Below are 117,457 nucleotides of genomic sequence, written 5' to 3' on the forward strand. Positions count from 1 at the left end.
CTTCCTGTCGCATCATATAGTGGTACTAGTATTTTCTTCGCTTGGTGCTCAGTATAAAGAAAGTATTCTAGGACTGGTCAGTCCTGCATCAACTGAGTCTATTAGAAATTAGCTTGTTTTGAGTTCTGTCATTCTAAATGATTTTCGTATCGATAATATTTAGGGACTGGAAGTGCATCAGTATCAGTACTTATTTATTTAATCTTTAATTATTAAGTTTATAAGAACATTCATGGACACCTCTGTATACCATAGATAGACTTGAAATCATTTCCATAAATCTGAAAAATTGCAAAATCACATTCCTTTTGTTGCTTGTATCTTAAAAGTACGCAAATTAGAATCTGTTCAACTTAATGTCATTTTTAGATCACATAAAGCTTCGACGACACTAAACTTTGGCTCAGTTTGCTCTTTATGTGTTCCTGCCGCTTCTTAGAAGGATTTAATCAATCAATTGTCATGGACGAAATATCTACTGGAATACAGAAGTTCCCAATTAAATGAAACAATTACGCTTTGTAGTCATTGGTATGGTTTCCACGCATCAACATTTCTGGAGTGTTTACTTTTACCAAGGTGGTAAACTGATAGAGGCATCTTGTATTTATATAATCGTCAATACTTAAATTACCGTGTCACAGATAGAACAGTTACATGATAAAATTAAAACTTACCTCTTTCGTTGCGACATGAAATTAAATAAAGAGAACTAGAAACATTGTAAAAATAAAACATTACAGACAGAACAATGACATCGCATCTGTTTGAAATAATAGATTACAAAGAGAAAACAAATACTATGTATACCCTATAGAAAATTTATGCGGGATCCCAGTGGAATCCCAGGGGATTCCACCGGGATGTCGAAATCCCGCCGGGAATTCATTCATTCACCGGGATTATTTTTCAAAGAACCGGAATATTAGTGGGATTCCCGTTTCGCATAGCGGAATTCCCGGTACAGTTCCGGGATAATCAGAAAATAAATACCAGGCTGGGATTTTTATGCTGAGACCGGGATATCGGAAATATGAAATTCCGACACATCTAAAATAAAAGAAGTAAATGTGACGTTATACTATTCTAAATACGAATAAAATCTGAAATATCGATTTCTTAGTGTTGTTGTAAAGTCAAAAACTGATATCGGTCTTAAAGTAAATACAGGTATATTTAGTGTTCGATATAAATTGTGAACTAATAATGAAAATCATTTAATCATGCAATTGCCGTAATAGCTGTAGTTTACTTTATTCAATTAACAGTAAATTGAAACTTTTGAATATTCGAAATACCAACAAGAGATGTCAAAGGAGACGGTTCGCTCGACTATATCTATTTATATTTGTACAATGAGACATTTTTGAGGAAACTAGAGCAATAATTAAAATGTGATCAATACAACAAACTTGGAAAACAGTTTAGGTTTAGGTCAAATTCTTTTACTGTTGACGTGCATCAAACCTTTATCCCGAAATTCAAAGTAAACATGGAATAAAATTCATCACCTTTTAGTTTTATGTATCTTAAGCCATGCGAATGATGGTGTATGACACGTATTTTAAGTTCATATAAAACCCGTCTTGCAGAGACAATGCAGCAAAACGTTATTCTGAAATTCTAAGTAAAAGGTAGGACAATCCATGAAATATCTGTGCGAGACATATGCTCCATGTGTCATAAGATGTTGTTGATGATGACTGACAAATCAGTTGAGTAAAAACGGATATTAAGTGAAAATGCACTAAAACATTATTCAAAGTACGGAGGCAGACGTCGACGCCTGGGGGAGTAGTAGTTCGGATATTCTACAAAAAAATACATATTTTTTATGAAATAGTAAGAAAAAAGTCCTTTTAATCCACGTCATGCTTTTCCTTTGTTTACAATAATTCTTTTCTATCATTTTTGATGATAAAACGATTACGATAATTCGGTACATGTATTATAGCAACACATTATCTATAATAAAGGGAAGTAAATGTGCCGCTACTATTTTAAATATAAATAAAATGTAATTGATTATCTCCCATTCTTTCCGGCCTCTTTCTATTTCAGTCAGAACATTGGGAGAGATGCGTGTTGTTTAATGTGTGCCGTCAAAATATTGGTAGATTTACATGCTTAGTGTTATAGACAAGAACTTAGTAGCATAATGTATGTAAATCATCTAATGTGTATATAAATAACTAGGATTTCATAAACAAAAAAAAAACAAACAAAAAAAAAAAAAAAACAAAACAACAACAAAAAACATGCAATTAATTGCCTCGAGATTTTTTATACGTGTTTTAGTTTTGCTATAAATATTTTGTGATATATGAAATAAATGATCAAAAATAGTATTTCAGAAAATATGACCAGAATGAAAAACCATATTTATTTTTTTACTAGTATTATGTACATTTGAGCTATCATTGATAAAAGTTAACAAGAGATGAAACTAAGTGGAAAGTAACACTTTTGCGTGCATATGTTACAAATAGAAGCCAGTGTATGTTACACTTATTTGTTTGTTATTATTTTTAGTTAAAAATGAAATTAATTGGGAATTTGCAGAAGTAACATAAGAATCTGTCTCTCAGAGAAACATTAAATTTTCATTCTTTTCTTGACAACCTGAAGGCTTCTTTAATGCAGACATTATCTGTTTTAGTTTGTAAAAGATTTATTATTATTATTATTATATTAAACATTAAACCAGCATGTGAGGGCAGACATTAATAACTGGGAACGGATACAATGCGCCTTAAGACGGAATGCGCACAAGTTGAAGTTATTGATTTCCGTTTCGACATTTTATTTAATATAATATGCAGCATTTTCCTCATTTATTGCGTATTTTGCTTACCGATGATATTTCTATAACTGATTTCATGAATCGTGATTTCACATCTGTCATACTGTTTTTATAAATTGTTGTTGTTTTTTTCAGTCAACAAGTATCGATATCATTTTTTCACATAACAGTCTTTTGGAAGTTATATCAAACTAACGCTAAAGGGACTTAAGTACAAATTTTAGGCGAATATATAAAGGATTTCGAGCACTGAGGCGTTAAAAATTATTGGTACAAATTTGTTGACATAAAGGTTTTGCAGGAAATGCCCATAAATAACCGAAAATATTGTGCAGAAGGTAGTAAACTTGCAACATTTTTGAAATGCAGAAAATATACATTATTCTTGCATTTTTACTAATATCTAACTATTATCTCGCCATATCATTTTCATGTGTCATACATTACAGTATATGCCAAAAGTTGTGGAAATGTATATCTTGACAAATTTCACCAAAGCTGTCCTGGCGGGTAGCTTTAATGTGACGCTGAAGCGACAAATATGACATTGAGTTTTGAATACAAAGTTTCCTTCTTTGTCTTGTTTCGTGAAAAACCCAGACGTAAGATATTGACAGAAAACTAATTTGATGATTTTTTTTTCTGTTAATTAAACGAATAAAATTATTGTGTCTTCGAATTTATTTTCTTGTAAAATTACATTACGCTACACCTACCACCAAATTAAACGACAGAACAATTCAGTATTTTTTTCTGTCTCTCCTCTTTTTTGTAATTAATATGAGCCTCGCCGTGAAGAAACCAACATAGTGGCTTTGCGACCAGCATGGATCTAGACAAGCCTGCGCATCAGCGCAGTCTGGTCAGGATCCATGCTGTTTGCTTTCAAAGCCTGTTGCAATTAGAGGAACCGTTAGCGAACAGCATGGATCCTGGTCAGACTGTGCAGATGCGCAGACTGTTCTGGATCCATGCTAGTCACAAACGCACTATGTTGTTTTTTTCATGGCGCGGCTAATATGACAAGCTCATTTTTATTCCGTTTTACGTAGAATTTAATCGAATAGTCCTGTTTTACTGTGTAATGGTATTATTCAACGTTAAAATCACGTTAGTCAAGACAGAAATTATTTATCCCGCAAGTTAATCATAAAACATGAAGAATCTCTATCGATGTTCATGACATAGTAAACATTTACAAATTATTTTTTATTTAACAAGTACATGTACCTGTATAAAATTCCATCAAAACCCGCTGTTATCTATGCGTTAAGAAAAAAACTAATAATTTATGCATTTGATAGCATTTAGGTAAGCACATTGTAGGCGAACATATATGCCATGCATTGTTTCTTAAGTAATATTCGAGTTCTAACCGATCAGGCTTTAGAAAATCTTAACGAGGTATACCGTTCTCGGAATTGATGAAGCTAAAACATAGTTAAAATGAAGAATATTCTTTTTAGTATTAGCAAATGACGCGGAATTGTAATCGCCGAAGAAGAATTCCTCGTGTAACTATATAACCATGTATTAAAATATCTAATTTATCTAACTTTATTACATGATTTCGAATATAGCTCATAATCTGAAACGCACCACGGGCAAACTGCATTTAGTGTTTTAATCATCGTGATTTCGACTTTCCACCACCGTAGTTTAGTGTTTTAATCATCGTGATTTCGATTTTCCACCACTGTAGTTTAGTGTTTTAATCATCGTGATTTCGACTTTTCAACGTAGTTTCGTTATCTCGACTATATTGAACATTTTGGTGAAAACATATTTATGAGTCTGCTTAATAACCATGATTATTGACTGAGTAAAATCTGGCTCATAATTATATATTATTTTATCTGTTTGATACAAAGTTAACAAAAATATATATGAATTAATCTGTGCCAAGAAAGACTGAGCAGAATATGAACAACGATTGAAAAAAAAAGATCATCTTGTCGGTAGCCAGACTGACCTTTCCAGTTTTCCTTGATTCTGTGTTTTCCACAAGAAACTGTTAGCGTCACGACTAGACTAGCTCCTAGACACTGATACGTTTGTTTTAAGCTTTATTCTTGAATGTAGCCAGTCTATATCCTGTGTCCAATATCATATAACATTTAATAATACAATCCGTTCTCTATCACCAGCTCAAACATGCAACTCACGTCTTCGTATTTACGAGACATAAGGAAATGTACGAGTACGCGTATATGTGTAGGAGATTTTTTTATATTTTCATTAGCGTCTGAAGTGTCAAAACTCAGAACGTTACAATTTTTAAACATTTATAAGTTCATAAGGATTAGATATGCTCGCATCTTTTATATCACACAAAAGTTACGATATAATTTAGCGACTGCTTTCTAAAATTTCAAAAATCATCACTGGCCTTTAAAACCAAATTCTGCCATCAAAACATGTGTATAATTTCTTGGAGCTGCAACATGCGCTGTAATTATCTTTTAGAATGTATGAACAGAAGCATGGTATTTCTTTATGCAGAAAAAACGGCATAAAATACTAGGAGAAATGCTGTACAACCTTTTTAATAAGTTTGTAAGGAAATAACACCAGTAGGCCTTTGAGTTTTTTTTTCTATAATTCTTATATTTCGCTGCAACCGCTATCAATGTTCAACATATATCCATATACTGCTATAGGAGTCTCAGTATTCATATATCCGTATCGTACTAAACTTGTTATCTGTTATTCACATGTGACATGTATTAGTGATGCATTGATATTATTTTATTTGTTAATTACAATACTTACAGACATGTTGTGCAATGTACGCTCTAAAATATTACGCAAGAAACATGTATAAAGTGAGATTTTTTCGATACCCGATTTCATATTTTATATGCATATCAAATCCACATATCAAACTTACAGGTACGCATGTCAAATTACAAAATCATATGAGCATTTAATTGTAAAAATCACAATTTCATTAAATGCACAAATTGAGCACAATGATTATAATTCAGAATATGCATAAATTGTCAAACATATCTTTGTGTAGATTCGGTAAGGCGTAGAGGTTGCGGGTTGGAAATCCGATGAAAGCGGGAAGGACCGAAGTCCCTACTGCTTTTACAACACGCGAAAACTGGTCAGAAATGATCAACATGATTATATACACTGCGAGAACATTCTTCTTGACATATAAAAACTATTTAGATTTGCTGACTTTAGGAAAATTATCGTAAATGGTGAAATGTTTTCGTCCTTCTACAGGTATACCTACACGAAAAATGTATTTATTTTTAAATACTAAGTAGGGAAAATAAAGAATTCGAAAAAACATTGTCAGAAGTAGAAGTGTGTAAGAGTGAGAAAAGTTGTCGCATTGCCACATACATGTACCAAATATTTTAGTTCTTGTAATAATAGAATGCTCATTTTATAGATAGTGTGCACGTGTGTAGTATTATATAATTTCTGTTTTACTTTTTCTGTACATGTTGTGGAACTGTATTTTGTTGATATCTTACGCATAATCCGCTGGTTTTCATCAAATGATACCCCTGTTCGATAAGAAGAACTGCATGGGCGAATGCCCAGAAAATATCAGTAATATCGATGATAAATGAACGGTTCTTTGATCTTATTTCCATAATAATGAGACATGGCATTATTTTACTTTCTGACTAACACAGATGACAAACGTAGTAAATATACTTGAAATCGAGCGAACCGTTACTTTTCAGGAATACATAGCTCTTTAACATATTGCCGGCATATCTGAAATAGCGCAAATTTTGTAAATTTGTAAACAAGGGTATACTATATATAAAGTCAGCTTACAGGCAGAGCACAATACTGTTAACGTGCAAAGTAGTGAGTTCGATACTTAAACAAGAAAAAAGTTCTCACTTACGATTTGTTATAGACAGTATTTCTGAAGGGTAATTTGTTCTGTACCTTTGGTCCATGTTACGTGTGCATTTCAGGTTAGAGTTGATAAAGAATCCGGAATCACTTTAGGTCAATTGTCCGTCTTTAATATGATTGACATACTGTTCTTAATTATGAAATAATATTACAGCAAACCCATGTTTTATAACGCAAATAGCATGAACATCAATAAAAAGGATAAAAAGGCAATCTGTGACCAGATCTGGATCAATGCCTTTATGAACAGGAAATCGTGATGATGATAATGATGATGATGATGATAACGATGATGACTTTTGTAATAAATATAGGGTGAAATAGTTGATTTGTTAATTTCGATGATAAGTATGAAAATATATCAGCTGTAATATTACTGCTGGTAGCTTTTTAATAATACATGATGGTAAAAGTATCTGTTTTAATGGTGTCTAATTTGTGACATTTTGTTATTTCGTTCTGTCGCACTTATACAACAAACGAAGTTATTGCACTCCGTCTAACGCCTCCACGACAAGCCGCCTCGCCGAACACTACTTAGTTCTACAACTTATATCACTCATTCGCGAAACCTCATTCCTGATGGAATCTATCGCCGCGAGGGTATGAGAGAAGAGGCCAGTTTCCCTTTTATACCCCAGTCACACATACGGCGCCGATAGCTACGTCTAGCCACGGATAGAAACGTAGTAATCCGTATCGATCCGTATCTGAGCCGTATGGATTGATACGGATAACTACATTAAGGTACGGCTCAGGTACGGATCGTTACGGATTACTACGTTTCTATCCGTGGTCAAACGTAGCTGTCCGCGCCGTATGTGTGACTGTGGTATTAAATGTTGAACGTCAAGCAAGGGAGCTACTGTTACCATTTTTACGTCTTTGGTATGACGCAGCCGGGGAACGAACCCAGGACTCCCGCACTCGAAGCGAACGCTTTACCACTGGACCTTTACGACTGAATTGATGATGAAAGCAAAAAGCTACCTGTATTTTCGGTTTTTATTATGCTTACTCACTTACCTTAAAATTGAGAACATCCATGATCAGAGTTGTTAAAACATAATGTTATCAACTGCGTGCAATTTAAATGCAACCATCGCTTTGTTTTTTTTTTTGTTTTTTTGTTTTTTTTTTAATCTATTCTTTCCCTAACAGTTGTATTATTAAATTTTATTATCATTTAGCTTTCGATGAGACTTTTATATTTTATTTAATATCACCTTTTTCATTAATAAACTAAAAGGTTCTTTGAGTATTGTTTTTCTTTCTACAGTATCCAATGTTGATTTAATTGTAAACTTCTATCACAATGTCATGTAATTCAATGATCTAAATTTTTATTCCTGAGCAAAAATGTGTTTTAACAATTTTTATTGTCTCCCTTTTTAAATTGTACTGTAACCTTTTTCTGCTTGCTTCGGAAGTTTTGTGCGTGTATACATTATGCATTTTACAATATTTTTGAATGCCGCAAAGTCTTTTTAAGACGTTTCCGGTACTTTTTACGTTACGTCATTGCATACTGCCTGAAGATATACATGTACAACTGAAAGTGCTTGCAGTGAAAAATTAACATTTTGAAAAGAAAAAAAATCAGAAGAATTATGCTATTTTTACCTGGATATTGAACTTTTGATATCAACATTGATACATATACTATTAAATATATTAACTGAATAAAATAAAGGCATAGTAATACAAATAATTTGGTTGCTGTTTCTATTGTGATATTGTTAACGTGACACGCGGATACTTCATGCATGTGGTTTTTATACATATTCGGTTGCAATCTGCGGTATGAATGAAACAGGGAACTAATATAATTTCATGTTGTTACTATGTGAATTGACCCACGGAAAACTCTTGTTTGAATTATCAAAATATGTCGAACATCAAAACTTAACTTCATATTTTTTTTTAGACAAGCTCCCGTCACTATGTTTATTCTTATGTACATATATCAGTTTTCTTCATTAAGACGGAAGTAACTCCAGAAGGTTGTTTCTACATTGACAGTTTACTGCCCCCGGCTCCAAACATAGGCTTGGTTCAGCCATCAGATAAAATTGTGCAGTTTTAGAGGCTTAAAATTTTCTTATAAAATGTTTCCAGTATTTATAAAAAATAACCTTGCAGTCAGGGAGCCAGGCTATTTTGTTTTCTGCACCTTTATTTACAGCGTTTAAAAATGTTTGATAAAAATTGATCCGTTTTCACCACCTTTGTTTTCTTCTCCATGTATTCTGCAACAGACCCATCTAAACGTCAGTTACGATTGACCAGGTCACTAGTGAGATAACTCATTACTTTGCTTTGTATTAAAAAGTCGTTATCGCCAGGAAACGCCAGTAAATTCTTTGAAATCCGGACAAATACTTCAAAGTCTACAAGAAAGACAAGAGTTGTAAAATGTTTAGTGGACTGCGTGGAAATTTGATCCGTCTGTGTATAGTTGCTTACAGTTTCGTTTCTTGGTTTTCTCGGAGTAGCAGGAACATTGTGGCGTAACAGCAAAAGATAAAAGAATGTACTAGAAATATTTATCTTCCAGTCTATCAAATGTATATTTGGTATCAATCTATTCAGTTGATATAATACGAATCATATAAAATTATTTGTAGATTGCAAAATTAGCTTCCTATAATAGACGCAGACTCGCATGCACAGTTAATATGACATTTCTGATTAAAAATACATATCGAAATAATATCGTTGCGTCAGAAAATCACGAGGCGCAGCGTATAACCGATTCGTATTTTTAATATATGTTAAAACATGGTTCTGCTGTATATTATTTTGGTTAGATGATATATGTAAGCAGTATATCATGGCGCTTGTTTTGCCAAACTATAGAAGGTCTGCGTCACGTCAACTCGTAACTGTATTTTGACAGTGCTAAAATACGGGAAATATACACGTCCCGCGGAATAACTTTGTTGTGTGAAGACATCTAATAAGTTCATTTGCGCGCCTATTTTTTAGTTTGTGTAACACCGTTTTGTCATATCATTTTGGTTCTAAGCCTTCTTTAAAAAGGTAGATCAAATATAGTTGAAATCTTTCTCGGCGCCTGTATGTCACAAAATAATATATCGGCGTGAATTCAGATTTACTTTTTTATAGAATTATCAATGGTTTTTCACACGTCATTTCTTAAGTAAATGATGAGAAGTAAATGATAAAACGCTAAACGCTAAACGTCATATTATTTGTGTTTGCAAATAAATAAAATAATTTTAATGAATGTAAAAACAACCCAGTATGAACTACTTATCAGACACAGTTAGAGAGATAAGGAAGCTAAGGGTTTAATTAATCTCTCGGCATTCATATCTTGTACCATTTGCGGTATTCTTTTTCGAAGCAAAGTGATTGTTAAGTGTGCATATTTATAAGTGCCAGAGCGGGCGAGAGAATCTAGCACTGAGACCCCAAGTTGCTCAAATTGTTTAATGGGGTATTGGGGGAGTTGGGGGTATTAGGGCTGGAGCACCCAGACTTAGTCACCCGCACTGGGAATACGCCATTATAGGTAGTCCTGGAATAACTTTCTGTTTGCTTCTTAAAACGAAATGATTGTATATTAGTGTTTCTCAGTGTTTAGAATGTAAGTCATCGTGGTAAAAGGAATCTGCGTTGCTAAACATCGTTTTATTTATGTGTAAAGTTAAAGATCAGCTTTTAAAAACATCTGAATCACTTTGACTTGTTATACCTTTATTTTTAGTTTTTGTTTCATGTAAATTATCAATATGGTCGTTTCAACCGGGACTATTTATATTTAAAAAATAAATTAAATTAATCACAGTTTGAATTTTGTACACATAGCCTTCAAGGTAGTTTATTTGAAACCATCTTTACGAGGTGAATTGCAACTCAGTTGTTTCATATATGCATACATGTATGCTTTTATTTGTATATCATGACATACCGTTTACAGAACTAAGACTGGAACATGAATTGAATAAATATGCTGACCCAAGCTCCTAAGAATATAAAATATTCAGCCTGTAACATTTTTTTAATTAATTAAATTATCGATCTCGATCGGAAACCTCTAGTACTACCCAATTACCCACATCCAACCCCCATCCCACTCCCTAAATTTCATAGATATTGAATGAGTTGCGAAAACGGATGGCACCTAATCAGACGACACACCTATCTGACCTTTTCTATTTGTTTCAGAATGGACTATATTCCTTTTTGATTATTTAAAAAATAAAAACAATAATACAATTTTCTATGAAAAGAGTTTATTGGTATAAAAATATTCCTCTTTAAGTACTTGTTTTCTGAAAATACACTCCTATTTGAAAATGTTTTACTTGTTTTTGAGAAACAAAACAATTTATCTTCGTCTTTTATCTAAAAATACATTCCTCTTTGATAATGTTTTATTTGCTGTAAAATATACCCCTCTGTATTTTCTTTTTTTTCTAAAACAGAACACATCTCTCTGAAAATGTTTTATTTGTTATAGAAAAAATATCTTCTCTCTTAAAACGTTTCGATTTTTAAGGGATAAATTGTATTTAACCCTCTCTCAATATTTTCATTTAGACATCACTCAAACAACTATGTGTAATATAATCGCAGTTATAAAATATTTGGAACAGAACAGAATTTATCTTTTATTTTCTAGACATGAGCTGATCAATTCATATAAATATCAAGGTCAAAACTTTCGTTTAGTTCTTGTATCCTAAACTGCGATATACGATGGTACGATGACGTGATGGTGCGATGGCACGATGATGAAGCAACGATGGTACGATGGTGAAAACGCAATGACACGATGATGAAATCGCGATGGTGCTATGCTACATGGTGGAATGTCAATGTAATACCGCGTTTTCACCATCGTTCCATCACGTTTTCACCATCGTATCATCGTACATGTAATATCGCGTTTCCACGATCGTACCATCACGTTTTCACCATCGCATCAACGTGCATGTACCATTGCATTTTAATCATCGCACCATCGTAATTTCACCATCTTGCCATCGTGTTTTCATCATCGTACCGTCATATTATCACCATCGTACCATCGCGTTTTCACCATCGTACCATCGCGTTTTTACCATCGTGTCATTGCGTTTTCACCATCCTACCATCGCCTTCTGAAGGTCATGCGCAGTGGTACAGTATATGTGTCAGTAATACAGCCTTTATAAATCTTATTTTCATATTGCACTATGTATGCACCTTCTACCTCCTGAGGTTGAATATTAATATCATTTGACTATTTCATCCAGCTTTTTATTTACTTTTATGCATACAAGAAATACAAAGGACGAGGCCTTGAAGTTTTAATGAGCTGAGCATTGAACATTTTGTAAAACATTTTGCAAAACAGCAGAATCTAAATGGTAAATAATGGTAAATTTGCAAAATGCATTGAGACAAAGCCATCTATTGCTGACAAAAATTCAAGTGTACAGAACTACGCGTTTCTAACCGGAAGGCGATGGTATGATGGTGTAAACGCGATGGTACGATGGTGAAACCGCGATAGTACGATGGTGATAACGCGATGACACAATGGTGAAAACGCGATGGTATGATAGTGATAACGCGATGGCACGATGGTGAACACGCGATGGTGAAAACGCGATGGTACGATGATGAAAACGCGATGGTACGATGATGAAAACGCGATATTACATCAGCATTTCGGCATCGTACCATCGCAACATTAGGATTTCATCATCGTGCTATACCGTTTTCACCATCGTATCAGCGTTGTTTCATCATCGTGCCACCGCGCCATCGCGTCATCGCCATACCACTAAAAGATAAAAGATAATGTATTGTGTATAAGAATAGAAGTATGTTTGCTGTTCAACAATTTATCATCCTCTTAGATTATTTCTGATAGGTTCAGTTCGGAGCTAATAAGGGGGAATAGCACTTTGTATTTTAAGCAACCTGCGTATGATTTTGTTATCATATTACTGTAGAAGTTACCCCGGCATGAGTGTAAACTGTTTTCTTGGTTTTAAGTGAAGTTTTCTAGCTAAGACGTCGCAAACATTGCCATGTACGTCTGTCTTTGGTGCCACGTTAAAAAGAAATAAAAATCGGTTTCTTTTCTCTCATTTGTACAATTTTAACTTACAGCAATATGATATGAATTATATAAAGGTCTACGGCGGTAGACAGTATTTGTCACTTTTATTTTCAAAATGATGGACAAATAAAAGAAAAATGGCATTCTCAATTTTATTCTAAAAATTGCACACTCGTTTTATTAACGGAAATACGGCTCGATTTTTTTTAACTAACGATTGATAGAAAATTAAAAGAATAAGTACTTTTACCATCCAGTTATTTTTTTACTAAATGATTTATTAAATCTATCCGTCAGTAAAAAGTGACGTTTGATTAACGTTGCTTTAATAAAATATTCTAACATGGCCCGATTTGATTTCAAGTTAAACAACGAAGAAAATCAAGCTCTGTATATTTAGCGATAAACAATGGTTGTCGCGGGGACCGGTAAGAGATCAATATGACGTCAAATGTGATGTCAAATTGCCGCATGACGTCCGATACATTACTCCTGGTGTTAATGAGGTTCAGCATGATATTTAAAACTTCTTATAAATATTCACCACTAAAGGGAAATGCCGCCCATCAACTTTCAGTCAGATTTCAGAAGCAACACTTGAGTTATTGCCCTTAGTAGCTTCTAGTGTTAACTATATAGGGCACAATAAGTATAGCAGTTTCTTCTTCATAACTTATGATGTATTTGACCTAGAACTATGAAACGTACAATGGTATTAGATCACCATAATGGGGTAGTGCACACACAATTTCGTAAGGATAGAACATTTATTATCTTCAAGTTGTGCATCCACACCCAGCCACCCCTGCTCATACACCCTCCCCATCCTTTTTTATGAAATTACTTTACGCTAAATGCCAAACACTTAATGCTTAATGCTACATACCAAATGTTATGTTCCATAATTATATTGAATGCTAAATGCCAAATGCTGAATGCTTAATACATCAAATCGCTAAATGATATGTGCTGATGGTCAAATTCTTTTTTAGTTAATGATCTGTATCTTTAAATTGATAAACACCCTTTTGAGTTATGTGAAACATATAATGTTCTATCAGTCTGATTTGAAGCCATAAAAACGTAGGACTGAATCTGTTTACTCTGAAATGTCTAGAAGATAGGTTTTTAAAAGGAACAAAATTATGTAACAAGGGCCAATGCATATTTGAAGTTAAACTCATTAGCCCTTTAACTGAAAGGAGCACTTAGCAAACAGCATATGGCATTTATTGGTTAACACTTAGCAATTCACGATTAGCGTATATCATTTTGATAATTTCAGTCAATATTTGATAATAAACATTTAACAAAAAGCATTTTGAGCTTTCTGTTTGTCATTAGCATTCAATTTGGACATTTAGCATAGCGCACCGGCCTTCCATACAAATCATATTATATTCTTGACGAACTTCTATCACGAGGGCTTCAGGCGATCAAGGAATTGTTCCTGTGCATTTAGTTGAAGACCCGTGCACCATGCTAATTGCCAAATGCTAAACAAAAATTTTTAATGCTAAAGACCATAGACTAAATTCTCAAATTAATGAAAATTAATAAACTTTATTGATTACTTATAATTTTCAACTAATGAAAATAACTTTTACTGATTTGAAAAATAAAAATGTTATACCAGTCTTAGTTGGAGCAATAACATATTGCACCAGTTATAAGAACACGGAAACGTATGTATTTGCTGTAAAATGTTCACTAAAATATTTAACAGAGCGAATTTCAGTTAACACTTAGTAATGAATATTTGGCATTAATTGTTTTAACAGTAAGCATTTATTATTGACAATTACCATTTTGCAGTCAATATTTGATAAGCATTTGATGAATAGCATTTTGCATTAACGATTTGCCATTTAGAATTTAACAATTAGCATGGCGCATCGGCCACCCATAGGCATATAGCATTTGATATGTTGCATTAAGAATCAAGTACGTGGTATGTTTGCATGACATAATTAGCATTTAGTATAAGCAATTTGCTATTTATCATTTGGCAAGTAGCATGGTGCACCAGTCTTCCATTGTAATATTTGTCATTTCGTTTGGAAATCATTTTGCATAAAGGTATTTGGCATTTATATTTGGTTTCTAGCACTTGGCAATTAGCACTGTCCACCGGTCAACCGTAGATACATTTATAGGAACATTAAAACCACTTTGGTAGAACTACCCTGCACTGAAAGGAAATTTTAACTCCTAATATGGTATCGCTGAATAAGGAAGAAAAGCCCAGTTATATACAACTCATTTAGTTATCAAAGTCAAAGAACTATAAATTTTGAAATACTTGATTTCATAACAGTAAAAATTTCAACAAAAAGAAAAAAATCTAATGCATGCATTAAATGTTAGCGTATCTATACAATACTGACAGCTTACAAAAAGTAGTGTCATCGAAACAAATAATCTTTTCTGTTTAACTAATATGTTTTTCATACGCAATACATTAAATATTTCGGCTTAAATGGGAAAAAAAAAACAAAAACAAAACATCAGTCATAATTGTAATTAAATCTAAATAATAGTTTCTAATTAAAACAGACACTATTGGTTCATTATTGAACGCACTTGCTAATTACTAGAAATCCACGAGCAGACGCTTCTAGACTGGCTCAAAGACATAGATATAACTATTTTTCAGTTATATTTTATTCTTTTTTTTAATACGGCGAATAGAACAGGTCTTTATCTTATTTTCAATACGATAATCTTACAATCTGAGAAAATCTTTAGAACAGACTGGCTTTTGAAATAACATTGAAAAAAACTGAAATTGTAAAAAAAAAAACACTATTGTCAGTCTTGTTACTAATCTACTTGATTTTCTACACATACAAGTATGAAACAGCAACTTCTATGTTATTTCAAAACTGTTTTTAATCAATTTTGTACTCTCTTTAAACTGACATTTATAAAATATGCTTTCATTATAAGCAGCAGAAAAAAGAATGGGGTCGTCTAGTCTGTATTCAGACCCTTCACAGGAGATAATTATACAAATGTTGCATAACTATGCACGCCTTAGATAATATAAGAGTTAAGAGAGGAGAAATTGAGTACAAGTAAATACGAAAAAGTAGAAATTTAACAAGAAAAAACATTAAAAAAACAATGTTAACATTAAACGTTGTGCAAGAAGTTTATAGTATGGTTGCTAAAAACGTGCTACATTTTTGACTCCGTCTTAGTTGCAATTGAAATACCTTGAACGTTCACTAAGCAGGTACATCATAGAATTATATGCAGTGTAATGATATGAAGTAAACTGAAAGTGTACTAAATTTCTGTGTATTTGACTGCATTTCCTGTAATTTACCGACTGCCTGGTCCGCAATCTAGACATTGCATTAGTTACGGTATACATGTAGCTCTAGGAACACTAACACCCGTTAACTATTTCTATGAATGTGTAAGACATATATAATATTAAGAACAGGTGTCAGTGTGATGAGAACGTTTTTGATAATATAGTCGGATAATATATTCGTGATACACTTTATTTTATTGAGAAGTTACTAAACAATGATGTTGTGATCGGCGGGAAAACAATTATTTGCGATGTCTAAAATTGAATGGGATTGATGAAAAGATCAAAAGAACAATACTGGAAAAGCTGATGACTGTAAGTGAATATTTATATATCATTTCGTGTCTTTTACGATATATTTGTATTTATTTGAATATCATGTGAGAATACCGTAATTGTGGATTATCTGACGGTGACCTTAATTAGCTCAGTAGGTATAAAGCGTTGGTCTACGGATCTCGGGGTCGTGAGTTCGATCCTCTGACGGGGCGTATGTTCTCCGTGACTATTTGATAAACGACATTGTGTCTGAAATCATTAGTCCTCCACCTCTGATTCAAGTAGGGAAGTTGGCAGTTACTTGCGGAGAACACGTTTGTACTGGTACAAAATCCAGGAACACTGGTTAGGTTAACTGCCCGCTGTTACATGACTGAAATGCTATTACAAAAAAAAGCGTTAAATCCAAAAGAAACAAACAAACATAAGGATAGAACTGCGATTTATTGAAATCGTACATCTCAATCAACAATTCAATTTGCATTTATCTTCAAAAAACAAATTCTTAATCAAACTGTAATTGTCAAGTTGAACCCGAAATTTTCTTTACTTCAGCATAGAAAGGCTATGTCGAAATTATTTCACTATCTCGTCTCCCTAGATTTTCTTCAAACTGCGTTTGGAAACAGATTTTTTTTTTAATTTCTAGTATACATGTTAAATGTAGAAAAGTTCAACAGCGTCATTGATGACTTTTATTTGAACAGAACTTTGTACTCATAATTTGTTCATTTAATATCTGAAACTCTTAACATTAGATTTTTTATTTTTACTTTCGAATAATGTAGAATTTTTAAAATTGTAAATGGTGCATGTGTTGCAGTTATCATTGTCAAATTATTTAAATGATTCTTTTTTATTGCTATCAATATTGAATATCTTATTTGAAATTCATTATAATAATTGTACAGAATCGTCACAAATTAATATGTTGAACGTTTGGTTCACTGCTCGCACTGAAATATCGGGCCTCGACATTTCTGTTCTAAGTAATTTTTCTGTTCTATGTTCTTTTTTTTACTGCGTATAAATAACTGGTATTTCGATTATATTCTCTCGTGATGATTTCGCTTTTACGAAGTAATAAAAACATTTTACCAATTGTAAAAATAAACATCGAAAATAGATATGAATACTATTCCGTGAAAAGAAATTTAAATTTTCGTGTCTTGGAAAAGAATCTTTTTTCAAGTTAACAAAATACTTCTGGTTTAAACCAGATAATATTTTGTTTTTACTCCTTTAAACAAAACTGCCAACTTCCCCACTTGAATCAGAGATGGAGGACGAATGATTTCAGACACAATGTCCTTTTATTAAATTGTCACAGAAAACATACGCCTCGCCGAGGGCCCGAACTCACAACCACGAATTCCATAGAACTGCCCTCTCCCTATTGAGCTAAGCGGGCGGGTCATGACATTTCGTTTTTATGATATGATACTTAATAATTTCAAAATATTATTTCGAATTTACGACGTTATATCAAAAAGTATTTAAGATCGTAAATAAAATTGCTGGAGGTCTTGCGAAAAAGTCATTGTAAATTAATAAAGAACAACAATTTAAAATCTATTAAATTGCATGCTACATTCTACAAAATCTTAAATAAAAGATGCTCTGATTTTGTTGTTGTTGTTTGGGGTGTTTTTTCGCTACTTTTACAGTATTATTTTAAGCAAAATATACTTTGTTGATGAGTAGTATGTAATGATTAATTATAGTACGTATTGTAGGATATAGTGCATTCTAAATGTTGTTTACAATGTTTCGAATAGTTATTTATTAGATCAAATATTTTGTAAAGTAATGATTGTAAAACTCATTGTAGGTGACAAAAGGCGCTAATCGAAGAAAAAAATATCAGAGACGAACAATTACACATGAATAAGATATACATGATCAAGAGAAGAACGAATATACATGCATAACATCCCAGGTGCGTATACAACTGTATTTTGCATCGACAGTCATGTTGATTTTCAAAGGGGTTAGAAAAAACTATTCTAAATTTCATCTTTAGAAAAAAAGCAGAACAAACTAGCCTTTGACAACAACCGGCCAGTTGAAAGTAATACATCTATTGTTCAGATAAAATTGTATTTGATCAAAAATGCATAAGATACTTTTGTACGAATTTTCAACATATGGCATTTATTTTGCCTATTACTAGATTTGCGTACCTTATGCCATGATATTCTGTTTATTCAAAATAAGTAATACATTATTTAGGAGATGATCATATGAATACCAGAATCAATTATTTACTTTCGAAAACTTGTTATTTATTTACTTTACATCTTAGTCTCGTTTGGCTACCGACTAGAAAAACTTATTTTGTTCTGTTCTATATTCTGACTTCTTCTCTGATTATCTAGTATGGACATAATTATACAAAATTTGAATAGCTTCTGGAGTTATGTCATATGAAAACAAAACACAGGGTCTGAACACAGTCTAAACTTAGTCCAGACCATTAAAAAAACCCTTTTTACTACCATAGTAGACAAAATCATCTCAAGGTGAATAGTGAAAATGGTCGTGTTAATGTATATTACGATGTGAAAATATTTTTTTTGCTAATGGTATACCAGTTCAGTCTGTCTATATTTTCTTTTATAGATTTAACGTTGTCTATTTATCTGTCCCAGGCATTGTTTTCTTCTGTACATGTACTAATTTATTATCATCTAGTTACTGACATTTTTTAATTCATGAACCAAATGTGGAGAACTCGATAGGATAGAACACTGAAGAAAGTTCATTTAATTAGCTGTATTTTTCTTAAAGATGTAAGCAAAACTATTTGTGTTTTATTTTCAAGCAAAACCTTTATCTTTATTTGCAGGTCAAATATTGAACAAGGATCAGAAGAAAGAATAGATTTAGACATTTGTGAAAGGAACAATGGAAACTTTGAAAGTTTACTCTTTCTGAAACGCATAACTACAACAAAGATGTGATCATTGTATTAGAAACTGAATTTTCCAGTCTTGTAGTGATTTAACTAGCTTACCAAGACATATACCTTCATGTTTTATACACTTATCTTTTTCATGATTTTTTTTATTTTTATATTATATCTGATCGAAGTAGCATTGAAAAAAACGGGAATATATAAATATTTAAGAGAAAGTTACTACATTTTGTACTTGGAATAACTTAAAAAGAGATACGACGTTTCGTTGATTCTTGATATTAGCACAATTGTAAGTGATATTGATATCTCATTTTGATGGAATATAGTGGAATTGAGATACATCGGTTGGACAAGCGATGCGACCTTGACTCGATCAGCCAATGCGTTTACTCGTATAGAATACCTTTTTGATCTTATTTAAAATTCCTATTTAAATAAAAACTATTTATTTGTATTTATTGGATTGTTCGACAAAGATTAAAGATATTAGAAATTTATAGCTATATTTACGAAGCTTTTAAACTTAGTTACTTACAGATTATATGTATGGTAACACTTTAGAATTAGTTAGTTTAACTATGTATTCCATTTTAAAATTAGAAAGCATTTGTAACGGGTATCAGATGTAAATTGTCTCAGTTATAAAGCTTTGTATAAGCGGTTGTTAAGTAAGACTGTGTATTGGTCAAAATAGTAGGAAAGCTTTTACTGGCGAGGAAACCCGTGTTCGATTTTTCAGTCGGACATATTTTTTGTTGATTAAGCATTTTTAAAATCGTTTAGAAACAAAAGATAATGTTCTAATACTCATAATATGACAAACTTTCAAGAAGGATCATTCTTAGCCTATAAATCTGGAGTCCAAGTGTTTTTTTTTATTTCTTATTATACATTGCTCTGTAAACCTATTGAATTTCTTCTAAATTGCATACTTTTACCCTTTATAATAAATACGTTATTATTATTTTGAGTAAGCATGTAGCTGAAGCTGCTTTGTATGTTATATCAACAAACACTAAAAATTAACAGATAAAAGTGAAAAATGTAAATTGAAACATTCGCTTTTATCTTATTTTAATAGATACAAGAAAATTTTAAGGGGATTCAAACCAGGAACTAAAGAACTAGGAAAGTCTACACGGTCGGGTCGGCATAACGCTTTACCACACGGCCGATCAGTCGGTAAATAGTATGTAAATATTTTTCATTAACTGTGTGGTTCACCTTGCTCAAATGGCAGGTCATCCCAATCAAAATTTCTAGTTTTATGCATGGGCAGGCTTTTCATTTATTTTGCAAATAAGTTATAATTTATTTGCAACGACAAAGATGTTTACTAAAAGTAAACATAATACATACACAAGATACTGGAAAAAATTATCAGCCGCGGATAGGGTAGTATTGATACAAGAACACCTTTATATTTTACTCTGCGGGTCTTAGTCGTGTAACGTACCGTTGACATTACAGTTTTTATAATGATATCTTAAAACTATGTGCGTCATTTCAAGTCTTATGATTCACAGGTTTTGATTTATTCATGCTAATGTTAAGGATCTGCGACATCATACATGCTTGTATTTGTTAAAGGGAGCAAACTCAATTAAAAGGGTTCAGATTTAATATCTTTTTATAGTTTTGAGTTACGAAGAAACCAATTAAAGGGAACAAACTCTTTGAAAGATAAACGTCTTATTCTGTATTTATTTTGAGCTGTAATGCAACTTCTGTTGTTGCAGACTTACTGTGTGAGTACTTATTTTAATAAGAAATAATGTACCGGTAAGACTATATAAGCACAAATATTGTTAACATATTATTTACATTTTATAAGGTAAAACATTGTTAATATTATTAACCTGTAAAGATTAAATTAAAATCTGTGAAATGATCGTGAATTTTTCGTCTTACGACTTCCCTGTCAAAAAATTAATCAAGATTATATGGAAATATTATTGGTGCAATAGCTAAAACTAACATCGCATTCGTTTCTGCAGTCGATATGTGTGCTTGTTTTAGCAGAATGATTGTTATTTTGGAGAGATTTGTATTTTTTCACGTCGTCTTTAACACAGATCTAGCATGAGTTTAAACTAGTTTTTCTCTCCAGTTAAGTAGGTATCATTTTGATTAGTAATCATTGTTGGAGAAAAGACTCAGAGCAAAGGGGAAATTTTACAATAAACTAATTTTCAACTTCATTTGAAAGAAAATATAAAACGTGGTGTTAATTTGCAACCTTTCAACTTTAAAACCTGTGCAAAGACATTTATTTCTCTGTGTAATACCAGTAGCTGATTTCATCAGACTTTTTGTTGCGTTAGTTTTGTTGGGATCCTGCTGTAATTCAGCGGGATTTCAACCAAAAACGCTCTGGCCCCGATTTCACGAAAAATCTTAAGTAATTGCTTAGCTAAGTCTGTTATTTTAAAAGTATGCTATTGCTTAAGCTATTGTTATTTAATGCTGATTTTTTCTATACCAATGTATTTATAGCTACATTAAGCTATGGTTAGTAGTATTTATCTGCAGTACTTATTTCAGTCTCGCAAATATGATATTTCTATTTATGCACGGTATAAAGAACTTAAGTATTTGCTTAAGTATATTTCTTATTTTTATACTTCATTTCTGTAATATTCAGAATTGTTTTGCTTTGATCTATTAAATAATCATGTACGGGTCTGATATAGATGAAAAAGTCAACACTGAAGATGTTTAAAGGGCAAAAACAAGCATTTGAAATAACAAACTTAGCTAAGCAATTACTTAAGATTTTTCGTGAAATCGGAACCTGGGATCCAGGTAATTCCCACAATCTATATATACTGGGATCCCACTGAGATCAAATGGGATCCCAGCGGAATTTCAGTGGAACCTTACCGGGATCTCAGTGGGAAAAATTTTCGGGATCCCGGTATATCCCGCTAAGATCCCGGTATATCCCACTGGAATTCCCATATGAATTCCCGGTGGAATCCCACTTGAAATCCGGGATTCCCAATGAGAAATCAAGTGGGATCCCGCCGGGAAAACCAGTGTTTCCCGCTGAGAATCTCACCGGAAGGCACTGGGAATCCCGAAATTTTTTCCCGCTGAAATTCCCACTGAAATCTTATCGGAATCCCGTCGGGATTTCCACTTGAATTTTCTATAGGGTAGGTACATTTCGCGCATATTTAAGCGCCGCCGTGCGAAAAAATAAGTAAGAGCTTTGCGACCAGTATGGAACCAGATCATTCTGAACGTCCGGGCTGTCAGAGCTAAATATATGTCGATCGCTTACCAGTTGCGAACAAGTGCAAAAATGGATGAACAAACAGTATGGAATGGATGTGCACTGCTCTAGATCCTTGCTGGTCGCAAATCTCTAACCATAGTTTTCGCACAGCGGATCACATTTGTAGTTAGCAAACCTGTAACTTTTAAACTCTTACGATGATTGAAATCAATTAAAACGTTATTCTCAATAAATCTTTGGCATGATTTGTTTTTCAAAAAGTTGCATACAATATATCTTCTGAAACTTGATATAAGTACAATAATGACACCACTTACAGGAAAGCGTATTTGAAAAGTCACAAGTAATGTTCTAATGTTGTGCATCTAAAACTTTGACTGCAACATAAAACAAACGTTTGAAAACAGACAAAACTTTGGCATTTACGGTGTCACCCGGTATAGAAGTACTTCCGGGTCGTTGTATCCTAGGAAGTAGTTCTTTGAAATTTTGAAGTTCCCAATTTAACGCTATCCCTACTTTGACATGTTAAATTCCAAATGTATTTATTGATACTGTGTACATTTTTTGTCATTTCTGATGTCTTTAACAGTTGTTTTATGTGTGTTTTTCAGGACTACATTTCTGTGCGGAAGGATTAAAAAACTACACCAGACTGGCGGCCATGACAGATGTCAGTGGGAAATTTAAACATGGACTAGATACTTTGATGTGTAGCAAAAAAGTTCATCGTTGATGGTGGTGTTTTTCTGTGATATATTGACTGGGATAGTATTACACTTCAGAAATACAGATCTGTCAATGCTGCAATTATGTTGTGAAATTCACAATCCATGTCCAAACGTGCTTGTTTTACTATACAGCAAAGAAGGAGAAATTGTACCGGGCCGACACCTTACCTGTTAATTATCAATCAAGTAGCTCCGTACTCTGTGTAACTGGATATTACATGCTACTCTAAACATAAATAAAATATCCTTCTAGATTAATTGAGCTTTAACAGCGCCGAATGTTATATTCCTTGACATTTTAGACGGTACGAATTAATGGTCCTGTTTCTAAGCCACAGCAATTCCCTTGGCTATTCTATCTATATAAAGTCAATGATTAAATGTTCTAAGACAAGTCTGGATTGTCAACAAGTTCATATTTAATGACGACATTTCTTGTTGTCCAGAAGCAGTTACACTCCCTACAGATTCGTCACCTTGCCTTTCAGTTGCCTGTCTCCGTTTTATCGAATAATGAGATATAAACACTAGTCAATTGCTTCCGTAATGCATAAATTGAATCTTTTTAAGGATTCGGTTTTATGTATGAGCATCATGTAGATTGATTATTGGTGATTGCACTATGCTCTACTTTTACATTGAACATAACCGAATTTTCTGTATTTTGAAATGTATCAGTTACAAAGAAACAAGTCTGCCTGTCTGAAAGTATTTTATTTTGTTAATTTATTAAACAAGGGGAAAATCTTCTGATAATATATTTTCCAGGGGGTGTATTTCGTAATGTCAAGTAACATTTAGATTTCATTTTTCAATGTCTCTCTGATCTTTTCATTTGAAATATCATTTCTTGTAATAGAAACACGAACTCCCCTGCGGCTTTAATAAATCTTATGAATTTGTGAAGACAATGTAAAATATTTTTGAAACACAAAAGCATATTGCACTTAAGAAATTAAGCTAAGTTTACGCCAAGAATGATTCTACGATGTAGAACAATTTTAATCGGATACGGTACTCGAGAAGAAAAAATATAATGATCGTTTGTAATTTTTCAATAAATAAAGGTTGCTATTAAACACGACAATCAAGGACGGGGTGAAATATAAATCAGACATAACGTTAGACATATTGCAATAGTTACCTTTGTTAGTAACATTACGTGAGTAATAATGAAGGCAAACAAGATGTAGCGTAGAACGTTACACGTAAGTAGTTATTCCTGTTCCGCAAATCAGTAAATATTTACACGAAGTGTTATCATCATTGCGCAACTCAGATGTCAGCTACGTACGAAGTGCAAGGCGGTATTTAGCATCACCTTGCATTAATGTCCGGCTATATAATGAGAAACGCGTTTCGTTTATTACCAAACTAGTTTTTCTTAGGTGTGGAACATTTACAATGTAAATATAACACTTAGCTTATTTGCAATTAAAAAAAGCAGGCGTAGGTGCTGGCATATGTGACAGAGCATGAGATTTTGGGTCCAAATGCAATTTTGGTCAAAAATGGGGTTTTGGGATAATCTGACAGACTGACCCGTTCTGAGTAAAAATCTTCAATTTGACAACAAAAATAAGTCGTTGTCATGGAGATATTACCACTTTTCGGACACCATGTTTTTGTCTAACTGTATCAAAATTGAGGCAGTATATCTTAATAATGACACCATATTTAAATAATATCAAGATAAAATACATGATAAAATAACAAAAGCAACATGCAATTAATGGAATGTATTTCTTTTTGTCTCTTTATTTCATGTAGTATAAAAATATTTATGTTCTAAAAATCGTTTCTATAGCAACACTGTTGTTTAACCTCTTTTTAAACAGTTTTTTGATGAATCTGACAATAAATTACATAGAATGTGAAATAAATACAGAATTAACTTTTTCTAGTGTGCTAACAGTTTACAGACAACTGTTTTATGACATTCTTTTGAACAAGATACAGAATTTATTTGATATCAAATTAGACAACATCCCAAAAACTAGGACATTAATCTTATTATTATAGACACCTTATCTATTAAACAGTAAGAAAGAATTTCAGGCAAGAAAATATAATTATTAGACTGTTATTATCAACTGTGAGTTTGATAAAATTTCAAAAGACTTAGATTACTGATCAGTGAATCATTACCATGGCAACGATATGGTATTTTCTTACAAAAATACTAACATTACCATGGCAACAATGTGGTATTTTCTTACAAAAATACTAACATTTTTGGCAATTTCTTTATAATAAATTGAATATTGGAAGTGTTTTTCCATATATTTACATCAAAAGCTGTCTGTTTTCTTATTTAAAAGTAAAAGAGTAGACATCATTCCGTGAAAATAATTAATGTAATATGGTTTGAGAAATACATAATTTTCAGATACACCTCTCTCAGTGACAACCATTGCCATCTTAAGGCAGGCTTGTGTAGTAACATAGCGCTTTGTTGATGCAATTATTACATATGAAAATATATTCACTAACATAATACAGCTTAACATATATAACATATAAACAAGAAAGATGTTGTTTACATATGATGATATCCAAAATAATTTGAAAGTTAAATTAATGTCACCATGGCAACAATACACTATTTTCTTAAAATAGTAGTTTTTTGTAAATTTTCCAGAAAGAATCAAAACATTCATTTAGCATCTGTTCAGTATACAATTGTTTTACACCACAAATGGTCAATTATGATCATTTATAAAAAACAAACATCGTTTTATGTAATATAACTTGTCTTTCAGAACTACATATTTTCCTGATATGCCTACCTGCATTACAGCTCTGCCATTTTATGACAGATTTGTGTTATGACATGTTTTGTTGATGGTTACACATTAAAGATATTTTCTTGCAGAACATAGTCTGATTAGCAGAATATAAAGAAGACACATGCTGTCTACATAATCAAACAAATCTAAATTTAAGTCAAATTTGTGTTACCATGGCAACTCACAATGTTTTGCAAAAAAATAGCTATTTCTGCAAAGGTCATGTCATGTAAAAATATCTTTTAAGACAATTATAACCATGGATTAACATGAATAATTCTTGAAATAAAATATATTATATTCAGCCAGTAACAAATATTTTCTGCTATATTGGTAGTTTTCTGCCATTTCTGGAAAAATCCTTCCTACACTCACACTGGCAAGGCAGTTTTTATTGTAAAAATGTTTCCTCCAAAGGTTGTGCTTTAATGTCACACATGTTGTAGTTTTGAAACAACTAGGATTCATTCAACAGACATGTCTTAGTATTTCATGCATGCAGTTTTGGAAAATTTATGTTAAATTCTGTATTGTTAGAACAATTAAGATAGTGCTTCTCAAACAACTTCACAGCTGTCATGACATCAAAACACTACTTTTACCCAATATTTCTCACAGTTGACTAAGTTTTACTTTTTCTTGAAACACATTTGTAATTTGAACTAGATTTTTTAACTTTTTCAGGTCATGAGGGCAGGAAACATGACATTATTTGTGCAATATGGAGTTACTTGCTCATATCAGTATTTTTTGTGACATGCACTCTATTCCACAGGCATGATTTCAGCTGGATGATCAGGAGAACATATTAATTCCTTCTGTTTCATTCCCATTTACATATTCATAGTTCTTTCATCTCTGCAAAACAAAAATTCATCAACATTAGAACTTCATTTTAATAAGATTAGTATAAGGTTACAGAATATAAGACTGTAAAGCATCTTTTTAAGCTAAAGAGAGTCTTTTTGTTAAAAGCTGACTGAAAGCAGATTTGATAAGTATAAACTCATCCAAGAATCTTACAGATTCACTCAGAAAAAGTAGCTTTTCAAGAATACATAAACTAGCTAAGATTCCTACAGACTAGACATACAATTCATGCAATCAAACTTAATGTAAACACAAATACTGTAAAAATAATTTTGAAAATATGAAAAAATACATACATGATATATTCAATTATTGTATGTCATTACTTATTCACTTCTTAATATATTACACATATTTTTTGAATGGGTTTATAATCAAAATCATTTCTCTTAAAATGTTATGAATGAAATAGATCATTTATGTTTATGCTACTTTAATGTCTTTATCTTTCTTTGAATAGCAGTATAGTAAGTGTAAAAATGTATGAAGAAATTTACAAACCCCCATAAAATCCAGCTTGTTGTGTATAGACCTTCCTGGAAAATCATTTCACTGTTTAAGGTCATTGCATCAAGCCAAACAATCCTCAGTGGTTGATCTGTAAAATGAAAAAAAATACTGAAAAAGGCTGAAATGTGAGATAAAAATGCCCTGGGCAGTTAGCTCAGTACTTATTTAGCACAAAGACTTCTATAAAAAGAGTAATAGGTTTGAATTCCTGGCAAGGCTTTCAAAACAGAATGTATCTAAAGTTTATTTATTTTACTAAGTGGTTTTAGTCACTTGCCAAGAACAGTACAAAATGGTGAGGAATCCAGAAATAATGGCCAAGTGAACAGTATGCAAATTTAACATAAAAAGCTTTGGAAAAAACTGTCTCTTTCCAAGTAAAAACAATATTTATGCCTTGTAGAAGTTTTATGTATGGACTGAGTTGACATTACATGTAAGAAATTAGTGGTTGAAGCTGACAATAGATGTGTTTCAACTATTCTTAATCAGTCACTTTCATGGCATGGCTATATTTATAAAATGATCAGGGCTTTAACTTTAATATGTAACTAAACATTATGACTGACTGTTGTAATTTTGTCTGGCACCAGAGTCACAAGGTCTTCATGTAATTGTCTTGCATACTGATTCTACTTAATACTTCTTGTAATTGTCTTGCATACAGATTCTACTGAGTAAGAGTCAAAACCGATTTAAAAAAAGTTGAATTCATGGCAGATTCAGTAAATAAAATATAGTCTACAATATATTGACACTTGTAAATAAAATGTGAACTGTGCTAAATCTACCTCGAATCTGCCATAAGTCACAGTCAAATCCGGGCTATTTTTGGAAAAGATATCGGACAAAACTGTCGATATGAACTCAAATAATATTTTAACGCTACATATCACTTAAATACTTACTTACCTTGAGATTCGCTAACTGTCATTCTTTATACAATCGAAATAAATCATCAAATAATTGTTTTTGGTAGTTTCATTTTCTCCGCGACCTTCGATGTTTACAAATGGCGTGTCGATTCAAAGGGCGATAAATTATCAATCATTTAATTTTTTTAAAGAAACGGAATTGCAAAACATTATTGAAAACAAGAAATGCATTAATTGCCGCGAAGACGTGGTAACGTCCACCATTTTTTTTTGTGACGTAACTTTAATCGATGTTTTCTCTAATGACGTAACGCCGAATTTGGACCCAAAATGTCATGGTGCGTCACATATCTTTAGATCGAGCCTCTTGGCTCAGCCAGTGGGATGCGGATATCTATTGAACACTTGTGACACAACAATCTGTCCTCCGAACAGTATTTGAGGCATGGGCCGGTACCTTGGTAGAACACTAAAGAATATACACCCCAAAAATATTTCGAACCCATAGCGACATAAACCACTCGGCCATGGAAGGTCCTCAGAATGAAACATGTAGATAACGCAGCAAAGTAGACATTTACGAAAACTTATCATCTACGAATAATAATGATTCAACAAAACTAAAATTGTTTTAAAGCTTTAATAGTTTAGACGACCTTATACTGATACTTAATTATCCAGCTCGTGTTATGTTTGTATTAGCGATTAAAATGACTTAATTATTATAATAAGACATATATCGTAAAAGAAGCTCGTGTTGTTTTACACGCAGATGATCATTCCAAAGAATGTAAGAATCTGACAGTGCATTTTCATGTGGATAAAATGCACATCACACAGAGTGTCTCTTCAAGCAGCCATTTCCGTTGTCATTTGTAAGAGTTTAGGCAGAATTTATTCCACTGTCGTGAAATTGAAATTTCGAATGTTTGCTAATAAAAGAATAACCGTATATTGATGTTACTCATACAATATTATCGTGAACAGATGGCTTTGACAAAAGCATTGAAATCGTTTTTGTTGATTTTTTGTTATTATACTGCATATGATTATATCAGTGAAACATATAACAGCTAATAATGACCACTAAGGGAAATAACCATTACAAAACCCGAAAACTATCCGTTAAATATATTGAATTAGACTGCGGACTGACCAAAGCGCTGTCTCTGCAGTAAACTTTCTTTTTGCAGCATCCAACATGATTTAATATGCAGTGTTTTGTCGTGAGAAATGACTGAGCAAATAAGTGTTGACATTCTTCGTGCAGATGTTGTACGTCATCTCCTTCCTTTATAGAATTGCGTATTGTCTGAATGGTAAATTAAGGAAGCAAGGAACAAACAGTCCCTGATTGATGTAACAGATAAATCAATCTGTATACTTCCTTTGTAAAGTTTTGAAAACGTCTCAACTATATTATATATGTTATTGAAATCGTACATGTGTGACAAACATTTTTTTGAAATGTGTAGGGCGACTTCATTGGTTACTACGCTAGGTAAATGGTATTCTTTGCAAGGTAAAACCTTCAACCTAGCCACACTACTTGCTTATACACGTCAGGTAGACATCAAAAATTTTAATTTGGGTAACTAACATTGGAGAAAATCCTGTTTTTAGCAACTAAATCACAAAGGTGTAGTCACAGATATATTGTCCTGTTAGCTGTTACTGGTACTTATGTGGCAGTCTAAGAATATAATGTACGTTCATTGTAAACAAACATTGTAAGTTGAGATTTCTGTTACACTTTTCCTACACATTTGATGTTAAATTGTTTGTAGTTTTGGAGGTTGTTTAGTATAATTAGACATAAAATGTTACATACATTTGTACATCGCTAAAAGCACATATCATGATACTTTTTTATTGAATATTAAACTTTCGTTCGTATTTTGCACATTTTCGAAGAAAAAAAAGCGGGATTACTGATTCGTACTCCTAGTATTTTGAAACGATGCTCTTATATTTCCCCTTTTCTCGTATTCTCAGGGTTTCTCCTATTCTCGAAATTGCTATAAATTATTCATTATGATATTAATTGTCATATTTTTTATGTATTTACTACAGAATATATCTCTTTATTGCACCATGGTAATTTAGATATTTGCATTTTATAAGTTGTTTGTGCTGAAGAGTCAAATCTAAATCCACAGGAAATCGAGACACCTTTGGTCTATTTCTAAGGCTGGGGGTGTATCAAAGCAATTAAATGGAATAATTTCTTTAACATTTCATGATTCCATCTGAAAGATAAGTGAATTTTCTAGAAAATTACACACAAATACTGTATATGAAATGGTTAATCTGTTACTGGGAATAAAACAACCGCTGAGGCCCCTGAGAATATCAGAAAACAGCAAATATACTAACAGCAACGAAACCATTCATCACTCCGTTTGTAAATGTAAGGAAGCTGTCGCTCCAATTGAAGTTTCGGTGCACTTATTACGATTATATTGCACAATAAGGCAGTATTAAAAACATTCTTTTATACCACTCACATCCTATTGAGTTTCAAACTGTGTGAGTCTGCCTTAAAGCTTAGTTCTTGCCACTTTTGTTATCGTTGACGAATTATATACTGAAAAACTGTGAAACACTTTCACATGAATGAATCAATATTGGGTCTCAATGGAAGCGGTTTGTCGTAAATGGTTTGATTTTCTAGCGTTAGTAACATAAGACTATTTGGTTTTATAGGACTGAGTAAACAGATTGAAACAATTTGTTTACATTAAAGGTATAGTTAATGAATTAGTTTGTCTATTCTCAGTTTTACTGCTGGTATTTGTTGGTAAAAATCAACATAATATTCATGTCAAGAGAATATCCATCCTGGCTTTCAACTCTGACCATATTTTTATTTTAAAGCTATCAACATTTTTTTTTCGTTTTTAACATTCAGACACACATATTTTCTGCCATTATATGACGCCAAATTCACAATTTGTTTTGTTCCATTCGCACTAAAGCATATGTTTGCTTCTGGCAAGTGTAGGGCAGATTTTTGTGCACTTTACAATGTAAAACATAAGATCTTGTTACATTAGATATTGCACAAAAATCAAATTGTTAAAATTGTCAACATCTGCATTTTAGATTTGCATTGTGTAAAAGTTTTGTGTTTTTTTTACATTTTGAGAAACGTTATACATGTAATAACAAAAAGCTACCACTCGTACTTATGTATTTATCAGTTAATTGCCAGAAATCAATACCTAGTCTGAACATATTTCAGGAGAGTCAATTGTTGACCAGTTCAGTAATAAATGTTAGCTTCTCGTTTAAATGATGTACCTAGTACATTGAGACAAATATTTGTGAACTCCTTTGGTAACATGTAAAAAAAGAACTTCAACATGTTTTATAATTAAGTAAAACTCAGTATTAAGGCATGTAGATTGCATTCTATTGCTGTGAATAAAGGGTTACATTTATGAATGGAACTATACTAAATTAATGAGTTCTAAGCTTATCATTTTCGTATCTAGTACTAGCCTTGCCTACCTGTGAATTGAGGTCATTCTATTGGCCTTTTACGAAGCGAAGCGTGACTGACACATTGTACAGAAAACCGCACAAATTTAAGATCTCGTTTACTTGCTACATTTTTTACTGAAACATTTTTTTAATTAAACATACGATATTATTTGATTTAACGAATCACACGAAAATCGAAATATGATGTATAGAAAACAAAGTAGAAACAGTAACTATGTTAGTTTGAATTATCATGACTTCTGGCTAATACGTAACTATACAGATTTAATATATTAAGTTCAGTTGTTCTTTAATGTCATACGCAGTATTATAAACTATTACTTTGCAAATAATCTTAACAATTTCAATGAAGTATCAGCTATATAAATATCAAATGTCTCTATTATCAAAATATCATAGTGACCGCTGATATTGCGTTTAGCAGCTAAAATGTAAACTAATAATTATACATTTCAGAACCAATATCGTGAAATAGTTACACCTTGTTATAACTTAACGAAAACGAACATATTTAGTTTCAACCTTTTAAACTTACAACGTCATCATCATGTTGTTTGAACAATTAGTATTTACCAAAACCTAAAGGAAGACAGACTAACATGTTAATTTTGCATATAGAATGTATTTAGAAAATTAGCCAAAACATTTGACTATAGATTATAACAAATAATTTGATTAATTTGTCACTATCTATGACAAAACGTATGGCAGATTTAATTATGAAGTTAATATAACTCTGACCTGACTCAAGGCCAGGTGGATATTTTACTTTATATATTAGGGTGAACGTGGCATTTCTCTGTTAAAAATGGTACGTTGGATGTCACACTTCAAACTATTAAAACATGTGGCCTAAGAGTTGTGTTTCCTTTGTGTAGAGTTTAACTTACCGTAAGTGTTTCAACTATTATATAGTAATATTATTTTGATTAATATTGGGTAACCATCATTTGTATTAATACACAAATTTATTAAGTTGTTATTAAAGAGGAAAACAACATGTTATGAAGCACCTTGCGAAATGAAATGTTACAAAATGAACAATAATATCCTTACTCGAACCCAGTAACATTTTAATTCGAAGCTTTCGGAAATGAAATTTTACAATTGCACTGAATACAGGTACGTAAATCTGTATCACACAGTCATAACCGTGCAGATTAGAAAAGTTGAATAATTGTCAACTCTAAATTCTTTTAAACATAGCCTAATATTTAATCTAGACCGTTTATTTGATTTTTAGGCGTGCATGTTTATGCATGTCTACAATGTTTAATATATTACTTCAGCTTATATACCATATATCCCATTGTTTATTTGATACATCAAAGTGATATATCATAGACGTACATGCAAATGCTCGGCTGGAACGTAGACGTATGACATTTAACCATCACCATACATCACATATGGAATTATTTCCGACATGGCACACTACGTAATTGTTCATATAATGTAGATCCGTTTCAGGGTAACATGACACTATATTATATTCTAAACAAGACTAACATGACATTCAAGATTAATTGAGCAATATAATCGCCGTTTATTATATTCGTTTCCATTTAGACAGTATGAATTAGACATCCTATTTCTAGACAATAACTATTTCGTCAGCTATTTTATAGTCAATAATTACATCCTTTTAAACAACTCTGGCTCGTCAACAAATACATTATTTATTAATGTTCATAATCAATACACTCCAGACTATTTAATCGCATTCTTCGTATTCTTTTACGAAAACAAGTGTTAATACCGTAATCGTGCTGCCTCTGTCGTTGTCGATGTGTGCAATTACAATAAGGTTTATATTAAAATAATTGTACTTTTCTAAGTTATCTGTATGTTGAGGTTTTATTACCGTAACAATTGATCTCATAAGAGCATGATTACAGTAAAACAAATAAGTGGTCACCAAGCATGAACATTAATTAGGCATGTAACTTATGTTCTCCGTGACGATCTGATAAATAACATTGTGCATCTCAAAATTATTCCACGATTAAGTTCATTTTTATTGCTGATTTATGAATTATATACTTTCACAATCTATGTCTTTTCACGTGCAATCGTGTGCAATTTATAATTTTTTATATGATTTCTAAAGTACCATAATTTGTGCAAATTAGCCTCTTAATTAACATGTATGTTAATTGTGCAAACAACAATGCTCTTTAATCGCCAGTTTTCAAAATGATACAGTTACTTAGAGATTGTTTTTCATAAAAATTGCATGTCTTGCAGAAATTTAAAATGCCACTCGTTAATGGTTATTACTCCACGAAAATAACGGGTCATAACGTTCCAACGGTATACACAAGCTTTGTTAACTCTAGTGAAGTTTGGTGGAATTCAAACCAGTGGTTTAGGAGAAGTACCACATAATCAAGGGTCATGGCTTCAATGAAAATCATTTAATCGGAACATGACGATAATATGCGACGATTAGCACTATTAAATCACTCTAAAGGTTTGGTGAAATTAAGCCTAATGGGAAACAGCAAGTAGTGTAAACACTGTAAACTATGACAGAAGCCATGACTCTGCTGAAAATTTTTGAACCGGAACATGCCGATGATATGCATAAAAAGGCTTGGAATTGTTAATTCGTGTAGGTTTCGGTGGAAATATGTCAAGTGGTGTGAGGGAAGTTGCCAAAACATCGTAAAATCTGATAATTACGGGGCCATAACTCCCCGGAAAATCACTTAATCGGAACATGTCGATTATGTGCATAATAAGTCTTGGCATTAATCAGTCATATAAAATTTTGTTAGAAATCCACCTTATTATATAAGACAAGTGGCTAAAACATCATAAACTTTGACGAACCAAGGACCATTACTCTACAGAAAATCAGTAAACAAGAATATGCCGCCAATATTTATGCATAATGACGCTTGGCACTGATCACCACTAGAAGGTTGGAAATCCATCCAATAATATTAGCGAATAGGCCAAAATATTTCAAGTTTGAAAAATCAAGGAAATTAATTCCGTTAAAAATCACCGAACTTCACAACTAGGCTTTGCAATGAATACTCATGACGAGTCTGGTGTAAATCCATCGGATTTGGTGTTGGAAAAGTTGCATGGACAAACTTTGTAAAATACAGACAGACATGTAGACGGAAAGCACTAAATAAATATGCCATACTACTGATGGGAGACATATTAAATTATCTTTACAAATCGGTAGCCTTGTGGTAAAGCGTCCGCTTTGAGTGCGGGAGGTCGCGGAACTGCTTCCTGCCGCATCATATAGTGGTATTAGTATTTTCTTCGCTTGGTGCTTAGTATAAAGAAAGTTTTCTAGGACTGGTCATCCCTGTATCAACTGAGTCTATTAGAAATTAGCTTTTTTGAGTTCTGTCATTCTTAATGATTTTCCTATCGATAATATTTAGGGACTGTAAGTGCATCAGTATCAGTACTTATTTATTTAATCTTTAATTATTAAGTTTATGAGGACATTCATGGACACCATAGATAGACTTGAAATCATTTCCATAAATCTGAAAAATTGCAAAATCACATTCCTTTTGTTGCTTGTATCTTAAAAGTACGCAGTTTAGAATCTGTTCAACTTAATGTCATTTTTAGATCACATAAAGCTTCGACGACACTAAACTTTGGCTCAGTTTGCTCTTTATGTGTTCCTGCCGCTTCTTAGAAGGATTTAATCAATCAATTGTCATGGACGAAATATCTACTGGAATACAGAAGTTCCCAATTAAATGAAACAATTACGCTTTGTAGTCATTGGTATGGTTTTTACGCATCAACATTTCTGGAGTGTTTACTTTAAATTTACCGAGGAGGTAAAGTGATAGAGGCATCCTGTATTTACATTACAGATATTGCTTAATATAATCGCCAAAACTTATGTTGTCTTCAAAGGAAAGAAAATGGCCAGTTGTCACTGACATTGACGGTACTTGTGTGACAATGAAACTGAACGATCGCTACATATTGTTTCTGTGCACAATTGTCACATTATTGAACAGGCGATAACAATATAATATTGGATGATGAATAAGTATTAATTCAATTATCATTAACTCTTGGCTAGAATTGTGTATTTCTGCCAGTGTCATAAAATATGTGAGAAGATCATTTGGGACTAAGCTAAATAATAGCAGACTCGGTATGTTTAAATCGTGTCATGAGAGGTAATGGAATTTGCATCACGAATTTTTGGAAATTACAGTATCACAGATAGGACAGTTACATGTTGATTAAGACCTATTGTAATAACAATGTTACAAAGATAAAAATAAAACTTACCTCTTATCGTTGCGACATGAAATGTAATAAAGAGAACTAGAAACATTGTAAAAATTAAACATTACAGACAGAACAATGACATCGAATCTTTTTGAAATATTAGATTACAAAGAGAACACAAACACTTTGTATAGTTACATTTCGCGCATATTTAAGCGCCGCCGTGCGAAAAAATATGTAAGAGCTTTGCGACCGGTATGGAACCAGATCATTCTGAACATCCGATCTGTCAGAGCTAAATAGATGTCGATCGCTTACCAGTTGCATACAAGCGCTAAAATGGATGAACAAACAGTATGGAATGGATGTGCTCTGCTCTGGATCCTTGCTGGTCGCAAATCTCTAACCTTAGTTTTCGCACAGCGGAGCAAATTTGTAGTTAGCAAACCTGTAACTTCTAAACTCTTACATTTTGAACCGAGATGATTAAATTAGTTAAAACGGTATTCTCAATAAATCTTTGGAAGATTTGTTTATTTTCAAAATGTTGCATACAATATATCTTCTGAAACTTGATATAAGTACAATAATGACACCACTTACAGGAAAGCGTATTTGAAAAGTCAAAAGTACATCTTGGGAATAATGTTTAATGTTGTGGATCTGACAGCTTGTCTGCAACATAAAACAAACGTTTGAAAACAGACAAAACTTTGGCATTTACCTGTAAATTATCAATCAAGTAGCTTTGTACTCTGTGTAACTGGATACTACATGCTACTCTAAACATAAATGAAATATCTTTCTAGATTAATTGAGCTTTAACAGTGCCGAATATTATATTCCTTGACATTTTAGACGGTACGAATTAATGGTCCTGTTTCTAAGCCACAGCAATTTCCTTGGCTATCCTATTTATATAAAGTCAATGATTAAATGTTCTAAGACAAGTCTGGATTGTCAACAAACTCATATTTAATGACGACATTTCTTGTTGTCCAGAATCAGTTACACTCCATACTGATTCCTCACCTTACTTTTCAGTTGCCTGTCTCTGTTTTCTCGAATAGTGAGATGAAAACACTAGTCAGTTCCTTGCATAATGCATCAGTTGAATCTTTTCAAGGCTTCGGGTTTATGTATGAGCACCAAGTAGATTGATTATTGGTGATTGCACAATGTTCTACTTTTACATTGAATATAACCGAATTTTCTGTATTTTGAAATGTATCATTCAGTTACAAAGGTTTGTATAGGACCTAGAGTAGGAAAATACTAAAACATATCCATGGTCACAGAGCAATGATTATTAGTCACGTACAACTTTTTTTATGCCGTTTATGCTCTTTTTTCATTTCTGAAATATCCTTTCATACTTGAAAAGAACACTCTAACTAACCACCAAGATTATTCCAAAACTGCATACTATCGTCCGTGGACAGACTCAGTTAAACCGAGTCCGCAACGTTTACAGATTTGTCGTGTCTGGATTTTCTTACATACCAGTTAGAAGATTCGAATGAGCTGATTCGTTGAATTTATTATTTGCCTGAAAATAGATAACCAAATTTGTACATAAGGTATCTTCAGTTGCAAGGCGACGCTATATCGTGCATGTAGACATACTGTATAGAAGGTAAATACAATGTTTTCATATGACCTGACATGTGTCGACGTGAATCTTAATCCATACGTTCAATTACATATCAAATGATTAAATTTCTCCGTTGATATAGATCAAGTATCTCGCATTAAAAAGCCTTAGATTTTTGATTTCTGATTACACGTGAAAACTTAAAAAAGTCAAGTTTTCTATTTTCATACAAGCCTCAGTTTGGTTCTTTTGTTTAAAAAAACGTTGTCATATTGCTGGCGTGGAGCAAATTTTCAGCTTTAAATAAAGAATGAGGCAAAATACCAGATAAAACGAGTCAGTCTGTCAGAAAGCATTTGTTAATTTATAAAACAAGAGGAAAATCTTCTGATAATATATTTTTTCAGGGCGTGTATTTCGTAATGTCAAGTAACATTTAGATTTCATTTTCCAATGTCTCTCTGACCTTTTCACTTGAAATAACACAAACTCCCATTCGGCTTAAAAAAATCTTATGAATTTGTGAAGACAATGTAAAAGCTTTTTGAAACACAAAAGCAACTTGCACAATAATATTTAAGAAATTAAACACAATTCTACGCCAAGTATAATTCTACAATGTAGATCTAGAACAATTTTAATTGGATACGGTACTCGAGAAAAAAGAAATATTGATCGTTTGTAATTGTTCAATAATTAAATGATGCTATTAAACACGACAGTCAAGGACGGGGATAAATATAAATCAGAACTGATGTTATATATTAATGCAGTATTTTCCTTTGTTAGTAATAAACCGATACGTGAGTAATACTGAAGGCAAACAAGATGTAGCGTAGAAAGTTACATTCCTGTTGCGCAAATCAGTAAATATTTACCCGACGTGTTATCATCATTGCGCAACTCAGATGTCTGCTACTTACGATGTACAAGGTGGTATTTAGCATCACCTTGCATTAACGACCGGCTATATAATGAGAAACACGTTTCGTTTATTACCGAACTAATTTTTCTCAGGTGTAGAACATTTTACAATGTAAATATAACACTTAGCTTATTTGCAATTTAAATAAGCAGGCGTAGGTGCAGGCATATATTTAGATCGAGACTTTTGGCTCAGCCAGCGGGATTCAGATATCTATTGAACACTTGTGACAAGCTGTCCTCCGAACAGTATTTGAGGCATGGGCCGGTACCTTAGTAGAACACTAAAGAATATACACCCCAAAAATATTTTGAACCCATAGCGGCATAAACCAGTCGTCCATGGAAGCTCCTCAAAATGAAACATGTAGATAACGAAGCAATGTAGACATTTACGAAAACTTATCATCTACGAATAATAATGATTCAACAAAAACTAAATTGTTTTAAAGCTTTAATAGTTGAGACCACCTTATACTGACCTTTAATTATCAAGTTCGGGTTATGTTCATATTAGCGATTTAAATGACTTAATTATTATAACAAGACATATATCGTAAATGATGCTAGTGTTGTTTTACACGCCGATGATCATACATAAGCATGAACAATATCTTGCTTTCTGAAAAAAAAATTGACTATAGATCATAACAAATAATTTGATTAATTTGTCACTATCTATGACAAAACGTACGGCAGATTTAATTATGAAGTTAATATAACTCTGACCTGACTCAAGGCCAGGTTGATATTTTACTTCATATACTAGGGTGCACATGGCATTTTTCTCTGTTAAAAATGGTACGGTGGATGTCACACTTCAAACTATTAAAACATGTGGCCTAAGAGTTGTGTTTCCTTTGTGTAGAGTTTAACTTACCGTAAGTGTTTCAACTAAATATAGTAATATATTTTGATTATTTTAGGTAACCATCATTTGTATTAATACATAAATTGATTACAGGTTTTATTAAAGAGGAAAACAGCATGTTATCAAGCACCTTGCAAAATGAAATGTTACAAAATGAACAATAATATCCTTACTCGAACCCAGTACCTTATGGAAATGAAATTTTAGAATTGCACAGAATACAGGTACTTACATCTGTATCACACAGTCATAACCGTGCAGATTAGAAAAGTTGAATAATTGTCAACTCTAAATTCTTTTAAACATAGCCTAATATTTAATCTAGACTGTTTATTTGATGTTTTGTGCATGTCTACAATGTTTAATATATTACTTCAGCTTATATACCATATATCCAATTGTTTATTTGATACATCAAAGTGATATATCACAGACGTACATGCAAATGCTCGGCTGGAACGTAGACTAATGACATTTAACCATCACCAGACATCACATAATATTATGGAATTGTTTCCGAAATGGCACACTACGAAATTGTTCATATAATGTAGATCCGTGTCAGGATAACATGACACTATATTATACTCTAAAGAAGACTGACATGAAATTCAAGATTAATTGAGCAATACAAGCGTCGTTTATTATATTCATTGCCATTTAGACAGTATGAGTTAGACATCCTATTTCTAGACAATTACCATTTCGTCAGCTATTTTATAGTCAATAACTACACCATTTAAAGCAACCCTGGCTCGTCAACAAAGAAATTATTTATTACTGGTCATAATCAGTATACTCCAGACTATTTAATCGCATTCTTCGTATTCTTTTACGAAAACAAGTGTTAAATACCCGAATCGTTCTGTCTCTATCGTTTTTGATGTGTGCAATTACAATTTGTACTTTTCCGAGGTATCTGTATTTTGAGGTTTTTATTACCGTAACAACTGATTTCACAAGAGCACGAATACATTAAAACAAATAAATGGCCACCAAGCATGAATATTATTTAGGTATGTAATGTTCTCCGTGACGATCTGATGAATAATATTGACTCTTAAATCATTCGTCCTTTTTTCAGATACATATGAGACGTTGAAATGTCACTTGTGAGGAACAGATAAGTTCTGGTAAGGAATGCAGGAACACTGGTAGGTTTAATTGTCCTCCAATACTGTTGACAAATGGCGTTTAACACAGAACAAACAAACAAACTCTTTCCTTTTACTCTCAGAATTGTTATCATTTAGAATTATCAAATGAAAGGAACAATTGTATTAACTTTCAATTCTATTTTTTTTAATTAGGCGACTTGGGAAAAGCACGTGGTAATTTAAGTCCTTAAACTCATTTTCTCACTAAAAAGAAACAGCTTATTTAGAGAAAGGACATGTTTAAGAGTAAGGTGACGTTTTATCATGTTAATAGATCTTTCTTCACCTATTTTCAAAATACCGTAAGTCCATCTTTTGGCAATATTAAGATTTTAGTGCCATCTATGATGACCTCTGTAAGACGGTGAATTTGTGGCCTTGTAGAACTAACATAAATAGGTTAAATGTTAGTTCAGCAATGATGTAATGAAAAGTAGTTAATAAATGTAAATAGTGTAAGTCATTGACACTGAAATCTTTAAACGTCTTTTCCCAAAACTATCAAAACGCTAGTTACGGCATAGTGGAAATAAGGCGACGATATAGCATAGTATGTATGTACAATTATTTAGTATGCTATATAATTCAGATCATTTTAGTAGTTATAATAATAGTATAATAATGTGTAAAATACTTAGAAATAACATGTTTCATTTTTATAGAAGAAACAATTTGATGCTGGTTGTGTGAAACTTGCCATTATTTACAGGCATGGGCAACCGTTTTAAATTAACAATGTGAATGGTGCACCACATATCAATCTAAAACTATTTGCTTCGTATTTACAAACTGTATCATCAGGGTTCAATTTGTATACAAATTAATTTGCTGTTGAGAATGTTTTGAAATGCCACGTAACAATACGAATTATTTCCCCAATATCCTTTTCAAATATTTTACTGAGAGATTATTATACGAAATTCCATATGGATCAAATAAATAATTCAACTATCATAGAGATAAACTGTGAACAATTTTTTTTTCTTGAATCTCTACCTTTATATATAATATGTCAATGGAATTGTTTACGAGAAAAATTGCCACCTTCTACTTTTTACGCAGCTTCTCATACAACGAGTGCAAGAAATGTAAGGACACACTTGTATAAAAATGATGTTTTTCAAAGCGTTTTGTAAGAATAACAGTCGAAATTAGAGGGCAGACCGTCGTGCAGAGCTCCTCTTACCTCATTGGTAGTTTGGGAGCAACATATGATTTCGATCATCCAGTTCTAGGCCGCACAATCTTTATTGTCAACAACTGGTACTTGAAGCATAAAATATAAAAAAACACGGGAAGCACAAAGGTTTAAACAAACACTTTTTCAATCATGTATGTCCTTTCCGCTCATGCAACGTAATAAAGCATAATAGCGTCTGATAGTGATTTCATGCATCCGAAGCATCAACATTTATTTCACGAAATTCATTTTGAAAATATTTCTGACATGTGTAGGTCTGCAGCTTTCAAATACAGAAATACCTGACCTCCTAGGCATATTCTGACACTTTTAGACACCATCAAAAAAGACCTTTTGAACGATTTGACGAAGTTCCAAAAGTCACCATATACCATTGCTCCGTTACGGACCCCTCTGGGATTTGTGTTTTTTCCGGGTGCAAATATTTTTCGTAGATGAAAAGCTGACATGTCGTGCTAAAGCGCAAGTATTTTTAAATTGTAAGAAAGTGCTGAAATTTTACTCCTCATTAGCAAAAAATTGTCCGCGCACAAACCTTTAGACGGGGTAACACCTGCGCGTCAACCCTGACTATAGACCAAGACAAATACGACTTTCATTTTTAAGTTTAGCTTTTGTACATTCATTTTTTTTTCAGCCGGGAAAAACTGAAGGTCGTCTGACGTTATTTTCTGTGTTGTCATAAACATACATATGCCTTGCGCATTCGAGGTTGTATATAAATGTGCCGGCCGTCCTAAGGATATGTTTTGCTCACACAAAATTATAGCGAATTACTTTACACAACTAGTGTATGTGAGGACCAGGTTTTTGTACAGCGACTCTTTTTGTTTGTATGCGCTTTGTCCTTTGAAAAGGTATATAATTGCCTGGTTTCATTAATACAACACCCTTAACACGTCATAAGCTACTTTATAGTATTGTACATCAAGTTGATTGAAACTGAGACATAAACTGATCGGCGTTAATGAAGCTGTTATTTTGCACTCTTGTACGTGTTAATTACAAAACCTGCTGATATTATAATTAACTAAATTAAATGTTATGAAAACGGTTACAATATTTACAGTCTATGAACAGAATTGTTTACACAATTGCCAAAACTTTATCATTGAAAAGATATAAACTCCCCCAACTATAAGTCACATAGATATCAACCTGTAAATTAAATTCCATTCGAAATATGATCTTACAGAAATGTTTTATCGCTTTGTGTTAGTATTAATGTTTTTAGCTTCTGTTTCAGCTTAACTAAATCTGACACTAATGGCCTCTTTCAATAAAGGCCTAACCAGATTTTTACAAACAAAGGATAATGACTTGAAGCAAATTGAAAGAACAAGGTTTAATATTGACATGTGACTTTCGAAATAGGTTACAATTACATTCAAGAATTTCATCGATAAAGTGTATCTATAAAATGCAGTATTAATGAAACCTGATTGATGACACTGTCATAAATACTGTAATATCATTTCATTTCTTTGGATAAAAATTCGGTGGTTTATGTTAAAACGGTTATATTGTGAGGGTATAAATTTGTGGATTTTTACTTGTTCCTTACGATTTAAACTCTTGAACAGACGCAACCAAGTAATTCAAGAATTTAAGCAATGTATGACAAATATTCCTTTAATCCATCATTTAGATTAATGGCTGGTATCAATCATGTATTTGTTTCATGTCACTGCACCAAAATTGATTTTCTTAATCAGCAGTTAAAATTGATATCCTACCTATTGATTGAAGTTACAAGGTTCTTCCTAAATTGCTTAGACATCCCGCTATGTCACGTAAGACATTGCATCCAAGAATGTGGAAGTATTTTCCCTGAATCTTCACAGATGCAATATGCCTGAAGGAAGTGGTCTTCAACATATAACATGCGAACGGAATCGAGGTCAGGCCAGGCTCACCGGCAGTTGTCACAAATTGTAGAGTATTGTTAAAGTGATATTACATTATTATATTATACGGACATCTCATGAAAGATCTCGCAATGTTTCCTGATAATGATAAGATATGGTTTGTGTTTTGTGGACTCTGATGTTCAGGCCAATCAATAAAAATGTCATGTTATAAGGTTTGGTTAGGAAGGTTTATTGTCATCATAATGCAATCTAAATGGCATAATTCCAAAAAAATATGTTGTACTAACGATGTAGCCGGACTTGATACTACCTGAATTAATTGAGCCGTGCCATGGGAAAACCAACATAGTGGGTATGCGACCAGCATGGATCCAGACCAGCCTGCGCATCCGCGCAGTCTGGTCAGGATCCATGCTGTTCGCTAACAGTTTCTCCAATTCCAATAGGCTTTAAAAGTGAACAGCATGGATCCTGACCAGACTGCGCGGATGCGCAGGCTGGTCTGGATCCATGCTGGTCGCATACCCACTATGTTGGTTTTCTCATGGCACGGCTCAATTCTTTTGAGGTGTTACCTTAACCATATAAGTCTGATCATGACTTAATACTTTTTGGTTAAATATTTTAAAGTACTTACATTAAACATGCGTTGGAAATGGCAATACAAACACAGATAAAACTATTTAATTCTGAAATGCTTTATTTTAGAAAAAAGTGCATAAAATTGAAAATCTTAATTTGTAAAATATCAAGAACAATACAACATACATATAAAATTATTATAATACATAAATAGGAGTGCATGGTGACAGACTATGTGCCAACAATGAATATAAATCGACATTTGCAACATATAAGTTACAGTAAAACATGATAATACAGCTTCAGTTGTGAAATTTGGGAATGGTCAGTCTTGGAAAATGATACTGATAGAAAAGTCCAGAAGAAAGTACTGCCTTCTTTTCTATCTACAATCTGCACCAATTTCGTTATATAATGTGTTTTCTGACAAAAGTTTATTTTTGAAGAATCTATAACACTCGAAATGTTAATACATACTCATAATAACCAAAATGGTCCGATTGAATTGAACAGGTCAAATATGATATAGCTAATCGGGTATGTGCCTAATAATAATTGATGAAACAATTTTGATTACTTCTAGAAAACAGGATGACTTTTGCCAATAATATCCGTATTTCTTAGTATGACTTATTTATATATATAATTGATAAGGAAAATGGTATTTGAATACTTCTGTAAGGCAGTGTTAAACATTATAACAAAACTGGTCTTTTTAGATGAATGTCAAAATGTTTCCTTCTTTAAAACATATTTGATAAAAGCAATCCTTTTGGAATGGTGTATGAAACATGACCCTCTTAAATTTATAGATGAAAATGATATGCCTGTATTAATAAGATTAGCAAAGCATTTAATGAGTTCATAAACGGAAATAATTTTCGTTACTTACCTAATTATGTTTTCTGATTAAATGTCACATTTTACTGTGGGTATAATGAAAAGCAAGTTAAGCAGAATGAAAAATAGCTTAGAACTAGTGCTTTTTTAAAAGATTTAGTATCTCACTCTTTTTAAGACAGTGGTATGACAAACATTGACCGAAGTATGAACACACCAAAGATGTAAGCAATCATACTTTTTAGAATTTCAAGAAACAAAATACTGATTAGACATTGTGTCAAAATTTTATATATGTAGGTAATATCTTAGTTCTTAATTGGTTAACTGTATGTTTTACTATCTCTAGAAGGAAGCTTTTATTCAATATGTTTTTGATCTGATTGAAAGCTTCGCTATATTTCTTAAAAGTTTTACCTATACATACTCGGGCTAATACCTTGGCTTTACGACTTTACTCTAAATTACTTTAAATACGGTTAAGTATCGATAAGCAGCCTCTTTTTAGTTTCATTGTCAAAGTACATATCTGAATATGTTTTTTGTAAAAGATATGGTTATGATTACTTCTTGGTGAAAGAATAACATAGGTGCATATAGCTTTTTATGTACATAGATTATTCATAATAATCAGTAAATGTATTAATGTTAATTAATAACAGATCATCTCCCCTGATGGCTACTTCCCATAAAACTGGTTGCAATTTAGACAAGATCTCTAATATTGTTGTAAAATGTGCAATGTTTACTGATACAAGAAGTGTCTTATACATATATTATTGCTGATAAATATTTTTTTTCGGGTCGATTAATCTTTTCATTAAAATATCAGTTATAGGTATATCTCTATAGCATTTTAATACCTACGATAACTACCTAGGGAGATGATCATTCCTTAAATGAAAAACGATTCATGAAATACGCACTGATTTATTTTGAGAAAAAAGCAAATATCGGTGACAGGTTAAGAGCAGGCATAGTATCCAATTGTCTTTATTGAACCGTGTGTCTGTTATGTAATCAAGCAAGCAGAGAACAAACAATCAATGCCTGATCTAATAAAACAATCAACCCTTGTATTGCACCTCTTATTGTCAGACATACCTACTGAAAGAATTTTGATATCTATCAATCTAGAAGGAAACACTTTGCTTCATAAAAGCTTTATTGTTTGAAGATGCACAATATGGTGTCAACCAAAATTTAATTTGGGTAACAGACATTGTACAACGTCTTACTTGTGCAACTAAACCACACACACATATTCATATAAACGATGTCCAAATGTGGATAAAGGTTTAATTGTTATAGTCACTTATGAGGTCAACACAATAGCTCATTTGTATTGTTTTGTTTTCTTTATCCTTTTGGTTTTGATTTTGATGAATGCTCCCACTCCACGATATGCAATTTTAAATGCTATGACATATTCAGTGTAAAACTGAAGTAGAACTGAAAATTTGGAAAAAATAGGAATATAAGGCCATTTGTTTGCAGCAAGTATTCTGAATTACCCAATAGCTGGTTCGATATTGTGTTGAAGATATTGCCGGAATAACTTCAGATAAAGATTGTACCATAAATTAGTTAAAAATTTGTACACACATATAACAATTTTACGTTTATCATTTGTAAATAGATATATGCGGTTTTATATGATACAATATGTAAATCAAACAGAATATCAAATGGTATACCTTTAGAATGGGGCTGAATATAAATTTATAAAAAAACAAACTTCTTCCTGTTTGACAGTTATGTATAATCTGTATGATAGTAATATCTGGAGCAAGTATGAAAAAGAAATCCGACAGAATGAATTCCAGGCCTCTTTAAGAACAGTTTTCGTGCTTTTCGGTACATTAAATACAGCGAAATAGAAGCTGGTTATCACTGAATTCATTTAGGGTATTTTTAAATTGGTCAAGTTATTTCAAATTTTATAAATAATAAATTTATTCGAAATAAAACATTTAATTAACTGTGATTCTTATAAACACTTTGACTAACTACTGACGAATAATGGAAAATAATAAACGAATATAATAGATTTCAGAAAAGTTACCCGTCTTTAATTACAACTGTCCAGGAATTTCGTTCAAGATAATCATCGTTTCATCAAACCATTGAGCAAAATTGAACAACAATAACTAACTGCAGGGGGGACTTGAGTTGTTTGATTTAGAACTATTTACAGTTCAGTCAGACAGTTGAGGAAGACTGTGATACAATTTGAGACAATGACCACTTGATGTATACAACATATTTCTAGAGTAATGTCAATGTACAAGCCAAGAACAATCTACATACATATGTACAAGCCAAGAACAATCTACATACATTTCGAAAAATTTCATAAAGTTGATAAATGTACCTACAAAACATCGATAAAATCAATGTAGAAACAAAGATGGAATTCAAAAAGAAGACAATGCACGCAGATCGTTTTATAGATAAAAAATTGGAAACGCTAAGTGCTCCAAACCTTTTTAACCTTTTTTGCAACATAATTTTAAGGATCTACATTTATGTTTTAAATTTTATTAGATTTCATTATTGATTTGTATGAGTAAAAACAAACTTAAACGATCAGTAACAATTACAGACTTAGAATCAATGATTCCAGACAACTTAATGGATATAAATGTGACATTGCCGCATGGCACTGGAAAAAGATTAAAGCACAATTATTAAGTAGCGTTATTGATTTCCATTAATTAAATTACATAGACTGGCATTAGTGAACAAGTATGCAAACAAAAACCAGATATACAAATTTTACCATTTAAAATGTACTCACAAGTATCATAATTGTACACACGCAAGCATTTAATTGACAAAGTTTAGAAAAAAAGTAATTCAACCAGACTATAAACAGCAATGAATGAAACTTATCTGTTTCAATTATACGGTTCAAAATTTTATCGCATTAGATGTCGGGTTATTAGGTTGCATGCATAAAGATATATTTAACAAATTCAATCAGACACTACAACTGCAAGAATTATTCCAGTCAATCCTGTCACTACACAGTAGAAGAGTAGAGGAAAATGTGAATTAGTGTCATGTATTACAGTTTTAAAGTTATCATTATAGATTTCGTTTACTAATTTATAATTAAAAAAATCAAGTAAATAACATTTGTACACATAGTAAAGTCGATTCAACAATACAATAAAATAGCTATAACACAGGCTCTTCTAAGAGCTTTACATCTTTCATGGATTTTTCGTAAAGGTAAAATCAGATGCTGCTGCTCTTCTTGGATTGTCTCCCTCTGCATTCACATTGTTATAGTACATTAATAATGACCTATTGTATTGCTTAGTTTGCGACTATATTTCATGATTCTGGATCTGCAAAAAAAGGAAAAATACATTTTATATCTATGTATTTGAAACTGACGCTTAACGAGGCGTATATTTAGTTTAGGCAAAGGAATGCGTGATTTCGGCCCAAACTGGCGTTTTATTAGGTTATTATATTCGTAAATTCCAGACTCTACAGACAAGACTGAAGGAGTTTGTTTTTTTTTCGTTGGCATATGTGACTACTGATACACCGGAGAATAAAATTCCTTTAACAGCAATACATTATTCTTCCATTCCCTCAAACGTATCAAGAACCTGCGCATTCTTATAAATAACGTACTTATTCTAATGGTATTTATTTCTATATATCTTCTTAATTGGTGCTGCTTAATACTTTACCACGGGGGTAACCTCATTTTACGCTGACAAGCTCATGTTTGTTCAAATAAGAAAACGAAAAATAAAATGGCATGAAGATTGACACCTGGTCAACCAAATGTCAGAAACCATAATTGAACAGAGTGGTTAAGACTTTTACAGACTGTTTGGTTAAACATGTTTGTTCAAATACGAAAACGAAAAATAAAATGGCATGAAGATTGATACCAGGTCAACCAAATGTCAGAAACCATAATGGAGCAAAGTAGTTAAGACTTTTAAAGACTGTTTTGGTAAAACAACGTCTCCACTAAATGGTCTTCTGTCACAACTCTGTTGATGTTTGGCATATATGGCTTTCTTATTGTAAAGAGCATTTTGTTGTTACCGTAGAATGATACTTCTGTTGAATTATGCAAAACACTAGATTGACCATCTGCCTTATAGGTGAAATACCATGTTCTCCTTTTTAAGCTCAAGAATAGCATTAGCTTCATTTTCAATATCTCCTTTTATTATGTTAAGCTAGATCAATAGGTTTCCTTAACGCCGACTAGCAACAGCATATACGTATAACATTCAATAACACTGGTACACGATTAGTGTTGTTCTTACATAAGAAAAATAAATCATAACAACTTAACATGGCAGAAACAAACCACATAAATTTACTACGAAGTAAATTAATTTGCCTTTACACTTTATTATTCGGCTGCTGTAATAATGGTCTACAGTTAAAGCTCGAAATGAACGAATGCTTTGGAATGACAGAAAAATACAAATAGTGAATAATAACTCTAAAGAAGCATGGAGGTGAGATATGGGGTAGTTCTGCACGTACAGCTCGTGAACAGAACAGGTCTTGTAGAGTAATATTGCTGGCACACGATGTCGTAACTTCTGTATGAATGTATGACAAAAATTAAAAATGGCGGTTTATCAACCGGTGATAACTTTTGAAATAATTTAATGAAAATTACGATGAATAGTCACACTTTAAATTTTACATTCTTTGAAATGTTCATGACAAAAGGGTTTTGTTCTTCGTAATATTATATTGCCTCCAAAACTTCGAATTATCTAGCATGTAATACTTACTAAAAACAAAAAACACCAATGTAAGCGGCGTAATCAACCAAATTTAATACTGTCTATTATTTAACTGAATCCCATGATAAAATGAATAGCTTTGACAAAAAATGAAACCAAACATGCACTCGAAACACGATTTTTACTGACTGTATATGGTTTAGTTAATATAGTGACAAATGCACTTAAAACATGTTAATTTGTGATTTTATGTGTTGTGTTAAAAAGCGCCAATAATGTTTTTCTAAAAGAATGTTTGTTGAAAGACACAAGTCCATACATAGTATCAGAAAAGTGAAATTAGCGAAAATGTGTGTAGTAAATGGACTTGGACTTTTTTCTTTCTTTTTTTTCAAATCATATATGTACGTACTTATTCAACAAAGATGTGAACTCATAACATCACAATGTATCGCATATTCAAACATGACATACACTATATTTGAATATGCGGTACACAAAATAAGTGAATTACACCAAATCAAACTCTCAAATCCTACGAGCATATCTCACCTCAAAACACAATTGATCAGATTATGTAGGCGATGACGACATTATGACATCGTCAAAATGTACATGTACTGTGTTGCATCCTTAAAGAAGTAAACAGGAATATTGAATTTTATGTGACAAATTAGAAACTAATCTTTTCCTTGCATACTCAATATCAAAAGGGCATACCGTATGTCTAGCAGATTATCTTCTCAAAAACAGATGTGTTCAATGAATGTGCATTGATAAATAAATTAAATGTTGAACATATGGCGAAAAATACCTCATTTTACCACAATTTAAGGGACATAGCCTTACTGATGCCAAACTAAGAACCTCAAAACATAAATTATAGAATATTCGGATGTATTATAACTTGTCCTAACCGTTTAAGCGATATCATTAATATCGATAAAATCAGCATTTTAAAATATGTTGCAGTACCGTTAATTATTCAATAACTTATGAGGAAGTTGTTGTTGTACAATTAATGGGGTGGATAGTAATTTATTACAAAATGCCTCTATATTGATTAAAATGCGGCATTTTTCGCCATATGTCTTTCTTTAAAAATTATTTATTTATCATTTAACGTTCATTGAAAACATTATCTATGTTTCGAGAATATAATCTGCTAGATATAGGGTGTGTCCCTTTAAGAAATGTATGAAATGACATACACTATACAATTTTACTAAACTACTCCGAACTTCCTTAGTACATTTGCCGAATGTCTACATGTACCTGTTTTCTTATAAGGTTCTCTTATAAGATATTTCAAGTATAAACGTTTCCTTCATCCTTCTTTTAAACAAGAATAAAAAGATATTTTTATATAAGCTGAAACACATGTACGAAGCTCGAGAAATGATAATGTATGTTTTGGAAGGTACAATATGCAACCAACTTCTAGAAAGGTGTACTGTGACTCTCTAACATTCAAAATAATTTCAGTCGCATTGATAATCGTAGATTGGATAATTTTCACGCCAATTCTATTTCGCGATTTGACAGATTACATTCTTACCCGCGTTGTTAAGACGCGCTTCGTAGATGTTTACTATTTATGAGATAACGCTGCATTAGGTTATCCGTGTTGTTGTTAAGACGCGTTTCGTGAAATTTTACTCTTTTTGAGATACTTTTTCTAAGCACGAGAATTTCGACTGAAATTGCGTGCCACTGTAATCGCGAAAATAACGAACATAAACCCTCGCGAATATTACGCAATCTACAGTATATCATACTTACTCTCATGATGAGCGGTTTTGAGCAAAAGCGCGGTTGGTCCATGTTCATCTGACGGCGTTGTAACGGTAATCACAACATTACTAGGTACATCAAGACCTAAATGATTTCTTTCACCTGTACCTTTAAAGTAACATACAAGTTTTAAATGAATAGTGTGCGTTTTGGGGTAGTAGTATTTAGCATTAGTGTATATACAATCGCAATCATTGCAGAAGTTTTACCCAAACGCTTTGATTTCTAAAACTCACTTGAAAACGTATAAATTTATGAATCATGTTTTATTGATCGGTGTTTAAAGGTATTTGCATCAGGATGTACACCACAACATTGAACGAGCAGATATGTCCGTAAAATATATGAACAGTACATAATCATGTATCCAAAGAAGGTGATAAGTGATAAATTGTGAATATGATATAAAGTATCGTATTATATTTATTCTAAAATAGCTCATGGGCTTCATGAAGATTTTCATCTATTATTACTGCATAGCTCAACTTAGTTGTGATATTTATGTTGATGCAACCCTCGTAAATCTTTTAAATAGTCCTTAGAAACACACGGATTTTTGACAGTTATAATGATCTATTATAGATGACTTTCAATAAAGAATTATAAGCAAACAATATTAACAAAACTTTTTAAAAATACCATCGGTCATAAAAAGCTGGAAAAAGAAACTGAAAGTAGTATGATGGATGGCAATGAATTCTGCAATAATCACACGAGTATTTGGAAATGTACCAGCATACCATTATAAGTTTGATTTACAACTCAACAGGTTTTAAGTAAACTGTATCATGTATATTTCTATTGATAATATATAGTCGTAAGTACATTCATAATATATCTATACGTAAAAGTGTTTTTAACAAATATAATAATATCTTGCTTGACATATCATTCATTCCAAACCAAACCATCTTCATAAAAATCAATCACATGAAATGTAACATAATAAAATCTTTGAAGCATATAACGCAACCAAGTAAAAATAATTAGCAAACTTGGTTTCATTGAGTCTGTTCCTGAAAAATAATAGAACAAACAACACCCCTCATACCACACCTCCCTCCCGGGTGCCGGCTTAAGCGGAATTTTGTATAGTAAAATTGAATGTTCTACGTGATACGAGATGATCAGAAAATAAAAAGTAGTACGGGGAGATGTTTTACAACCGCCACAAGGCACATTTAAGAATGCTGCTGTGATAGTTCATAAAATATGTGAGAAGGTCCTTTGAAAACATAATACGAAACTAAGTAAAGTCAAAGCCGATTCGGTTCAGCTAAAATGTAAATTTGACATGAAAGACCATGATTATATACCTTTTTGTTGTTTTAGTGGGGTGCGGTCATGGTGATCATTGGATGCACGACGACTGATTGACGGCGTGGGAGCTGCACTCGGATTTCTACTCCCCGCTGTAATGCAAAAAAGCGTAACATTTGTACAAGTCGATTCAACAATACGATAAAATGGCTATAACACAAGCTCTTCTAAGAGCTTTACAGCCTTCGTGGGTTTTTGTATTTATAGGATATTTCAATTGCAGAGAGTATCAACACTTATCTAAATGTTGATAGAATTTTTTGGCATTTGAGCTCATGATAATTGTACTCAAACTAGATTATTTTTGGATGAAAAGTATTATCAAATATCAGAATTAATGCGATATCGCGATATGTAGGGTTTTCGTCTTCTTGTAGTCAAGGTTAACTAAAGTCTTAAAACAAATGAAAATTAAAGGTGTTTTAAGACTACACATTAATGTACCTTTAAAACTACCCTGTCTACTTCTGTTACTTCGCAAACTTCCTTGTCGACTTGGCTGTCGACTTCCTTTACGGCTTCCCTGTCTGCTTCCCTGACGACTGGTCTCCCTCAGTCCTGTAATGCTATTTACCACTGTCATGTGATCTTGGTATGCCGGCTGTTCTAGTCTGTTTACTGAAGTAGGTATTGTGGAAAAAGCTCTACAAACTAATGGTCACAACATATGCATATTTTATGTTTTGATTATGACCAGACATTTTTCCCTCGTCTTCAATCACTATTACTTCTATAGTAACTTACCAGAGGTTTAAAAATCGTATCTTCGACAGGATATCAGGTTATATCTTATAATTACTTGAAGAATGAACTTTGATACATAAACTGATGACTGCAGATAAATGTACTCTTTTGTGAACGTGAAGCTGTTTTATCGGTCTCTATGAGCGTTACTTACATTTGTATACAGGTCAAATGAATGAGAGTTTATATCGAATCAAATTACAAAAATTATCAAGATAAAGAATATGGTTAAATGTCAAAGAATTAAAAGGTTTTTCAGATTTACGAAAGAAATAAGGATGCAAAATAAGGTGAGTTTGATTTAATAAATCACGCAATATATTTATTCAGTTAATAGATTGACAATTAACAGTATACTTTATGAAACGTAAGGTATAATAAAAAAAATAAACTGCATTTCATCGAATAATCTGAGAAAATGGCAAAGAAGTACCATAATTATCCTGAAGCACTGGCGGGAAATAGCATGTACTGATCTAATATTGCTGAACTGTTATATAATATGCATGCAGAGAATAAGAATGATCGGGCTAGAATGACCATAGTATGGCATATAGATATTGTTCTTATCATGGAAAATAAAGTTCGTATTCTTTCAACTCCGTATTTCGCTTATGCCTAAACTACTTTGAAATTAATATTCATGACAAAGTAAGAAAGTTGTTCTGAAGGAGCTTTAGTTCATTTTGTACAGAATAAAAACAAAATACTGTATAGATTTATGTAATAAAAGGGCTATTATAGAACGTCTATTTGTGTATTCGTCCCTGGTGGATTCACCAGGCCGAATAAGCAGGCGCTTTGGCGCCTAGTGTGGCATTTCCGCTTGAGGCAGATGAAGATACGGAGTTGAAAGAATACGAACTTTAATTTCCATGAAAGAACAATATCTATATGCCATACTATGGTCATTCTAGCCCGGTTATAATAATCCTTTTTGTATTAGTCCCAAAGTGTTTCAAAACTGTCATATTGGAAAGGTCAATAATGTACATGCTTAAAATAACGGATGATCATAAATGACAATAAAATAGCTAAGAACAATGAAACGCCTTGTTCCGGAGACTCAAAATCTTTTTTAATCAAGAACATTGCTAAAATCAAGGTATATTGGAAGGTACAGAAGACTGGTGTGGTAATAGGAACGAGGATGAGAGAGTAGTGAATTTTCAGGATATTTTGACTACTGTCCGAGATTCAAAAACTTGCATAAGGATATATGGTAAATTATAAATAATTATTGCGTATTGAGAGGTCTTTCATCCAACAAGAGTAATTTTGAAGATGACAATTAAAATCATGCATGTTATTTGATGCATATTGTACATAAGAGATTATATTTTTAACATAAACCAAGTATTCTGTAACAATATCATTACCCTTTGCAGTTCTAACTGAAAACAAGCAAATGTGTTTCATTAGGTTCCTTTTTTAGCAGTACAAGAAATGGACGTCAACTCTGACTCATTTTCTAACAGTTTTTACATTACCATTTAGAACAACTGCATTATTAATCCTAATATTCCCACTTGGGAAAGAAAGTGTCACGCCTCTGATTAAATTGCAGCTAAACAAAGGACGAAATAAATGTATTATCCGAATCTAAATCACTTCAAATGAACATTAAGCTTGTATCGTCATGAAATAATTTGCAAATAGAAAACGACATGTATACGATTCCATGCAGACTGTGAAATAATTTCCACACGAGGGAGTGCTTGTATCGACTGTAGCAGTATTCCGGACAATCAAGCAAATGTTTGGCAATTGTTTGGCAATTGGAATTTTTCCAGAAAGAACTTGTTACATTAGACGGTACGCAGCAAGTTTTAGGCAATTGACATTTCAAGAGCGTGTTACAATCCTTTTATTGGAATTGCACAAATTTGCACAGTCTTTGTATGTTTTGTGTGCTGGAAGCAATTTTGGCATTTAGATATATTTTAGTTATACTAATTCATTTTAGGTCGAATGTGACGAAAACTTCAAACAGACCTGGGATAATTAAAAATGTAATTGTAATTAATTGCAATTAAATTACATTTCCCAAGTAATTGAATGTAATTTGTAATTGGGTCATTTATCAATTACATGTAATTGTAATTTAATTAATTACAGAACAGTTCTAGGGTGTAAATGACAATTACATTTTAATTACTTTCCAATTACATGGCATATGCTAATCCAGTCTGTTGAACAAATAGTATTTATAATTGGTTCAACAAACTGGATTATTATTTTTTGTTTATTACCAGTGACACTTCACTTTAACATGCTAATATGCATTTCATAGCTGTGAAAAATAACAATAGAATATTATGGTAGGTGTTAACCCCTTGGACATTGCTCCTTTGTTCTGATATTTGTTTCATTAGAACCAACTGGTAATCTTTGATGGTGTTTGTCACTATGTATTTGGAGAAAATGATCAAATTAGGATTTGAAATTGTTATTTGCATAATTATTATTTAGATTTTTATCGGAGCAAAAATTGAAATGCTTAGCATTTAGTTTAATCATTTTTTATCTGTGATAAAATTTGTTGTATTAAATGATATAAACAACATAGCATTTCACAGTTCTAACAAGATAAAAGATTTAATTATTATTGTAGACATTATGAGTATTCTACAGTTTTAGTGACATAGTTATTCTAGGATGACTCATGAATGTTTTACAACTTATTTTCGATGTGGTCATTTGGATAACTTGTAGTGTCAAGGATAAAAACTTAAAATATATGTTAAAAATGTAAATGATTAAATACTGAACTAGACTAGTTAAATTTGAAACATATTGCAGAACCATGACCCTATAAACTTCAGAGAAATTCAGACCTCAGAGAAATGCCTGACTTTACATGCATCTTCTCTAACTGAATTCTGCTAGACGATGTATTAACTATTAATTAGGGCTGACTTGTAGCTCCTTTTGCAAAAATATTAAGGACAGAGTAATGTTCTCCTGCAAACACAGATTTGAGCTCAAATTCAATTTTGAAATAACTGAAATCAGTTTACATGTGGATTATCATGTTTGTGTAGTGCAAAGTAAAGAACTTTGCTACAGTGTTCGTGTAAGAAGCACCACATTTGGTATTGTAATTGAATGTAATTAATTACAATTTCCAATGTAATTGTAATTGATTAATTACATTGCTAAATTTCATGCAATGGTAATTGTAATTTAATTGGACATTTCTCAGTGTAATTGTAATTTAATTAATTACATTTTAAAGTAATTGACCCAAGGTCTGGCTTCAAACGTGTTAAAACCAATTTCGAGTACGCTTCCTGGAAACCCCAGAACTGCTGCCATATGCGACGGCGTGGCCGTTACCTTATTCAGACTCGAATTCACTACCTCCGGGTTGAAGGGACGACACCTTAACAACTAAAGCACTGCTCCCCTAATTGGCATTCTACAGACTGTTTGCACCTAAATATGAAATGACTACGCAGTGAATCTAGTTCATAAATGTTAAATGATTTAATAGTTTCATTGTGCGTTTTGCGTAACTGCTTATTGTATAGTATCATTATAGAAGATTTGGGTAAAATTCATTATGCAGTTGTTCATTAAGTAAAGGTTTACGAACAGATCAAGATACATTTCCATCGTCACATTTGTCCGAAACGTAATTTTAAATGTACATTTTCGTAACTTAATATGCAAGCCCTCTAAAGTACTAAGCATCATCTCAGAAGTTTGAGTGTTTCGTCTCCGTTTTCCTAAAGCTTATTTATATATATTTATGGGCAGCATATAATAGCCATTTTACGTATTTCTTAGATGGGTTTGCTTCTAAATGAAAATCAAGTTAGAAACAAATATATGAGACAGCAAAATAATAAAGTATTTAATGTGTATAAGTTGGTGAATGTGATATAGAGTGCGTATTACATTCTTCTTATTACAACATAATGCTTATGCATGGCTAGCGTTTAAGAGAGAATGTCTTGAATATATACAACACCGCATTCAGTTAAATTTAACATTTAATTGGGAAACAGATTTTAATTTTGCGTGCTTTGTTGGCAAATAAAACACGGTTTTGAGTTCAGATGCGTAGTAATCTAATCACAAAGGCGACGAATCTATTTCCATTCTAACAAGCTCAAATTACACCAGGAAAGAATTCTAATCTGGAATAAAATGCGGGTTTAAATTCGAGGGAGTAAACCGGAATAGCCAAAGGTAGGTCATTTTGCGAAACGTATTCTAGTCAACAAGACAATACACGGTAAAATCCTTTTTTGTTTATATAAAAGAAAATCTTAAAAGTGTTAGAATTTTCAATAACAAATGAACGACAATAGTGTTAAGAATCGAAATGTAGGACATTGTTTTTGGGACTACTTCTCTAAATGCATCCCGAATTTGACTCACGTTGAATAAGTTAATTCTATATAACGTTCTGTTTAAACAATTAAAAGCATGATAAAGATGAATGAATATCCAAACGGTCTTACGTTCTTTTCCAAACGACCTCCTGACCCACATCAGTTTGACGCCATCATGTATTTCGTGTCGTCTTTGACAACAGCAACAGTACAGGAACATACAAAACATTATTGACACGATGAATGCAGCTGCTATGCTGATCCCTGTACTGAAACAAACACAAACAGAGAAATTACAAGAACTTTTCATATTTCCCGGGAAATAAAATAGACTTATTTCATCATTTAGATGATTTTGTAATTTATGTGCTCTTTAAAACACTTTGGTCAATAAAGTATATAGAGAACTCTTTTAAGCGTTAGTGATGCAAGTGGGATTTTTACTACCTGAGTATTTAGTGGCATTTCATTTTATATTGAAACAAGGAGCTGCGTTCAATAAACGCTTGATGCCCCCGGTGGCATCCTTGTCGATACAAAGCAACCTAAGTCCAAAACGAGGTCAAGTTCAAAATGATGTCAGGTGATGTTTGAAGATGAGGAATGGTCACAGGTTACATCTTTATTAGTATCAATTCATTCTAGTAAGTGGTATTTATGCTAGACGAAACGGTCCCATTTGGTTAACCAAGAGATGGCCCATATAAAGCAAAAGTCCAAAATGAGGTCAAGGTCAAGGTCAAACTGAGGTCAGGTGATGTTTGAAGATGATGAATGGTCACATGTTACATCTGTATTAGTATCAATTCATTCTTGTAAGCGGTATTGATGCTAGACGAAACTGTCCCATTTGGTTAACCAAGAGATGGCCCATATAAAGCAACCTAAGTCCAAAATGAGGTCAAGGTCAAGGTCAAACTGAGGTCAGGCGATTTCTGAAGATGAGGAATGGTCACAGGTTACATCTGTATTAGTATCAATTCATTCTTGTAAGCGGTATTTATGCTAGACGAAACGGTCCCATTTGGTTAACCAAGAGATGGCCCATATAAAGCAACCTAAGTCCAAAATGAGGTCAAGGTCAAGGTCAAACTGAGGTCAGGTGATGTCTGAAGATGAGTAATGGTCACAGGTTACATCTGCATTAGTATCAAGTCATTCTATGATGCTAGACGAAACGGTCCCATTTGGTTAACCTCGTACGGACGGACGAACGAACGGACGGACAGGACATTCACTATATGCCTTCCGCATCAGTAGATGCCGGAGTCATAAAAATAGCATAAATATATAAACTTTAATGAAACATGTGAAAAACTCTTAAATTTTAGTGTTAGTGATGCAACAGAAATGTGATTTATTCTAACTTAGTATTTAGTGATATTTCATTTCATTTTTTAGAATTAACATAAACATATTAAATTGTGATTATCGCCATCAAATCCATGTTGACATCTAGTTCATGTTCACCCGAAGGCTTACTTCTTTCAAAGAGTACACGAGCTGTGACACGTTTTTTTACTGAGTGTATATAAATGAGAACCAGTGGAATAGCTGCAGGAGGTTTCTTTTTCGTGCAATCAAGTATAACGTTGATCAGTTGATCAAAAGAATAAACGCTTGTTAAGACATTGCAATGAAATGTTCTTTGTCAATAACCGAGATTGTTTTAGATATCGCAAGGGCTACATCGGGTACGTTAAAGAATTAGGCAAAGAGCTAGGCTAGGTTAATCGAACAGGCCTGTATCTAAAAGGATTTCTCTCTCTGTTCTGAGCGTTTTGTTTCACTCTGTCCCTCTGGTCAGTTCGCTCTGTGTTTGTACTAATAGAGGATGAATTTTGCGCCCTGAGTGGCTGCCTTTGCGCTATGTAAAGTGCCATTGAAAGAGTTTGTCATGAAAAGGGAGCGATATAAATCTAGTATAATTCAAAAATATTATACTCTTAGTGTTCCAGATCTGTCTTTGTTGAATGTATCTCGTCATTGTTTGTAAAATTTTCTCTAAGAATGTTCAGTTATGTACTTTTGTCATCGTTTGACCGAGTATTGATTTATAAAAAGGACATATTTTACACGTATATGTTTTATTTATTGAATTGCTAATAAGTCTTCATCAATCAAAACAAAATGTGTAAATACACGAACAGGTAAACAAAAATGTTTTGTGTAAAATCAATGATATTAAATACGGTCTGAGTATTTAATTATATTTCATTGAAACTTAAATATATGCTGTATATTAATTATACCGGGTTATAAAAAGCCATTTCATGAAGATAACACTTTAATAGATCTTCGTCATTATTTTGTATTTCATATGGGTGTGATATGCCTTGCGATCAAGACATTTCGGTCATTTTCAATTTAGTTTTGAACAACATTTAAAGTAATTTCGAATTCATAACAATACTGTTGTGACATTTTTATCTCAATGAAAAAAAAAATGAAACTGTGTTAAGTGATAATGAATGTTTGGAACACAGAGGATGAATTTGCGCAGACAACGGATGACGCATCTAGTAATTGGTATACGCTCGTATTAATTCTCCTTAAGGACTAGATCGTCAAGTATCCAATAAAACAACTAATGTCTCAAAGAAAACAGACTTTACATGAACTTGTATTGATTTATCTGTAAACTCTCGGTAAAGCTTCCAGAGAATGGTCTTTTACCAAATTGAATTCTCGGTGTTTCTATTGGTCAGCGACGTTATTCTATTCAATGTATAATTTTCTTGCATTAAAGACACAAAACAAATTAAATGGCCGACACAATTCGGATTTGATTTTAATTTGATAATCCTTAAACTAATTATATACTGAATCCAACCAAAATGATTCCTTCTATATGTCACTGACCCGCCGTTACATAACTGAAATACTGTTGAAAAACGGCGTTAAACCCAAAACAAAACAAAACATATGTCACTGAATATTGCTGAAATCATAGGTTTTAAAGAAAATAAACATTTGTGTCATATGTAGGTCATACTGGACTATTTTTGTAGCAAGTCGAGAGCTAGCTCAGTCAAATACCGCAGAAATATTTTTAACACAGAGTTTATAATCACTTCTAGCCTACTGCTGTGCCCAGATTAAAAATTCAGATTTGTTCAATACTAGTGATGTTAAAAGTGTGTGTTTTTATTACGGCTAATATTTTCTTCAAAATGAATAAACTGCAAATATTGCAAATCACTAATTATTCCTGAAGGGAGAATTTGAACTGACACTATTGAACTCCTGTTATTTAAAGGCCACTCAGGCCAAAAATGGACCTCCTTTTTGCCATCTTGGTGAACTCTCGCTATATTTTACCGATACATAATTTAATGATGGTGAACATTAAAAGGATGTTTAATCAAACTGCATTCCATTGCTTAAAATATTTAATTATGAACAAATGTTGACATCATTACAGATAATAAATAAAAATGCCATTCAATGTCCTGTTTATTTGCTTGCGACTTTATGTATCCATACCTGTGATATCCTCACAATTATGAGCATTTATTAGTAGTAGACAGAAAATAATTAAATTGTTAAACTGCAGTTTAGGTCTACAACTGAGTTATAAAACTATAGTGTTGCAATTGTATCATTTATTTAAATGTGGCTTGAAATTAAACCATATATTTTACTAGAAATAGTTTATCATGACTGTATGAAATATATAAATACCTACACGATATCCATTTCGGGATCCATATCAGTTTTTTCATCTTTTTTCTTTGCAGCATCGTATTCGGTTTTGTTGCAACATCTTTGAGCTGATTCCCCTCCACAACAGTGAATCATGTCATCTGATTGGTCCTCCATTGGACAAATAAATTTCACATTTTTAAGGCGTATCCCATCTATTTCTTGGGTATTGTTGTTAAAGCAGATTGTCGGCTCTGAAAAACGGGAAAAACTATAGTAAATTAGACAGATTAATAGATTACTGAAGATACACAATGATTATATATGGACAGTACGTAATGTATGCTCTTTGTCTGAAGAATATATTTTGTAAAGACATAGTAGTCATGACCATCATTAGCTTAAGGCTTATCAAATCCTTTACCGATATAAAACCATTCAGGGGAAATTTCACTGCGTTAGTGCAAACTTAAAATCTTGCTTGCAAACTTCGTAGCTGATGTCTGTCACTCATGACAAAATAATTTACCTTTCATTAACATCACATGTTTTACACTGTCCCTTAAAACACCCTAAACATAAGACAGATTTGTTATAATTGCATTAACTCTATTTAGCCTTGTAGCCTGCTAGTTTCATAAAATAAAAATTCAATCAAATTGAAAGCAAAACATAAACATCTATTCATGTATATAACTGGCATTAGTATTGTGCTTGCTTGAAATAGTGTTTCTATTTCTTTATCTCATTAATTTTCCCTGACAAATGTCAAAGATCATGTGAACGAAAATATCAGTTTGGTAATCTTATTATAAAATACATTTTTTATGTTGAAATGAACAGAAAAGAATACAATTAAAACACGTATTTTGTACACCATGTGTCTCTGTGATATGTATAAATTAAATCAAATGTATTCTGATAGTATCACAGCTGCAGCTAAAGTAGAAAGGTAATAAGACGTCACGGAACATGTGCTAAAAAGACAATATGTAACTGTTACCGTTACAATGATACTTATGGCAATTTAAAACACTTTTGAATGTTATGTTATAATCAACATACTATTTGAACAATGCAAGTGTTTTTATTGTTATTATTATTGAAATTAAAATCGATATTTTGAAATCCAGCGGAAATCATTCCAAGCCATAAAAGCAACTAACGTCAATAATTGTACAGTGGAAGGTAGTTACCAGTTCCCTACAACAAGGTTGAAGCATACGGAATATAAAAGCAGCATGGTCTATTGATACCTTCGTCAGAAAGATTAAGGTTGATCAATGTAGGATTTGGATGCAATCCTAGATTAATTGATATCTGACTTCAGACATTATGAATAAATATCCAAACTGCATTGTGGTGATACAATTTCAAAGTAATACATAAAACAAGAAACATATACTGAAATTGATTCAGAAAATAACAACTAAAAATCACTTAACTGATGGCGGCAGATTTAACATGATAACAGTATTTTCCCTACAATGTCTTTATCTATACAGTCAATAAATATAATTTATATATTAAACAGCAATAAGTAGTAAATATATCACAGATAAAGTTGTTTTGTCCAGAAAAGACGAAATTATTCTCCAAAATATGACGAATTGGGTATTCAGTTTCCTTCTTTCTTTCTTTCTTTCTTTCTTTTGTTGTGTTTTATATTATTATCTGTCTGAACACTTTACAAACAAGAAATAGAACTGATATTAACTTTGATTAGAGAATGTTATCAAGCAACGTGAGATATGAAAGAACATCATATGACTGTGTAGACAACCAAAATACCTAAATAGGACCTTTGCGCATGAGATTTTAAACTACAAGGAAATGTGATATACATTTGTATTATGTACATTTATATTATATCTAAGCTAAATCTATGTTTAACTTGATTTGATTATTTACGCGAGATGTTATAATATGGAATAACAAACAGCAACTTAGATATTCATTATCGTCACACAAGGTCAAAACAAACACAACATGAACGCCTTTTGACGATGCGTCAAGGTTTACCTTTGGGGAGGTTAAGAAGTTTAATTTAGCGCAATATTACACACTTCATATGTAACAAAGTTACTGGTCAGTGTAAATTAAGTAACACCCACTAGGTTATTTTCCATATGTCTGAATGGTTACAAACTGCACGATACGCAAACCGTAGAAATGCTCGTGTTGTATATATGTGTGGAATATATATGCATTTATTATATACCTATACAACCTACAGAAAAAAATTCAGTAATGTACCTTTTGTATTGAATGTTGCCGGACTACTTTAATTTAACATTCATGACCTGACACAATTATATAAATAGCCCACAAAACACTTTTCGATCACCGGTCGCGTCATACCAAAAAAACGTAAAAATGATACTAGTAGCTTCCTCGTTTGACACTCAGAATTAAAAGGATAGTGCTAGGACTGGTCAGCCCTTTATCAGTATAATGTGACAGGGTGTGGTATCATGCTACGTGTCTACGGCGTGATATTCCACTGAAGCAGCAGTATAAAGTTGAGCATTGTGCTCACTGCTACAAACAGACACCGTCATTTATATAACTGAACTGAAATGTTGAAAAAGACGTAAATCGAACACACACACACATACACAATATATCTGGCTGGGATTAAAAACGATGATCTGTCCTAGGATTTTCTTCTGATATGGAAACAAACCGACGGTTAAAGCATTAGAATTCAATACAAAACCTGCAACAGGGCAGGAAGGGATTTAGATTTCTTACAGCAAGTATGGTTAGATTTCTCAGACATGATAATTTTAGAATTACACCACTATTGATCTCTGATACAGCACTTGATTGAATAATATTGCAGCAATCCTCCTGTCTTCGATGACAGCTTTATTCTCTTAATAAATAAACATAGTCCACAGTGGTGGAAATAAGATCTCAGTATTAATCACACGCAAAAAAAGGATCTTTGCTGCTAGAATCAAAAAAAATTTTAGTTAATAACTCTGCCATGTATTAATTGCTATAATGTGGTTGCTTCTAGGCATAGCTGGTGTTTAAACAATTTGAAATGTATGGTCTATCATATACACAAACAAATATTGAGAGGGTGATGTGAAAGCATTGTACAGTGCTTTGTTGTGCTCAGTATTTCTTTTCAGGATGTGTGCATAAACTTGTTCACGTTACGTTTAAACTGAATAAAGTTTTAAGGACATAATATTTCTTTTGCAAGAATATTTCTCTCTGTGCACAGTCGTATGGATACATTTGCGGACTTCTCTTTCGCTTTTAAACCATACTGCAGTTAGAGAAACCGTTAGCGAACCTTATGGATCCTGACCAGACTGCGCGGATGCAAATTCACTATAATAATGGTTTTCTCATTAAATGCGGCTCATTTAAACTTTGGTACCTGTAACATGTGTCAATATTGCGTTCTGCTCAACCCGAGGCTAGAAGCTTGCATTGCCACTACCGTCCACGATTAGGCTCAATCAAGCATGTAACATATTCATGTAAGTCGTATCGGGCGACCTGTTGTAATATACTTTTTCTGTTATATACTAACATCATGTTTAGACAAATTTGCTCTTCCGGATTTTGGCATAATAATCATCTCTTTCTCGTCCTCTAAATATAAACTTTACCATAACTAGAACAAATTAGGTAAGTTAAAGCATACATGTTTTGCAAACATCAATCGCTTCGATCACGATGGAATAAGATCAATTTCTTTATCTGTAACAAGTCATGTTTTATGAATAGATTACAAACATATCACAAGCTTTAAAACATCCAGATTTCTAATGATATTGATCTGAGACAGTCTTTCATTGAGGATAATTAGTTCAGGAACGTCCGTTACAGTCTCTGTTTGAAATTTGTCCAATGACAAGCTAATTCTCTAAATAAATAATGATAATCCCCCGTGGCTGAAATAGGAACGCGACATGAACCGCACGCCGATGAATCGTTTAGCTTTTGTAAATCATATTCTTATTTGATGCTTGAAACAGGACTGCCTAGTCTAATTTGATTTATCCTACTGAGAATAGATGTTTTTTGTACAGTAAGAAATAAACACACTTAAAATTCTTTATAACAGTAAGATATGGTTAGATATAAGGAATCAATAATTAGACAGCAGACTTTGACTGTTTAAAGCGAAGCATTGTGCCAAACTAGGCAGTAAAAAATCGAAACATAACAGTTTGAAATATATTTTTCATGAAGTTTTCAGTTTTAATTCAGCTCAAACCACAATATAGTTCATATTGAAAATATCGCAGAATCAATTTAATATAATGAAGTCTGTGAAAAAAAACTCTTTTTATGCGTCCGCCCGCTTAGCTCAATAGGGAAAACGCAGATCTACGGATCGCAGGGTCGTGAGTTCGGGCCCTTGGCGAGGCGTATGTTCTCCGTGACAATTTGATAAAATACATTCTGTCTAAAATCATTCTCTGATTCAAGTGGGAAAGTTGGCATTACTTGCAGAAATCAGGTTTGTACTGGTACAGAATCCAGAAAACACATAACTGAAAAACGGTTGAAAAACGGCGTTAAATCCAATACAATCAAACACACGGTTTGGTGTACTTTTGAAAAATTTTCTCTTAAAATGCAAGATAATTCTACTGATACTATGAATATTTCCGAATAATTCATATGGTGGTAATAGAAACATTTTATTAACTGTCATCGTCAGAAAACTAATTTGGTGGGGACATACTTCTATTCTAAATCCAAAAATAAAAGCGGAATAAAACAAAGATAAAAGATATGAATAAAGATTCAATATTGACTTTATTTATTAACAGTCTGTTATAAATTGTTCAGTATGATTTAATTAGCTTTAGCAACATTTGCATGTAAAACTGTTGTAAAATTTCGAAAAAAAATTGAGATATTGCCCGATTTTACGTAGGAACAAAAATATTTTTGGCGTTAACATTCTAATTATTGAAGATATATCAACATTCACCCCCAACACCTCTCCCCACCCCTCCCCGGAGACCTTTGGATGATTAAAGTTTCTATCTCAATCTTGCAAAATAAGGAAATATTTCATGAAAACATAATTTTGTATTTATAATACAAGAGAATCAAACAGAAATAGACCAGTCCGTCCTAATGGCATTTTGCTTGGCACGAAGGTCTAACCTGGAGTTTAAAATCAGGAAGATCCACATGTATTAGAATATTTTTTTTTTGCTGATTTCATTATCTGAACAACATCCTGCAATAACATGTCTATAGACTAATGCGCAAATATCTGACAGTGTGTATTACTCATGTTTGATCCAAACATGGATTAGTTAGTCACATTTGCTAGGATGTGTGATAGAATGAATTCCAATTGCAGCTGCAATATACTATGTACAATGTATATCAATAGCGAACATATTCTAACATTTATGTCCATTGAGAAATTTCAAACATCACATGTTAAAGCATATGCAAGAACTACAGTAACTGAATTAGCTCAGTATAACATATATAGAAGGGTATAATACCAGACTGGGTTTTGAGTATAATACCAACCTTTTTAAGAATAAATGACGACATCATGGTAGTTTTGAAAATTTTCGATATTCTTGGTAAAAAGTATTTGGATGATTATTAAGTGTTTCATGTTTGCTTCAAGTTTAAAAAGAAAAGATGAAATCGGTGCCGATCAGATAGCCCGCTAATATACCAGTATCACTCAAACATATCGCTTTGACATAAAACAAGAATTTTTCAGAAACCCCTTTTACGGATCTTTGAATTCATTTTTACTATTTTAAAACTAAAGATAAAGTAACGTTCCTTTTTTGGACGAGTTCCTTTAAATTATACACCATTTATGAATCTGTCGAGCTACTTTTATTTCTGTTTGTCCAAACATAATTACATTTAGATCACATGAATCCTCTTGGATTTTAATGTTTGTACCAGCTTTTATCATTTCTCAAATTGATTCAATCAATCAATTGCCGTTTACGAGCGATGTACTTTAAAGACAGAGTTAATCTCTTTCATAAATATCATCCAATATTTATCAGAGAACTGAAAATTTCTGTGCAAACGGTTCAATACACGCCGTGTCGTCAATGATTTGATTTTCCAGCGCCAATGTTTCTGGACTGCTCACTTTCATGACGATTTTGTATTTGCATTGAAGATATTGTTAACAATATTTGTCTATTATTGTGTTTACTTGACTGAAAATGGAATGCTCGATTTCTATTAAAAATTGGAAGTAGTCGAGTAAAAATAAAAATGAGAAATCTGCTAAATTTCTAAAATGGACTGGTCCATCATTCAATTTGGACAATATCATTTATTATTTGAAGGGGTGTTCACTGAAAATTTACTGACTGAATAGCAAACAGTGCAGACCATGAACAGACGTGTAGGCTGATCTTGGTCTGCACTGGTTGCAAAGGCAGAATAAATTGCCTACAGCAGGCTAAAGGTTAAATCTTTTAACAGTCATAGATTGATTAATGTTGATGTACTTAATTTGATTTTAGAACGCTACCTGCTAGTGATCTTAAATCATTATGATGATGTTTGTTTATGATTTGTGAGACGTGATTAATCAATGTTACAGAATATCATACTTTTTGAAAAATCATGTTTATTTTACAGTATTAATTGAAACATTCTTTTGATTAAACGCTCAAGATGATCATGTGTTAAATAAAACTCGAAATTAACTCAGACTATAAGACTTAGCATATGAGCCGCGCCATGAGAAAACCAACATAGTGCGTTTGCGACCAGCATGGATCCATACCATCCTACGCATCCGCGCAGTATGGTCAGGATCTATGCTGTTCGCTTTCAAAGCCTATTGGAATTAGAGAAACTGTTAGCGAAAAGCATAGATCCTGACCAGACTGCGCGGATGCACTATGTTGGTTTTCTCATGGCGCGGCTCATATGTACAGTAATTCTGAGTAATATCAGTCTTAAATATTTTGACATGCTTGCAAATGCAAGCAAAGATGTTAATACTTATTCAATGACATGCTGTTATGTAGTAATACGAATGCTTAATGTAATTATTATTGTATTACCAATCATGCAATATTAGTTTGCCATTTGCGCACTGAGAAACGTGCGTCTGTAAATTATGACTATCTAATGAATATGTATAAACTCGCTAATACTTATACGCTAATTAAAGCATTTACGAGATGCATAATTAGGACTCTGTAGTTCTAGTTGGTAATGAGCAATATGTAGAACCATCATAGAGAACAATGATATATGCGAACTAGATCCTATCCCAACATGGTTATTAAAAGAATGTCTTGACGAACTAACACCAGTGATAACAACAATTATGAATGCATCTCTAGATGCTGCGTATGTGCCCAAAGCGTTCAAACATTCACGAATAAGACCTCTTCTAAAAAAGCCAAGCCTAGATTCTAATGTCCTAAAAAACTATAGACCTGTGTCAAACTTGCCGTTTCTGTCTAAAATCTTAGAAAAAGTGGTAGATGTTCGAATTGAAAATCATCTGAGGAACAACGAACTTCATGAAGTTAATCAATCTGCTTATAAAAAATTCCACTCAACCGAAACCGCCCTATTAAAAGTTCAAAATGACATTCTTCAATCGTTGGATAAGAACAATGTGACTATTCTTGTGATGCTTGATCTCTCTGCAGCATTTGACACTATTGACCACGGGACGTTGATTCATCGCCTTGAACGTCACTTTGGTGTTACAGGCAAGCCACTCGCATGGATGATGTCATACCTTAGTGACCGCTACCAGACCGTATGCATAGATGGCGAGCTATCACAACCAGTGCTAATGAAGTACAGTGTACCCCAAGGGTCTGTCCTGGGGCCAAAGAACTACACAATGTACACAAAACCAGTCGGAGCTATCTGCAGAAAGCACGGACTGAACAATCATTTCTATGCGGACGATTCGCAGTTATATCAATCCTTCAAACCAATAAATAAAATGTCTATTGAAGAGACCATTCATCGCGTTGAAAGTTGTTTAAAGGACATAGTAAGTTGGATGAATACTAACATGTTGAAACTCAATGCTGAAAAAACAGAATTAATCATATTTTCATCTGAACACAAGACACAATCTGTTTCAAACATATCTGTGAAAGTGGACGGCTCTGAAATCAAACAATCAGGCAGTGTCAGGAACCTCGGTGCTTTCCTGGATTCGAACATGAGGATGGAGCAACATGTGAATAGTGTGTGTAGGAATTCCTATGCACAGTTGCGGCAAATTAGTCACATCAGACAATATATAACCGCAAACGCAACCAAATCTCTAATCAACTCTCTTGTTACATCACGTTTGGATTATTGCAACTCTCTTCTATATGGAATTCCAAAACGGTCAATGAACAAACTGCAATATGTCCAAAACACGGCAGCTAGAATCGTAACCAGAACATCCAGATACGACCATATAACGCCTGTTCTGCGTGAACTCCATTGGCTTCCTGTGCAATGTAGGGTAGAATACAAAATTATAACACATACATATAAGGCACTCAAAGATCAATCACCAGCTTATGTAGCGAACATGCTAGAAATATATACACCATCCAGAAATCTGAGATCGCAGAATAATGCATTAAAACTAGTGGTGCCCAAATGTCGAACAATACGATTTGGTGACAGGAGCTTTCAGACAGCTGCTGCGAGGTTATGGAATGCCCTCCCATCTGGCATAAGAGAGTGCAAGACCGTGCAAAGTTTCAAAAAAGCGCTAAAGACGCATTATTTCATACAATTCTTTGGCAACTAACATCTCACTGATTACCTGATTTATAATGTAGGTACTTTGCCGGCCAATTAATTACTTTAATTAAGAACTCCAGTGTGACAGAATAATATTGGCGGTGTTTTTTTTTTCTGTGGGATGTATCGTGGATGTTCTCCGGACCGTTTAGGTAGGGATTGGCCCAATCATCCGGGACGGTTTGCATGCTGTGATGCATGTCGCAGACATCATACCGTTTAATTCTGTCTGTTCAAAATGTAAGATATCTTCTGTTCTATTCTGCTCTGACCTGTGTCTTTGATAGGTCAGTTAATGTTTTATGATATTGTATTTTGTTTCATGTTTTGATCTGCCTACCTTACAATTTAAAATGCTTGGTATCTTATTACCGTAATGTAATTTTAATTTCTTCTATAATACTTCAATTCCCATTTTTTATTGAACATTATATAAATGTTTTTATGTAAAGCACTTTTGAACGTATTTTTATATGAAAAGAGTGCTATATAAATGTGGTATATAATAATAATAATAATAATAATATTAATAGGTACAACCTAACACTCCGTTTTAGAAAGACTGTATCGTATTTTCATGGTTTTTTTTGTAATTCCGTCAGCATAGTATTAGCCATTTTGATTCCGTTTAAATCAAAAAAGAAAACTTTTTAACAATAAAATAAGATCATTGTTATATTCAAAGACATTTAAAATAATAGAACAGAGGATGCGCTTCTTTACATTATTTCAAGTTAATTCGAATTCCCGGATAAAACTGTCGGCCTTCGTAAGCCACCGCGAAAACAAGCTTCCTTTTGTGTCAGAATTCTACACTGCACGTGAGGTATACCAAAAAGCGACGAGAGGCAAGAATGTCAAAGTCAACAGTCATAACGAACCCTCTAATCGTTTGAGACTAAACTGCATCAGAAAGAACAATATCGTATTTACTAGCACTATTGGACTGTTAAATTGTACAGAAAAAAATAACGTTTCAGCTGGAGTCTCTGAGGGATGAAATGTTACAGATGGAACAATGAAAGTTTAATTCAAGCCAATAGTAACTGAAATGCTAACAAAATGTTAAAAATATAGGGACATATAATATGAATTACTTCTGAAATGAATTGACGTCAGTACCACGCCTTTTGTTGACATTCTTGCGCAGCCACAGTGAAAGTGTCAAACATAACAAGTATTAATAAGTGGTTAATTATTTCAGAACATCAGTAAATATTTACCCACCCACGAGATTATCGTTCAACTCTGTTGAAGCTGTCAGCTTACAACTTAGTATTTAGTGTCTCTACACTGTGACCGTCATGGTTTCATTACTGGCTGATAAGTAGATTCACGTTTTGTTTAATTGTTGAATATAATTGTCCTCAAGAGTGGAACAATATGTTATGAAAATATAAATATTTATATTTCTTGACATGTATATACATACAAGTAGACCAGACAGAGGGCTAATAACTACCCTTTTGGTTTTTGATACTAACATTTCGCTTTTTTGAAACCCAAACACTTGGCCCCGCAATTTGTGAAACTGTATTTTAAGACATGCCTTTTCAAAGCACATAATTTTAGCACATTTTAACTGCAGTGTTAATTGCCTAGTTTCCTAATATAACTTTACAGTGATTGAAGTGAGGCACAAACAGGTACGTTCAATTGATATATATATATGCTCCTATCTAAAAGTATTAGCTTTTTTATTCTGAAAGAATTAAATACTGAACACAATTAAGCAAATACAAAAGAAATATCACGAGTTTCTGAAAATGTTAATGCCCAAAAATGTATAACTGTTTAAACTTATTAACATGCCCCTATAACATTTCGAAATCAGTTACACATCACGATAACATCACACCGGTTAGAACATGGTCGAAATATTACGGCGGGAGTATATTGATAATTTATCTGTACAATATCAAGAAAGATAACTTAAGGTAAAAATGTTGTCAGAGTTTAACGTAGCACATATATGATTTTATGCATAACATTGTAGGCATCTAAAAATATCATAAAGATGAAAGCAAGCATATTGTTGATAAAACAAAAGTACTTTTATATTATCAAATGGTAAATACATACCTGAAAAAACTAAAATAATTTGCCAATGTTTTAAACGATTTGCATAACAAAAGTTTCTGTTTAATTTTAAGATACAAAATATGCGTATGTATTTATGCTAAATGAACTTTCCTACGAAACAGTTAAAAACATGCTCATACAGAAAAAAGAAGTATTAGTGTATTAAAGTCTGTCTATAAAGTTATTTTCTGAAACTTAAATGTACAAACTATTTCACAATTTTGTGACAGTATTCATTGAAACAATACTTTAAATACTGTGGATGATCAAATATTGATGAAAAATGAACATTTAATTTCGATCCACCACTTATAGTGATTTCAGTTTTGATTATATTTGGACATGCTGACATGCGCAATCAGATATGAATTTCTTTTTGGCTGAATCAGTAGTCTTTGGATTCAACAAACCAATTATGCATAATCATTTGCAATTTACGTACGAAGAAACGCGCGCCTATAATTATGATAATTTGAATATCTACTTAATCTGTAACAACAATATGTCAAGCTTGATTTGATAACCAGCAATTTGCAGACTCATTATCATTTATTTCAATTTGCAGCAATATGCAGACTCATGATCATTTAGTTCTATTGAATAACCAGCAATCTACAGATACATGATAATTTAGTTCTTTTTAATAAACAAAAATCTACAGACTCGTGATCATAACAAACGACGATAATGAAAGGAACTAGCCAACACATTTTAGTCAAAAAATAATTTCTTTCAAAAATTCATAAAAAGTGAGTACTCTGAAAGTGACTAGTGGTACAAACTTAAACTCCAAGTCTGCGATCTTTACCGTTTGGTGACAGACAATGACCCATGTACGAAGCCTTAGGAAATGAAACGCTCAAGAACAGAATAAAAACGAAATTACGTCTAGCCTTTGGGAAATGAAAAGTTGCGGAGAGAAAAGTTAAAGAGAGAACACATACTAAAAGAACATACGGTAGAGGCACTTGTTTTGCAGAAAAATATCAACAAAAATCAATACATTGTAACATCCGCCTTTACTGTCATGATATATGAGTTATACGCTCGAACCATTACGAGGTGCGTCCTAGATAGCGCTATAATCTGACACTTACAGGACAAATTTAATTCAATCCAGAATATTTTTATCAATATTGCTTTGTAAAAACTAGATCACAGGATGATATGTCAATGGCATGTATGCAAAAGCTCTTCTTTTGCAGACATTAAATATATATTCATAACAATTAAAACCATGTGTCAGCGCTTTCCAAATTACTTTGTTGTGGCGGTATTTTAAAGACATGCATGTGAGAGCTCGTCTTGAATATAAAACAGACGTTTAATATGTTTCCAAAACAAGACGCATCTTAAGGGATGATAAGTCACCTCATATAGGTAATATATTATGTAGTCTGGCTATATGATATACTTAAAAACAAGGGCCTGCTGTTCTAAATCATTTGTCTGTAATCATCGTCAATCATAACAGTCTTTGAAATTATATACTATATTAATTAAAAATCCAATTTCTAAGCAAACTATTACCTTTGGTATATTGTACTCAACTCTTAGATGTTCTGAGACAAGTCTGGCTTGTCAATAAATACTCTACTGTCTGTACTGTTTTATTGGGGAAACACTACTTTTCCATGGTTTTGTCGGCTATAGTCAAGGTTTTGCACCACTAAATTATGACTTAATATACCGACTAAAGGTCAGGGTTAGGTTTAACCTAGCTTCTGAACTCTTTTGGTGTTATACCTAACCTAAATAGGAAAATAGTCGCACCGTTTTATTGTTGATCGTGATCGGTCTGTCTTAGACTTGTTCGTTGCCTTACTCTTAATGGTCCCATCTAGAAGATACATTGTTATTTGTCCACTTTTTATCAACGTTCGGTATTACATAGTAGAAAATCAGTGAACATCAATCAAAATACAAATGTACATTATTTCGTCCCAAAATGTTTCGTGAGTTTTATTTCCTTTTTATATTAACAACTCTATCACCCCTTAATTCCATTTTCCAATTTTGTTGTTCCATCAGGGCGCATTGGAAATGATGCGATAAGTTGATTCTCTTGAAATCATCATCTAAAGCAAGCAGCCGTTCGGTATACACAACAATTAATGATAAATTTAAGGTGACGAATTTTCGAGATTGTGCATGTGTAGTAGAAATGTGCATATTATAACTGAGCAGGTTACTCAAATACGTCATATTCTATCCACTAAATCGTATTATTTTGTAATTTTGTAGTTAATACCAACTGATGAGTACAAGAGAATGCATCACATTTCTATCTAAAAAGAAAACACAATTTATTTGTGTATGGCCATTAGTTTCTGCTACGAATGACCGCTGTGTATTTGTTATGAATATTGCTCGGAGATAAAATAACTAATATAGTACAGACCTGTCCGTTAATTGGTTTTCAAAGACATCTTTATGCGCCAAGGAATATTGTTACTTTTCTGGATTGACGAACTTCGTCTTCTATTGTTTTAGCTTAGATGCGTTCTTTGCTTCAAGGAGATGTCTTACATATTTTATTTACATTCAATACATTAGCTTTTTATTGCTACCTGGCGGCTGATAAAAAGTTCCCGGACTTGGATTCACTGTTATTATTATTTTTTTTATTCTTTATGAATAATGATTAAGTTTAAAACCAGTGGTAGAGGACGTGAGAGGTATTGCACGTTTCTTAACCTCTCATGAACAGATTCAATCAAACCGGCACTGCTATTGCTTTAGCTTGGTTGCGTTCTATGTTCCAAAGAATATCTAACAGATGTTATTTTGGCATTCGAGGTATACTGGATAATCGGATTAACCTTCCTGTTCGTTGGCTTTGATAGGATGAAATAAAAGTGCTTAAAAGAGGAAAGTCCGCCTCTGGGTACCAGTTTTCAAACAACAAGGGCATGTATGAAATAGCAAGGCACTCATACTTCGTTAAGATACGTTACAATGTAAATACTTTTAAATGCTTATAGCACTTAATGGATGTCACAAGAAATCTACATTAAAATACAGTAACTGTTTATATACAATTTCACTTTAAGAAGTGCTGAATACGAATCCATTTCAGAAACAACTGCAAAATTGAATGATGTTCTTAGGGGGCACAGTTTTGTCCAAGGACATGTGGCAGTAATTACTTGATACTAATACATGCTAATATCTCATCATATGTTGTTATTCTTACGCAAGTAATAAACACGTAATCGTGTCGAAGGAAACACGTGCGTACTTAGCACCATTGCTAATATATAGAAGTAGTATCAGTAAATATTTACACATGTTATAATCATTGTAACACTTAGCTCTCAGCAACTCTCATAAAGTAGTATTTAGCATAGGTAGACTTTTTCGTTAATAGCTTATTGAGACACATTCATTTATTACTGAATTGCATGGATTTCAAGAGGGGTACATTATGCAAAGTAAATATGGTTAATATGATAATAAGCTATTTGTGTCATACATAATCGTAGAACCAGGTAGATCAGAGGACTGGTCAGAGGGACAACTAAAATTGTACTTTTTAACATCCAATTCCAAATCCACAATTTGTATCTCCAAAATAAAATTACAACGATATGTACATGTAAAGCATAAAGTTCTAATGCATTGTGAAAAGGTCTTTTAATTTTTTCGTATGTTCTGTAAAAGTTCTACTCATGTAAACACGTAACAAATCATATTACTCAAGTATTTCATCATATATCGGGATATAACATTTCAGTACGATAATGCTATAATAAATATGTATCTGAGACGCAAACTGCTTGGTTGGCTAAAAGCAATATCGTGAACAACTCGCATCCTGTTTTAGTAGTATATCAAGTTCATTGAAACTAAGGCATGTAATAAAAAGATTATGTTGACTGTATTTGTACACATGTTTAAATTACTAAACATAGTCGATCTCATAATTATCTAATATTATTACACTCATGTTAACAATCGGGGCCGGCATGACCAAGTGGTTAAGGTTACTTACCACGATTTCTTTTCTCTCATCTCTGTGCGTTTGAAAACTCGCTTGAGGTATGAAATTATTTCATGTGAGTAAAGCCGGTGGTCTTAACAAAGTGCCCGCTTGTGCCTTTGGGGGCACCTTGGGTCTTCCTCTACCACCTAAATTTAAAACAATCGGCAAACTACCTCTTACCGTGTCGGTGAAACATTAAACACACAAAACGAAACAAAAGAACATGCACAACAGGTAAAGAGCAGTAAATCAAATGAATTAATTACAAATTAATCAATTTTGAATAGTCGCCTCCTAACTTTTATACAGACCATGCAGAGCTCATCAACAATAGTTATATACAATTACCTTTGTTTGGATTTTCTTTATAAGCCTTTCGTTGCATGTAAGAATTTGACCCGTCATATTTCATCCATTCTGGGTCCTCTACCCCACCTGAGTGTGATCTAATGCTTTCTGTATTGGTGGAAGTAGCATTGCGTTTATTTCGAGTTCTCTGATCGTTGTCTAGAAACCTTTTACTTCTGTCGACATCCAGTGAGCTTGCACCTACAAATACATATATGAATTATTACATTCCAATAAAATGTGCATAAAGTAGGACTGTGTTTTACATGCAATTGTTAACAAATAATACGACTGCGTTGTGGTTCATTTAGAAGTTTACCGATTAGGAATATGCATTCAGATGTCCCAAGGCTGAGTTCTGGCTTTGAAATTCATATCCATTTTGCTGCCTAACTGCTTAAAACATAAACTAGGGGTTTCCTTTGTCTAGTGGTTAAGGTTTCAGTCATCGTCTGGCTTGTAGATTCCTTTCATTGAGAAGCCCATCTACCTGGCCTACGGAATGTCGATGGGTCAACTTCATTTGGACCGATATTTCAGATTTCATTTGTTAATTAGATCTAAGAATAGATTTTTAAGTATTTATCAGTTAAAGAAATAGTTATATTTTCTAAAACACGATTTTAGAACTGCGTCTTTGTAACGACGCACCTGTACAGATAATATATATTTTGCACATTGGTGTGCTAGTCCAGTAGAAATTATATAAACATGGTGACGTGACATTTGATAAAATAGGGTTATTATAATTATAGAAGCTCAATCAATTTGGGATGCTGTATTCGGATCGAGTGGATTTTGCCAGGACGGATCACAACATCCAAGATCTAGCTACTTATAATGTCCCTTTCATTAGATACCTCGGCCTAGTTTTGGTTGTTTTGTTATCGAACAAAAATTTCAATGTTTATCGTCGTTAAAATAGACCCGAATGTAGACTTTGTGTGCGCTATTTATAAAACTGTGTCATGTATATCAAATAAAAGTAGTCCGTCAATAAACTAAAAGTATCTGGAAAGAATTTAGAAAACACGAAAGAGAACAACACCTTACTGTCAAACAAGTTTCAGCAGACGGGAGACTTGATTTATGCAGCAAACGGTTTAAGTATGGATCCAAGTTTATGTCAATTTTTAAAAACGAAATATAGAGGTTTTGGTAGTGGTCATAGGAAATGCAATTGACTTCATTGATAAAGAATGAGAGAGTTGTGACATGCTCTTTTACTTTTGTCTGGGAAATAGAAAAGCATTTTTCTCATACGTTGAACTTACAGATGTTTTAATACCGGACAAATTACGGCTGACTTACGGAATAAAGTGCAAAAACAAAGAAAAATATATACGTCCGAACTGAACGATAAATGTATAACCCATAGGTCCCAATAGGATACAAAATATTGATTGCCGCTGCTGAAAACCGGCTACATTCTCGTTATATTACAACACACACGGAAAACCCATGCATAATTGATATTATACTGTTTGCTATGTCTGGAGTTACTGGGCTAAATTATAGGTAGTGACCATGTTTAGTATTTATTACTGATTCCATTGGGAAATATATTAACAAATGCTATGGAACGTTGCTCTCTTGCTATTATCACACTAATGAGGTTATGGAATTTTCATACTTCAGCTTAATTTGATGATATGATGATAACGTACAGAAGGTCACGTGGTGAATGACTCATTTAATATACATGTATATGAGTTAGTAGTTTGAAAATAAATGTCAAAAGCATAGTAGAGACAACAGCTAAATAGATGCAAGTTACCGACATAAGAATATTAATAAAGGAAATTTGAAAAGTACATATGAGGTACATGTAGCTAAGCATGTAGTGTATAAAGCACACGAGCTCTAGCAGACAATAGCTAAGTTATAAAAAAACAATACTTTATTACAGAAAGAATCGCCTAGGCATTTGGCAGGAAATAACATGGCCGGAATTATTACTACCATAAGAATGTTTTTCTTCAGTTTATCAATAGAACATTTCTTCTGTAAGCACGATAAAATTATCCTCATCGTGTGCTAGAGGCCATTTTATTTTACTGTTTCTTGCCTAGAACTCCCTGAACCAGATGGTTGCTGTCCTAACGGTAAACGTCGTTTTTGCTTATATTTTAATGGTAATACGGTCTACTTAACAAAAAATCAAGGCCTTCGAGTTGTTTATCGTCTGATTTACCACGGTTCAGAGTTCAGATGCGTAGGAATTGAACCACGAGGGCGTTAGCCCGAGTGGTTAAATACTGAAGCATCTGAACGATGAACTGTGGTAAATTAGACGATAAATAACAAGAAGGCCTTGATTATTTTCATTCTGACATGCTCATTGATATATTTTAATAGATATTATACTGGACTTCGTTTGCCCGAGGAGTAATGTATCGAAAGTCATGCGGCAATATGACGTCATAACTGACGTAATAATGCTCTCGTACCGGTCCGCGCGTCAACCGTTGTTTATCGCAGAATATATAGAGCTTGATTTTCTTCTTTGTTTAACTGGAAAACAAATCGAACCATGTTAGAATGTTAATTATATAACAGTAAAGCAAACTGATTTCGAGTTATTTTTAATATATGAATGGAAATGAATTACCAGTCACTCATAACAAAATTAATCATGCTAAAGCATCTTTGAAAAACATTCACTGTGAGAAGAGTAGCATTTTTATTCAGTCATTTCCAATTTATTAATTGTCATTTGTAATATTTTGACTGCAAAATAATTAATCAAATATTCATTCTTAATTTGAATATTATCCGACTTCTATATTAAATTCATTGAAAAATTTTCTCTGGCAAAATAATTAAGATAAAAATTACAATGTACATGACGAATAGAATTAACTGGGTTAAGCAAAACAAATTCGTGATTTTAGCAAGCCAGTTAAGCTCACTCGAACCAGATTGATTAACATCTCAGTTCATTAAGTTTTACTTTCGAATAAATTGATCATTTTTGAACGACATAGTATGCTAGCCTAAGGCTATACATTAAACTTCTTTGGGTGTTAACAACCTGGGTAGAACTGTGTCACAGCAACTGTAAGGAAACGGTTGATCGGCTTACTCAATATAAATTTCGAGGACTTCCCCTATTATAAGCAACATGTCAGCTATCACATTTATATTTTAATCATTTTTTACACCAATGGCAGTTATTGGTGTCAATCTGATTGGCTTATTTCATTTTCAAGCAGACATCAGAGCTATCTCAACCTCCAAACATCTAACTGTTTTGGTTCAAGCATATTTAAATATTGAACAGTTTATCTTGACTGTGCTGATGCTGATTGTATTCTTTGACCAAGGTTAAAATGTTACTTTATAACAATAGTTTATGTCTGTCTACTTTCTTTTAAGGTTACTGATACTGCATAACTTTGATAGTATTTAAAAAAAAAACTGCTTGTTCTTTATATTTCTTGATGCCATCGAGACTGAAAGATAGTGAGATGAGAACTTCATTTTGCTTGCTAAAGGCGATGATTTGCAACTTAATTTGACTGCAATCGATTTTGTTTCTCCTAGAGAATTTTAATTGAAACCAATTTATTTTGCAGCCTAAAAGACGTTTAGATAACATTAAAGTTTCTAGTCTTATTGTGTGAAGGCACATCAGAATCTGTTCGACAGAGAAGCAGAACAGCGAAAGGCAAGTGTAAGATAGAGATCCAAATGAATGATCGGTTTATAATAACAATATATCTGGAAATCAGGATCACATTATTGACCAAGTAATGACCTATCAAACGAACATTCACATATTCCCGCAAGATTGAATCTCTGCGTTTGTCTTCCATACAAAATGAGGCGACTTTATGTTGTAAAGATTTTACTTCAGTCTGATACAGTCTGATGTATTGTATGTAATCAATTAAGCTTTATGTATTGAATAGTGTATAAAACGTATCGAATGTACTTAGTTAGGACAAAAATCGTCCTTTCTAGAAAACAGGGAATGGCTAATGATATATACTTATGTATACTCATACTCCTTTAAGACTGATTATACAAAAAAAGGTTAGATTAACATTATATCAGCAGCGGCACTCTTTCAAATGTCTGTTTGTTTCAGAGAACGTGCCATTTATCAACAGTATTTAGATATGTACCTTCGGGTAGTGAACCAAACCACTATAGTTTATTCTGTACCTGCCCTCACCAAGAAACAGCCTATTTCTCCACATGAATAAAAGGTGAAGAAATTATTTCTGACACAAAGTCTTTTGCCAAATCGTCACGGAGAAAATACGCCTCTCAGGGGGATCAAAGGGGATCGAACTAACGACCCCGTGATCTACAGACCTATGCTTGCTCTATTGAGCAAAGCAGTCGGACATTTTCAAGTTGAAAACTGAGATATTTTAGAATAAACTTAGCTTTATTAAATTATTCCATATCAAATTGAAACATCCTGAAATATTTTATATTAAATTGAAATGTCCTAAAATATTTTATGATCAAATTGAGTTGTATTGATTTTTTTATATAAATTGAGATGTACTTAAATTTTTTACAAATATATTTTTTAAAATGTTTTTAAATATTTTGTAATTAAACTGAACTGTACTGAAAAGTAAGAAATAATAAGTTCCCAAACGTGGTTTATCGTAGAATAACCCAAGTTTTGAGTTTTTATTATAAAAAAGAATATATCACGAAGGCCGTAGGGAACTTTGTAAAGTTGGGAACTTATTATTTCGATTCTAACACGACATACTAGTATCAACTGTGTTAGAAAAAATGGTTGCTACTTTTTACGACCGTGCTACGCACCTGGATCGGATGACGTCATTGCACGCGAGTGGTTTATTGCAGAATAACCCGAGATAGCTTTTGCTCTATATGTATGTAGGTTATTTGCTGGTCGTGTTAGAATATTTGATAATTAAATTGAACTGTCCTGAAACTATTGTACAGTTAACTTGAAATGTCATGAGATTTGTTGTAATTAAATTAAACTGTCCTGAAATATTCCAAACGTAAATTAAACTTGTTGAAATATTTGATAATAATATCTAATTGTGCTGATATAGTTTATAAAGAAAGACATATGAAACTGAAGCGAATGCATGTTAATCTGAAAATGAATAAAAATAACAGTATCTTTTAAATTATAATGATTATGATAATGATGCTATAGGTAAAAAAGTCATGGTTTCATGACATATTTAACATCAATCGGTTCGAGAGAAACAGGCGTTTTTCTTGAAAGTATAAATGATAGAAAATAAAATTTTAGGAGATAAAATGTATATGGCTAATATTATAGCAGACAATATTTGAGCCGTGCCATGACAGAACCAACATAGTGGCTTTGCGACCAGCATGGATCGAGACCAACCTGCGCATCCGCGCAGTCTGGTCAGGATCCATACTATTCGCAATCAAAGCCTATTGCAATTAGAGAAACTGTTAGCGAACAGCATGAATCCTGACCAGACTCCGCAGATGCACAGGCTGGTCTGGATCCATGCTGGTCGCAAAGCCACTATGTTGGTTTTCTCATGACGCGGCTCATTTTATGATCTTACTACTAAATTATTCGTTTACGTATTCCTGGACAAAATTTTTGATCGAAATCATTTTTGTCAATTGTTTCTTATTTTGCCTCAGACGAGTTCCCTTAACACATCAAATATTCCGAAATCCACAAAAATTGGACGCCATGATACTGTGTATTTTTTGCCTCTTTAAGTTTCTTTGACAACGTGTTAATTTTCCAATTTCGATGAAATTCACCAAATAGTTCATATTAAGTTCGTTGTACTTTCCAGAGAGCCCGAATCGCACATTATTAAACGTAATTTTTTAATAGCAAATGAATGTTTCCACATTATCTGTATTAGTTTGACGCCCTTATATTCAGGTTGGCATTTCAATTCTTTGATGTTAATATTAATTTACTTTATTTATTCTCAAATGACATTGGTTTCCATATACTGACATTAATGTTTATTTTATCTATTCTGGAATGACATTGTTTTCCTTCTTGTGACATTATGTTTATTTTATTTACCCTTAGATGACACAGCCTTTCTTCTTCTGACATTTATGGAAAATGAATCTTCAAGCTTTCAGTCGTATTGTTTTCCTACCCGCCCAATAAGACCAAAAATTATATTCAAACCCGTCATGTAGTTTTAATATAGTTGCTGAATACTTACAGAATAAATCTAAACTACACAAGTTTAAACATTGGCGCGTCGGTTGCCTAGTAACTTCATAGGAGAAGTTTTCGTGTTTACAGATCCCAAGAATTCGGATCTGACCTAACAAGATTAAAACATTATGTAAGTATTACGAATTTCAAAATGGAAAACATAATAACTGACCATAATATATTATGTTGTTCAAATGCGTTTTGGGATAAACTAAATTATACTATTTTATGTGATTACATCTGTATATACTTGAAAGCTCGAATTCGTTTTTGAATTATATACGACCTATTAAATTAATATCCTGTGTAGGAACTAATATTTGCCTGATACGGGTGTTCACTTGTTTGCTGTTTCTCTTGTGGAACAGAAAATGTAAAACATACGTGCGTATTACTTAGAATCAAATTTGTCCGATGTTAACTCATTACAGCATAGTCAGTTTAAACCAGTGTACAGGAAAGATGTAGCCATATGTGATATTGATTCCATACCTGAGGTACATTTTAGTAATATCCATTACTCATACCATGGTACTATACATTCATCCAGGAATAATGAATTATTTATGCTCTCAAACGCAAACACAATTACTTTACATCAAATTAACACTTTGTGTTCTCGTCTGTAAAAATTTATTATGATCAACTGTTTTTGCGTAGACAAAGAAAATAACACTATTTGTCTTTTGGAAAAAAGAACAGAAAAGGTCAGGATTTGCATTACAATTTTAACAAAGTGAAAGAATTGGAACAAAGTTTTAAATTAGATTTTCCATACCCATTGTTTAGAAGCTGAATGACATGCTATGGGCTTTGATGCATCTAGTTTGTCTTTCATTAAAACCCTGACATACATTTGATCTGACTGACTTCCTTTGCATAACTAAAATTCATGAGTGAACCGCCAGCAGATTGGCCTTTATTCAAACCACTGTGAACAAAAGGCTGAAAGAAAACAAACTATTAATTCCGGCGATGTTCAGTGTTTATATGATAAAGCTCCCGGTGCTTTTTGATCAGATCAATAATTCCAATTTCCTGTTCATTTCCAGTTTTTTTAATAAATTTTACATGTTCAGTTTATCATTGGAAATGTCATTTAAAAGAAGGCAATTTCGCCAAAAAATGCTATTTTGTCATTTTTTACGGTATGTTTTATGCATTTTCCTGAAACAATATAATACATGTATTTAAATCCGCTAACATGTAATGGCCACAGGCTTGTCAGTTACATGTAAATACAAATTGTGTACTATCTAAGCAAAGAAATGTCAATTGGGTTTAGGAGATTAGGGTATGGAAAACTTTCGTACAACGATTTACAGTCCTTTCTCTGCACTTCCTGTCTTCTGAGCCAAAATGCTACACCACAGCACTATAATGAATTACTATTATGATGGCATCTACGGACCATCCTTCACGTTGAAAGAAGTAACTTTAAAGAACACAAAATATATCGTCACGAAATTGTCATTCATGATAAACTAAACAATAATCAATATCATGGAAATGTAAATACATAATGTAGTTTACTGTATAGACTCTAGCATCAATACAGTGTTGTTTTTATGATTTATAGCAACCGAATACCATTAACGCTACGTTTAAAGACCTCAGATGTTGCATTATTCATTTGCAGATCAATAATTTCAATAACTTTATGAACAGGAATGGTTCTTAGCAGTGCAGAACATTCCACAGCGTACAGTAAAGTTCAAAAGCAGTCTATGATACAATTTAAAATATAATGCATTCGTACCATGCCACGCTGAAGTGAAAGAAAACAAGAGCGTCGAAATGGGATACGGCATGCAAAGAATATTGATTACAAACTATAACTATATAAATAAAGTAAATAGCAGGGAAGAATCTACTGTATTCAATATAAAATACAATGTACAAAACATGCGCTATAAAGTATGTGATCTGAGTCCTGTTTTCATTTATATGAACGCTAACAGTATGAAATTATGTTCCATAATGGGAACTTGTAAATTAATTTTCATTCCATTGATTGTTAAGGCGGAAGGCTCGTTTATGAAACTGAATAAAGGGAATAGATGACGTCACGTCATGTCAGAAGTTGCAAAAGCAATTATTAGTCTGTTACGTCATCTTTACATAGTAAAAATGACGACAGGGCAAACCATATGATATATATTTTAAGACCAACCCATATGATACAGCTCTGTTAGCCTCAAAGTATATATGGAGTAGTTACTGTCATATTCGTACTCAAATCTTTATAAGTTTATTTAGTTTATTTTTTCAGTTTAGAGTTACACCAGCACAATTTTTGGGATATGGCGAGTTTTAGAGTCCCTAGCACAAAACCAAGATGAAATTTAATAAACAGATACGTTTAAGGAAGTCCTGAAATTTTGAAATGTAACAATATTGAGTCAAAGTACGCGATGACTACGATCGCCACAAGGCACTTCAAAGCTGCTTTTGTGATAGTTAATTAAAACTGTATTATAATGACTTGGAAGTAGGCACAACAAACGCTATTGTAATATCTTGATGATATTTACAATATATTGCATGATCCTTGTATCAGATACTGTAAGAATTTGATTCTAACAAAGCAAAAGCAGTTGAATCACATGGTATAATAAATTATGCAAGATAATCACGATCGATAAAATAAGTTTGGATTCTATCCACGAGTCTGTCGGCTGAAAAACCAAGAACCGTATTAGTCAGCACTAAGTAATGAACATGATATTGCAAGTGGTATTTATACAAAATAAGATCTTAGCAAAATGTTTTGAAAAATTAATTTATGTTTGAGTGTTTGTACAGGCTGTAGTTAAAAAAAGAATTACTGCAACTACGTATATTTTTTCTGAAGCAGTTATGTATTTAAATCACGTTGCTGAATCAGATAGAGTTTTAATTGATTGAGTCGACTATCATACAACTGCGTTTGAACGTGTGATACGAAACGTCCCCTGTTAAGGTTAACCTATGTGTATACAAATCTTCACCATGTGTATAAAACTCTTTCCCTTATTTTTGTAATGGATATAAATTACACTTAAATGTTTATCTGTGAGCGCTGACTTTATCCGACGCTTTCTCGCACTACCGTAATACATATAATAGTATTCATTTCGTTCTTTGTCAAAACAATGGAAATAGTATAAAAAATGAATACAATGAAAATGAAATAAATTAAAATAGATATTTTTATATCCTTTGGACAGATGTTTATTAAACATTAAAATAGAGTAATATATTATGAGTAAACGTATATGATGTATAGTAAATAAACAAGTAAATGTCATCCTTCTATTTTAAATAACAGTTTATGTTTTACAAACGCAAACAGTCAAGTGTTTTACATTGTATACTTTACGAAATGTTTTCATAAATAAATACTACATAGAATACACTGTTCTACTTCCTTTTACTATATTTTTGCAGGTTTTACTTCAATTCATTGTGTATTTTCTAAATATCACAAAATGACACAAATCTGGATCACATGTAATAAGCTCCATTTTTTTTTCACTTAAATAAAACAAATCATTTTAAATAAATTACTTATCGTCTGATTTGAAAGCTGATGATATTGTGTCTTGCAAGAACCTATTTATATGTTATATGTTTATAAAGAAATTAAGATCAAAATTTTTCTAAGTAGCCTTTCACTTTTGCAACTTCGCTATGACATAATTTTGTTAAAAAATTGTTGGGTCAAACGTCGCACCGACACATTACAGGTCATAATGCGACTTTTCAGCTTTGATGGTGGAGAAATACCCTGGTACCCCTCCGTGCATTATTTCATCGGGAGCGGACACCTGGGTAGAACCACCAACCTTCCATAAGCCAGCTGGATGGCTTCCTCACATGAAGAATTCAACGCCCCGGGGTTAAAATACTTTGGAAAGATAATTTAAATTTAAGCAATCCGACGTTCACTCCCTTTATGTGTGATTATTTGACAGATCCTAGGATCAAAGTTTATTTGTCATTGGTTTTCGACGTTTCCCTGCAGGATTTCAGAATCAGTGTTTGTATCAATTTTAAATTGTTATTTCCATTGGTTTTCGACGTTACTCACACAGTATAACTCTATGATTCCACATTGCCATCAATCATTCAAAAGAGCACTGTCAGAACTGATAATATTAATAACGTAATTGACCGGTGGGACTGATACATTTTTATGTGATTTTTTCTGCATTATCAATTGGATTTAGAACTGGGCTATCATAATTTTCGACATTTTTAAGACAAGATAAAGCCTGTATCATTATGTTCCAGTGTCTTTTTTTTAAAATTACATCTGTCAGTAAATATTAATATTCCTACAAATGTAAAGCCATACATTTGTGACACTTTTTGAGACATGTGACCAGTGTCATTTTTACATTTAGAATATTTTTGTGGCCATGTTTATATTTGGGGGTTCTACATGTTTAACAGGCACTATAGATTTTACCAATAGTGCATACCGTGGTAAACATCCTGAATCTTGTAAGTTATATTCGTTAGGAGTACTTTCAAAATTACAATTAGGAAGACGCTTTGTTTATTCATATCAGAAGATATATACAGAATATGTTAACAATACCTGAAAGGAATGTAGGCCCATATCTCATTAGCAGACTCAGTCAAACGAATTCTGCTGTTATTTGCTTGATTGTCTTCTATACCTCCAACAGATATTTTCACATTCTTTATCATTTGTGATATTCCATGGGGAAAACAGTTGATAACGGTAAGAATAAAGTTTCATGCATTTTAATTGTTCCAAGATAACATTAGAAGGTACTATTAGGAGTACCTACTTATAAAGGGTCCATTCAAAAGTGAAAATCTGTTGGAATGACTTTAATTTATTCCTTTGTCTGTTTTTGTACCTTGTCAACTCAACATATATTAATTTAGTTGTCAATGACAAATTTCTTTGAATGAACACTGACATTGAAATTACTGTACAGTTGGATGACAAATAATTCATGTTTAAGTCAGCTGGAACAATATTAACATACAATTTCCATATTGACATGATATCAACAATCAGACATTTTTATGCTATTAAGTCAACACGGAAATTTTGTTTGATTCCCAACACTACAGAATAACGTTTTGATGAGTGATATTGACAAGGACAAAGGTACAATAGGGATAGCCACATTCCAAGAACACAGTCTCCTAAAAGCGAAACCCTCCAGCAGTGTCCAAGTGAATGATTAACATCTACAAATAATAGATTAAGCCAACGGTTACGAAAATCAATAAAAGAAAACTGTAAATTTCGCTGTCTTATAGAGGGAACCGTGTTGTGGTTCTCGTATGATTTTGTTTATGCAGTCATTGTACAGTTCGCCAATGATCTCTCTAAGGCGGTTCATTGTTGTCTTTCTTCTTCATTTATGTTTGTGTTTGTTTGTTAGGCACGCCTTTTTATGTTTGTTTTTCATTCATTTTTGTTCATGTTTATTTATGTTTTATTGGTGAACACGTTTATACATTTACACTTCCACGTGCATTGTATGGATACCTGCGTAATTTGAATGTGGGCTTTACTGTTGGACGTTTGCTTATGTTTCCCATGCATAGAAAACTATCACAAGTTATACCATTATATCAGACGATATATTAAAAAATAACCATTATTAAGGCCACTTTTTAAAAACTGTATAAAATAAAACATCTCAATGTCTACAAACCTTTTGGGTTAATGAGTACTTCTAATAATCATAAATGCCTTTAAATGCTTAAAATCAATAATTGCAGAAATTGAAAACACGCAATTATAAACCATGCGTAAATGTTGAAAGTATATCATGATAATTAACCCTTAACAACAAATTAATGCGATTTTAGTAAGTCAGCAACTATCTTTCGTTTTGTTTAAAAACTTAGAACGGCTTTTCCATTAATCATCCCTGCTTCAATTGTGTGAATATATTTTCATTATGTGATTTAAGAAAGACTGTAACGTGTCAACTTCATGTCAGTATCGTTTCAGGAGAACCTCATTAGTGGTACAATGTCAATGTAATGTTGTTTGCAGCCTGCTTACCAATCAGTCTAATAGGCCATTGTGAATTTATCCTCATCACATTCAGTTCCATAACTGTTATTTATTGATGCAAGGAAAGGAAATATTTACCTGTTGTAAGTAATAATTCTACATTCTAATGAGTTTTCTGGAAAAGTGTTGCAAACATTTCAGCTGAAATGTATATATCGCTAGAATAATGCATAATAATCTAAAGCTAAGCACGTACGAAACATGAGTTTTTACTAGATACTGGACGGAGTGTGTCTATGATAAATTGAATTATGCAAATTGTGTTGACCTGATCCACAAGGGAAGCAGCAACCAAAAAATCATTCAAATGAGCATCTATCCATATAAGATATTCATTCTTAGATTATACTTGATAGTAATAATAGGAATATTTTCTGACATTTGAGACCAAAACAATGTGTTTGAATTTGTGATACTTTTTTATGACGTATGTGACCAGCGTTATTTTTACATTTAGAACAACTATTGTTTTCGTTTGTGGAATGTTTTAACATATGTTTCACAAGTTTTTCACATTTGTTTCCATTTTCACATTTGTAATCATTTTTACGTTTTGGGTGTCCTTTTACGTTTGCACGTTTACATAAAAAGGACACTGCAGCAATTTAATCTAATTTGAATAAATATTCGAGATTATTTCTTGAACTAGATTATTGTGGTAGCTGTATTGATTTTAGTTAATAAACATATCATCAACACAAACATAACCAAACTGTACGACATCAAACATTTACGTGATGGTTGCATGTGTAAACTCAACCAATCCAAAGTTAGGCAGTAAAAACTGAATCGTCTGACCTTCCGGAGATTTTTATATCATGTTCTATTTAAAGTGTCTTCTGATATCCTAATCTTACTTAATGAATTTTGATCTTTTTAGATATATCTATCAGTTTGAAAAATAGTTTTCATGTTCCTTTTATGTTTTGAGTTAGTTTTGTTCATATTGAATAGAAAATATGCAAACATGCTTTCCAAGTAAGAAGTGATTTAGCTGATCTGTAACAGTAAACTTGTACATGTTTCTTGTGATCAGATAAATGTCTCTCCTGAAGCCACATTGCTAAACTTAATACATTGTAGTTCAGTGTTTACGCGATCTTGAATATTGAAGTATTCAAATCAAGATCAATCAATAAAGTCTATGAGATTATCCTTTGGAAGAATATAACGCAACCAATCAAGTAATTATTATAATAGCAGATCCGGTTTGCTTGAGTCTATTAATGAGAGGAAGCAAAAAGTAAAACATCCCTCACGCCCCCTAATACCGGTCTATTAATGAGAGGAAGTGAAAAGTAAAACACCCCTCACGCCCCCTAGTACCGGCTTTAGCGGAATCCTATTACAGCAAAACTTAAATGTTCTCCATGATCCCAATAGGACTAGAAAATAGTATAAAACTGAGTAATAGTACGCGGATACTTTTTTAAAAGCCGAGATCAATAACTTTATTGACTCCAAAACAAGTATCTTCCTGCAAAGCGAAGGTTATCCACAATGTAAAATACAATACAATGCAATCTATATTTCAATAGTATCTGTTTCTAATATAGTAAGCTTGTGTTCGTCCCGGTTTGAGAGAAATAATGAGAGGAATAAAGGCAAACACAATTAATCAAGTTAAATACCAGACTGAATGAGAAACCAGTCACAAATGTCAAATAATTCAACAACATACGTACAAAATGCAAAAATGACACTGGTCACAAATGTTATAAAAAACATCACAAATGTAAAAGCATTGTTTTGGTAGTACACACCACTGGGCAAACACTTGCTTCAAAACTGTCGTGTTGGTTAGGTTAATATTTGGTGCTAGTTGTATAAAAACATTTCAATCGGCTAAGAAGATATGAAGAGGACACGAAGTTAAGCTATTTGTCTTTGGACCAACAAGTGTGGCCTTGAAATTAGACAGAATGACCTGGATTGTGCTCTTCACATTATCTTGAGGAGGCGAATATTTGATGATTGTCTTATCAATATCTTTCAAGCTGTTTAAAAGACATTGATCGAACACGAAATTATTCCATTTGACCTTAGATTCAAATATGACCTTGACTTTGGACCTACCTACCTGTAATGTGTGGTCTGTACGTCGACTTGATGTGCTTAATACTTGATGTAAGTTATATGGAAAGCTTTCTAGTGATTAAGATGGTATTGAGCGGACACTAACACGTACGAACGGACATGCTTGACTCCAGTATAGTCCACGTATAGTATGGTTCTTCAAACCTCTTTGCGGAAGGAATAGCACTGTTTGGAAGAAAATAACGTAATGATTATGATAAACGCGTATTCTTTTCGCGCTTAAATTATCCGATTCGCCAACACCTCATACCACCTCGATAGTATCTGGTCGCTTCCAGTATTTCCGGCAATTTTTATGCGCGTCAATGGCACAAAATACACGACGTAATTCTCTCATACAAAACATATTTTTCGCCTAATAACTTTTTTCAGGAAAGGCCTATTATGGAGGCTGCTTGTATTTGTATAACATCGGGCCAATATAATTGCCGTCTAATCCTTTTGCGAGCTTTTGTATTGATTTGTGGACCAACATGGGAAGAAAACAAAATAAAACATCGTAAGGCTTTAACTATCTCAATTAAGGAAAATTTCCTAGTCATCAAGACGAGAAAAATATCTGAAGGTAGGGAAACAGTAATAACATTTGGCAATTTCCAAACAGTTACGTCCTCCTGGATTTTACTATGGATCATAGACACTGGGTCAAACTGATGACATAAAATACCGTCATAATATTTGAGAAATAAAAAGTCACTCAAAAGATTTATATCATGATTTATTTTTACGCAGCTATATTTTTACGGCAAATTTTCTCTAGCTTCCCACTACACTTACACTATTTATGAAACAAGGGTGGCTTTCGTGCATTACGATTTAATATTGCACCAAAACAATCCACTGAGCAAGTAGAAGAATCATATAAAGATATGTTGCATTTGTAATCACACGAAAAACACCCAGATAAATATTAACATATTTGTAGAACCCCCAAATATAACAATCGTTATACAAATGTGGAAATAATCACAAATGTGAAATAATCAAATAACATAATAAAAAACATTTTTACAAATATGAAAATTAGTTGTTCTAAGTGTAAACTGGAACAGTTCATATATGTCATAAAAACATCACACATGTAAAAACATTGTTTGGTCACAAATGTAAAAATGAATATTCCTGCAAATGCGAAGATATGTTTTCGCACTCACCTTGAAAGTTATCTAGACCACTTTGTTGTTCATTTACTAAAACAAACGACAATTGATTCGGTCTGATCTTATTAGTGTTTTCGGAGCGGGAGGGGGATATAGTAACGGTACGTCCATTTAACAAAAATTCAATTAGTAACAGACGGCAATGCGACAGAATCAGAGTGCATGAACCAGAGTTCTCATTGTTCTTTAGTTTCAATTCAAGAAAGCAGTGTTCGTCTCATACAGCGCTAAAGATGAAGGGTAAACTACGGTCTATTGTGAGCATCATTCTCGGTCGATCAGGCATGGTGTACACGTACAAGATATGTTAACCAAGACAGAGAGTCTAATAGATACATGTCGCTTATTACGTTTTTGTATTGTTGTTTATTACCATTTATTGCTTAGACTGAAAGTGATTTTACAGCTGAATATAAAATTCTTAAATATAAACGTTCTATAAAATAAATATGTTTTCTAAATTCAATTCTTTGGGCATGTTTAGAGATTAAATGGTTTAAAGGCTTGATCAGTTCGCTATGTTTGAAGCTATTTATGAGAGACGTTATGTATTAATGTATGGGTTCATTGTGAATCCAGAAATCGGTCACATTGGTGAATTTATCATTCGATATATTAAAGATTTGTGACTAATCAAATTATCAAAATCGAGTTGACTCGCAGGCTAAAAGCTCATTAGAATCATTCACCTTTGACCAAGCTACTAAATGCAGTCAGGTAACCTATAATTTATATATAAGAAAGTAAACAACATGTTACGAAAAGGACATTATTTTCGAATGCTAAAATCCTAATATGAGATAATATAAGCACAAATTAATAAATTAATATATTTAGATTTAATTGTCTTCACAATTATGTTTCTTTATATTTTTGGTAACCCTATGATAAAAAATGATAAAAACAAATATAGATGAAGGCATGAGAAAGTATACCGTAGATGTGTAGCTGATACCGCTTCCTTTTTCTTTTCATTTTTTGTTAAAGCCGCAAAACCAACTAACGGAGATCCAAACACACTCACTATGTATGATGGCTATATGTACATTGCAAACAATTGTACAGATTGTGAATACCTACATGATTCCACATTTACATCAATAGACCGGGATTCACTATCAAAACTGTTGATATAATTATGAAGGCTCATATCATTAGAATTTCTATGTATCAATTCTTTGCTTTTCTACAGTAACTTTAAATTTGGATATTGCTGTAAAATTTCAATTTATTTTTTTATTTTAGATTTTGTTGTCGGTATTGATATCTTTTTGTTTTAATATATGTTAGTTAATTGCATAATCGCCTATCTACAAAGATAAAAGCTCATTTTATCTACATACATTTTCTACAGTTGAAGCAGGAGATGTAAATGGATTATGCGTTCTTATGTTTTTTAGGTTTTCAAATAAAGCAAATTATGAGTGATGAAACACGTTCTGTAGTAAGGACACTTTTGTTTTCAAAGACACTGTGTCTTTGGTAATTCTTCGTAACAGATGCATTTATTATTTACACAGCTTTTATAGATTCCAACATTTATTCTGAAGGAGACCATCAATTGTGAACACCTGCAGAGAGCGGGGCTTTTTTACATTTGTTCTTCTTATTGATAACCCGATGAGCATTTAATCCTGCCTGTGTTTTGTTCTGAATTTCATACCTCTAGGCTAGGAACAGAAATTTAAACGATTTGACATCCCATTTTATATGATAATAGCGTTCAGGTCGACGTGAAAATGAATTATTTATCAATTTATTTTAAAACAAATTGCAGTGACAGTGTATAGAAATGTGTGTTTATTGGCCAGATCATCATCAGCGTTGGTAATGTTCATATCAAGAGGAATGTAAATATTCTGTATCAGACTGTGCAAATAAATGCATGTGAATTTTATGCCAATGAATTCATTCAAATAGATTCATGCAAATGAAATCAAACATTTCAACCGGTATCTTATTCCATTTGAACAATTATCCATTGCGTTTACATACGAATAATTTAGTACCCTGTGCATAAACTAGTTTCAGATATTGTTTAGCTTACAGAATTAATATTTACATACAAGGAAAGTGTATATTAATTTTTTTTATACATATATAAATTCTGTCAAAAATAAGGCTTGTATTTCGCAAGTAAATATGATTAGGCAGAAAAAAATCCCTATTGTACATTTTGTATTATATGTTGCCGGACAATTTTCATTTAATATGCATTACCTGACACAGTTGTATAAAAAGCGATTACAAAAATTCACTCATTTTAATTTTAACATCGACAAACATTTAAGATTTCGTTTCATAATAAACAACAAGAGGGTCATGATGACCCTCGATCGCTAACCTGAGTAATATAAGCTACATGTTTCAAATGTCAAAATGATGCTAAAATATTGAGAAGGTCAGTAGGTCACATTCATGGTCACTGACAGTTTTAAGATCGGTGTGCTAAACTATACATGTCATCCAAATTTCAAGGCTGTATCTTATAAACAAGAAAGTAGGTCAGTAGGTCAAGGTCATAGTAAGGTGATCGATAATCACTTGGGGTCGTCAGGTAATTATACTTAAACCGTCTAGGAAATATGATCTGATATTTTTTTTATTTTTCCTATATAACTCATATAACAAGTGACCCCCGGACGGAACCTCTTTTCACCCCAGGAGCATACTTTGAACAATCTTCTTAGAGATATACTAGTCAATGCTTCATACCAAATATCAAAAAAATTCCTATATAAGTCTATGTAAAAATTGGGACCCACAGGGCAGGGCCTCTTTTCACCCAAGGGGTATAATTTCAACAATTTTGTTAGAGGATCACTAGGCAATGCAACTTAGCAAATCTCAAAGGCCTATGCCTTGCAGTTTCAGGTAAGAAGATATTTGAAGTTTTTTTTCCTATATAAGTCTATGTAAAACTTGGGAACCCCTGGGTTGGGCCTCTTTTCAACTCAGGGATATAATTTGAATAATCCTGATAGAGGACCACTAGGAAATAAAACATACCAAATATCAAGGCCTAGGTCTTGAGGTTTCAGATAAGAAGATTTTTAAGGTTATTTTCCTGTGTAAGTCTGTGTAAAATTTGGGACCCCCGGGGCGGAGCCTTTTTTCATCCCAGGGGCATAATTTGAACAAACTTCATAGAGGGCTATTAGATGAAGTCACGTGCTAAATATCATGGCTCTACGTAGTGCGGGTTTGGACAAGAAGATTTTTTAAGTTTTTCCTTTGGGTTCCCATGGCAACCAGAGTGGAATTACATTGTTTGAACAAAATTCGTAGAGGACCACCCAAGGATCATTACTGTGAAGTTTCTTTAAATTCTGCTCAGTGGTTTCAAAGGAAATATTGTTTGAAGGAAAATGTTGACGGACGGACGGACGACGGACATCATGCAATCCCAAAAGCTAACCTTGAGCCTTTTGCTCAGGTGACCAAAAAAGGTGGACGTATATAATAAATGGGTCATTAGAACAGTAGCCAGATCTTGGATTTTGTATTCGGCTCTCGTGGATTTTGTAAGGAAGAATCACACTCGGCGCTAACGCGCCTCGTAAATTCTGATCTGGGAAAATCGACTCGAGCCAAATACAGTATCCCAAATCGAGCTACTACTATGATAACCTATTGTTTGTTTAATCTAAATAAACCTTGTACTGTTTTACGACTATTGTGATCGTATTAAAATAAATACTGTTTGTAATGCTGAATCGTAATTATCATTTTTCATTTGGACCTCTATGTACCAAGCCACTGTGTCCTTCGACTACGCTCCATGTTTGCACTTCCATTTGACCTACTTTCAAAGAACTGCTTTGGATTTAACACAAACCCTGACAAAATGTTTAAACATATTTTACTACATAGATTAGCTGTTTATATTCCACATACATAGCAAGTTTTTAATATTTTTTACCAAAATGCTATTATTCATGATGACAAATAATTGCATAAAAACGTAAAACAAACAAGTTAATGTTTTCGGAAATAACCTTTTCTCTCCACTGCTTATGAAATTAATTCCCATGATGTAGTTTGTCTGATCAATAATTTCAATTATCTGATCAATGTAATTTCAACCAAGCCTCACTGACGTCTATAGATTTAGCAAATTACAGCGTTCAGCACGTAATACCGTTCCAGTCCAGAATATACTACATGGATAATATGGCTTCTAACAGCTTTCTTTCTCTAATGATCTTTGACTTGTTTGGACTTTTTTCTTTTCTACTGTCGTTTTTGCATTCATACGTTCAATGACCATATCATACCTAGACTGGCATTAGTCGTTAGAGTCCTTTAGAATAAATATCTCTGACATTAAGGTAGTTCTGCACGTTTGGATCGAAACTTTTTCTACAATGTAGAATTTGATTAAACTCTGATTTTTCAAAACTTCAGAATATACCTAGAAAATTCACCAAATAAAAAAGATAGGGTCGTGTTCTTGATTTTTTGCTAGACTGATTTGAAAAATTCGGACGTCACGCACTATTTTATAATGGGAGTCTATGGGAAAATCATAACTTTCATAACATTTTCGCGAATAGAAATATTTCTACAATGTAGATTTTGATGAAACTTCTCACAGTCGTAGATAAACACATGGCCTATAATTTGGTGAAATAAAATGTATAGGTCCGTGTGCTTATTTTTGAGATATTTACACATGATTAAAGTGAACCGGACATTTCACGCTAATTTTAAAACATTATTTTGATTTTTTTAACGTGTTATATGTTTTTATATCATATTTTGGCTTCAGAAATATAGCAACAGTGTCATTGTAATACATTTACTAACAGGTTTCGATTAAATCATAAAATTATTTTCATTTCCGTACGCCGAATCCAGGCTTTATTCTACGTTTTCCGGATAAATGACGTTACGCCATCACTTCCGGTTTATCAAACGTGCAGAACTACCTTAAGTCCTCTCAAATAGCACTTTTTGAAAACAAAACTTTCAATATCTCTTATCTCTGAATGTTAAGATGCCTAGAGAGAAAAGGGTTTTCTTAGAAATTGTCAGTGTCATTATGACGAAAGAAATAAACTTTATTACAGATTACTTGATCTCAACAGCTTTTGTAAATCCATATCATACCCTATCGTGACTATACCAATACGAGATCAATTTTTATATTTTCTGATTCTAAAGAAGCTCTTTGATTAATAGGTTGACTATTATTAATTACTGAAATATCTTTAATTCACAAATGCCATCAATAGAAGAAGTAATGTAGCCGTTTTGACATGATTTTGAATAAATTGCATAAAATTAATATGTACTTGTTTTAGTTTTGAAGCAACCCATTTATAATGTTTTTTCCGTTATAGATTCTTTTTGTTGTGAGCCTATTTGCAAATGCATGGCTCTGAGACTGTGTTTGTGGTGATCTGTGCTTCCGAGAAATATACCCTTACCTATTATCTTTTTCACAGTCGAGCTTACATTAAACAAGTATCGAAAAGGAAGGAAAAAAGGTATTTTTGACCATTGTGGTTTTGTAGAAAGCTTTACGTGTGATGTGTGGTTCAAATGCGACTTTCATGTACGTGACTTTGTCACAAGTCGAGATATACACTAAACACATATTCCACTTGGATTGTATTCAGAGTGGACTCCCTGAAAGCATTAAGAACGGCAAACACAGCCAGAACTCTACATCGCAAAGAAGGCCAACTACAAATATAAACCGCAGCGTTAAAACGAAATATATGAAAATATATAAAAAAGAGGGGATTGTGGTAAAAAGGAGAGATGGGTAAAGAAGAATGGTCAGTGAAAATGGGCCATGAAATAGAAAGCAAAGACAATGAGGGAGCATATAATGGTGGAGTGAAGGAAATTGACACCAATCACATCTCGCATACAAGACAATATAATGCATAACATTTTAAAGTAAGTTGAAAATAGGGATACCGCCTTGAAAATATCAGTTGCTTGTTAGTGAAATTGGAGTATGAAACGCGCTAGGGGCATAACAACTTCACACTTACCCTTCTTTCAATTAGTTAGACAAGACAGTGTGAATTAAATAAATGCAGTCACATTTATAATAAAATATCGGACTGTACAAAGTAAAAGAAATAATAGAGTTGATCCGACATATCAAGACAACAAAATCAACATCCTCAGTCTGTTTTTTTTTTCAGGATTTAGGAGAAAAGCATCAAAGAGACTCAGACGTAGGCAGCCATCGCTCCATCAAGAAGGAAAGCGTACGTGTATTGTAATAGTAAAATGTTTACGTCGACCTTATCGTGTACTTGTGAACAAATAATAAGAAAGCAAGAGAGAAAACATCTCGCGGAGTTATATTATTGCTAACTTAAATGCAACGAATTCCGTATTTTCTTGATTTTGCCGAGATCAGTATTAATGCTCACATCAAATTTAGACACGAGAAAGATCCTGTGGAGAGAAAAGTATCCCATAGCGTATAATAAAACGACGCAAAACAAATTGCGTTGCAATAACATATTGTGTTTCATGTATTATAATCAACTGTGTGTTCGTTTTGGATTGCGTGTTTTTTATTTTAAAGAATAAATTCAGATAAAATCGATTATGTAATCAATTAAAATGCCAGGAGTGACAAGATGGATATCATCTTAGTACAGAATGCAAAAACACCAATGTAAACGAATATCTGAGTCAAATAGAATTGGAAATATGATTAATAATAATTTTCTTTCATGATAACATACAAATCGTCGAGATCATTCATCGACATAGCTGCATGCCGGTCGGAACAGATTGTTTACAGTATAAGTGTAGAAAGTAGACACTATGTCGAATTGCAATAAGGACAATTGAAAGAAAAATATGAATGTATTTAAGATATGCGCTATGCAAATATTTGACACTTGTGTTTAGCTGTCAAATTTAAAATATCTAAGAATCTACAGTAAACGCTGCTCATTCAAATTGTAATATTGTGTCGTCATTTACACAAAAGGTGCACTATATAAAGTATAGACTGATATCATATACACAAACATTTTACACATATAAAGTCAGCTTGTGACACAAATTCCGCTGGACAGGTTTAAACATTTTATGTGGATATTGTTAAAATATGCACCGAATCAGTGTTTCAGTGACGGCTATTCATTTGTTTAATATTATTATTAATTCTTATAGTGACAGCTTCAGTAAGATGGCTGATTTCGTTTGAAGAGCACACACACTCCAGAATGAAATGACAGAAATCAGCCACCATAGTTTCAGAGTATAGAATGATAATACACATTAATTATGAAGCAAGTTTGATGTTATTATAGTATTTCCATTGTTAGATTTACAGAGGATATGGATTAAGTGTCAGATGTCTGTTCTATATAACAAAGCAAGTTTTACATTATGGAACTATGTGGAACCCACGGCATGTGTCATATTTAATAAACTTTCGTAACGATAGTATCGGACTAGGCTTGTTGCTTGGGTAGTTAAATATGACATATGCCGCGGACTACTGGAAGTAACTTAATCCTTGTGTACAATTTTGTTGACTACTCATGCTAAAACATACCATTTCGGTACCCTTGACATGTTCGTTGCATGAACAAAGCGAAGCTTCGATCATTTGCATTTGCTATTTTACTATTTCATTTATCACATATCGGGTAATATTTCAATGGTTTGTTGTTCAGTATTATTTCCAACAATTTGTATATAACGGCAAAGATGAAAGGTAAATTAATGCGGAACTAGAATTGTCATCGATTATGAGCGTACTTAAAGCCAAACCAGTCGCGATCGATCGGGTTTGCTAAGCCATGTTGTTCATGAACACGAATCATCCGAAAATATCGGTGAATCTGAAAATCGACATTACTCAGCATAACCTATTTTATTGAGTTTGATATTCTCACAGACGAAAACTCATTGAACAACGAGAGAAATGTTGTTTTTTTTTCCATCTAAATGTTTGCTTTATTTGTCTTCAATTTAGCAAGAGTATAGGGTCGATTGTGATATGATGTTATGTTTTGCACATTGTTTGAGCGGTTGAATCACCTTGTAAACTATACAAAAGGAATGTTTTGAAAATAATTGCTAGTTAAGTGATGCATTATTTAATGGCTCACTGTGTTGTCAGCCAATATATTTATGTTATAAGTATTTTACTGTTCAAATGACCAAAATCATGTTAACACGTTCATTATAATTATTCATATGGGTTTGCATCTTATACAATTGTATTTTGTTCTGCAAACTTAACATCGAATAACACCGAGCGTAGTTACCACAGAATACATTGAAACATATGTGAAGTATAACGTGTGGGTGTATTTTTATGTAACGAAAATATATACATGTGTATTACTTGCGCAGGAGCAAATTTGATTTGAAAGGCATAAAACCAACCCTATATACGAGCAAATTTTTCGTAAGGTGTATTTTTGTTCAAAGCACAAAATAATGCTTTTGCGCTGGCACAAATTTTCTGCGCGTTATTCATGCGCATGTTACAGTGCTCGAGTCTTTTCTGGTAATGTTAGAATGGATTCTATGCGGTACCAAAAGGTAGGTCGTCTTGTGTCTTTATTCACACATGCGAGAACCGGAAACTGTAATATATGTCACTGAATTGTTGGAAAAGGGTGCAAAGATATTGTGTGAATTGTTCTGGTTCTGTAGATTTACATGACTTTTGTCTATTTAAGTAAAATATTTAATCACAGTTTAAACCCTATTTCTGGTTGCAAAGATAGCGCTACGTATCACTTAAACGCGTTGTGATGATTTAGAATTACCAGTCATATTAAAATCAATTAAAAAGCAAAAGTGTATACCTTTTTATCAAAATCAATATATAAAGTCCCCAGTGAAATGTTTCATATTTAATAATTTACAGGTGTAATTTGTTAATAACTTTGAAATCTATGAAATCAAATTTTTATGATGGCGAAATTATACTTGATGGCAAATCAATACAGATGTCTATGAACGTTTAAGCATGTTTTACTATTACATTTTTTTATTTTACTATCAAAGCATAAAACTAAGAAGAAATTTGAAAATTAATTGCCATTTGGTAAGTTTGACAGCGCTTTGGTCGTAAATTTACTGGGTTTGTTTGAAATATACTTTCATACAAAGGACAGTGAAACCTTTGAAGTTAGTACTCGTGGGGAAACAATACTTTTTATGACAGATAAAAGATTTCAACAAAGTATACATTTATGAAAGCACACGTGTCGTTGGTATGATATGGAGTAACGCTATGTACTACAATGAAAATTAGTCACGCAACAAGACAAAATTCAGTGCATTTAGATTCAGACTCATGTACTCATCTAAAGTAATAATTTGTGTGTCTTTAAATATTGTAAATAAGCTGGTATCAGCTTAAATAAAGGTTGGATATTATAATATATATCTAGCCGATGCCCATTTAAGTGCTCAAAGATATACTGATAGGATCAGAAACTTGATTGACACTTATATCATTCAAGTCCTAGGACAATTTGTTTGTTCTTGTTGTTTTTCTTTGTTTGTTTTGTTGAGCTTAAAGTCGCACTGACACATATAGGTCATATAGCAACTTTCCAGCTTTGATGTTGGAGGAAGACACAGATGCCCATCCGTGCATTATTTTATCACGAGCGGACCACAGACCTTCCGCAAGCCAGCTGGATGACTTCCTCGCCTAAAGAATTTAACGCCCCCAAATGAGGTTGAAACCCACATCGGTGAGGGGCAAGTTATTCGAAGTCAACAACCTTGACCACTCGGCCTGGACGCTTCTCGAGGACAGTTTGTATATATGGTTTTGGGTATATGGTAATGAAACATTATGATATCACTTACGATTCATTTGAAAAAGCAAATCAAACAATTCTACTCTAGTAATTTTTTGTGAATTGTTTTAGATTCCTGTTGCAGAGGAAAATGTATAAACTATAACTGAAGTCCATTCCATAATTAGGGATATAAAGAGTGTGTTTTCAGTTTTAGTTCATTATTGTTACTTATCACAAGGAATTTGAGACACAATTCATCAATAGAATTTAAAGCAGATCGACCGGACTGAGTTAAGATATTTTAGTGGGATGGCTAGCCATGAAACGAATTACGACTCATAATAATGTCATTAACCATATGCTCCATACTCCTAATGTTATTAACCATTTTATTGTTAACTGAACCGTTCGAAAACGAGCCCGGAACAATGATGTAACATAATTCATGCCGTTGATAAAATAGGAATGTTATGTTTTCCCTTAATCCACCCATACATTCTTTATTACTTGTTCATTTACAAGCACATGTGACGTTTTAAAATTAGTTTTAAAATAAGATGTTATACATTTTGTGTATAAAAACAAATGATTTAGCAGTAAACAAAAGAAGCTGCATTTACTGTATAATTATTAAATTAAAAATCGAGGTCCATCAATAAAATCTGATTTCGAGGCTGGCTTATCTCATGCTTCCACATGACCTTCTGTTTCTTTCTGTTTTTCAAGATCGTGTAAAGTTTAACTTTAACCTCTTCATGAACAATGTCTTTTAAGTTATTAAGCTTTGTCGATTCCTGATTCATTGAAAGGTATCTACAAACTAAACCAATATTCTTGTTATTCGAAGTGTTATTCTGAAATGTGACAAAACTCTTAACATTCGTCATCAAATGTGAAAAAGTCATTTTGAGCAAGACGAGGTCAAATGAAGTTCTAAGTGCAACTTATAGGACAGACTATAACCGGATGAACTGCCTAATCGATACTAAGCGGAATCGGGTTTTACCTGTAGAAATAAAGGTTGTATTCACTACGTTATATATCGATCACAATCAAATCTCCTTAAAATAGTCAGAAGAACGAATAGCTCTCATCTAAAACTTGTAAGTGATGCAATGACAGTAACTATTATCTATTAGAAATGTCTGAAGGAGAAGAATGCTCAATTTTGTTAATTGAATTTGGAATGAACAGTGTATCTGCTTGCAAAATTGACCGATGAAATGCTCGGGAAATGTCAGCCTAATAAATCAGCATTTTGTCGACCTTGAATGGGTCTTCTGTGGAGGTAATAACATAAGTATCTGCGATTTACCTAAACTTTGCATTGCAATTTAAACATACTAGATTTTGTATTATAAGCTAGCCTAGGATTTAATTAAAATATTTGTATAAACAAAAACAAAGAAAGACCTTCTAATACTAGAACGAAAAGTGTAAATTCCTAACTGACATATATACCATGAGATTATAAATGCGTTTTCGAAAACATTTAAAAACAACATATAAATAGTATGTTATTCTTTGTGCAAAAAATTACTATCACTTTATATAAAATTTTGATAGAGTGTTCCTGTTGTCATGTTGCACAAAAGTGTGCATAGTACATAATTTACACATTATGTGTTGGGAGAGTGAGTGTGTGGGTGGGGAGTGGGGGGTAAGTGCAGTGGGTGTTAGAAAGGGAATAATACTCTGCGCCCTAAATGCTATAAATATAACTGTGGGGTGAAATTAAGTTCTTTGTCATATCTGAAAATACTTTCATCTTGAATAAAGTGTTACTAAAATGGGTCTTCTTGGTGTTTTTTTAAAAAAGATTTTGCCGTCAATTTGTCTGTCTGAACACACAGATATACATAAGAACTGACTAGGACTGGCAATAATGCAGATATAATGGAATGAAAAATATATCTCGAATCAGACGTTATAATATATGCCTTCATTAAGTTTCTACTCAACAAAAGTACTTACAATATAAGCAAGTATGATATGATTAAAAAACGTACACTTTTTGCAAATGAAATTATAAATCAATTACTTTATAGCTTGCCAAATGTCAATACAATTCAATAATCAATAACTGTATATGGTTAATAAACATGAAAACATCTATAGGTAACTTAAAGTATAATGTTATTTTTTAAGTAACAAAAGAACGTCAAATAATCTAATTTTTTTGTTAAATGTTGAAATGGGGGCCAATCAATATTAGGGATTTTGCGCACTTCCACACTTTAGGTAGAGTTCTTATCAAACACTGTCAGCTATTTCTGAAGATTTAACTTGGATAAAAACACGAATGATTTACATATGAAACTAAACTATCATTATACAAATAACAGAATATGAACACAAAAATCAATATTAGAGAAGCACAGTAAATACTTAATAAATTTCTATATATTAAACCATTGAACTTACAACATGTCTGAATATAGACCCAGAATATTCCAAGAATATAAAAGATCACAATTTGAGCATCCATAGTCCACTGTTGCTAAATAATCTAATTCTGAATGCATTATCTGGAACCATAGTCATACACCTATTACCATGAAGTTTTCCGATAGATACATTTCCAATGGGACTAGTACTAAAAGCATCACTGAAGTACGTCACGTTCACAGATGTTGTTCCAGCTTCCTTTGGGTCGCAAATGAAATTATCAATAATATTGCAGCCTATGAAATAACCATAAAGTTGGATAAATTTAAGTATAAATACATTGTTTATTTTAAAACCTTTTTAGGGATGTCGTAAATAAATAGATTGAACCAATTCTAGTAAATGCACTACATGATATAGACAACTATCAATAACGAATAACATATTGAACCTAATACTCTGGGAAATGAAAACATGCGGTACAATCTGTTCTCTGATACTGTTCCACGTCTTCGTATTTGTAAGAAATGTGTGTGATATTTTGAACGTATCTAGCGGGTAACAAATAAACTGATGTCAAGAGAATGTTGTTAGATAAATAAGTACAGTGTGTTTTGGTATCGATTTTTGTTGTTTTTGTCATATTTCATACATCAACATATTCTACTAATAAGCTAATTAAGAAATGTATTTCCTTTTATATGGCTCTTGTTTATTTTTATGATCGGCATTACTGAGAAAGTTTATCATAGTTTTCAAAAAAGATCCTCAAAACTGATGTGAAAACTTTTATCGTGTAAATGTACATAAATTATTCATATTTAGACAAAGTATTAAAGTTAAGTGTTTCTGTGATGACTGGAGCTAGAGTAAGACATATGCATATTATTCATCTGAATGTTTCGCATCGTTCGTGTCGTGAAATATCACACTGTTAAGTCAAGTATTCTAAAATATTTTGCACTAACATGTCGTGTCATTCTATACTCGTATTATATTGCGAGTCAAAGAATGTCGGTTCGTGTTAATTGTACGATACTGATGATGATAATAGTAATAAATTTATTCGATGTGGATAAGCCAGTCTAGTAAAAGGTCCTTTAAACAAATCAATTTAATATTAAATTCTCAATGAGTAAAATGGATGCTGAAATGAAAGAGCCAGAGAGCCATACATCGCAAAGCAGGCCTGCAACAAAAATAGAATGTAGTGGAGAGATATAGCACACGAGTTGCTTAAACATAATATGTTTATTTGTGAAAAACAACGTAATTTAATCCTTAGTAGCGTAGAAATATCGTTAAAGCAATATGTAGTACTATAGAAGACTTTCATATATAGTCAACATAGGAAGTTAAGGATACGTATACGTAAAAAGGGGTTACAATAATTATAATTATTGGGATTCCTTCCTCAAAAGTTCTCATGTGTAAGAATTTGTGAAAGCTTCGTATTACTTAAAAATGCTATTTGAATTATGTCAGAATAAAATTAAAACTTGTGGTAAGAGAAATGGTTTGAGGAAAACATAACAACAAATTAGATAAAGGTGAGAAAATTACAAAGACAACTGAATTTAGAGAGCAGGCGTAAAGAGTAAAAATGAGTAGAACATTAAAGGAGAAAAAAAACAAATAAACATCAAGACACTGATTATATACAGTTAAAACGTAAGAAGAGAATGTTACAAAGACAATGCCATTAAGAAAACTATAGTAGAAAAATGGGGAGATAATAATGAAGACAAAATCTGTAGATGTAGACAGACTGATAACTTTTATGGAATTTTCCATGTCTAAAAACTAATATTAAGGAAATGTATGCATTACTGCAAAAAAAAAAATAGAACAGAAACATAATGAGAGATGGAAACAAACAATGTCGAATCAATAAACACTTGCAATGCAATACGTCACTCAAAGTAAAAACAATCACTGTTTATAAACATAAAAATACTTCAAAGTATTTCAGTAGGTATGTTAGTGAAACAAAAATTCCTCTACGTCCGCCTACCATTGATATTATCATAATATACTGGATAGGACACACGATATTGCGTAATGGAATCCATTGTACCAATATATTGCCAGAAGATAAATATTTCATGCCGCGCATAATTCATACCAGTTCCTAGGGGAAACATTAATTGGAATCACATTTAATGAACACCACACTATCCAAGTTATTGCTCAGATATGTTTATTTGCGCAATATTGTAAATTGAGCACTTGGTGGTTGGAAGTAGGCTTGACATTTCCAAATCCAATTTTTAATGTGATTCTCTTGTATCTGATCTTTTACATGCAACACCTGTCTCAAACATGTTGTTAATTTGGATTAATAACAATTAAATGGTTTGAAAAGCACAACTTTTATTACTGCACATGCATTTATACAATTAGAGCCACAAGGGGAGGTAATGAAAAATAATGGATTCGATAAAAAAGACTTCCATGTTTATCAATATTCAGAACCTTCACGGATATTTGAGAAAACAATTACTGGAAATATGATTTAACAAGAAATTGAAATGTTTCGTTCACTATTTTATGCCCCGTATCTTGATGCCATTTTTTTCATGTTATGTTATTATACTAGATTGGTATTAAACAACTATAATTAAATGAAAGGTCACTAGCATCTCTTTCCATTACGAGGATGGGATCAAAAGTAATGCCACTAGCTATTGATAACCGCTATTTCTAGCGTGAGTACAAAATGCACGCCTTGCACGTGTTCCCCGTTGTAATAGCTTTCAATCGACGTATAAACTATACATGTAGACACAACATTTCGCTCACAACTCACATTTGCACAAACCCTACTCGTAGGCGGTAAGGCTAAATGGTTGGTAAAAGTGTAAAAAATGCGAACGGAATTAGGTCTTACATTAAGACTTGCGCTTCACTCGGAAGAGGTTCAAAGGACATTTATGCTGACATATGTGCTGTTTATGCTAGTTATGAAAAGTCATTTTCCACATTTGCAGATGGATTAGGAAATTTTTTGCAGTCGTGGAGTCTGTCAAAAATGCGCCTAAAACTGGTCGACCTAAGTCTGCAAGTAGTCCAAGGATTGTTGAATAAATAAAACAAATAGTACTTTCTGACGCAAGATATACAAATCAGCTCACGCGGAAAACCCATTCTACTCGATCCTCGGAGGATGGCCAAAACGAGTACCAAGGCTCCGACTCGAAATTTCTTCGAGTCAGCCATTTTCCGTCAAGGAATTTCGCTATCTGACTCCGAGGATTAATGCGAAGTAACTCGAAGGAAATCCTCGAAGTGACTCGAGATGAAATCCAATTAGTGGAATACACACCTACATTTGTGTATTGGTTTCTTTTGTTTCCGAGTCACTTGACAGAATTCCTTCGAGTGACTCCGAGACGAATAATTAATTACCTATACAAATTTAAATGAGCCTTCGAGTAAAAATAATACTGAATTGTAAATAAAAATAATACTGAAGTATGCATCTTACTTTAAGATAAACCAAACTTGTTCTGTTTACTTATGATATTTTATTTCTTTTTGAGTAGATACGACAGTAGTATTTTTATCCTATTTAAAATTCTTTCCAAATGAATAAAAGCAAGACCACTTGCATGATTGAAATTAATCATTGTTCCTATAATTTTCATTAATTAATAAAAGTCACTTTTCTTTCACGGTCATTATCTGAACGTTTGTCTAGTATCATATAGTTTCTACTGTATTCCATTTTACATCAATTTATTTCTAAATTTAATTTGTACTGTCAGAAACCATTTCAATATTATATTTAACAAATCACTATTCGTTAACGGCAGTTATTTGAAATTCTGTTTACTTTTAATTTACTTTTCTAGCGGGCGTAATTTTAAAGTTTATCTAGTTATAAAGTATTCATAATTTAGTGCATTTTTATTACTTTATTTCCAAATTGAATTCGCAATGTCAGAAATTATTTGTATATCATCATACAAAAAAGCAGTTTCCTTTCACGGCGCTCATTTGGAAATTTGTTTAATTATATTTCGTTAATAATTTATTCCGTTCAACATGAAATTACTTCTAAATCTAATTCGCATGTATTTCAATATCATACTAAACAATTTACTTTCAGCGGGTATTATTCTAAAGTTTATCTAGTTATAAATTATTTTTAATTTAGTGCATAAATTATAAATAATTACACGACCTTTTTTTCTAAATTTTAGTCAGAAATTATTTAAATATCAAAATTAAAAAATAAAAACACTTTCCTTTAACGGCGATGGTTTCAAAGTTTGTTTAATTTCGTATGATTAATAATTTAGTTTGTTATAAATAAATATACTTCTTAATTTAATTCGCATGGTCAGAAACTATTTCAATATCAAAATTCACAACAGTTTCATACATTCAAATAAAAGAAAAAGAAACAAGCTAATTATGTAAAAACAATCCGTAAGTAAGGAAATACTGCCTCGAAGTTTCGTCAAATCATCTCGCGGCACTCGAAATGACCGATTTATTGTTTATTACAGACTCGGAGTCGCGCGGAGTGGTCATAAAATACCGGAAATCATTACGTGTTACCTGTATATTTTCGACTCGGAGTTCCGTCAAGTGATTTCTCGGAGTGACTCGACGAAATTCCGCTAAAGTAATAAAACTATAACAGTCGGTACTCCGAGTCAGAATTAAGCAGTACTCGGAGAAATTCCTCGCTATGTAAGATTTTTCCTTCGAGGAAAAACGGAAAGTGGGTTTTCCGCATGAGCTGATCTGTACTTCTCAGCAGATTGCGGACATGGCTGGCATTTCAAAAGCATCTGTGTTGCGCATTCTGCGAAATATTTTGAAATTGAAGAAGAAAAGTGCTAGGTGGGTCCTGCATTTGCTCACTGATGAGCAAAAACCCACGCGCGTTAAGATGGCGCGCAAGCTTTTGAAAAGGTTTCCAAGATACAATCAAAAAACCTTTAAGAATGTAATAACAGGTGATGAGTCTTGGATAAATTTCTTCGAACCGCATCGAAAAGTTAGTAACCGAGTTTGGCTCACCAAAAATGCCAGAAGGCCTTGCATTGCCAAAAGGATTGCAAGTGTGAAAAAGGTTATGTATGCCATACTGTTCACTACTAAAGGTCTCGCCATCCAGGTTCCTGTACCTAAAGGCAAGTCAATGAATGCCAAGTTTTATAAGAAAAAAATTCTTAAAAAGCTTCTCAAGTATTTCCAGTAACGTCGACCAAAGACGGGTATCCGAGGCATCCATTTGTTACATGACAACGCCTCGAGTCACAAGGCTAGGATTGTGACGTCGTTTTGAATGAACAGGGAGTATATGTTCTATAAAACACCCACCCTATTCTCCGGATCTAGCCCCTAGGACTTTTTCCTTTTCCCTCGTCTCAAGAAAAAGCTTCCAGGCAGAAAATATACACCCCGCCAAAGTTAGGGGCTACCATATTTAACCTCCTTAGTGATATACTTAAAAAAGACTATCAGAAAGCTTTTAAGGATTGGATTAAAAGATTGAGACGTTGTGTATCTGTCAAAGGAGATTACTCTGAAGGTTTGAAATAAAGATTTTCTTAATCCAACCTTTAGTTGTTATTTAACTCCATTGGTTGCATTACTTTGGATCCCACCCTCCTAAATCCGGTCAATGTTAACCATTATAATAGATCATCTGCAAGCCAAGGTCAAGACATGCGGAAAGTTTTTTGACAGATTTAGCTAGGCAATTTTTATGGAACTGCAACTGTTTTGTCCATTTATTATATTCCTTAACTGGCATATAATTGCAATTTAAAAATCAAAAGGTAAAAATCATTAATTTTAAACGAACATGTTTATAAATATATATACATATATATGTACGTAAATAAAGGGAAGCTACACCTACCGGTCAAATGTGTGGAACCATATAGAATTACATCCCTTACCTTGCTGTTGAAAATAATAGTTGTAAGCATAATAAATTTAACATAACACAATAAATATAAGGATCACTAGTGGTATTTATAGTTATCCAGTCATTTATTTATAGTAAGGAATTAGTTGAACCAAAGGGGTAACAAAAATATGAATATGGTTGGAAGGAAATTCTCTGACCAACCAGAACCAGAATTATATACACGAAACAATTTCTATTATGTACATTATTAGTTTCATGCGGTGGTGTGCCCCATTGTATTTTTTCTAAAGTATCTGAATTTCATAGTTAGAAGGCTTCACATGTATAATTTACTTATGAATGGCACAGAGAATACTGGAATAGTCGTAACAAGCATAATTATACCATGTCTGCAATTATACAGTGCAACCTCTGTATAGCAGTACCCTTTGGGAGATACAACTATTGACTGTTATGTATGGGTTGTTGTTCTTTAGAGATAATTTTGATCGTATAGTTCAGCTTAGGGAACTTTTGATGATGTTGTTATAGAGAGGTTTTTGCTTAAGAGAGGGCCGCTCTGGAGAGGTTATACTGTAATAGATTTTATCATTTAATATGATTAATAGAATTACGATGTGAATGACTGTCCTACTGCTACTCACAAAACTTTTTCCTGTTACGTATTTTATTTCAGACAAAGCTGATAAATTTTAAATATTTAGTTTTTACTTTTGCTTAAGATGATAGTGAACATTTTATAATTAGCCTTGGAGAAGAAGTAAAACCTACCTACATTTCTTCCACAATATGTAATCTAAAGAGTAAAGGCAAAATAGAGAATTTTTACCGCATGTAACTCAAAATTTTTAAAGATGTGTAACTCTGCCCCCCTTCTGTTTCAGAGGTAAATTCACTTTGATGCTTTTCTTCTAAATCCTATATACAATGGACAGAGGGAGTTGATTTTTGTCTTGCAGTTTTCTTAGTCGTGCCCTTAAAAGTTAGGCACTTGGTGCTCTGACTTCAGAAAAGTTGGTGAGTACATTGGTGTAATTACTGTAAGTGTATGTGAACTCGCGGAACGGTTCATTTTCGGCATCGTAGATATACTCGCGCAATTTTGAATTCGCGGATACATAGGCTTAAAATCGTAAATTCGCTCATGGCAAAGTATCCACTCCATAACACACGGATGAATCGGGACAACGTCACGGATCAGTCATAGGTACATAAGGCATGACACGCTATACGCCTCTGATAGTTTATAGACATAACAATTGTGTTTCATTCAACAACTACATATACAAACAATCAACGAGGTATTGATTATAGTCAACATATGTCGAGCAAAATCAAAAATATGCAAAAACAAATAACAAGGCAGTTTATAAAAAGAGTGAATTGAAAACCGATGAAATCAACAATAGAAATTATATCTGATAGTGAATGTTTTCACAGCTGGCAGAAAGTGATCTACAACATGTAATGATCATTTAATCGTGTTTGCTAAGATTTGTTTGATGGTTTTGAATGCCGTGTTTGACACTTTTTATTTGTGTATGTTTGCAAGTGTTTGCACATGTTTTGGTAATTAAAACATAACACGAAACAACAATTGTTTTTTTTTTTACAATAATTTGATAAATTACAATACAGTTCGTTTTTGTAAACATCTTGTTTGTAAACATTAAAGATTGCGTTTTCTAACCTAAACACAGGGTTCTTTATTTAAGTGGGTCATGTATAAGAAAAACGTGAGCTCAAGCTAAACAAAAAAATAATCAAAAAGTAGAAAGGCCATTTTGTAAGTAGAGACATTTTGGTTACGTTCCAGGGGTGCCCCTATTTTCAACTGGTTTTCTGTCTGTCGTCTTGTATTGTCTGTTGCGTGTGTTTTCTTGTTTGTTGTATGCGTTTTTTCCTCCTCCTTACTTCCCCCATTGCCCCCCATCCTTTCCTCTTGCATTTGCGCTTCTTTTTGCACTTCCTCCCCCTTTACTTTGAGTTAGTTTTCGTGGCTCCCCTTTATTCAGGCTGACGGAATGCTAAGGCGGGACCAACTGCTTATATGGGTGCGTTTGTGGGATTGTGATTCTCAGACGGTGCCCTACTGTTTTCTATGTAATTTAGTTGGGTATGCTTGTGTGTTTGATTTTGGTACATGAGTGTCTGCGCTTTTGTGGTTTACGTTTTAGTGTGACTGTTATTAAGGGACGTAGTATTCCCTTTGTATATTCATCCTTGTTCTTCTTCCCCCTTCAAATTTACCCCTAACCCCACATACCATTTTACCACTTCCTCCCTCTCTATCTATATTTCAAATAAATTAATTTGTACTTGTTAGATGTTTGAAGCTACCCGTCTGTAATATTATTTCATTACAGCTTCCTTTTTTCATTTCTTGTATTTCACTAAGGACAGAATTTTTAAACAATTATGTTTGATGGCTTTAGCCAAATATGTAATCCTCGTTATTTTGTTATTATTATCATCATTATTATGATTCTAATTCTGGAAATATATATCGATGACCTTTGTACAGGTATTGAATGCCTTGCTGGACAATAGTCAAATCTATTGCACAAGGTCCAAAAGACCGATGGCCAATAGTTTAGACTACTGACCGGCAAGCGATTCAAGCAGCGCTTTATTACATGAAATTAGAAATAAAATTTCACGATTTTATGTTCAAATCGTATCTAAGTAAGCATATGTTGAATGTAGATCGGTCAAATAGTAAAGGCTACTGTCAGTTGAATATATAAATAGTCATGTATTATATGTAATACTTAAATATGATATATTCCTTTGTATGAACGGTTCCTAAATCGCGAAACTGTCTATTCGTATTGCAACTAACTTTATTATCTTTTTATACATACTTGACATGAATATATTGTTTTATGCAGATAAGAAGTATATTTTTTAAATATGAGGTGTAAATGGTGCCTGTAAAATAGCGATTAAGGTATTAGGCCCATAATAGAGTACCTCCTTTTTGGAGAGTATTCAGTTCCTACCATAAACCTACTTTGACTGCAATTTTCATAGGGGTGTAGGTTCAAGCCCCACTGGGACCAAATTTGTTTTTCCTTATTTTCATTTTTTTTCTAGGACGTTTTTACTTCTTTCAAGACTTATTATTGATTTATTGTACAAAAGTGGAAAAAAAAATCATTTGATAAGCGATTTCTTGCTGTTCAAAGTGAATTTACCTCAGTCTGAAACAGAAGGGGTACAGTTAGATATCGTTACATGCGGTAAAAGTTCTCTATTTTGCCTTCATTCTTTAGATTACATATTGTGGAACAAATGTAGGTAGGTTTTACTTCTACCCCGAGGTTATTTTGAATGAAGTGAGCAAAGTTCAAAACAGACCCGCAGGATTCGACCTTAATTTTTCAGTGTTGGAGCTAGAATTATGTCTCATTAAATCCGTTTTCTTGAGGCACCCTAGAAAAAAATGATATTGTCAGTTTTATTTTGTTTTTTTATAATTGTTTACCAATAGTTTGATGTTTCTTTTATCAAAATTAATGGTACAATGATTTCTATGCAAACGTTTTGGACAGGGGCCATCACTTTGAAATTTGTCTCTACTTAAGCTTGAGGAAATAAAAAAATTACACAAAATTTATAAAAAAAAAAGGCACGGTAAAAGTTTTTAAAAATTTGCGACACAGTGCGGAGCACGGTCTGCTGTAAGAATAGACTAAGCAAATGGCATTTTTAGACATTACTATTAGGGGTCTAATACTTAATTCCTAAAGTCTCTATCCGCGCTAAGGAAAATCTTTTATAGAATATAAACTGTTGTTTTCTTACACATTGTTACACCCAGTCCTGTTTTAGATATTTTGATTTTTTGTTGAAAGATTATCGATCTACATAACTTGCAATATAAATAATTATCAGTTCTGCTGATTACATACCTCAAGGTTTTTGTGTTTTTCCCCTTATATTCACACACATTTTAAGCGAAAAATAATTTATCTAAAAGTCCATAAAATAATGAGTACTCTGAAAGTGACCAGCGGTACGAATTTATTGAAATCAGATTTTAGCAAAATGTTCATATACGGTAAGAAACCGTTGAAACGCTTCTGCCATAATGCAGAAGATTTACATATTTACCAACATCGAACTTTTGTTTTCACCCGGTTTATCGTTTTTTTTTTTCAGTGTCATATATACATTCTATTCCAAGCTTGGTGGAAATGAACATGTTGAAAAATTTCACCCTAACTGGGGGCAAATAGCTTTAAACGCTTTGTGATATCTTCAATATACGAATAGAAATCAGCAAGAGTTACATAGTACAAATGTAACATATTGAAGTGATCAGCAAAGCAACATGTTGTACTACACGGTAACTATGGTGAGATGGAGTTCTACATTGATTAGCTCGGTAACATTTTGCATTTACATGAATAGCACAATATAGTCCATTAATGTGATGCTTCGAGTTCTAATACATTTGTTTAACACCTTGTTGGGCTTCGAATCATACAAAGAAGATTGGAAAGAGTTATCTAAGTTAGATGATAATGTTTAACATTAAGGTGTCATTTTCTACTCCTAAGATCATTACGTATTTCCTCAATCTGTTGTGAAGTAACCATGTCACAGAAAAAGTAATCTTGCGATTTCATCAGTAATTGTGTTACATAAAAGATAAGGGATGCGAGCATGTTAATTTACTCAATGACATTCTGTGGTGGTCCAATTAACCAACCTACTTCATACATGGCGTTGTTATTTTAAATGCCTTATGAACAGAATTATACAAATCGTATTGATATGACAAGGCTTATATTTGCTTTTTTATAAAATAACATATGTTTTCAAAGACAACTGAATAGTAAATATTACAAACTCCTGGCTTGAAAAATAGGTAAATATCCCCGAAATGGTATATGGGTGCCTTTTCTCAACAATAAATGAAAAATGTATAATTTTTTTTTGTAAATATGAAGAATAATTATTAAACAACTTCCTACCATGTACTCAAACACAGCAACTGTAGTCAGGAACATCAAAACTATCTAGAAAGTTTAAGATGAACCTTAACCGTATGGATGAGGTTCGTTGCATATGTAAGCCGAGTTTCAACGTTTTCGCGGCCATATTGAACCTAGGAGTTTCACAAGAAATATTATGTTTTACCTTACGCCTGACGGCGGCAGGTGATTCTGCTTTTGCGACCAGTGCAGACCAAGATCAACCTTCACATCCATGCAGTTTGATCATGGTCTGCACTGTTCGCTATTAAGTCAGTAAATTTTCAGTGAATACCCCTTTGAAAAATAAATAGTATTGCCCAAATTGAATGATGGCCCAGTCCATTTTAGAAATTAAGCATGCTAAAAGGTTATGGATAAAGCTGCTCAAACCCTTGTCTTATGAGAATAGAGGAGAGAATTGCTTATATTGTCTGTCTTATCTTCCAAAAGTCCCCATCTAGGGGTTCTATTCCATCCAATTGTAACCTCTCGGGTGCGCCTTTTTGCTGAGGAAACAGCAATTTTTATCACCATCAACTTAATTCAGGCTGAAAAACCCTTCAGCATCTACAGCGATAAGAAAAAGAAGAGCTGTGGAATATGGAGTTTAACCGCAGCAGGTGTAAGGCCTTATGTACTTCTAGAAACTATATCTCTATACATTTTAAATATACACTTAATGGAGAAATCAAAATTAGTACTAAAAGCAAAATATTTAGTGCTGGAAATTTCCAAAGACTTCTGTTAATTTTGTTTAAAGGCACAAATCAATAAAAAAGAAATGCAATTTTCCTGAATGGTTGTTCTTTCTATTTCTATTGTTCTTAACATCATCTATCAGGCGCACCTATGTCTGTTTTTCTTTATTGATAATGGTGCTGGTTATTGCCATTTCTGGGAAAGTACTTGCTAAAGACTAAAGAAGACTAGCAGAATTTCGATAAGGTTTCGAGCTATAGGGCCAGTGCATAGGAGTTTTATCTTAAAGGTAATTGAATGCTATAGACGATAGCATATATAGGCTGAGCATCAGGAAGCTGAGACAGAGACACAGAGATTGGTAATCTACTGAGATAGTAGGAGAGTTCAAGCTTATAGACGGTTCAGCATTATTGGCGAAGTACAGCCAAGGCATAGGGGATATACCTATATGGTAGTTGAATGCTACATGTGATAGCATATAGGCGCTGAGCATCCAGGAGCCAGGGCAATCATATAGAGTTGAGAGGACAGAGGCCGAGCATCTATGCGATAGGACTCGTATGTTGTTGATTCAAAGACATTGTCTGACGGGAACTTCAACAAAAAGACAAGTCAAGTATAGAGTCTCCAGCCTATAGGAGTTTGAGCTAATTGAAAATTGTTAGTTTGAAACATTTAGTAATTTGCCTGATCCCTGAAATTGTTTAGCTCATAATTAAAATCATTTAAGAATCATTGGTACACGAATCATCTAGGCAAGGTAGCCAGAGGAAAATTCAATATATATGAGATATTTGGTCTCACCAGCTTTACGTTTTAACAAAGGACATTTTACATCGTTTGTCAGCTAGTCTAAGACATAGTCACCTTAGCGATTGGACCCAAACCATTGTTCAAGATACTTAAGGCGTAGGCACTTCACTGGGTCATATAACCAGTATCCTGACAATCATAAATTTCAGGGTAATTTTATTTTTTCGAAAGCAATGCCCTAGTATTTTCTTTTTGCTCGTTTTGTTCTCGTTACCTATTTGTATTAATGTTATGTCTTTTGCATTTTTTTTGTATACACTAAACATACCTTCTAAATAGAGCGCTTGGTTATATTGATTATATTTTATGATATATTTAACAAATAATCAAGGCCTTCGAGTTGTTTATCGTCTGATTTACCACGGTTCAGAGTTCAGATGCGTAGGAATTGAACCACGAGGGCGTTAGCCCGAGTGGTTAAATACTGAAGCATCTGGACGATGAACCGTGGTAAATCAGACGATAAACAACTCGAAGGCTTGATTGTTTACATTCTGACATGCTCATTGATATATATTTTAATAGATATTATACTGGACTTCGTTTACCTGAGAAGTAATTATCGA

At 32.8% G+C, this 117,457-nt stretch overlaps 1 protein-coding gene and 2 long non-coding RNA genes across 5 annotated transcripts; 1 reads left to right on the forward strand and 2 right to left on the reverse strand.

Annotated features, from left to right (window-relative positions):
* The first annotated feature begins 15,740 nt into the window (after positions 1-15,740).
* Positions 15,741-19,610, forward strand: LOC123528187 (uncharacterized). The gene is made up of 3 exons (XR_008368386.1): positions 15,741-16,416; positions 18,212-18,319; positions 19,229-19,610. It is a non-coding gene; the product is annotated as an uncharacterized LOC123528187 (long non-coding RNA).
* A 7,203-nt stretch (positions 19,611-26,813) lies between these two features.
* LOC128550814 (uncharacterized) lies at positions 26,814-28,480 on the reverse strand. The gene is made up of 3 exons (XR_008368493.1): positions 28,354-28,480; positions 27,433-27,529; positions 26,814-26,919 (listed from the first exon to the last, which is right to left on the reverse strand). It is a non-coding gene; the product is annotated as an uncharacterized LOC128550814 (long non-coding RNA).
* Positions 28,481-44,348: 15,868 nt separating this feature from the next.
* On the reverse strand, positions 44,349-104,769 carry LOC123538409 (uncharacterized). Of its 3 annotated transcripts, XM_045322493.2 has the most exons (10): positions 104,535-104,769; positions 76,857-77,057; positions 61,722-61,932; positions 58,163-58,302; positions 55,070-55,084; positions 53,391-53,564; positions 52,943-53,038; positions 51,615-51,734; positions 50,385-50,464; positions 44,349-48,449 (listed from the first exon to the last, which is right to left on the reverse strand). In XM_045322493.2, the coding sequence occupies exons 1-9, from the start codon at positions 104,596-104,598 to the stop codon at positions 50,406-50,408; spliced, it is 1,080 nt and encodes a 359-aa protein (XP_045178428.2). In that variant the 5' UTR covers positions 104,599-104,769; the 3' UTR covers positions 44,349-48,449; positions 50,385-50,405. The 3 variants fall into 3 exon arrangements, with proteins under 3 accessions (XP_045178428.2, XP_045178430.2, XP_045178429.2); XM_045322495.2 differs by lacking the exon at positions 50,385-50,464 and having other exon boundaries at positions 104,535-104,764; XM_045322494.2 differs by lacking the exon at positions 55,070-55,084 and having other exon boundaries at positions 104,535-104,762.
* Positions 104,770-117,457: the final 12,688 nt, after the last annotated feature.

This window comes from Mercenaria mercenaria, chromosome 18, assembly GCF_021730395.1.
Source record: "Mercenaria mercenaria strain notata chromosome 18, MADL_Memer_1, whole genome shotgun sequence".
Classification (NCBI taxonomy): Eukaryota; Metazoa; Mollusca; class Bivalvia; order Venerida; family Veneridae; genus Mercenaria; species Mercenaria mercenaria.

What these genes read in the sequence shown, in the direction of transcription:
- LOC123538409 (XM_045322493.2), bottom strand. Translation starts at nt 104,598, where the DNA reads ATGGATGCTCAAATTGTGATCTTTTATATTCTTGGAATATTCTGGGTC. An exon ending in CCCACTAAAACAACAAAAAG is followed by an intron (nt 51,735 to 52,942) that starts GTATATAATCAT and finishes GTTACTTTAAAG; the next exon opens with GTACAGGTGAAAGAAATCAT. An exon ending in CAAAACCGCTCATCATGAGA is followed by an intron (nt 50,465 to 51,614) that starts GTAAGTATGATA and finishes TACTTCTTTAAG; the next exon opens with GATGCAACACAGTACATGTA.